The sequence below is a fragment of the Piliocolobus tephrosceles genome, chromosome 5 (genome assembly GCF_002776525.5).
Source record: "Piliocolobus tephrosceles isolate RC106 chromosome 5, ASM277652v3, whole genome shotgun sequence".
Classification (NCBI taxonomy): domain Eukaryota; kingdom Metazoa; phylum Chordata; class Mammalia; order Primates; family Cercopithecidae; genus Piliocolobus; species Piliocolobus tephrosceles.
Window position 1 is genome coordinate 125,938,941 of NC_045438.1, and position 143,734 is coordinate 126,082,674.

The 143,734-nt window shown below is 44.9% G+C and overlaps 4 protein-coding genes across 6 annotated transcripts; 1 reads left to right on the top strand and 3 right to left on the bottom strand.

Annotated features, from left to right (window-relative positions):
* Nucleotides 1-3,482: 3,482 nt before the first annotated feature.
* Nucleotides 3,483-4,079, top strand: C5H6orf226 (chromosome 5 C6orf226 homolog). Its single transcript, XM_023212836.3, has one exon. The coding sequence runs from the start codon at nucleotides 3,544-3,546 to the stop codon at nucleotides 3,829-3,831; it is 288 nt and encodes a 95-aa protein (XP_023068604.3). The 5' UTR covers nucleotides 3,483-3,543; the 3' UTR covers nucleotides 3,832-4,079.
* A 2,684-nt stretch (nucleotides 4,080-6,763) lies between these two features.
* On the bottom strand, nucleotides 6,764-15,607 carry RPL7L1 (ribosomal protein L7 like 1). Its single transcript, XM_023212834.3, has 7 exons — nucleotides 14,818-15,607; nucleotides 13,718-13,823; nucleotides 11,357-11,520; nucleotides 10,209-10,346; nucleotides 8,853-8,962; nucleotides 8,471-8,685; nucleotides 6,764-7,777 (listed from the first exon to the last, which is right to left on the bottom strand). Exons 1-6 carry the CDS (start codon nucleotides 14,856-14,858, stop codon nucleotides 8,477-8,479), a joined length of 768 nt encoding a protein of 255 aa, XP_023068602.1. The 5' UTR covers nucleotides 14,859-15,607; the 3' UTR covers nucleotides 6,764-7,777; nucleotides 8,471-8,476.
* A 10,529-nt stretch (nucleotides 15,608-26,136) lies between these two features.
* On the bottom strand, nucleotides 26,137-116,029 carry BICRAL (BRD4 interacting chromatin remodeling complex associated protein like). 3 transcript variants are annotated; one of them, XM_023212829.1, is made up of 13 exons: nucleotides 115,529-116,029; nucleotides 85,618-85,713; nucleotides 74,319-74,364; nucleotides 73,533-73,581; nucleotides 73,374-73,442; nucleotides 66,262-67,941; nucleotides 43,268-43,373; nucleotides 41,384-41,484; nucleotides 39,224-39,285; nucleotides 37,709-37,854; nucleotides 34,957-35,051; nucleotides 31,769-31,871; nucleotides 26,137-30,036 (listed from the first exon to the last, which is right to left on the bottom strand). In XM_023212829.1, exons 3-13 carry the CDS (start codon nucleotides 74,357-74,359, stop codon nucleotides 29,249-29,251), a joined length of 3,240 nt encoding a protein of 1,079 aa, XP_023068597.1. In that variant the 5' UTR covers nucleotides 74,360-74,364; nucleotides 85,618-85,713; nucleotides 115,529-116,029; the 3' UTR covers nucleotides 26,137-29,248. The 3 variants fall into 3 exon arrangements, with proteins under 3 accessions (XP_023068597.1, XP_023068599.1, XP_023068596.1); XM_023212831.3 differs by lacking the exon at nucleotides 85,618-85,713 and having other exon boundaries at nucleotides 115,529-115,757; XM_023212828.1 differs by lacking the exons at nucleotides 85,618-85,713; nucleotides 115,529-116,029 and adding an exon at nucleotides 85,548-85,598.
* LOC111543050 (translation initiation factor IF-2-like) lies at nucleotides 114,032-114,949 on the bottom strand. Its single transcript, XM_023212833.3, has one exon. The coding sequence runs from the start codon at nucleotides 114,663-114,665 to the stop codon at nucleotides 114,201-114,203; it is 465 nt and encodes a 154-aa protein (XP_023068601.1). The 5' UTR covers nucleotides 114,666-114,949; the 3' UTR covers nucleotides 114,032-114,200.
* Nucleotides 116,030-143,734: the final 27,705 nt, after the last annotated feature.

The following is a 143,734-nucleotide window of genomic DNA, read 5'->3' on the forward strand; positions in this document are numbered from 1 at the left end:
TCGTCAGTCTCTTGTCCCACCTGACGAGAAATACCCACAGGTGTGGGGGGGGGGGGCAGGCCACTCCTTCAAAATTCTTTTTTTTTTTTGAGATGGAGTCTCACTCTGTCGCCCGGGCTGGAGTGCAGTGGCCGGATCTCAGCTCACTGCAAGCTCTGCCTCCCGGGTTTACGCCATTCTCCTGCCTCAGCCTCCCGAGTAGCTGGGACTACCTGCACCAGCCACCTCGCCCGGCTAGCTTTTTGTATTTTTTTAGTAGAGACAGGGTTTCACCGTGTTAGCCAGGATGGTCTCGAACTCCTGACCTCGTGATCCGCCTGTCTTGGCCTCCCAAAGTGCTGGGATTACAGGCTTGAGCCACCGCGCCCGGCCCAAAATTCTTTATTATACAACACTCAATATGGTCAGTTTCCTCCAGGCTGGCCTCTCAAGCTCTTACCAAGTGCTCCCAACCCCAACTTTTCTTTTTTTTTTTTTGACAGAGTCTCTGTTGCCCAGGCTAGAGTGCAGTGGAACAATCTTGGCTCACTGCAGACTCAACCTCCTGGGCTCAAGTGATCCTCCAGCCTCAGCCTTCCAAGTAGCTGGAACTACAGGTGTGTGCCACCACATCCAGCTAATTTTTGTTTTTTGGAGGTCCCACTATGTTGCCCAGGTTGGTCTTGAACTCCTGGGTGATTTGCTTTAAGTGACCACTAGAGCCGGCGCCAGAGAAAAGGCAAGTAGGCAAGGTAAAAAGGAAACTTTATTACGTAGCCAATGTAAAGAAAGAGGAAGCGAGGTTCACCGGTCTCCGGCAGCAGAGGCCGAGGAAGTCGCTCCGGCATTCTCGGACGAGGTTCCTGGGTCCCACGTATGAGGAGGGGCCGAGGAAGTTCGCACCGCGCACCTGCCCGGGAGCAGCTTTTCTGGGAGTGGGAGGGCAATAGGCGGGACACGGGCGTGTTGGGGGGCGTTCCCTAGGTGCGGCCAGGTAAATCTTGGTCTCTTCGGATTGACCTCACCTGGCGCATGCCCGGTTGATCTGCACCTTCCCGGGCACCGGCTACATTTTCGCGCACGCGGGAAAAGTTGGTGATGAAGAACCCGGAAGTGAGCCATCTTAGTCACCTTTGTTCTTTGTTTCCCTCTCCCTCCGTCCAGACACTGGGTTCAAGTGATCCTCCTGCCTTGGCCTCTCTCAAAGTTCTGGGATTATAGGCATGAGCCACTGCACCCGGCCTACCCCAACTTTTTATTTTAACAACTTTCAAACCCTCATGTGGATTCACTAATTCTTAACAATTTTGCCACATTTGTTTTCTCTCTGTCATCATGACACTTCACCTCTAAATACTTCAGAATGTATCTCCTATGAACAAGGTAATTCCCGCACATAACCACAATTATCACACTTGATAAATTCAACATTGATATATCGCTATCATCTAATATATGGATCATATTCAAATTTTCCCATGGGTAAAATGTCCTTTAGAGCTGATCTCCCCTACACAATCTTGCATCTAATCCAGGATCACTCATTGTATTTATTTATATTTTATTTTTGGAGACACAGTTTCACTCTGTCTCCCAGTCTGAAGTGCGGGCAATCACAGCTCACTGCAACCTCCACCTCCCCATGTTCAAGCGATTCTTCAACTACTGCCTCCGGAATAGCTGGGACTACAGGTGCCCACCACCATGCTCGGCTATTTGTGTGTGTGCGTGTGTGTGTGTGTGTATTTTTAGTAGAGATGGGGTTTTGCTATATTGCCCAGGCTGGTCTTGAATTCCTGAACTCAAGCAATCTGCCCACCTCAGCCTCCCAAAGTGCTAGGATTTAAGACATGAGCCACTGTATCTGGCCTGTATTTATTTTTTATGTCTCCTTTAATCTGGGGTAGTTCTTAGCTTTTTCTTTATCTTCTTTTTTTTTAATTTTTTTTTTTTTTTTTTTTTGAGACGGAGTCTCACTCTGTCGCCCGGGCTGGGGTGCAGTGGCATGATCTTGGCTCACTGCAAGCTCCGCCTCCCGGGTTCACACCATTCTCCTGCCTCAGGCTCCCGAGTAGCTGGTACTAAAGGCGCCTACCACCACGTCCGGCTAATGTTTTGTATTTTCAGTAGAGATGGGGTTTCACTGTGTTGGTCAGGATGGTCTTGATCTCCTGACCTCATGATCCGCCTGCCTCCCAAAGTGCTGGGATTACAGGTGTGAGCCACCACGCCTGGCCATTAAGCTTTGATTCTTTGATTAAGGTGATGTTCACCAGATCAGTCTAGCTTTTGATACTTTTTATTTTTTTGAGACGGAGTCTTGCTTTGTCGCCGAGGGTAGAGTGCAGTGGCGCAAACTCAGCTCACTGTAACCTCCGCTTCCTGGGTTCAAGCGATTCTCCTGCCTCAGCCTCCTGAGTAGCTGGGATTACAGGTGTGTGCCACCATGCCCGGCTAATTTTTGTATTTTTAGTAGAGACGGGGGTTGCACCATGTTGGTCAGGCTGGTCTCGAACTCCTGACCTCGAGATCCACCTGCCTTGGCCCCCCAAAGTGCTGGGATTACAGGTGTGAGCCACCGTGCCTGGCCACTTTTGATAATTTAAAAACCTGACTTTCCGAGCAGTCAGAGCAGCTGTAGCACATCTGACCTGCCTTCACCTTCTATCTTCTCTGGGACCACCAAGAATTGAAGGATGGCAGGATGTGTGAAGAGAGTGGTGAGGCTCTGGCTGGGTGCAGTGGCTCACATCTGTAATCCCAGCACTTTGGAAGGCCGAGGCGGGTGGATCACTTGAGGTCAGGAGTTCGAGACCAGCCTAGCCAACATGGCGAACCCCTATCTCTACTAAAAATACAAAAATTAGCTGGGCTTGGTGGCATATACCTGTACCCCCAACTACTAGGGAGGCTGAGGCACTAGGGACCCTGAGGAGTGCTTGAACCCAGGAGGAGGAGGTTGCAGTGCGCTGAGATCTCGCCGCTGCACTCCGGCCTGGGCGACAGACCGTGAGACTCCGTCTAAAACAACACAACACAATACAAAACAAAACAATAATAATAACTAAAAGAGTGGCGTGACTTGGTGGCGGTGTCACTCCTGAAGCCCCTGGGAACAACTCTGCAGTTAGGCTTTGTCCCGTGCTGCGGAGCCTAGGATGGGGATTGTCCTCCGCCATGCGTTGTATCGGAATCCTTGCATGCGCTCCCGTGGTTGTGCAGGAAAACGGGTATGTGCGCGGTGCCTATGCATGTATGGGTCTTTTTGCCCGCAGCGGCGCGTCCGCAGGCATGTTCTGTCCTATGCTAGCCTTTAAGTTTTGGCGCGTCCGACCCTTCTTTGGCGGGTACGTTGGGCACTTTGGTTTGGCTAAATCGTGGACGCTTCTAAAGCGTTTCTGCAGGGCGCTGATCAGAGTTCTCAAGTCTCCCCCAGTTCTGGGCCGGCTTGGTACGGTCTACAGCCTCCCTTTCCTTCCCCCGTCCCCCGTGGTGGTTGCACCCATTCCGCCAGGAAGTGCTCGCTTCCCCGAACTGCAGGCGGCTCAGGCTGCGCGACCCGACATGGAGCGTCCTCGCAGTCCCCGCTCCTCGGCCCCGGCCCCGGCCTCGGCTTCGGTTACCCTGGCGCAGCTCCTGCAGCTGGTCCAGCAGGGCGGGGAGCTCCCGGGTCTGGAGAGACGCCACATCGCGGCGATACACGGCGAACCCACAGCGTCCCGGCTCCCGCGGAGGCCCAAGCCCTGGGAGGCCGCGGCACTGGCTGAGTCCCTTCCTCCTCCGACCCTCAGGATAGGAACGGCCCCGGCGGAGCCTGGCTTGGCTGAGGCAGCGACTGCACCTTCTTCATGACATACAGCGGGCTCCTGAGGTTCCAGGTCCTTTGCGGCGGCTATCTGGAGGGCGTGGCTACAGGACCCCGCATGCCATTCAGTTACTTATCTTTTATGCTTTGGTCCTGACCTGTCTCAACTGGACTTGCTCCTGCAGCCACTATGGGGGTTTTGCATTTGCATTTCTGGACCATGATACAGTTAAGAAAAATCCTGTTTCAGTCCTTATATGTAATAAAATATATAATAAAAGGTTTTATGATGTAACTTGGCCCCAGAATGATTTTGAAGATACGTTAAAGGAAAGCCCAAAGCATTTAAAAAAGCCAACCAAGAAAGACTAAAATCTTGGCTCTTGGAATCAGCGGGATCAGGCAAGGGGCTAGACTTAGAGCATTGGAAAGACTCTCACAGCCACCCTGAAATCAGTCCTTTTATGTTAAACAGGCCACCTGGCTCAGTGCACCTACTTAGTCAACACTAGATTTTACTTTCTCTACAAAAGCTAGAACATACCTAGTATGTGCTGACATGAGCATACCCTAACCCACAGATGATGTAACAGGTCTACCTTTTCTCAGAAATAAGGATTGTCTCCCAACTTGTTCAACGAATTAGTTATGTCATGGTACATATATAGAAGTGCACAATTTTTGTAACATCTTTTATTTGTATACAATTATAAATTACAAACTTGTTTTATCAGAATTTTTTTTTTAATTTATTTTTAGTCAACTTACTCCCTTTTATTTACCAGCAGTTTGCTCTGACAGAGTAAATTACAAACTATTGTTTTGCTTAATTCTTTTAGTCATTCATGTCAGGCACACAGGTTGGAGGGTATTAGCTCCCATTTTAGGGACAGAGTGGAAACACTGTACCCATATTTAGCGTAAGACAGAGCTGGGATATAAGCCTTGGGCTTCCATAGTCACAACTGCTTTTTTTTTTTTTTTTTTGAGACGGAGTCTCACTCTGTCGCCTGGGCTGGAGTGCAGTGGCTGGATCTCAGCTCACTGCAAGCTCCGCCTCCCGGGTTTACGCTGTTCTCCTGCCTCAGCCTCCAGAGTAGCTGGGACTACAGGCGCCCGCCACCTCACCCGGCTAGTTTTTTGTATTTTTTAGTAGAGACGGGGTTTCACTGTGTTAGCCAGGATGGTCTCGATCTCCTGACCTCGTGATCCACCCGTCTCGGCCTCCCAAAGTGCTGGGATTACAAGCTTGAGCCACCGCGCTGGGCCACAACTGCTTTTTTCCATAACTTTGTAATACATCATTTTAAAGTAATCTGATTTCACAATGTTTTACAGTATAAGAGTAACATCTATAGCATCTCTTCTTGGCAGGTTACCTCTGGAGAGAACCAATCTAGTTACCTCATACGCTGGTACTTTTTTTTTCTGAGACGGAGTTTTGCTTTTGTTGCCTAGGCTAGAGTGCAATGGCCTGATCTCGGTGCAACCTCCGCCTCCCTGGGTGCAAGCAATTCTCCTGCCTCAGCCTCCCAAGCAGCTGGGATTACAAGCACGTGCCACCACACCCGGCTAATTTTGTATTTTTAGTAGAGACAGAGTTTCTCCATGTTGGTAAGGCTGGTCTCCAACGCCTCATCTAGGGTGATCCGCCTGCCTCATCCTCCCAAAGTGCTGGGATTATAAGCGTGAGGCAACACGCCCAGCCTAAGCTGGCACTTTTTTTTGAGACGCAGTCTCACTCTGTCGCCTGGGCTGGAGTGCAGTGGCCAGTTCTCAGCTCACTGCAAGCTCCGCCTCCCGGGTATATGCCATTCTCCACCCTCAGCCTCCGAGTAGCTGGGACTACAGGCGCCCGCCACCTCGTCCGGCTAGTTTTTTGTATTTTTTAGTAGAGACAGGGTTTCACCGTGTTAGCCAGGATGGTCTCGATCTCCTGACCTCGTGATCCGCCCGTCTTGGCCTCCCAAAGTGCTGGGATTACAGGCTTGAGCCACCGCGCCCGGCCAGCTGGCACATTTTAAGGCAGTTACACCTCTAACTTGATTTCCCAGCTATGCTTGAGGGTCCCAGGAGGCAAAATTGCAGCCAAATTGATCTGAAAGGACCAGGGAACAGAATGGTCAAGCATGTTTCCAAGTTTAACCTAGGCCTGGCACATCCTTGCCAAGTGCTCAGATGGCAAGTGAGGGGCAACTAAGTGAAGGGAGTAGCAGGAAGACCCATTTGGGGTGGACACTAATGAAAAACACAATCAGTATCAGATCCACTGTTTGCAGGATTAAAATCCCCAGATGCCCAGTTACTGGTCTACTATCTACTACGTCATCACCACCAGCAGTACAAAAGGCAACACTTCTGAAGACTAGAATACACAAGGAAAAAATTAAGCTGCCTGCCTGTCTGGGGCCTACGAGCCAAACAGTGCTAATTTCATCCATGCCAAACAAAATTGTTCATTCCTTCCTGATTTGGGTTTGAAGAAAGCGTGCTGATCATCAGAGAAACCAGGTCATTCTATCCTGAAGCCCAGGGGAAGAAATGGTGGGGATTTCTGAGTTAGAGATGGTGCAGGGTAACACTATGCCACCATGAAGGGAAAAATCTATCTTGGTAAACTTTGTTCTTCCATAGGACATGGAACCAGAGTAGCAAGATCAGGGCCTGCATGACCAATCCCGATTAAGAGCAGGACTTCCTCGCATGAAGTACACAAGGGCTGGGCGCGGTTGCTCACGCCTGTAATCCCAGCACTTTGGGAGGCCCAGGCTTGTGGATCACTTGAGGTCAGGAGACTAGCCTGGTCAACTGGTACAACTGTCTTCCTCTCTACTAAAAATACAAAAATTAGCCGGGCATGGTGGTACACGCATGTAATCCCAGCTGATCGAGGGGCTAAGGAAGAATCACTTGAACCCAGGAGGTGGAGGTTGCAATGAGCCAAGATCACGCCACTGCACTCCAGCCTGGGCAACAGAGTGAGACTGTCTCAAAACAGAGAAAAACAAAACCAACAAGGTGCACAGGTATCTGAGAAGGGTCTAAACACCCTAGAACTGCAAGCAAAATTTTGAGTGTATACATGTTTTCCTGGCGAAGAGGTCCTCATTCTCAAATCCTGAGCTTTTAGGAAAAAGTACTAAGCCAGTTTCAGGTTAGGATACAAAAGCCACCAGATACACTTAGAGCCAGTCAAATCTGAGGGCTCTCAAAGCCATCACTGAAAAGTTGGAACATAGACTCACAGCAGACAAGTGAACATTTATTTGTATGCCTTTCTTCCTATGTGTATTTCAAGTCTTTTTCAAAACAAGGCCCTAGGACTCTCCAGATTCAACTATGTCCTTGGGCTTGGTCAACTGCTGCAGGAGTCTTAGGGAGCCTTGTACAAATGCTAGAGTGACTCATTTACCAACATTAAACCCTAAGATAGATGCAACAAAGCAGGACTCCTTCCCCCACGGAATGTGCTGATTTCAGACAATGCAGTACCCAATGTAGAAAACACTGGAATTTTTCTTTGGAACTGGAGTGTGATGAGAGATGCTTGCCATGAACATAAGCTATTGTCTTTTCTTTGAGACGGAGTTTCGCTTGTTGCCCAGGCTAGAGTGCAAGGGCGTGATCTCGGCTCACCGCAACCTCCACCTGGCAAGTCTCCTGCCTCAGCCTCCCGAGTAGCTGAGATTACAGGCATATGCCACTATGCCTGGCTAATTTTTGTATTTTTACTAGAGACGGCATTTCTCCATGTTGGTCAGTCTGGTCTCGAACCCCCAACCTCAGGTGATCCGCCTGCCTCAGCCTCCCAAAGTGTTGGGATTACAGGCGTGAGCCATCATGCCCGGCCAGCTACTGTCTTTTCTTTGATCCTTCCTTTCCAGTTTTTGAAGATAAAGCAGGAAATAATCTTCTATGAAGATACTTGATAAAAATTCCCAAAACAAACACATGCTTCCACTTCATTGATAAAAATTTACCGCAGTTTGACACCTAAGAGCAATAAAAGCAGCAATAAAAAGTAATTTCAGAGTTAAGATTTCTTCAGCAAAATAGATGATTCACATCTTCAAGTCCTTTTTGAAATCAGTTATTAATATTGGTCTTTCCCCATTTCCATCTAAATGACCACAGCAGTACAGTTTTTTTTTTTTTTTTTTTTTTTGAGACAGAGTCTCGCTCTGTCGCCCAGGCTGGAGTGCAGTGGCGTGATCCTGGCTCACTGCAATCTCTGCCTCCTAGGTTCAAGCGATTCTCCTGCCTCAGCCTCCCGAGTAGCTGGGACTACAGGCATGCGCCACCACTCCCACCTAATTTTTGTATTTTTAGTAGAGACAGGGTTTCACCATGTTGGCCAGGATGGTCTCAATCTCCTGACCTCATGGTCTGCCTGCCTTGGCCTTCTGAAGTGCTGGGATTACAAGCATGAGCCACCGCGCCCGGCCAGCAATAGTTTTTAGTTACTAGACATCTTCTAAGCCTGTAACTCTTAGGCTATGCATAGCCCCATGTCCTAATCAGGCATTGACTGATCCCAACAGGTCTCCATCTATTTGTACCAGCCTCCTTTTTCCTCCCAATCTCAAGGTTACTCTTAAATACTACTAAACGCAAAAAGAACTTGTAAAGTGGCAAGGTATGGCCCATCAAAAGTCAACCCAAGGGCAATTTTCAGCCCTACCTCACCTGGGTCTAGTTCAGCTGGCGGATAAGCTGATTGATGCGTTCACCCCGATAGCCAGGTGTGCCCATCTCCTTGAGGAAGCCCACTCTATTTTTGGTAGCATGTCGGGCCACTGAGAGGTGGAAAGGGCACAAGAACCATGAGATCTCCTGGAAATGCTTCCCTGGGAAGGCAATTTCATGAATGAGGTCTTCCAAGCAAATGACGCCAAACTTCCCTAAGAAACACAAAAGCACAGATTCCTTTATCAACATGTATCCAGCATATACTAAGCTGGGCACTCTGGCAGACTCTTGGGACCCCAAGAATACAACCTGAATCTCACATCAAAGCTTTAAAGACCCTGGCTTTCTGCCCCAGATGACCCTAAGCTGTAGCACTCACCCAGGTGCTCCTCAATCACTGTGTTATCTGTCAGAGGGATGGTCTTATTCTTGACCTTGGCTTGTCCACGTTTCAAAATGAGTTCTCGGACAGACTTCAGATTTGGAAATCTATGTGGGAAAATAAAGCACGGTTTTCACCAGCACCTGGCACGCTACATACCAGTCCTGCAGCCTGGCTGAGAAGAGGTTGGAGAGATTCTCCCACATACCCACTTCTCCCAACGAGCAAGTGTTCTGCAATCACATTCCAGCTGAAATGCTTGGAAATATTCCTAATAAAGAACCGAAGTGACCCCACTCACATAATCAGAAATTTAAATTTATGGATGTAAATGTTCACCAGCGAAAATATCACCAACAAAAACAAAACAGAAACAATGTCCTAGCTTAGTTTAGGGGCTAGGACTCTGGCCTTAGGTGACCTTCTAACTCAAGATAGTGCAAGAGTTGGAAATGAAATCCAAGTTTTTGTTGAGTTTCAATGTTTGAGGAATACTACTATTTTTTTTTTTTTTGAGACGGAGTCTTATTACTCAGTCGCCCAGGATGGAGGGCAGTAGTGCAATCTCGGTTCACTGTAAGCTCCACCTCCTGGGTTCACACCATTCTCCTGCCTCAGCCTCCTGAGTAGCTGGGACTACAGGCACCCGCCATCATGCCTGGCTAATTTTTTTTGTATTTTTAGTAGAGACAGGGTTTCACCATGTTAGCCAGGATGGTCTCGATCTCCTGACCTCGTGATCCACTGCGCCCAGCCTTTTTTTTTTTTGAGACGGAGTCTTGCTCTGTTGCTGTGCTGGATGGCAGTGGCCCAATTTCTCTCAGCTCATTGCAACCTCCGCCTCCTGGATTCAAGAGATTCTCCTGCCTCAGTCTCCCGAGTAGCTGGGACTACAGGCACACACCACCAGGCCTGGCTAATTTTTTTTTGTATTTATTAGTAGAGACAGGGGTTTCACCATGTTGGCCAGGATGGTCTCAATCTCCTGACCTTGTGATCCACCCACCTCGGCCTCCCAAAGTGCTGGGATTACGGGCATGAGCCACCATGGCCGGCCAGGAATACTACTCTTACACAAGCACTGCCTTTAGCTCTGCTTTAAGACTTCCAAGAACCGATCTCTTCTTGACCCAGCCTTAGCCTACGACGGCACCAGCCCTACTATGGTACTCTTCAGACCCCTCCCTACCCCGTGTCTCATGGTTGTTACACCTACCCACTGATTTCAGGCTGGCTGTGGTCACAGTAAAATGTCCCTTCTATAGCAACATGAGCCCTAGAGAGCAATACCCGGTGCAGCCTGACACACTCAAATAGAAATCTAATGTGAATTCACATGGAAACCTCACTCACCCCCAGGTCACATAAGGTTCCACTATACGCAGCATTTTTAGGTTCTGGGGGGTGACTTTTACAAAGACACCACTAAACATTTTCTTTAGGCGAAGTCTTGCAATGGTTCTCTGCACCAGTAAACTCACGCCATCGATCCTGAAATGAACAGCAACAGAAGTCAGACAGACTCCCTCCAGTTTATGTCAGTCCAACAAGCACAACATGTGAGGTCACTACACTGGGTAATCTGGAGTAAGACACAGAGACTATGCCTTAAAGAGCTCAGTTTAGTGGGAGGCAGTTATGAAAACCGATCCTTTCATGATGTGGAGCAATGCCTGGAATGCTATGGAAACACAGAGACAGTCCCTGAACTTGTGTGTGTTTTAGGGGTTGAGGGAGTGGTGGCATGCAGGTCTACGCATGTCCAGCTAAGGAAGCTGGATATGCTTTTATGGGCAGTAAAAGCTACTGAAGACTTTAAGTAGAAGAGACAAGACCAGATTTCTTTCTGACAATCACCAAGGGCAGAGTATGGGATAGATCACAGTATGACACTAGAGGCAAGGAAATCCAGGGGGAAGGTTAATTCAATAGTTTAGGAAAAATATGAGCAGTGGTAGAAGGCTACAAAGGACAGAGCTCATAAAAATATGCAAAAGTCACAGGTTTCTGGTTTGGGTGATTGGGTAGGGGAAACAGCAAGAAGTAGAGTTGCATATGAGGTGTGCAGGGGGTTGCGAAAGTTCCACTAACTGAGGAAAAATGTCTCCCTTTCACTGAATATGCTTCATCCACTCAGCCTTCAGTTCCTAGAATGATGCCTTGCTTTCCCCACCTGAGGACTTCAGCACATATGCCTGGAAAGTCTCCCAACACTGGTGAACGCCTTTCACATCTTTCAGGTCTCAGGTAGAAGTTCCTGCTTTAGAGAGGGTGTCCTCAACTCCGTCTCCCTAGTGAGCACTTTACCCTCACAGCACTTACTTTCAAGTCTATCTGTCTAAGGTCTTCCAAATATTGCAGACTAAATTGTGCTCAACCCTGACATCCCAGCATGACTTGGCTGAGTGGCTTGGGGCTTATTACCTCCCTAGAAAGGGGTCTAAAGCTTAAGCAACGGTTTGCCCTAGCCTCATGCAATTAGAAAGACACCAGTTCCTTACCTTTCGATGCGTACAACAAAGGCCAAGGAATGTTTGTCTGGCAATTCCAAGGCATGAGGTTTCACTTCTAGTCGTCTGAGACGCACCTTGTCACGTTTCTGCCGCCAGGAATCATGTAGGAATGATTCTAGTCGCTTAAACCTGAGCCCTTTTCCTTTCCTCTGCTACAGAGAAGACAGACCATCATTATCATCTTGTGCCTCCATACATTTTTACTTTTAGAACAGTAATTCATGAGTGACAACTGATAGAGCTTATTTCCCCGTGTTCTACAATGCAGAGCAAAGCAATATTCTCTATTTTCATATAAGAGAAAAATGAGAAACCAAAGTAAAGGTGGAGTTAACTTGGGAATTACTGGGAAAAATAATTAACAAACAAAAAATTAGTTTGCATGATATTCATCAATGTTTACTAACAAGCTTCCTTAAACTCAACTCCAGCATTTGCCTGCAGGTGTTAAATATTTGCTAAAGGAAGACATAAACCACATACACTTGGTGCTCTGCATCTGTGATTCAACCAATCCCAGATGGAAAATACTTCTGAGGAGCACATACACAGTGGCTCACCTATAGTCCCAGCTACTCAGGAGGCTGAGACAGGAGGTTCTCTTGAACCCAGGAATTCAAGGCTTCAATGAGCTATGATCCTGCCACTGCACTTAGTCTGGGTAACAGAATACCTCACTCCTTTTTTTGTTTTTTGAGATGGAGTCTCGCTCTGTCACCCAGGCTGGAGTGCAGTGATGCGATCTAGGCTCACTGCAACCTCTGCCTCCTGGGTTCAAGCAATTTTCCTGCCTCAGCCTCCCAGGTAGCTGGGATTACAGGTATGCGCCACCACACCTGGCTAATTTTTATATTTTTAGTAGAGATAGGGTCACCTTGTTGGCCAGGTTGGTCTCGAACTCCTGACTTCAGGTGATCCACCTGCTTCAGTCTCCCAAAGTGCTGGGATAACAAGCGTGACCCACCATACTCGGCCAAAGACCCCACTTTTTTTTTTTTTTTTGAGACAGGGTCTCGCTCTATCACCCAGGCTGGAATGCAGTGGCACTATCTCGGCTCACTGCAACCTCGCCTCCCAAGTTCAAGCGATTCTTCTGCCTCGCTTCCTGAGTAGCTAGGAGGATTACAGGCACATGCCACAGTGCCCGTCTAATGTTTTGTATTTGTAGTAGAGATGGGGTTTCACCATGTTGGCCAGGCTGGTCTCGAACTCCTGACCTCAAGTAATCCGCCTGCCTCGGCCTCCCAAAGTATTGGGATTACAGGCGTGAGCCACTGCGCCCTGCTGACTTCTTAAAAAAAAAAAGAAAAACAAAGAAAAAAAATTCAGGGGAAAAAATGAAAAATAACAGTAAAGAGTAATATAAATTTTTAAAATACATTATGTACACTGTATTAGCTATCAGTAACCCAGTCCAGGCAGGGTGGCTCAGGTCTGTAATCCCAGCACTTTGAGAGGCCGGTGGGTGGATTACTTGAGGCCAGGAGTTTGAGACCAGCATGACCAACATGTTAAAACACCTCTACTAAAAATACAAAAATTAGCTGGTGGCCGTGTGGGGTGGCTGATGCCAGTAATCGCAGCACTTTGGGAGGCCGAGGTGGGTAGATCACTTGAGTCCATGAGTTCCAGATCAGCCTGGTCAACATGGTGAAACCTCGTCTCTACTAAAAATACAAAAATTAGCAGGGCATGGTGGCACATCCTTGTAATCCCAGCTACTTGGGAGGTTGAGGCAGGAGAATCGCTTGAACCCGGGAGGCAGAGGTTGTGGTAAGCCGAAATCACATCACTGCACTCCAGCCTGGGAGACAGAGTGAGACTCTGTCTCAAAAACAAAACAAAATTAAATTAAATTAAAAAAAAAAATTAGCTGAGTGTGGTGGCTAATTTAGCTAAAATTAGTCGCATGCCTGTAATCCTAGCTACTTCGTTGACTGAGGCAGGAGAATTGCTTGAGCCCAGTAGGCAGAGGTTGCAGTGAGTCGAGACTGTGTCACTACACTCCAGAACACAGTGAGACTTTTGCCTCAAAAAAAAGAAAAAAAGAAAAAAAAAGCTATTAAGTAATCCAGAGAGAATTTAAATTACATAGGCGGAAGGAGTAGGAAGGAGTACAGATTATATGCAAATACTACAACCATTTTATATAAGGGACTTCAGCAGTCTCAGATTTAGGCATCTGTGGGAGTCCTGCAACCAACCCCCTAAGGACACTGAGAGACAATTATACCTGGTTTGTCAAACTGTTGCGGGGAGCTCGTAAATACCAAATGTAGTCCAACACATGCTGGATAAAACTCACCTAATACAAATTCTAATTACTTTATCTTGGTTCCCCACCATTACCTCCTTCTTTGCCAAAAGTGCCTGCTTTGCCTGGGTGGCTTTGAGGGCTTGATAAGCCTTCCTCTTTTTCAGCAGATTTTCTGGAACCAAAGGGATTTTTCTTTGCCTGATAGAGAAAATTGAGATCAGAGATAACATTTAGAAAACGAACACTTGGCTGGGCGCGGTGGCTCAAGCCTGTAACCCCAGCATTCTGGGAGGCCGAGGTGGGGGGAGGGGAATCACCTGAGGTCAGGAGTTCGAGACCAGCCTGACCAACATGGTGAAACCCCCGTTTCTACCAAATATAAAAAATCAGCTTGACAGGGTGGCGCACGCCTGTAATCTCAGCTACTCCGGAGGCTGAAGCAGGAGAATCGTTTGAACCTGGGAGGCGGAGGTTGCAGTGAGCCGAGATCGCGACAGTGGCACTCCAGCCTGGGCGACATAGCAAGACTCCGTCTCAAAACAACAACAACAACAACAACAACAACAAAGAAAACGAACATTCAACGGATTTCCAAACCAAGTCAATATCCTGGGCAACAACAACAACAAAGAAAACGAACATTCAACGGATTTCCAAACCAAGTCAATATCCTGGGCTTCAGGGAACATTACTGTTTTCAAGTGTCTGAAGAAAGATTCCCCTGAAACCTGCGGTTTCTGACTCCAGGCCTCAAAATGTACCCCTAACATTCACTCATCCCCAACGCCTCGAAAAGTAATGAACCCTTTAGCCTCTGCGTTCCTGTAAGTTAACAGGATTTTCACTGCCACAGCTCTTCACAGGCACTAGCAGCGACGAATCTAGTAAAATCCCATGGGGTTGGAGTGGGTGCAGACCTATCTGCAGGGTTAATACTTGTCAGGCTGAGTGAATTCAACTGTGGCACTCCAGCCCGCTGCCTGAAGTCAATCCTCGCCTCTCTAGATAACCCGAAATTGACCGCGGTCCCCTCCCTCCTCCGCCACAGGGCTACGGCTCCTCATCCCCACCCTTTGTAAACTGTGGCCTTTTCGATTCCTAGAGCCCACAAGAATCCGCCACCGAGGGATAAACACCGTGGATGGCACCAGATACTGAACACCCAACTCAAGATATTCAAAGCCCCACTCACTCTTGCTCCGCCATCTTTCTAGTGGTGCAGCTACTGATCATGCGCAACCCCAACACATGGGGAAGACAGCACTCGCTCTGTTTCCTTGACCATAGAGACGTCTGTTCTAACTCACGCTGGAGGACCCAGACAGTCAGCGTTCACTTAGCGGCAGTGAGCCGCTGAGGTCCCGCTAACCCCAATTCCTGCCAAAAGTTGCAGCGCTTCCAGGGTTTTTAGAGCCTGTATCATTTTCAAAACCCAGCCCTTTTCTTGTAAGTTACAGTTTCATCACAAGCAGCTTGGCTGTGGACAATAAAGTACTTCCCACAATGCACCTATGGCGTCCGCTCTAGCAAAGGCGCCGCACTTCCGGCGCGGCTCTGCTGCGTCTCTGAGGAGGAAGACAGACAAATTGCGCGAAACTTTTTGGCTCTGTGGAAAAATTTGGAGGCTATGGCTTTGGCTGTCACATGTAGGTGGAAGTGTTTGTTGAGGACTTGGAGTGGTAAAACAGGTAGCTGCGGTTCCGTCTGCTTGGCTCCGTCGATGGATCCTTGAACACGTTATTTAACCCCTCTATACTGCGGCTTCATTACCCATAAAATGGGTATACAGTAATAATAGGTCTACCTAATGGCGTTACGAGGATTACAGGAGATTATATAAAGCGTAAAGCGTTTAGCAGTGTCTGTCAGCACTATGTTTGTTACTATTACTGCTGGACCGAAAACTACAACTTGCTTCCTTGCCATCTAAAACCGTTATACAGACCGGGCGCGGTGGCTCACGCCTGTAATCCCAGCACTTTAGGAGGCCGAGGCGGGAGGATCACTTTAGGTCAGGAGTTCGAGACCAGCCTGGCCAACATAGCGACAGAGCAAGACTCCGTCTCAAAAAAAAAAAAAAAAAAAAAGAATGAAAATAAAACCCTTATGCAGCTCTCATCACCTGGAATATGCGTTCTTCCCTCCCGGTCTATATAAAATCCTGAAAAAGTAGGCCGGAGCTGGTGGCTTTCACCTGTAATCCCAGCACTTTGGGAGGCCGAAGCAGGTGGATCACTTGAGGTCAGGAGTTGGAGACCCGCCTGGCCAAAAACCCCGTCTCTACTAAAAATACAAAAAATTAGCTGGGCGTGGTGGCTCGCGCCTGAAGTCCCGGGAGGCGGAGGCTGCATGAGCCCAGTTTGTGCCACTGCACTCCAGCCTGGGCGACAGAGCGAGAGTGTCTCAAAAAAATAAAAAATAATTTTTTAAAAATTAAAAATTCTGAAAAACAACACATCTCTGCAAACCTCCAGAGCAGCGCTTCTCAAGCATTAATAGTGAATAGGAGTCACCTGAAGATTTTACTAAAATACAGATTTGTATTCAGGAAGCTGGGTGGGGAGTTGATATTCTGTTTTTTTTTTTTTTTTTTTTTTTAGATGGGGTCTTGCTGTGTCACCCAACCTGGAGTGCAGTGGTGTGATCTCGGCTCTCTGCAAGCTCTGCCTCCCGGGTTCACGCCATTCTCCTGCCTCAGCCTCCTGAGCAGCTGGGACTACAGGCGCCCGCCACCATACTCGGCTAATTTTTTGAATTTTTTGTAGAGACGGGGTTTCACCGTGTTAGCCAGGATGGTCTCGATCTCCTGACCTTGTGATCCGCCCGCCTCGGCCTCTCAAAGTGCTGGGATTACAGGCGTGAGCAACCGCGCCCGGCCAATATTCTGCATTTTTAACAGGCTTCAGAATGACGCTGGTGCTTCTGGTCTATGGGCTGACTAGTAAGACTCTAGAGTAGTGTCTGATTTCCCTCAGGACATTATTGTCTTTTTAATATTTCTTCCACACGATACTAGGAGGGCGGGAACCATGACTGCTTGCTCATCACTGATCCTAAGGGTCTAGCAACAATTTCTTGATTTTGGCACTATTGATACTGATATTGGTGGCAGCTAAAGACCTCGTGTTGCCATGTAACTAGTCCAACCGGAAAGACTGCCGTGGGCACAGGTCACTTTCTGATGAGTAAGTGTCAGGACAACCCAGTATTCAGGGTCACACACTGAAAGAGGGAGGCTCATTCTCTTTCAGCACCTCACCGTGTGTCTTTGTAAAGAGGCAAAATACAAGGGTCATCAAAGTGGAAGACATTCACTAAATAGTAAACAAAAAAGTAAAAAGTTAAATGTTTTGTGATTTTTCCTGTCTATGGATAAAAGGTAGAGTCTGTGGTATCAATAATATTAAAAGGAGGAGGAATTTTAGGGTTAACAATACTCCAGCCGGCCCTGTTGGCTCACACCTGTAATCCCAGCACTTTGGGAGGCTGAGGCAGGCAGATCACTTGAGCTCAGGAGTTCAAGACCAGCCTCGGCAACATGGCAAAACCCTGTCTCTACTAAAAATACAAAAATTAGCCGGGCATGGTGGCACACGGCTGTAGTCCCAGCTACTTGGGAGGCTGAGGCACGATAATTGCTTGAACCTGGGAAGCAGAGGTTGCAGTGAGCCGAGATTATGCCACTGTACTCCAGCCTGGGCAACAGAGCGAGAATCTGTCTCAAAACAACCCCAAAAAAACCAGTACTGCAAGGCTGAATGGGATTGAGGCCAGGATTCAGGAAATGGTTTTCTACTGCAACAGCAGATGGTGCTAGGAGAATAGTTATTCTCAGCGCCAGCGCCATTACTCCACCAGACTGACACAGGGAGAAAGAAAAGAGCCCCACTCTTAAACAATTATTCACTAACTGAATATGTGTTTACTGAGCATTGAGCATGTGTCCTAGATCTTTTTTTCAAAGTGAGGTTACTGAGGTCGGGTGTGGTGGCTCATGCCTGTAATCCTAGCACTTTGAAAGGCTGAGGCAGGCAGATCACCTGAGGTCAGAAGTTCAAAACCAGCCTGGCCATCATGGGGAAACCCCATCTCTACTAAAAATACAAAAATTAGCTGGGTGTGATGGCGCATACCTGTAATCCCAGCTACTTGGGAGGCTGAGGCATGAGAATTGCTGCACTGCAACCTGAGTGACAGAGTGAGACCCTGTCTTAAAAAAAAAAAATTCCAATCCTCTTGTGAACTTACCTCTTCTTCATCATGTACAGTTGGGTGGCTGTTGGGAGGATATCAAATCCGAACATTTCCCTCTAATACTTAAACTAAAGGAGTCTTTGGAAGATCTTTTCAATTCTTTTAATCACCCCATTGGGAGTGGGTATGAGATGCTAAATTTCTTTGTGATTTTGAATTTTGAGCAGAGTGATGATGGAACAAAGTACAACATTTGAGACAAGACTTTTTTTTTGAGACAAAGTCTTGCTCTGTCGCCCAGGCTGGAGTGCAATGGTACAGTCTTGGCTCACTGCAACCTCTGCCTCCCGGGTTCAAGCAATTATTGTGCCTCAGCCTCCCAAGTAGCTGGGACTACAGGCATGTGCCACCACACCTGGCTAATTTTTGTATTTTTAGTAAAGACGAGTTTCACCATATTGGCCAGACTGGTCTTGAACTCCTGACCTCAAGTGATCTGGCCTCCCAAAGTGCTGGGATTACAGGTATGAGCCACTGCACCCAGTTGGGGGCAAAACTTAAGGCTTTCCACCTAAGAAGAGCTCCTAGAGTTTCTTTGTCTCTATTCTTCTCAAGCCTGGTGGGTTCTTCAATTTTTTCTTTAATTCTTATCTTCCTTACAAAATCCCTTTATGTTGGTTAACTAGAATAATTTTCTGTTGTTTACAACCAAATAATCCTGACTGTAATACTCCCAAACATTTGGGATACAGAATAGGGTGTAAAAAATGTTCCCAGATTGTTTTTGTTTTGTGTGTGTGTGTGTGTGTGTTTTTTTTTTTTTTTTTGAGATGGAATCTCACTCAGTCGCCAGGCTGGAGTAGAGTAGCACTATCTCAGCCTACTGCAACCTCTGCCACCCGGGTTCAAGCAATTCTCTGGACTCAGCCTCTCAAGTAGCTGGGACTACAGGTGCCCACCACTATGCCTGGCTAATTTTTGTATTTTTAGTAGAGATGGGGTTTCACCATGTTGGCCAGGATGGTCTCAATTTCTTGACCTCCTGATCTGCCTGCCTTGGCCTCCCAAAGTGCTGGGATTATAGGCATGAGCCACCGTGCCCAGTCTCCAGATTGTTTTTCTTTTCTTTCTTTCTTTTTTTTTTTAGAGTCTCGCTCTGTCGCCCAGGCTGGAGTGCAGTGGCACGATCTCGGCTCACTGCAAACTCCACCTCCTGGGTTCAAGCGATTCTCCTGCCTTAGCCTCCTGAGTAGCTGGGATTACAGGTGCCCACTACCACGCCTGGGTAATTTTTGTATTTTTAGTAGAGACAGGGTTTCACCATGTTGGCCAGGCTGGTCTCAAACTCCTGACCTCAGGTGTTCACCTGCCTCAGCCTCCCAAAGTGCTGGTATTACAAGTGTGAGCCACAGCGCCTGGCCAATTATAGGTATATTTGTATGTAACAATTTTGGAAGCATATATGAAAAAGTGCTGATGGTGGTCTTTTTGGGAAATGGTAGTAGGGTCTGGAATCGGAGGAGAACTTCCACTTTGTGATATGCCCTTTGTTTACCACATACGAATTAGTTTAAGAAAAAGCTCTGAGCCAGGTTAGTGGCTGATGTCTGTAATCCTAGCACTTTGGGAGGCCCAGTTGGGCAGATCACTTGAGCTCACAAGTTTGAGACCTGCCTGGGCAACATGGTGAAACCACATCTCTACAACAAATATAAAAATTAGGCTGGGTGTGGTGACTCACACCTGTAATCACAGCACTTTGGGAGGCCGAGGCAGGTGGATCACTTGAGACCAGGCAGTTGAGACCAGCCTGAGCAACATGGCAAAACCCTATTTCTACCAAAAATACAAAAAATAAGCTGAACGTGGTGGTGCACACCTGTAGTCTCAGCTACTTGAGAGGCTGAGATGGGAGGATTGTTTTAGCCTGGAAGGGCAAGGCTGTAGTGAGCCAGATCTTGTCACTGCACTCCAACCTGGGCAACTGGAGTGAGACCCTGTCTCAGTAGATAGATAGGTAGATAAATAGACAGATAGACAGACAGACATAGCCAGGCAAGGTGACTCACACCTGTAATGCCAGCACTTTGGGAGGCCGAGGTGGGTGGATCACTTGAGTTCAGGAGTTCGAGACGAGCCTGGCCAACATGATGAAATCTCGTATCTGCTAAAAAAATACAAAAATTATTTGGGTGTGGTGGTGGGTGCCTGTAATCCCAGCTACTCAGGAGGCTGAGGCAGGAGAATTGCTTGAACCTGGGAGATGGAGGTTCCGGTGAGTCGAGATTGCACCACTCTACTCCAGCCTGGGTGACAGAGTGACTTCATCTCAGGAAAAAAAAAAAAAAAATCTTGGCCGGGCATGGTGGCTCACGCCTATAATCCTAGCACTTTGGGAGGCTGAGGCGGGCAGATCATGAGGTCAGGAGATCAAGACCATCCTGGCTAACATGGTGAAACCTCGTCTCTACTAAAAATACAAAAAATTAGCCAGGCATGGTGGCACGTGCCTGGAGTACCAGCTACTCCAGAGGCTGAGGCAGGAGAACTGCTTGTATCTGGGAGGCAGAGGTTTCAGTAAGCCAAGATCACACCACTGCACTCCAGCCTGGGCGACAGAGAGAGACTCCATCTCAAGAAAGAAAAAAAAAGGCTGGGAGCGGTGGCTCACGCCTGTAATCCCACACTTTGGGAGGCCACGGCGTGCGGATCACGAGCTCAGGAGTTCGAGACCAGCCTGGCCAAAATAGTGAAACCCCGTTTCTACTAAAAATACAACAGTTAGCTGGGCATGGTGGCATGTGCCTGTAATTACAGCTACTTGGGAGGCTGAGGCAGGAGAATCGCTTGAACCTGGGGAGGTGGAGGTTGCAGTGAGCCGAGATTGCACCATTGCACTCCAGCCTGGGCGACAGAGTGAAACTCCGTCTCAGAAAAAAAAAAGAAAAAAAAAAAAAGAAAAAAAATCTATACCTATATATAAATTAGATGGGCATGGTGGTGTGCACCTGTAGTCATGCTACTTGGGAGGCTGAGATGGGAGGATGGGTTGAGGCTGGGAGGTGGAGGTTACAGTGAACAGAGATCGCACCACTGCACTCCAGCCTGGGTGACAGAGCCAGACCTTGTTTCAGAAAAAAATAAAATAAAATAGAATAGAAAGTAAAAAAATAAAAAGAAAGCTCTGTAAGTAATTGGATTTTTGTGGTTCTCTCTGAATTGGTACCAGAATCTCTTTCCTAACATGTCTGTGCATAATTTATTTCAGTATTCTCTGCACTTCTGGATTATTTGGAATCCTACTCTTACTTAAGGCAAAGCTGCCACACCCAGCACACCCTAAGGGGAACTCTATCGGCAATTTCCCATCTGCTCCATCCTCTTTTTTGGATTAAGACACTTTTTGCCGTCAGCTTCATTTTGCTTCAAGCTTTGCTTGTGTTCTGAGAGTGACAAGGGGTTATCGGGAAGCAGGTAGGAAAGAGGTTAGTCTGAGAGCAGTGGATGAACCTGGAGTTGAGGCAGACCACGTGAACAACAGCTTTTGATCCTGATGAAAAACAGGCATAAGGTAGCAAAAGTGGGAAGGAAAGGGAGAGACAGGTGAGGGGCAGCAGCCTCAAGCTTGAGGATCGACAAGAAAGCTGGGGTAGGAAGGTGAAAGTATGTAGCAGGTAAGACTAAAAGCAAAACAGACAAACCCAAACTTCTGAATTATTTAGGGATAATGGAATATGGCTCTTTTTACTTTTTTTTTTTTTTTTTTTGAGATGGAGTTTTGCTCTTGTTGCCTAAGCTGGAGTGCAATGGCGCAATATTGGTTTACCACAACCTCTGCCTCCTGGGTTCAAGCGATTCTCCTGCCTCAGCCTCCCAAGTAGCTGGGATTACAGGCGTGTGCCACCACGCTCGGCTAATTTTGTATTTTTAGTAGAGATGGCATTTCTCCATGTTGGTCAGGCTGGTCTCGAACTCCCAACCTTAGGTGATCTGCCTGCCTTGGCCTCCCAAAGTACTGGGATTACAGGTGTGAGCCACCGCGCCCAGTCTCTTTTTCCTTTTTTTTTGAGATGGAGTGTCGCTCTGTCAGCCAGGCTGGAGTGCAGTGGCACAATTTTGGCTCACTACAGCCTCCACCTCCCAGGTTCAAGTGGTTCTCCTGTCTCAGCCTCCCGAGTAGCTGGGACTACAGGCATGTGCCATCATGCCCAGATAATTTTTTGTATTTTTAGTAAGACGGGGTTTCCCCATGTTGGCCAGGCTGTTCTTGAACTCCTGACCTCAGGTGATCTGCCCGCCTCAGCTTCCCAAACTGCTGGGATTACAGGCGTGAGCCACTTGTGCTCGGCCACGCTCTTTTTACTGTCTGCATGTCTTCAGTAACACACTTTTTTTTTTTTTTTTTTTTGAGAGAGTCTTGCTCTGTCACTCAGGCTGGAGTACAGTGGCACGATCTTGGCTCACTGCAATCTCCATCTCCCGGGTTCAAGCAATAGTCCAGCCTCAGCCTCCTCATTAGCTGCGATTACAGGCACCCACCAATATGCCTGGATAATTTTTGTTTTTTTTTTTTTTTTTTTTTTTTTTTTTGCAGAGACAGGGTTTCACCTTGTTTGTCAGGGTTGTCTCTAACTCCTGACCTCAGGTGATCCGCCCGCCTCTCAGCATCCCTAAGTGCTGGGATTACAGGTGTGAGCCACCGTGCCCGCCCTTAGTAACAACACATTTTATACCCTAAGAAGTAGAGGGCCAAGACCAGTCTTCCTAGTTGATGGGCAAGGACACGGTGACTGAGAGTTAAGTTGTATGAAGATACATGATTATGTGATAGATGAGGTACCAGAACCCATTTCCACATTCTGCTGCCAAAGGTACTTTCTGCCCACCCAGTTGCACTGCTTTCCTTGACTGTCATAGAAGTAATTTTTTCCCAAGCATCTTCTTGCCTTTGCAATTGGTTTCAAAGGTCAGACTCCAGCACATACCCAAGAGTAATACAGATTAGGGTTTCTTTTTTTTTTTTTTTTTTTTTTTTTTTTTTTTTTTGAGATGGAGTCTTGCTCTATCACCCAGGCTGGAGTGCAGTGATGTGGTCTTGGCCCACTGCAACCTCTGCCTTTCTGGTTCAAGCAGTTCTGTCTCAGCCTCCTGAGTAGCTGGGACTACAGGTGCACCACACCTGGCTAATTTTTGTAATTTTAGTAGAGACAGGGTTTCACCATATTGGTCAGGCTGGTCTCAAACTCCTGACCTCAGGTAATCCACCTGCCTCAGCCTTCCAATGTGCTGGGACTACAGGTGTGAGCCACCACACGCGTCCTGGGTTTCTTATAAAGGTCTTTTACCTGCAGCAATGCAGACAGGCAATTCTTGTTACAGAATCCACTTTATACTACGTATGTGCTCCTGATATTTGTGAATATACTGAAACAGATTTCTCCATGTAACTAACAATTTAATTACAAAAGTCTTGGCGCGGTGACTGACGCCTGTAATTTCAGCAGTTTGGGAAGCCAAGGCGGGCCGATCACCTGAGGTTGGGAGTTCGAGACCAGCCTGACCAACATGGAGAAACCCCATCTCTACTATAAATACAAAATTAGCCGGCATGGTGGCAGGCGCCTGTAATTCCAGCTACTCGGGAGGTTGAGGCAGGAGAATCGCTCGAACCTGGGATGCAGAGGTTGTGATGAGTCAAGATCACGCCATTGCACTGCACAAGAGGCAATGTGCAACAAGAGGGAAACTCCATCTCGGAAAAAAATAAAAATAAAAATAAATAAAGTCTTTTATCTTTGTTACTACAGAAAGTATCATATTTTTTTCCTCAAGTATAACTCAGGAAAATACTAAGAATCAGGGCATGGAAATGTAAATTACAGCTCTCTGTGCAATTTATCGTGGCGGTCCAGAAGAATTTTATTTTTTGAGACAGGGTCTTGTTCTGTGACCCAGGCTGGAGTCCAGTGGCATGATCATGGCTCACTGCAGCCTTGAACTCGGTTCAAGCAATCCTCTGGCCTCAGCCTCCTGGCCTACACGCATATGCCACCATGCCTGGCTAATTTTTATCTTTTCTGTAGAGATAGGTCTCACTGTGTTGCCCAGGCTTCTCTTGAACTGGCCTCAAGCAGTCCTCCTGCCTGAGACTCCCAAAGCGTTGGGATTACAGGCATGAGCCACATGCCCAGTCCAGAAAAATTATAGCATCCCATTTTCTTCTCTCCTGCACTCCAGTCAGTTCCCAAATGTAATGTATATTTGTGTGTTGCTCCCTCTGTATACTGTGAGCCCCTTGAAAGCAGAAAGCATGCCTGAATTATCTGTATATCCCAATGTCTAGCACAGTGTCTGCCAGCAGTCAACTGCTCAAGTAATATTGTTGGTTAGTGATCATCATTTTCAGCTGGATACCCAACAGGTCCTCCTCTGTCTTGGAGAGCACACACAAGGCTGCAAGCAGGGCATGACCCTGAATCCCAGGGCCTAGCCCTTTCAGAACAGCACAGCTAGAGCCCTGCCTGAGCAATGCTGTTCCAGTGCCCCCACACTGTAAAGGTTTCTTTATTTCCCCTTACCTTTCCCCCAGCAATTAACTTGGAACTTTCTCTGCATCAGGAAGTGCTAGGGCCCCTTTCCTAGAATGTGTCCTCCCATACACACAGCTGAGGGCTTTAACCATCTTAAGGGAAGATGCCTGTTTTTCCTCCAGGTATGCCTCCAGGTAACAGAGACAGATCCTAACCTAGCAACCAGATGATCCTTCCTTCCTTTTTTTTTTTTTTTTTTTGATGAAGTTTCGCTCTTGTTGCCCAGGATGGAGTGCAATGGTGCGATCTCGGCTCACCACAACCCCTGCCTCTCCCCGGGGTTCAAGTGATTCTCCTGCCTCAGCCTCCCAAATAGCTGGGATTACAGCCACGCGCCACCATGCCCGGCTAATTTTGTATTTTTAGTAGAGACGGGGTTTCTCCATGTTGGTCAGGCTGCTGTCAAACTCCCAACCTCAGGTGATCCACCTGCCTCAGCCTCCCAAAGTGCTGGGATTAGAGCCACCGCACCCGGCTGATCCTTCCTTTTAACTCTTCATTCCTGGGGCACTCCCATTGTAAATGGCCTGAAGAGGGACAAAAATGTCATTCTGGACACACATTTATCCTTAGCAAGAAGAGAAGCTTGACATCAGGGTAACACTGTACATGACATCAGTAGATAGATCCCTTCATATCATTCTGTTAGTTATTTGAGAATGACTTTCTTTGTTGCCTTTTTAAAATCTTTTTAGAGAATGACTTTCTATTTATGTACTGATTACTGCTGAATCTTCATTTCCTACTGCTGTTAGGGCACAGGGGAGAATCTAATTAAACCATAAATGAGTACAAGTGTAGATTCTAGGCCCTAAAGAACAATTTGTTCCCAGAAATACATTTCATCTCTAGAAGCTTCCCTAACAATTTGGGTAGAAAAACACTTGTGAGGGCAGGAATTCAAAAGGGCCTCATGGGGCTGATTTTACACATAAGGTTATAGAATTATTTTATTTATTTATTACTATTATTATTTTTGAGACGGAGTCTCGCTCTGTCACCCAGGCTGGAGTGCAGTGGCGCGATCTCGGCTCACTGCAAGTTCCGCCTCCCGGGTTCACGCCATTCTCCTGCCTCAGCTTCCCGAGTAGCTGGGACTACAGGCGCCTGCCACCACACCCGGCTAATTTTTTGTATTTTTAGTGAGACGGGGTTTCACCGTGTTAGCCAGGATGGTCTCGATCTCCTGACCTCGTGATCCGCCCGCTTCGGCCTCCCAAAGTGCTGGGATTACAGGCGTGAGCCACCGCACCCGGCCAGAGTTATTTTTTAATACAAAATTTGGTCAAATATGTTGAATCCAAAGAGAAACATGTTAATTCTGGAATATGTCTTATGTGAAATCATTTATCACTTAGCTTTCTCCTTGTCTTTGCAGAAACAAAATAAACATAACAACTGAAGAAAATCTCCTGCAGAGTGAGGCTCACTTACCTGACTTTTCACATGACCCCCACTTTTCCTTCCATAGCTAAGGACGTATGTGACAGGAGTAGGGATGGAGGCCAAAGGTGTACAGGACCAAACCTCCTCACTGACCAGCTTCATTAATTTGTAACTGTTTGGAAAGACCAATCAATTAAAATCCTATCCCTTCCCTAACTGGGGTAAATAGATTTTGGTAATGGTAAATCTATTAAAATAGAATTCCCATTGAACACTTACCCTTCTCTTCTGGGAAAAGTAGCCATTCCTGTTTGCAAAATCAAGACAATCACAGTTGCACATTTTCCCAAATCTTTGGCTGTATTGCAATGGTTGTTTCATTTTGTAATCTCCAACTAAACATTTCCTAACCATGGATTAACAATATAGTTACTGACTGGTTTCTTTTAACAGTATTTATCCAACATAACAAAATAAACTGCAATTTGTTATACTTTTTTTTTTTTTTACAAAACATTTTATAAATATTTTTACAAAATGTATACAAAGCAATTTCAAGTGAGACATACTATACAAATGAAGGTATTTAAGCAAATAAAGCCCACACCACACTGACAGCGAGTGACGCGTCCTCTTTAAGTCAAGTCAGTCTGTAAGGCCTCCCTAATCTAACAGAATCTACTAAATCCTTCAGAGCTAAAATATTTCTTTTTCGTAATTGCCAGATTAAAATTTTGCTTCATCTTTAGGAAGTACTTAAGGACACAGAAAATCAAATGCTTAATAACAAATTCACACTTTTCCACGACAACAGAAAAAAAAAAAAAGAAAAATGATTTTTGTGACTGAGTACAAATAGTTCTAAAACTTAACTTTGACTAATGAACCTGAAAAACTGAATGCTGGCCATCTGAGGCTGAGCTCTCCTACCCTTCACCAGAGGGGGCTCGACATGCGAGTTATGACCCATGTGCGTAGAACCTAATCACAGGAGTAAAATACATGTCATAATCACCATTTGTCATTATCTAGAATCCTTCCTCCATAAAAAGTAAACTTACATACAATGACACAAAAATTTACAAGTTTCATTTTGGTAAATTAGGCTCTCCATTTGCTAGACAAGTGTTAGGGCTTAAAAACCCTTTAAGATGGTATATAGAAAAGCTAGGACTGGGACAGCAGGGCAGGATAGGGAAGAAAGAGGTGACAAATGTACATGAAGCTTATCTTGTCTCTTGAGAATTCCACTGATTTGCAGTAATTAATACAACTCACTAGCAGCCCACATGAAGGCTTCCAGGGATAAAGTTCCGCAATGAGAAGAATTTGATTAGGAGGGATCATCTTGTTAGGAATTAGGGGAGCATGGGCCCTAAGGGAAGAAAAGCCTATGAAATCATGGAGTTCAGGGCAGGGTGTTACCCCAGGGCTACCCAAACAGAAAGTACCAACTGGCAAAACCAACTTACCTAATATGTTACAATACAGGAAAAAGGGGAAATATGCAACTTGGACATTGGCACAAATAAGGAAAAAATGGTAACCCTAAAATGGCCCAGATTTTCCAATTTGTATTGGCTGGGGCATGTGGCTGGGGTGAAGGTACGTTGCTATTATGAAGATTGGCTATCTCACAGGGTTTTTTGTGTGTAGTGGGACACGGGCACCGGGGGTATAGGTCTTCTGTTGCTGTGTTTTCTAATCAGAAGCCTTCCTTTCCATCACAGGCCAATCTGGAAAAGAAATGCCCAACATGATGACAATGGGGGTCATCCCCATGCTGGTGACAGCCAGAAGCAGATTCTAGCAACACACTAAAGTGAAGACCAGTGGCTGCACCTCCAGAGCCAGGGAGATAAACAGAATAAATGAGAGAGTATGCACACTAAGAAGGAGAGTGGGTGTGCACACACTGTAACAAAAATGACCTCTGGATCCGAGCAGCTCAGATACACGCACATGTGTGTGTGTGTGGGAGAAGAGTGCATACAAATACTATCATGTAGCTTTCCCAATGAGAGGAGATAAGTGATGGTTACAATGACATTGAGAATAAAGGTAACAACAGAAACGGGATAACCTGGGTCAGGTATACAAGAAAGGAAAACGGAGAACACTCCCTGACAAGAAATAAAAATAAATAAAGCAATAAGCCATGCTCACTAATATGAACACAGGCCAAACAGAAATCATAACAGGGCATATCCTTTGGCTCTCAAATGGGAATCCCATGTCTCAGATCTTTCCTTTCAGTGGTGGGCTAGCTGGTTACCTTTGGTTTGTCTGTGTTTTGGTAATGAATTGCTGCCAGGGGTGACCACTGTTCTCAGACAAGAAGCATAAACAAGGCCAAAGTCTCCTTAAAGTTTAAAATGAAAAATTACAACATAATTTTCAAATGAAAGTGCTTTTGATGCTTGGTATTTGTTGTGGGAGAGGGTGCAAAGAGAGGTTAAATGAAACAAAATCCAGCAACAAACAAAAACATACATCATATGTTGACTATATCCAATTATAAAATGCAAAACTTGTTTTTTCTCAATAGTTAACATATATATGCTTTTACATATATACATATTAATATTATAACCTTCATGGCTCTATCCTGGCCTCCCCTGTACACTGTGCCTCTTAACTGGTTTCCATTTTCCTTTATTTAGCCTGGTGAAATTATTTCAAATTTTGCTGCTGTAACTAAGAACAGAACATTCCCTACATGAAATTCAACATGGATATGCCTAAAAGCATGAGGTTTTGCTCCAGAAGCATCAGAAAAGCACTTGAACCATCAACAGGGAAGCACTGCAATGCCCTGCGTATGTGCTACTGGCTTTTCCACCAGGGCTGCGGTCCCTGGCAGCACAGCCAGCAATTTACTGCTCAAGGATGGCTGAGGGGGAAGAAGCATGTGGTCTTCCCCTCAACAACAACAACAAAACACACACACACAAAAACCCAAAATAATAATAATAATAATAAAAAACCCCAAAACTAAATTTGGAGATGCAGTGGGATATTCTTTAAAAAGTAGCTTCTATCTGTCTCGTTTGATTTTAGTAAGTCTGTTCTTTTCAAATGACTTATGATTGTCAAAATTTTACCAAGGGCCAAGTATACTGTGGTCTCATTGAGTTACAGTGTTTTTAAAAAACAAAACAAATAAACAAAATGACTATGAGCACTTTCATAACACTTGAAATGAGTGGGGCCTATCAGACTGCTTTCTAACAAGGATTAATTTTACTAAAGGATCTCCCTGTAATCACAACAAGTATTGCTCTTAAACAAAGAACAGGATTGAGATTAGAAAGTATAACCTGTGATGAAAGATCAAGCAGGCTGGAGACAGGAGACCATTTCCATTTGCTTTTGCCAGGAAAGAATGTAACTGGTCCGGGGCGGGGGCGGGGCGGGGTGGTCTCGCGTGGGGTAAGGGGAGGACTGCTGCTATTAACACTCTAAGATACTATTTACAGCTGCTTCTAAAATGGAGTCAGTTTCTACAACACCTTCACTGTGGTCCGGGATGAACTTTTCCAGGCAGTTTTCCTGTGAAGCCATAGGAGAAAAGTTGGGGAAATCTAACTCAACAGAGCCGCTAACCGTGGGGTCACTCTGGGGCTGCCGTCCTGCCTTTTTGAGTTCCAAGATGTTCTTAAATGTGGTTTCCAAGCTCTTCGTCAGCTGGAGATCTGGCTGGGGCTCGCCTGACCCTTTCATGATGTCTGTGTGTAAAACTTCATTCTTTGGAGAATTCCTCAGACTTTTGTCCTGGAAGGAATTGTTACATGTCATCTCCAAGTGCGAATCTGCTAGGATGCTTGAGAGTTTGCTCTCAGTACCGTGATCTGATCTGGATGAGGTTTTCCGGTGCCCTTCAGGGCCGGGAGAGCACTCACTGGCCTTCAGAGGCTCTCTCCGGCTGGCTTTCTCTTCAGACGTGCTCTGGTACTGAACTAAGCCCACTTTGTCAAATTTCAGTGCTCTGCCAAGGCATTCTGTTTTTTTAGAAATGTTTCCTTCTGCAGAGACCACGATGTGATTAGGCACTAGATGAAACTGGTCATGATTCATGGATTCTGTCACACTGGTTTTGGCTCGGTCTCTGCCTTGGGCCTTGGCCGGCGGATGTGGAGAGCTGCTTGCTTTACTGCCATGCTGGTCACTCCAGCCAAACTGTGTCTCATGAGCAGCTTTATCAAGTTTGAAGGAACAACAGAAATCAGCCTGAAAACCCTCTGGAAATGGGAACAAAAAGATCATTAGTGAGTGATTGGGAGAGTACAGACTATACAGCAGACCTTCAGTGGGTCAGGTGCTGCGGGCAAAGTCAGGCCCACTCACAGAATCCATCTGCTTCACATACAGGAACATGCAGAAGCAGGACCCTGATCCTGAGAGAGCATCCTGTAAAGGCAGCCAAGGCTGTGGAGCCCCAGCTTCCAGATGGGGAGCTTAAACCTTTTGAAAAGGTAGATGCTTGATGACAAATTGGAAAATGTGGTGGGCAAAAAGCCTCACTCAGTCCTGATCTCTAAGTATTATTTTATTTTTTTGAGATGGAGTCTTGCTCTGTTGCCCAGACTGGAGTGCAATGGTACGATCTTGGCTCACCGCAACCTTTGCCTCCTGGGTTCAAGCAATTCTCCTGCCTCAGCCTTCCGAGTAGCTGGGATTACAGGCTCCCGCCACCATGTGCAGCTAATTTTGGCTTTTTTTTTTTTGAGATGGAGTTTTGCTCTTGTTGCCTAGGCTGGAGTGCAGTGGCGTGATCTCGGCTCACTGCAACCTCTGCCTCCTGAGTTCAAGTGATTCTCCTGCCTCAGCTTCCCGAGTAGCTGGGATTACAGGTGTCTGCTACCACAACGGACTAATTTTTTAAAATATGTTATTAGAGGCAGGGTTTCACCATGTTGGTCAGGATGGTCTCGAACTCCTGACCTCAGGTGATCCGCCTGCCTCGGCCTTCCAAAGTGCTGGGATTACAGGCATGAGCCACCGCACCTGGCCTAATTTTGGTATTTTTAGTAAAGATGGGATTTCACCATGTTGGTCAGGCTGGTCTTGAAATCCTGACCTCAGGTGATCCGCCCGCCTTGGTCTTCCAAAATGATGGGGTTACAGGTGTGAGCCACCGCACCTGGCCTCTAAGTATTATTTTAAATTAGTTTTCAGCTAATTTAAAATAAATTGAAACCTCCTGAAAACAGAAATTAGGTCCTGGTATCAGCCTGGTTTCTTCCTCAGAGCAGAAGGGCCTGGAATGGGGCTTTGCAGGGAAGGGGGATGGACACCAGGAAACAGAAAACCTATCTGTCTTACATACTTTCCGGGTGAAGACAGCTACTTGTCTTTGGGTGAAAGCACTTTAATCCCTTTAGACACACAGGAGAAACCTGGTATCACTTTGCCAAGACCACAAAATGAATAGCCAACACTCATCCAAAATGATATGCAAGGACCATGGGTATGCAGGAGCTGCGTCTGTGAGTGAGCACTGAACTGCACCAGGCTTGAGGAGCCAGAGGATGGCAAAAGAAATGTCCGTGAGGATTTAGAACACTGAGGGTCCAGATGGAGGTAGGCAGACTGCTGCTACACAAGAGTGGAAAAAGTGTTAACGCTGGAAATCATCAAAGTGAAATAGAGCTTTGATGACATCTACAAAACAACAAAGAGTATGTATAGTGTGAACATGGATTTGTTCACCAAATTCTAAAATGTGAGTTTTAGGGAATGTAGACTTGAAATCTGAAAAGATGATTCCATCTAACAAACATTGGCTGTGCAGGCCAAAGAGGAGAAGGAAGTAGCTGGGATTACAGGTGTGAGCCACCGTGCCCAGCTCTCCCCAGAATTCACGTTCTACCTTCAAGTTTCTTACTCAAAGTTCACACAGACTCCCAAAGGCCCCATGGTCCCTGAACCACGGCAGGAGCTGTCCGCTACTTTCACTGCAATGTTTCTTACCAGGGTCTACAAGTGCCAGGCGCTTGTCTCGGGATAGGGAAGCTCTTTCCTCCTGGTTGAACATCCTATCGATCATCACCATTTCAGCAGAGGGACTGATTCGCTGAAAAAGAGAGAGGCCAGTCATTTCATAGATAATTTTTAAAAAATTGTTGTTTTTGGAAAAAATAATTTACACATTGGTACAAAATTCAAAAGATGCTACAGGGCATGTGAAAAGTGAGCCTCCCTTCTTTGCCTCTCCCTGGTGTGCACCCACTACCACCCAGTGCCTCTCCCTGGAGGCATCTGCCTACCTAGTAGTTTTCAGCACTCTTCTGGAGGTATTTCTGACACACATAACAATATATATATACTATATATGTGTGTGTGTGTATAGATACAGAAATATACTTCTTTATTTTTGTACCCAAATAGTAGCAACTATATATACTGTTCTGTATTTTTTTCTCCTCTACTTAATAATATATCTTAGAAATCTTTTCGAACACTTGACCGCAGGTGATCCATCCGCCTTGGACTCCTCAAGTGCTGGGATTACAGGCATGAGCCACCGCACCTGGCTGAGAACAATTACTACAGACTTTGGTGGCATTATTTTATTTTATTTACTTTTAGACAGAGTTTTGCTCTGTCACCCAGCCTGGAGTGCAGTGGCACAATCTTGGCTCTCTGCAACCTCCACCTCCCAGGTTCAAGCAATTCTCCTGTCTCAGCCTCTGCAGTAGATGGCATTACAGGCATGCGCCACCACGCCTGGCTAATTTTTGTATTTTTACTAGAGACAGGGTTTTGCCATGTTGGCCAGGCTGGTCTCGAACTCCTGACCTCAGGTGATCCACCCACCTCAGCCTCCCAAAGTGCTGGGATTATAGGCGTGAGCCACTGTGCCTGGCCTGATGGCATAGTTTGAAGTAAATGAATAAATATATATATATAAATATGTATATATATATAAATATGTGTATATATATAAAAATATGTATATTTATATATATAAAAATATGTATATTTATATATATAGAAGTAAATACAGACATACAGATACACATTTACTGTATGTTGTATATGTGTATAATATAGCTCAACCAATCTCCCAAGGTATATATATATATATATATATTTTTTTTTTTTGAGGCGGAGTCTCGCTCTGTCGCCCGGACTGGAGTGCAGTGGCCGGATCTCAGCTCACTGCAAGCTCCGCCTCCCGGATTCACGCCATTCTCCTGCCTCAGCCTCCGGAGTAGCTGGGACTACAGGCGCCCGCCACCTCGCCCGGCTAGTTTTTGTATTTTTAGTAGAGACGGGGTTTCACCGTGTTAGCCAGGATGGTCTCGATCTCCTGACCTCGTGATCCGCCCGTCTCGGCCTCCCAAAGTGCTGGGATTACAGGCGTGAGCCACCGCGCCCGGCCTATTTTCAAAGTTGATATCAAATTGAAAATGAGTTATAAGAGACCAATTGATAGGCTAAAGCCTATTTGATTTTAGAACTGCTTCTCAAATCTCAGGTTTGGTCTTTTTTTTTCTTTTCTTTCTTTTTTTTTTTTTTTGAGACGGAGTCTTGCTCTGTAGCCCACGCTGGAGTGCAGTGGCCGGATCTCAGCTCACTGCAAGCTCCGCCTCCCGGATTTACGCCATTCTCCTGCCTCAGCCTCCCAAGTAGCTGGGACTACAGGTGCCCGCCACCTCGCCCGGCTAGTTTTTTTTTGTATTTTTTAGTAGAGACGGGGTTTCACCGTGTTAGCCAGGATGGTCTCGATCTCCTGACCTCGTGATCCGCCCGTCTCGGCCTCCCAAAGTGCTGGGATTACAGGCTTGAGCCACCGCGCCCGGCCCCAGGCTTGGTCTTTCTATCATTTCCTGAGGTATCTTATTCTTACTCCTTTCTCTATTTAACTGGCACTTCAGATGAATTGCAGTTTCTATCTGGGATGATGAAAATGTTCTGCAATTAGATAATGGTGATGACTATGTGACCTTGTAAATGTACTAAAAACCATCAAGTTGTACACTTCATTTATTTATTTATTCATTTTTGAGATAAGTCTCACTGTCACCCAGGCTGGAGTGCAGTGGTGCAATCTCGACTCACTGCAACTCTGAACACGGACATGTTTGTCTTTTCAGTAGTGACGGGTTTCACCATGTTGGCCAGGCTGGTCTCCAACTCCTGACCTCAGGTGATCCATTATTTATTATTATTATTATTTTATTGAGACAGAGTTTCACTCTTGTTGCCCAGACTGGAGCGCAATGGCATGATCTTGGCTCACCGCAACCTCTGCCTTCTGGATTCAAGTGATTCTTCCACCTCAGCCTCCCGAGTAGCTGGGATTACAGGCATGCGCCACACCGCCTGGCTCTTTTTGTATTTTTAGTAGAGATGAGGTTTCTCCATGTTGGTCAGGCTGGTCTTTTTTTTTTGAGACGGAGTCTCACTCTGTCGCCCAGGCTGGAGTGCAGTGGCGCGATCTCAGCTCATTGCAAGCTCCGCCTCCCAGGTTCACGCCATTCTCCTGCCCGAGTAGCTGGGACTACAGGCGCCCGCCACCTTGCCTGGCTAGTTTTTTTGTATTTTTTTAGTAAAGACGGGGTTTCACCATGTCAGCCAGGATGGTCTTGATCTCCTGACCTCGTGATCCGCCCGTCTCGGCCTCCCAAAGTGCTGGGATTACAGGCTTGAGCCACCGCGCCCGGCCTAAGTTGTACACTTTAAATGTAAATTTTATGGTATGTCAATGATCTCTCAATTAAAAACAAAACTAATTTTGACATTTGTCACCAGCTTATCTGTTCAGATGTGCCTCCAGTCCTTTCTCCACATCTCTGGGTTGGTGAAAGTCGGCAGACGGCATCAAGAGTGTGGACCAGGGGTCAGATGATCCTGGCCTGTATCCGAGCTCTGCTAATGACTGCAAACTTCTTAGCCATCTGTACTTGAGCAAGTTACTTAACCAAAGCCCTGGTTTCCTTATCTGTTAAACAAGACAATAGTACTGACCCACCAAGTAAAGTACAGCAAATGTTCACTGCTGTTTTTGTACTAGCAGCTAAGTGTAAGTTTTTCTATAGTGTGAACTATCTATCTGTGTCTTTTACATTATGTTCTATAATCCCTTGAACTTTTTATCTCTGGTTTAGTGGCTGTGACCTGTAAAAAACAAATATCAGTAGCATGACTTTTACCATGGCATCTTCTAGGAGCAGGCATCTGTATTTGTTAAGCATAGCTTGGGTCCTTTTTAGGAGCTGAGTGGCAACTGTTTCAAATTCATTGTCCACTTTAAAAAAAGAGAGACAAAGAAATAGTAAGAGACTGTAAATCACTGACTAGGTCTTCTGTTTCTTAAGACTGAAATTCATTACTCTTCCATTATTCAAATATGGCTTATCTGGGGCAATTTTCTCTTCTTAGATGAGCTTTTCCCTGGCTAAGCATCATTCTTCTACACTGCTTTGCCTCACCGTCCACTGATCGTGGAAACTCATTTTATTACTAGCTTTTTTAACTTTAGGAAACCAAAAACATAATTACTTTGATATCACCCATAAAATAAAACCATATAACAGACTCGCAATAAATATCAATGAGTAGAGAATGATCTGCTAGTTTAGATGACCTAAGCCTAATGGTATGAAAAACTAAAATAGCTGAAACAATGAAGTCCAACTGTCTGGACTAGGCAAACCGGTTTCATGTAAAGACATAGCTTTACATTAAACTGTTGTGGTCATGTGGCTCTATTCTCTGTCTGTTGGTCTCCAAAGATTTGAACACCTTCTAATTCATTCTTCTCAGTCTTCACACCCCCTGTGGGTTTTTTTTTGAAGGAGTCTTGCTCAGGCTGGAGTGCAATGGCACAATCTTGGCTCACTGCAACCTTCGCCTCCCGGGTTCAGGTGATTCTCCTGCCTCAGCCTCCCGAGTAGCTGGGATTATAGGCATGTGCCACCACGCCCCGCTAATTTTATTTAGTAGAGATGGGGTTTCACCATGTTGGCCAGGATGGTCTCAAACTCCTGACCTCATGATCTTCCCACCTCGGCCTCCCAAAGTGCTGGGATTACAGGTGTGAGCAACCACACCCGGCCCTTTCACACCCCATTTAACGCTGGATCTTGACCCTATTCCTTGGCGTCCTAGGGAAATCCACGGTGGACTCACAGAAACCACTGTGCCCTGAGATTAGAGGTCCCTGCCAGGAGGAGTAAGACTTGTAGCAGCTGAGGAAGGGATTAGAAAAGAGGAGGGCACTGATACAGCCAGGCCTTGGCGGTGGTGGTGGGAAATAGCATGGCCACGCATCAGGACAGGAGGAGTTCCAGGTTTGGGGAAGGGGCCCTTATCTCTAAATTATTTATTTATTTATTCATTTATTTATTTTTTAGACAGAGTTTCGCTCTTGTTGCCCAGGCTGGAGTGCAATGACGTGATCTTGGCTCATGGGAACCTCTGCCTCCCGGGTTCAAGTGATTCTCCTGCTTCAGCCTCCCGAGTAGCTGGAATTACATGCACGTGCCACCATGCCTGGCTAATTTTGTATTTTTAGTAGAGACAGGGTTTCTCCATGTTGGTCAGGCTGGTCTAGAACTCCTGACCTCAAGTGATCCACCCACCTCAGCCTCCTAAGTGCTAGGATTATAGGTGTGAGACACCGCGCCCGGCATTTTGTTTTTTTTGTTTTTTTGAAACAGAGTATTGCTCTGTTACCCAGGCTGGAGTGCAGTGGTGCGATCTCCGCTCACTGCAACCTCTGCCTTCCGGGTTCAAACGATTCTCCTGCCTCAGCCTCCCAAGTAGCTGGGACTGAAGGCATGTGCCACCACGCCCAGCTAATTTTTGTATTTTTAGTAGAGACAGGGTTTCACCATGTTGGCCAGGCTGGTCTTGAACTCCTGACCTCAGGTATCGGCCTGCCTCGGCCTCCCAAAGTGCTGGGATTACAGACGTGAGCTACCATGCTCAGCCCTTAACTCTCACATTTTTGTCAGTTTCTTGATGTGTGGCCAATGCTCTGGACTCCTTTTGGAACCTCAGGGAATGCTTTTGGGAAGTCAAGTGCCTAATTCATAAAACTACTAGAAACAGTTTGGCCAGGCACGGTGGCTCATGCCTGTAATCCCAGCACTTCCGGAGGCCGAGGTGGGCTGATCACCTGAGGTCAGGAGTTCAAGACCAGCCTGGCCAACATGGTGAAACTCCATCTCTACTAAAAAATACAAAAATTAGCCGGCTGTGGTGATGGGTGCCTATAATCTCAGCCACTCGGGAGGCTGAGGCAGGGAGAATCGCTTGAACCTGGGAGGCAGAGGTTGCAGTGAGTTGATGTGCCACTGCACTCCAACCTGGATGACAGAGCGAGACGCCACCTCCAAAAAAAAAAAAAAAAAAAATTCGGGGTATGCATACTGCCTAAAGGCAAGGACTATGCGAAACCGCTGTGTAGAGTGTCTGGTGCAAAGCCATCCCATCTGGAGCCAGCAGTCCATACAAAGCTTGGATTTACTGCTCCTAATTTGTCAATAAAATACTCTGACATTAGGGTACCCTCCGAACAATTTTTTTTTTTAAGAGACAGTGTCTCCCTATGTTGCCCAGGCAGGAGTGCAATGGCTATTTACAGGTGTGATCACAGCCCAGTATAGTCTCAAACTCCTGGGCTCAGGTGATCTTCTTGCTTTAGCCTTCTGAGTAGCTGGGACTACAGGTGTGTGCCCCTACACTTACTTGGCTTCCCTTCAAAAATATTGAGAAGTGTAAGTCACGACCTTAAACAGGGACTGGGAAATTGAGTAAATAGGGAACAAGTTTGGTCTGTGATTAAAAACAATAACCTGCCTACCATCTGGGGGTGACATGGCTCTTGCTCTTCTGGGGGGTGTCCATGGGAGGGTTTCCTGGTATCAGAGTGGTGCCTTAGGGTTCCAGCCTGCTTACCTTTTCTCAAGTCTTCTTCAGTGGGCATGGAGCCCTGGCACACGTGGTAGGAGAGCAGTCTCTGCACCGCATCACTTAGTGATCGGAAGTGACTTTTGTCCGGTGTCACAGTGTGGGCTTGGTCCCTCTGCAACTGCTGGAGAATGCTTTACAAGGGAAATGGCCAATGTCAATGTAGAGTCATGTTAGGAAACTAAATCTAGTCATATTTATTTGTATGCAAATAAAATAAGATATATAGGAATAGTACAGCAGTTTTTTCTTCAGTTTTATATTTTTTATACCACAGTGCGTTTATAGCTTAGTTTAGGTCCACAGAGGACTCAAACTATGACCCTGACCTCGAAAGCACAGGTTCCCACCAACCATTTATGTGTTGGCACCCCCATAAACCTTGGCAGTGCCTGACCACTGGCCAACTAAGCTCATGCTAACATTTCTGTTCTAAACACGGGAGTTTAACAAACCATGCTTTTCCTCAGAGATTCTTTGTCTCTGAAAAGACAAAGAACTATTCTCCTTAAGAAGAAAAGAGCAAACAGTAGGCTGAAACTACATTCAATATATTTGAAATGTATATACTACATTTCAATATATTTGTAAGTCCTAATGAAAATAAAGTATAGGCCAGGTGTGGTGGCTCACACCTGTAATCCCAGCATTTTGGGAGGCTGAGGTAGGTGGATCACCTCAGGTCAGGAGTTCAAGACCAGCCTGGCCAACATGGTGAAACTCTGTCTCTACAAAAATACAAAAATTAGCCAGGCATGGTGGTGGGTGCCTATAATTCCAGCTACTCTGGAGGCTGAGGCGGGAGAATCGCTTGAGCCCAGGAGGTAGAGGCTGTAGTGAGCCAAGATCGTGCCACTGCACTCCAGCCTGGGCGACAGAGCAAGAATCCGTCTCACAATTAAAAAAAAAAAAAAAAAGAAAGAAAGAAAAGAAAAGAAAGTATAGAAAAAGATTTTCAAAGTGTATATATATATATATATATATATATATTTTTTTTTTGAGACAGGGTCTTGCTCTGTCGCCCAGGCTGGAGTACAGTGGTACAATCTCCAATTCACTGCAACCTCCACCTCAGGACTCAAGCTATCCTCCCACCTCAGCCTCCCAAGTAGCTGGGACTACAGGCCCGTACCACCACGCCTGGCTAATTTTTTTTTTTTTTTTTTTTTTTTTTTTTTTGAGGCGGAGTCTCGCTCTGTCGCCCGGACTGGAGGCAGTGGCGGGATCTCAGCTCACTGCAAAATTTTTGTATTTTTTGTAGAGACAGGGTCTTGCCATGTTGCCTGGGCTGGTCTCAAACTGCTGGGTGCAAGCGATCCTCCTGCCTTAGACTCCCAAAGTGCTGAGATTACAGGAGTGAGCCACCATGCCCTACCTCAAAGTACATTTTTAAAAAGGCTAATATGCTCATTATTATAACCTGATTTCTACAGTATATTTATTGAAGGCTAGGGACCCAAAGAAATGTTCAAAATTGATTTGTCATTTCCAAAAGTAACTCACAAAGCTCCTTTAGTTAGCTGTTTTGCAGCAGGCCTTTTTTGTCCTCCCGAATGACTATCCACCTAAAGACAAAACATACCTCTTAATTATTCCCTTTTATAGGAAAAAGAATACAGTTATACATAAAGTTCACTACATTTCACATATTTTCAACTACCTATCAAGAACATAGCCTAAGACTACAGAATGTGCCCTGCTGAAAAAAAAAAAAAAAAAAACCAGTACACAGAGTCCATGAAGCAAAGTTATACTGTTAAGATTACAGAAAGCTCCATAATCAGTTCCCGAGGACTCAGTTTGCACTTTAAAGCCTGAATCCCTAACTCCTCTCTAAATGCATCATCATCATCATCATCATTTTTTTCACAGGGTCCTGCTCTGTCATCCAGGCCAGAGTGTGGTGGTACAATCTCAGCTCACTGCAACCTCTGCTTCCCAGGCTCAAGTGATCCTCCCACCTCGGCCTCCCAAGTAGCTGGGAGTACAGGTATGCACCACCATGCCTGTTAATTTTTTGGTATTTTTTGTAGAGACAGAGTTTTGCCATATTTCCCAGGCTTGTCTTGAACTCCTGGGCTCAAGTCTTCACGCCTGCTCACAGGTGTGAGCCACTGCACTGACCCATGGTTATAGTTTTGAAATTCCACAGACATCTGAAAAGTCAGTAGATACTATCTAATCCATCTTCTCAGTGTTAAGTATGGGATGCACACACTTTTAAGCTCCTGTTATATATAGTCCAGGTGTGTGACCTAACGAGGCATTTTTTACATCATGTTAAAGAAAAAAATATGCCTTATCTCAGAACCTTAGAACTGAACAGATCCTTCACTGTATATCCAGGCAGTCCCACACTGTAGCAAGTTTCATTCAACTACTAATTGGTAGGTCTGATGGAGAAGAAACTGTCTTAGTAAGCTGAAAACAAGAAATGTTTCCTTCCTTTTTAGACTTGTAATTTGAAATCTTTTAGGTTTAAAAGCCAAAGTTGAAGTTATCAAATGTGCCCTGAAAATATGTACATCAAGTATCAAAAAACAAACCAAACAAAAAAAACTAGGCCAGGCGTGGTTGCTTAAGCCTGTAATTCTAGCACTTTGGGAGGCTGAGGTGGGAGAATCGCTTGAGCCCAGGAGTTTGAGACCAGCCTGGGCAACATGGCAAAACCTTTTCTCTACAAAAAATATAAAAATATTAGCCAGGCGTGGTGGTGCATGCCTGTAGTCCCAGCTACTCAGGAGGTGGAGGTGGGAAGATCACATGAGCCCAGGCGATCGAGGCTTCAGTGAGCTGTGATCATACCACTGCACTCCAGTCTGGGTGACGGGGCGAGACCCCACCTCAAAACAAAACAAAATAAAACAAAACAGAAAAACTAAAAAAACAAAACAAAACAAAACCCAACTGGACTAGGCAGGGCACAGTGGCTCACACCTGTAATCCCAAGTACTTTGGGAGGCTGAGGCAGGTGGATGGCTTGGGCCCAGGAATTCAAGACAGGTGTGAGCAACATGGCAAAATCCTGTCTCTACAAAAAACACAAAAAAGTAGCTGGGTATTGTCCTAGCTACCCAGAAGACTGAGGCAGGAGGATCACCTGAGCCTGGGAGGTCAAGGCTGCAGTGAGCTGTGATCACACCAGTGCATGTCAGCCTGGGTGACAGGTGAGACCCTGTCTCAAACGAAAACCAAAAAGTTGGACTTTAAAAAGTGTCAAAGTTGGGTCAAAAGACTAGGGATGGCCTAATTCCTATATGCCTGGTTACTACTACAGAAAAAAAAAAAAAAAAAAATCCCTCAGCATAACTAAGAAGAACAGATCCACTTTGATACAATGGTGAACGATATCACCCAGTAATAAATGACATTTTTTCAGTGCCTAGTATGTACTAGCTGCTGGTATATTACTAATTCATGTGGAAACGATGGATTAATGAAGCACTGTAAACATGTCAGAAATAGAATAGACATTCATCTCAGAAACAGAAACATAAGGCCCAGCCCACCAGGAAGGTCTTCAACAACCATCCTGTTGTGGGCACACAGGGGACTGGGTGGACTGTGCACACAAAGCTAGCCAGCAACCACAAAGATGATATGACTACATTTCCATTCAATTATGCCAAACATTAGGAAGAGGCTATGCCAATAGTTTTCTACCTGCACAGCTGGATGGCCAGGAGATGATCCAACTACTTTTTCCTGCTGTGGTTGTGCGATTCCTAAGGACGCAGATATAACTTTGCTTCCAGAATCCTGCCCTATTAGAATTAATACATAAGACAGTGTTCAAAAGAAACAGTAAATTGGGTCCATCATATAACCCTAGAGCCCAAGGGGTACAGACTGTTGAGCATTCTGCAACAGGTTTCTTTACCATGGCTGCTTGCTGTGAAGAAGGAGGGCAGGGTAGTGCATTTACTTACAAGCTCTAAAGGAAGAGGTTATTAAAGCCTATTTAAGTAATAAATAAGTAAAGAGTAATAAACAGAAGCTCTAAATGCTATAGTTTCAAATTAGTTACAGTCTGAAACACAGGCCTCAAGCCAGTATCTGTCAGCACTACAGAATCCCAAAATACAATTTAAGGAAAAGGAGGCCCAAAGAGCCAATGAGGCAATTGACTGGGAATATTCAAGCTTTTTCTCTTTCTTGCTTTCTTTTTTTTTTTTTTTTTTTTAAGTACTAATTGGATGTTCAAAGCCTTAGAACTGCAGATGTTCAAAACCTTAAAAAACAGAAGACACAGTCCATAATATTTTCAGTCTGGGTGGAGAATTCCAAACATGTATATAGAGAGCAACATGGGGATAATTACAAAGTCACAAGTACTATAAAATACCTTTTTTTTGTTTGTTTTGAGACAAGGTCTCGTTCTGTTGCCCAGGCTGGAGTGCAGTGGCATGATCACAGCTCACTGCAGCCTCGACCTCCCAGGCTCAGATGATCCTTCTGCCTCAGCCTCCTGGGCAGCTAGGACAATGCCCAGCTAGTAGAGACGGGGTTTCACCATGTTGGCCAGGCTGGTCTTGAATTCCTGACCTCATGATCCGCCCGCCTTGGCCTCCCAAAGTGCTGGGATTACGGGTGTGAGCCACTGTGCCTGGCCTGAATTCATTGTTTCTAAGCAGCATTTTTTTTTTCCCCACATAATTTAATGTGTCATAATTTAGAGAGAAGTGCTTTTTCTTTCTTTTTGGTAGTATGAAAAATGATAGTACATCTTACCATTGATGTTATCTTAGTGGGTTTTTTCTTTTCTTTTGAGACGGAGTCTGGCTCTGTCGCCCAGGCTGGAGTGCAGTGGTGCGATCTCAGCTCACTGCAAGCTCCGCCTCCCGGGTTCACGCCATTCTCCTGCCTCAGCCTCCCAAGTAGCTGGGACTACAGGCGCCTGCCGCCATGCCCGGCTAATTTTATTTCGTATTTTTTAGTAGAGACAGGGTTTCACCATATTAGCCAGGATGGCCTCGATCTCCTGACCTCATGATCCGCCTGTCTAGGCCTCCCAAAGTGCTGGGATTACAGGTGTGAGCCACCGCGCCCGGCGGGTTTTTTTTTTGTTGTTGTTGTTTTTTGAGATGGAGTTTCGCTCTGTCGCCCAGGCTGGAGTGCAGTGGTGCGATCTTGGCTCACTGCAGCCTCCGCCTCCTGGGTTCAAGCGATTCTCCTGCCTCAGCCTCCTGAGTAGCTGGGATTACGGGCGTGTGCCACCATGCCTGGCTAAATTTTGTGTTTTTAGTAGAGATGGGGTTTCACCATGTTGGTCAGGCTGGTCTTGAATTCCTGATCTCAGGTGATCCACTCTCCTCGGCCTCCCAAAGTGCTGGGATTACAAGCATGAGACACGGTGCTTGGCCTGATGCTATCTTAGAGTTGATGCAACACAGTATATTATTTGGGCAGAAAGGATACAGAAAGAAAGGAATAATCAGAGTGGAGGCGAGATTAAGCCAGAAAGCTTTCATGCAGAATGAGGGAGAAGAGTGAGAAGAGCATCCGTGGGTGTTGAGAGGACAGGGACAAACTGAGGAAGCTCCTGACCTGGCAGTGCGGTGCTCAAGAGCCCAGGGATCTGTGCTTGCCTCAGGCCGTCTGTGGTCTTGGGAGCAGAAATGGGGGAAGTCTGATTCAGACATTTTTTCTGAGCCTGTGAAACATGACCAAGATGAAAACATTAATTTCATTTCTAAAGCTTTAACAGATTATTTTAAATACCAACCAAGCCTCTTCATGCCTCCCTGGTACCTTCAGGTTAGATTATAAACAAAACAAAAATTTAAAAATTGTATTTTCTTATCCCATCGGGGAATTGCAAAGTACGTCCTTTAACAACCTGCGGCACACTGAATTTTCCTGATGCCATTCAGTAGGGATGCTGACTTGACACAGGTTATTTTCTTGCTTCCGGGACTGCTGTGTTTGTGGTGCTCAGACAAAAAGGCTGCAGCTGGGAATTTCTACCCCCGGTAATCTTATATCCCGCCAGCTAGGATTATGATCCTGACTATCAGCTCCTATGTGGGATCTGCACAGATTCCAAGCACCTGGTCAGGGACCAAGGGCCAACCCCCAATTTTTTGTCACCACTCATTGTTTTGCTGTGTAGATGATGTAAAGTACATTTCCTCACTACCATCTGGTATATCTCTACTTTGTGTTGTGTCAACATCAGGTAGCATGCAATTGAGAAATGAAAATCAATTTAATATTAGCCTGAGCAAAATATAATTAGAAAAATTAATCCAATGTTTAAATTGTGTGCTTCTTTTCTATAAATGGGGAAGATGAAATGGATAATGTTTAAGAATTAAGTTCCTTTTAGTTCTTAAAAAAGAAACACTATCATATTATCTCTATAACACATATATATATTTTTTGCCATAGGGTCTCACCATGTTACCAAGGCTGGTCTCAAACTCCTGGCTCAAGTGATCCTTCCACCCAAGCCTCCCAAGCAGCTGGGATTGTAGGCATGCATCACCATGCCTAGCCTCTATAATACATTTTAAGTAGAAATATAAAGGGCTTTTATTTGCTTATTTATTTTGAGACGGAGTCTCACTCTGTCACCCAGGCTGGAGTGCAGTGGCATGATCTCAACTCACTGCAACCTCCATCTCCCAAGTTGAATGGATTCTCCTGCCTCAGCCTCCTGAGTAGCTGGGATTACAGGTGTGTGCCACCACGTCTGGCTAATTTTTCCAATTTTAGTAGAGACGGAGTTTCACCATAGTGGCTAGGCTGGTCTCCTGACCTCAAGTGATCCGTTCGCCCTGGCTTCCCAAAGTGCTGGGATTATAGGTGTGAGCCACCACGCCCAGCCAATAAAGCGCTTTTAAATTATCCTCAGTTTTTTTTTTTTTTCTTTTTGAGATGGAATCTTATTCTGTCGCCAGGCTGTAGTGCAGTGGTGCGATCTCGGCTCACTGCAACCTCTGCCTCCTGAGTTCAAGTGACTCTCCCGCCTCAGCCTCCCGAGTAGTGCGCCACCATACCTGGGTACTTTTTGTATTTTTAATAGTAGTTTTAGAAACGGGGTTTAGTAGTATTTTTAGAAATGGGGTTTCATCATGTTGGTCAGGATGGTCTCAAACTCCTGACCTTGTTATACGCCTGCCTCAGCCTCCCAAAGTGCTGGGATTACAGACGTGAGCCACCATACCCTGCCTACCCTCAGTTTTTAATCCTCTGTGCCATTACTACTTCATAGTGCAGTAACTTTTCAGAGTTTTTTTCTTCAGTTTTTTTTTTTTTTTTTGAGATGGAGTCTCGCTTTGTTGCCCAGGCTGCAGTGCAGTGGCCGGATCTCAGCTCACTGCAAGCTCCGCCTCCTGGGTTTACGCCATTCTCCTGCCTCAGCCTCCCGAGTAGCTGGGACTACAGGTGCCCGCCACCTCGCCTGGCTAGTTTTTTGTATTTTTTTAGTAGAGACGGGGTTTCACCATGTTAGCCAGGATGGTCTCGATCTCCTGACCTTGTGATCCGCCCATCTCAGCCTCCCAAAGTGCTGGGATTACAGGCTTGAGCCACCGTGCCCGGCCTTTTTTTTTTTTTTTTTTTTAAAAAAAAAAGATGGAGTCTTGCTCTGTTGCCCAGGCTAGACTGACTGCAGTGGCTCAATCTCGGTTCACCGCAACCTCCACTACCCAGGTTCAAGTGATTCTCCTGCCTCAGTCTCCTGGGTGGCTGGGATTACAGGCGCCCATCACCACGCCCGGCTAATTTTTGTACTTTTAGTAGAGACGGGGTTTCACAGTGTTGGCCAAGCTGGTCTCCAACTCCCGACCTGAGGTGATCTGCCCACCTCAGTCTCCCAAAGTGTTGGGATTACAAGCGTGAGCCACTGCACCTGCCCTCTTCAGTTTTATATTATTTATACTATCAGTGGATTTAGAGTTTAGTCTAACCATCTGCACAATCACAGACTTAACCATCACAGACTTAACTATGACCTTGGCCTCAGCAAAATGTTCCCACCAACCATTCACATGTAAGTGCTCACAGAGACCTTGGCAGTGCCTGACCAATTGACAAACTAAGCTTATTTATTTATTTATTTATTTATTTATTTATTTATTTATTGAGACAGGGTCTCACTCTGTGTCACCCAGGCTGGAGTGCACTGGTACGATCTTGGCTCACTGCAACCTCTGCCTCTCAGGTTCAAGCGATTCTCTTGCTTCAGCCTCCCGAGTAGCTGGGTCTACAGGTCTGACCATGCCTGGCTAATTTTTGTATCTTTTGGTAGAGACAAGATTTAACCATGTTGTCCAGGCTGGTCTTGAACTCCTGACCTCAAGTGATCCACCTGCCTTGGCCTCCCAAAGTGCTGGGAATATAGGCGTGAGCCACTGCATCCAGCCCCACAAACTAATGTTAACATTTCTGTTCTAGGCCAGGCACAGTGGCTCATGCCTATAATCCCAGCACTTTGGTAGGCCGAGGTGGGCGGATCACAAGGTCAGGAGATCGAGACTATCCTGGCTCACACGGTGAAACCCCATCTCTACTAAAAATACAAAAAATTAGCTGGGCGTGGTGGTAGGCGCCTGTAGTCCCAGCTACTTGGGAGGCTGAGGCAGGAGAATGGCGTGAACCTGGGAGGCGGAGCTTGCAGTGAGCTGAGATCGCGCCACTGTACTCCAGCCTGGGCAACAGAGCGAGATTCTGTCTCAAAAAAAAAAGAAAAAAAAGATTCTGTTCTAAACAATTAATTATTTGTTTCTCTTTTGTAATATAAAAATGAAAAGGAGGCCAAATGTGGTGACTCATGCATGTAATCCTGACACTTTAGGAGGCTGAGGTGGGAGGATCACTTGAGTCCAGGAAATTGAGATCAGTCTGGGCAACATAGGGAGACCTCATCCCTACAAAATTAAAAACTTAGCTGGACGTGGTGGCACATGCCTGTGGTCTCAGCTACTTGCGGGGGCTGATGTGGCAGGACTGCTTGAGCCCAGGAGGTTGAGGCTGAAGTGCAGTGATGAAGCCACTGTACTCCAGCCCAGGTGACAGAAGGTTATTAAAGAGGTGGACATGGTCACCTTTTTCATTCTTCCACTAGCAGGGAAGGGCGAACCTAAACTATTCCAGGTAGACAGGCAATGAATTATTAGGAAGAAACCCAAGAGGGGAAGGGTCAATGTGAAAATCTTCCAGTTTTACAGCATGTCCCCTACAAGGTGACCCCATGATGTCCTACTGTAGTATGGGAAGTTCCCCATATGGTGGACACCTGGACAGGTGTCCTGTCCAGGCTTGAGCCACCAAGCCCAGCCGTGAGTACCAGCTTTATAATTAATTGTTTTGTCATTGCTGTTTGTTTTGAGACAGGGTCTCACTCTGTGGCAATCCCAGGTCACTGCAACCTCTGCATCCTGGGCTCCAGGGATCCTCCCACCGCAGCCCGAGTAGCTGGGACTACAGGTGCATGCCACCAAGCCTGGCTAGTTTTTGTTTTTTTTTTAGAGATGGGGTTTTACCAGGTTGCCCAGGCTGATCTCAAACTCCTGAGCTCAAGAGATCCACCTGCCTTGGCCTCCTAAAGTGCTGGGGTTGTAGGCGTGAGCCACTGCTCCCGGCCATAATTAATTATCAATGACACATTTACGTTTTATACATTTCCTGAATGTGTTCTATTTTACAGTATAAAAGATTGAAAGAAAAGAAAAATAATAATCTAATGTCAAAGCATGAACATTTGCTATCACTTGAGGATTTTATTTTATTTTTTTGGAGACAGGATCTTGCTCTATCACCGAGGCTGGAGTGCAGTGGTGCAATCACAGCTCACTGTAGCCTTGACCTCCCAGGCTCAAGTCATCACCCCACCTCAGCCTCCAGGAGTAGCTGGGACTACAGGTATGCACCATCACGCCTGGCTAATTTTTTTTTTTTTTTTTTGAGATGAAGTCTTACTCTGTCGCTGAGGCTGGAGTGCAGTGGCGTGATCTTGGCTCACTGCAACCTCTGCCTCCCGGGTTCAAGCAATTTTCTTTTTTCTTTTTGTTTTTCTTTTCTTTTTTTTTTTTTTGAGACAGTCTTGCTCTTTCGCCCAGGCTGGAGTCCGGTGGCACAATCTTGGCTCACTGCAAACTCCGCCTCCTGGGTTCATGCCATTCTCCTACCTCAGCCTCCTGAGTAGCTGGGACTACAGATGCCCGTCACCATGTCCCGCTAATTTTTTGTATTTTTAGTAGAGATGGGGTTTCACCGTATGAGCCAGGATGGTCTTGATCTCCTGACCTCGTGATCCGCCCACCTCGGCCTCCCAAAGTGCTGGGATTACAGGCGTGAGCCACTGTGGCCGGCTAAGGTTCAAGCAATTTTCTGCCTCAGCCTCCCGAGTAGCTGGGATTACAGCTGCCCGCCACCACACCCAGATAATTTTTGTATTTTTAGTAGAGACGGGGTTTCACCATGTTGGTCAGGATGGTCTCGAACTACTGACCTGGATCGGCCTCCTAGAGTGCTGGGATTACAGGTGTGAGTCACTGCGCCTGGCCAATGCCTGGCTAATTTTTAAATTTTTTGTAGAGACAAGGTCTTCCTATGTTGCCCAGGCTGGTCTCGAACTCCTGGGCTCAAGAGATCCTACCACCTCGGCCTCCCAAAGTGCTGGTATTACAGGCGTGAGCCACCATGCATGGCCAAAAATCAATTATTTTAATGTATCACATCAATAAGCTAAAGAAGAAAAATCCCATGATAATATCAACAGATGCAGAAAAAGTATTTGACAAAAAGCAACACCTATTCATGAAAAAAACTCTCAGCAAACTAAGAATAGAGGGGAACTTTCTCAATTTGATAAATATCTACAAAGAACCTACAGCGAATTCATGCTTTTTAAAAAGGCTTTGAGAGGTTTATTCATTGTTTTTTCTTTTCCCTGAGACAGGGTATCTGTTGCCCTGGCTGCAGTGTAGTGATGCGATCTTAGCTCATTGCAACCTCTGCCTCCCAGGTTCAAGTGATTCTCCCACCTCAGCCTTCTGAGTAGCTGGGACTATAGGTATGTGCCACTGTACCTGGCTAATTTTTCTATTTTCAGGAGGCATGGATTTTCACCATGTTGGCCAGTCTGTTTTGAAGTGATCCGCCCACCTCAGACCCTCTAAGTGCTGAGATTAAATGCATAAGCCACCAAGTGTAACTCATATTTAATGGCAAAAAACTTAAAGCTTTACTGCTAAGATCAATAATAAAGCAAGGATGACCCTCTTTTCACAGGTTTTCAACATATTATTGAAAGATGTAGCTAATGCAATAAGATAGAAAAGAAAATACACAACATGGTGTTACTTCCCAGAGGGCAAATAAGAGCTGAAGTCCAGGGAAGAAGCATCCGCTACACACCCTCTAAAAGTGCCAAGCCTAACAGTAAAGCAGGTTGTCTACTTAGAGGGGTGCATTTTTATACTTTGGCCCTGAGGGGCACTTTTTCCTAATTTGTACAAAGGCTCCAGACTGAGCAGCAGAGGCCCTGGAAAACTACTTCCTTGTGCCGCCCAGAAGACTACCCTCCAGTCATGGTTTACTCAACCACAAGTGGCCTAATCAGACTCTCTGGAGAGTGTGGAATGGGGGTAAGGGATGGATATCAAGAAGTAGTGGTTCTCAAATTCAGGTTGTGTCAAGATCACCTGGAGAATTTCTTGGTTCCATCCACAAAGATCAATTCAGAAATCTAATGTGGGGCTTAGGAATCTATAACTTTTATTTATTTATTCATTTTTTATTTTAGATTTTTGAGCCGGAGTCTTGCTCTGTCGCCAAGGCTGGAGTGCAATGGTGCAATCTAGGCTCACTGCTAACCTCCGCCTCCCGGGTTCAAGCAATTCACCTGCCTCAGCCTCCTGAGTAGCCGGGATTACAGCCACCACGCCGGGCTAATTTTTGTATTTTTAGTAGAAACGAGGTTTCACCATGTTGGTCAGGCTGGTCTCGACCTCCCGACCTCGTGATCCGCCTGCCTCGGCCTCTGAAAATGCTGGGATTATAGGTGTGAGCCACGACGCCTAGCCTAGGAATCTATAACCTTTTTTTTTTTTTTTTTTTTTTTGAGGCGGAGTCTCACTCTGTTGCCCAGGCTGGAGTGCAGTGACGCAATCTTGGCTCACTTGTGCAAGCTCCGCCTCCCGGGTTCACGCCATTATCCTGCCTCAGCCTTCCAAGTAGCTGGAACTACAGGTGCCTGCCACCACGCCTGGCTTTTTTTTTTTTTTGTATTTTTAGTAGAGGCGGGGTTTCACCGTGTTAGCCAGGATGGTCTCCATCTCCTGACCTCGTGATCCGCCCACCTTGGCCTCCCAAAGTGCTGGGATTACAGGCGTGAGTCAGGGGCCCAGCCAGGAATCTATTAACTTTTTAAAGCTTTCCATTTGATTCTGATGTATTGTTAAGTATTGGAAACCAGTGCACTTGCCAGTGGCTGTTAAATGCTTGGTTTGGAATAATGTAAAGATAGCCTGGGGCAATCATTTTAGTCCAGGAGAACAAGGATAGAGAACAATGAAGGAGAGATAAGAGGCCATGCTGTTGGGCCGAGCGTGGTGGCTCACGCCTGTAATCCCAACATTTTGGGAGGCCGAAGCTGCTGGATCACAAGGTCAGGAGTTCGAGCAGCCTGACCAACATGGTGAAACCCCGTCTCTACTAAAAATACAAAAAAATTAGCCGGGCGTGGTGGTGTGCACCTGTAATCCCAGCTACCCAGGAGGCTGTGGCAGGAGAATCGCTTGAACCTGGGAGGCGAGATCGTGCCATTGCACTGTAGCCTGGGCAACAGAGCGAGACTCCGTCTCAAAAAAAAAAAAGAGGCCATGCTGTCTTGAAGAGGCCCAGAGAGCAGCAGAGAACATGAATTCTTGCTGTCATAAGGTGCTACACTATACTTTCTGGACTTGGGCTCATTCACAAAACACATTCTCTCAAACACGTTAAGGGGAGTTTCTGATAGCTACAATCCAAAGTCCCTTGATGAGCCATTTGAGTAACCACTGTGTACACAGCACTGTGGTAATCACAGAGAAGGCAGGCCGGGTGCTGTGGCTCACGCTTGTAATCCCTTGGGAGGCTGAGGCAGGAGAATCGCTTGAACCTGGGAGTTGGAGGTTGCAGTGAGCCGAGATCGCACCATTGCACTCCAGCTTGGGTGATGACTGAAACTCCATTTCAAAACAAAACAAAAACAAACACCCAAAAAACAAAAAACAGAGAAGACAGCCGAAGGATACCAAACAGTCTCTATCCTCAAGTTTACCATCCAAGAAACACACAGGCTCACAGAAACGTGATAGACCAGTGTGTTACAATTATGGTGCCCAGACGCAACTGGAATCCAACCCCACACCTGTCCGGTAATCCTTTTTTTCCCTTAGTCAGCTCTTTTGAATGCTATTTCATTATAAGCAAACCTATACGCTAGATGAGAACTTTCTGCCACGAAAGCTACAATCTTACCCTTTCCCACCTTCTCTTGTTACAATAGAAGAGGTGTCCCTCCTCTGTCTACACAGAATCCTAGCAATGCTCTACAATGAATGTCTTTCTCTTATCAGCTGTGAAAAAAGCTCATCTTTCACTACAAAAATAATTCCCTTAATCCCACACATCCTCATAGCTATTGCTCTTCAGTTATCTTCATTTATCTGACAGCTGTCTATGCTCATGAGCACACCTCCTGCTCTCTCCTCAGTCTGTTGCAATCTGGCTTCTGCACCTACCGTTCCACAGAAACAAGTCATACCAACCAGCAGCCTCCCAGTTGTTAAATCTATCAGAACGCCCACTCCTTCCCTTCCTTCTCAGTGTGCATCACTCTGTGAATCTTCTTTCCTGCCTGCAACATCCTCTTTTCTTAGCCTAAATGTTGAGGTGCTGTGGGGTTCTCTTCTGGCTATTTTCTTCTCTATCTATATGCTCTCCTTGGTCTATTTCCTCCACTCCCATTGCTTCAGTTGAAATTTATATGCTGGGCCGGGCGCGGTGGCTCAAGCCTGTAATCCCAGCATTTTGGGAGGCCGAGACGGGTGGATCACGAGGTCAGGAGATCGAGACCATCCTGGCTAACACGGTGAAACCCCGTCTCTACTAAAAAATACAAAAAACTAGCCGGGCGAGGTGGCGGGCGCCTGTAGTCCCAGCTACTCGGGAGGCTGAGGCAGGAGAATGGCGTAAACCCAGGAGGTGGAGCTTGCAGTGAGCTGAGATCCGGCCACTGCACTCCAGCCTGGGCAACAGAGCGAGACTCCGTCTCAAAAAAAAAAAGAAAGAAATTTATATGCTGGCCAGGCGTGGTCACTCACGCCTGTAATCTCAGCACTTTGGGAGGCTGAGGCGGGTGGATCACAGGTCAGGAGTTTGAGACCAGCGTGACCAACATGATGAAACCCCGTCTCTACTAAAAATACAAAAAAAAAAAAAAAAAAATTAGCCGGGTGTGGTGATGCATGCCTGTAATCCCAGCAACTCAGGAGGCTGAGGCAGGAGAATCGCTTGAACCAGGCAGGAGGAGGTTGCAGTGAGCCGAGATCGCGCTACTACACTCCAGCCTGGGCGACAGACTGAGACTCAGTCTCAAAAAAAAAAAAAAAAAAGAAAAAGAAATTTATATGCTGTTCAATCCCAATCCCATTTCAGCTCATATTTCAGTGTTAAACTTCAGCATATACAGCCACGTATCATATAATTTGGTTGTCCTACAGGTACCTCACACTTGACAAACATACCCTAAACTAAACTCGGTAACTTCCCTTCAAATCCAAATCTCTCCCCATTTCTCTAACTCAGTGAACTTGTGTGTCATTGTCAGAAACCTGTAAGTCATCCTTATTCTTCCACTCTGCCCAATCAATCACAAGTTCTATCTAACCTAGTTGTCTCAGATCCACTCACGTCTCACCATCTTTCCTACACTGCTAGTGTAGGTCTACTTCATGCTTAGATTACAACACTGGCTCTTAACACGGCATCCAAGACCTGCATGGTTTGTGCTCACCTTTCCCACCAAACACCTCAGTCGCCTCACCTGAACGTGTTTTCCTTTCCCCACAGCACCATGGTCTCTTTTCTCTCTAGGTTCTGCACTTGCTGTTTCTATTTCACGGACCATTCTTCACCCAGATCCTCTCTGCCTGGGTAACTCTCAGAGAACACCACCTCAAGGAAACCTTCCCTGACCACCCCAACTGGGTTAGAGGCTCCTTTTCAGAGTCCGCACTCTGGACTACTCCTAGCAGCACACTTAAAATACTGTGTTGCCTGGGCGTCGTGGCTCACGTCTGTAATCCCAGCACTTCGGGAGGCCGAGGCGGGCAGATCATAAGGTGAGGAATTCAAGACCAGCCTGGCTCACACAGTGAAACCCCATCTCTACTAAAAATACAAAAAATTAGCCAGTCGTGGTGGCGGGCGCCTGTAGTCCCAGCTATTCCGGAGGCTGAGGCAGGAGAATGGCATGAACCTGGGAGGCGGAGCTTGCAGTGAGCCGAGATTGCGCCACTGCACTCCAGCTGGGTGACAGAGTGAGACTCCACTAAAAAAAACAAAAACAAAAACAAAACTGTGTTGTGACTGTTGGCTTAACTATCTGTCTGGGATATACTGTTATATGTCTGGGGCTGGCATGTGGTAGGTACTCAGATACTGTTGGGTGAATGAATCAATGAAGAAAACATTTAACAAAGTAAGTGGTTATGTACCTAGTGGGGTGTACAAATAAAAAGTATAATAGGCAGGAAGAGATCAGTGAAGGGACTGAAAAACCTTCATTTTTTCTAGGGACTTTGGGTGCGGCCCTGAAGGAGGGGAAGAATTTAAACAGGGAAGGAAAGGACATTCAATGTATACCCATCAATAAAGGCCTGAACACACCATGAGTCTGGCCTATTCATGGGAAAAACAGGGGACCAGCCTGGGGAAGTGGAGGGTTTCTAACTAGAGAACCTTGACTGCCAGGTCGGAGATTTGTGCTTTCTCCAGTGGGAATGAGAAGCTCCCTGATGATTTGGTTCAAATATTTCAGGAGAATTAATGTGGAAATGTGCCTTCTTTAGGAAGAGGACGAAGGCAGATTAATCACCTAGACAATTGTTGCAGCTGTCTAATTAGAAGGCGTTAGGGTTGCAATGGGCTTTGGAAATCAGGTAGCACAGTGCTTCTCTATCCTGGCTGCACTTTAAAATCACTTGGGGAGCTTTTGAAAAATGCTGATGCCTAAAGCCCTTTCTCCAGACTATTTAAGTCAGAATTTATGTGGGTGAGGCTCAGGCATCCATAGTTTTAAAAAGCTCCCCAGGTAATTCTATTGCACAGCTAGAGTTCCTCATTTTAGAAAAGACAAAAACTAGGGCTCAGAGAGTTTAAGATACAAGCTTAGCTCAGAAACCACTCGCTGGCAGGGTGGGACCTATGACTGAGCTGGGACTGCTGATTCACCTCCTGTTTTTCTGTCATATTCTAGTCTCTCTTAAAGTCTACCTTAAGGTATGGATGTAGAAAAGGAGAAAAATGGGAAGTAGTGTGGTATAGATAACTAACAGGTAAAGTTCGCCTTTATGAGCAATTTGTCCAAGCTCTGAACCCCCATCTTCTCTGCTGTAATGTGGGAACAATAATGCTACATGTAGCTCCAACATAATTAGAAATAGTGTGTGGAGCCCCAGCACTGTCCTTGTTGTTGTTAATAGTATGATTAGTATTTTCATTGTTATTGGAGAGAATGGATAGGACACATTTTCAAATAATTTATTGGATTTGGTAATTCATTAAAGCAAGAAGAAAACAAGAACATCTAGATTTTTAAGTCCAGATGTCTGAAAATACAATGGTTCCACATAAGGTAGGCAGGCTGAGCTACAGGGGGGATAGGGAAGTAGGGAGGGGCAGAGCAGGACTAGAAACTTCAGTAAAAATTCAGAGTGATTGGCAGGGCGGTGTGGCTCACGCCTGTAATCCCAGCATTTTGGGAGGGTGAGACGGGAGGACCACAAGGTCAGGAGTTCAAGACCAGCCTGGCCAATATGGTGAAACCCTGTCTCTGCTAAAAAAATACAAAAATTAGCCAGGCATAGTGGTGCGCGCCTGTGGTCCCAGCTACTCAGGAGGCTGAGGCAGGAGAATCGCTTGAACCCAGGAGGCAGAGGTTGCAGTAAGCCAAGATAGTGCCACTACACTCCAGCCTGGCAACAAAGCGAGACTCTATCTCAAAAAAAAAAAAAAAAAAATTCAGAGTGATCATTCAGGCACTCTCACATCCAAAGCATGGTAGGTACTAGAGGTGATAAGGGCTCAGCTGCTCTCAATTTTTTTTTTTTTTTTTTTTTTAAAGATGGAGTCTTGCTCTGTCCCCTAGGCTGGAGTGCAGTGGTGCGATCTTGGACAACTGCAACTTCTGCCTCCTGGGTTCAAGCTATCTTGTGCCTCAGCCTCCCGAGTAGCTGGTATTATACAGGCATGCCCCACCACACCTGGCTAATTTTTGTATTTTTAGTAGAGACGAGGTTTCACCATGCTAGCCAGGCTGGTCTTAAACTCCTGACCTCAAGTGATCCGCCTGCCTTGGCCTCCCAAAGTGCTGGGATTACAGGTATGAGCCACTGTGCCCTGCCTGCTCTTAATAAATTTTGAACCTACGAAATCCTTTAGTGATCCAAAGAGATTTGGGGTCAGGTGCGGTCTCTACTAAAAATACAAAAATTAGCCAGGCATGGTGGTGGATGCCTGAAATCCCAGCTACTAGGGGGTGCTGAGGCAGGAGAATCGCTTGAACTGGGAGGTGGAGGTTGGAGTAAACTGAGATTGCACCACTGCATGCCAGCCTGGGCGACAAAGCAAGACTCCATCTCAAAAAACAAAAACAAAACAAAAATAAAGAGATTTGTCTGACTGTTGTGGCTCGTGCCTGTAATCCCACCTATTTGGAAGGCTGAGGTGGAAGGATCACTTGAGCCCAGGAGTTCATCTTGGACAACATAGCAAGACCCCATCTCTAATAAATAAATGATGGAGAGATTTGGACCTATACTAATTTGTTTACTTTTGTTTGATAGATTATTTTAAATTGTCTCCTTAGTAACTGACTTTTGAATTTTAATCCATTTACAAGAAAGTGTAAATCCTGTAATTACTCTCTGCACAAAGAGACTTAGTTCACAGGCTCCTTCGAGAATGGCTGATTCCAGGTTTGAGGCAAGGTAATCTAAGGCAGTCCTACAGTGTCTTGTGACACAAAGCAAGGAAGTGTCCAGAGGAGGTGAAAACATGTCAAAAGTAAAGGAGCCAGCTCAAACAGGCTTCCATTGATCAAATTTGGGACAATTTAAGCATCAAAAAGAATGAGAAATGCAATAAATTACAATATATTAAATACAGAAAGAATATAAATATATAAATACAGAAAGAATACATGATCTCTTAGAGATAAGTGCTAAAATAAGACAGATGAACTGATATGACAGGTGAGCTTCAAAATCATACCAGGCAGGGGCAAAGGCAGTGGGGGTGTGGACAAAACAAGAGCAGCCATGAGTGGTAAATACTCAAGCTGAGGGAGCACGGGGGCTTGTGACAGTGCTTTGTCTACTTTGTGTTTAAAATTCCTCATAATAAAAAGTTCTAAAAAACAAACATAAAAAATCCTGGGCCAGGCCTGGTAGGTCACATCTATAATCCCAGCACTTTAGGAGGCTGAGGTGGGAATTTGCTTGACCCTAGGAGTTAGAGCCAGCCTGGGTAACATAGCAAGACCCTGACTCTATTTTTTAAAATAATAATAATAATTTTAAAAATTCTAACAATGGTAATGATCCCTATGAGTTCACAGTGCTACTCAAAAAAAAAAAAAAAAAAAAAAAAAAAAAATGGGAAGGAGATGAAGAAAAAGCTCTTTTTTTTTTGACACAGAGTCGTACTCTGTTGCCCGGGCTGGAGTGCTGGAGTGTAGTGGCATGATCTCGGCTCACTGTAACCTCCGCCTCCCAAGTTCAAGTGATTCTCCTGCCTCAGCCTCCCGAGTAGCTGGGACTACAGGCACATACCACCACACCTGGCTGATTTTTGTAGTTTTAGTAGAGACGGGGTTTCACGACCAGGCTGGTCTTGAACTCCTGACCTCAGGTAATCCGTTATTTATTTATTTTTTTGAGACAGAGTCTCTCTCTATCACCCAGGCTGGAGTGCAGTGGCGCAATCTCAGCTCACTGCAACCTCTGCCTCCCAGGTTCAAGTGATTCTCCTGCCTCAGCCTCCCAAGTAGCTGGGATTATAGGTATGTGCCACCACACCCAGATAATTTTTGTATTTTTAGTAGAGATGGGGTTTCGCCATGTTGGCCTGGCAGGTCTCAAACTCCTGACCTCAAGTGATCTGCCCGCCTCTGCCTCCCAAAGTGCAGGGATTACAGATGTAAGCCACTGTGCCTGGCCAAAAAAGCTCTTCTTTCTGGAAAAATCCCAGGCAATAAATATAGATAGGATACTACAATTATAAAATCATCATTTTGTGACTATTAACATAATATTCAGGTGAGGGGCATCAAAGGGTGAGAGGCTGAGAAACAGAATAGTCACATGGTCTCAAAGCACTATCCTGGAGATCATTTCTTCTTTATGAAGGGCACAAGACACCTTTGAGACCCTTGCGGAGAAATCTGGGAGAAGCCACTTAACCAAGTGCCCACACTCAGCATCACCACGAATGGGACAAACCAACACGTGTCTTGCCCAAACCATTTAGCCTGATGAAGTCGAGTCATGAGGAAACGTAATTCCAGTCAGACAAGTCCAGTCAGACAAGGCCACTCTAGAAGACAACTGATCAGGGGCCGCACGGTGGCTCACGCCTGTAATCCCAGCACTTTGAGAGGCCGAGGCAGGCGGATCACGAGGCCAGGAGACCATCCTGGCTAACACGGTGAAACCCCGTCTCTATTAAAAATACAAAAAATTAGCCGGGCGAGGTGGCGGGCGCCTGTAGTCCCAGCTACTTGGGAGACTGAGGCAGGAGAATGGCGTGAAACCGGGAGGCGGAGCTTGCAGTGAGCCAAGATTGCGCCACTGCACTCCAGCTTGGGCGACAGAGCAAGACTCTGTCTCAAAAAAAAAAAAAAAAAAAAAAAAAAAAGAAGACGACAACTGATCAGGACTGTTTACAGACTAAAGAGATGTGATAACTACATAAAATCAGTGCCCTCTGGATTCTAAAGTGAAAAACTGTTTTTGTAAGGGGTGTTACTGGGCCAAATGGAAGAAATTTGATATAATTGTATTAAAAGGTCCTTGTTCCTAGGAGACATCTGCTGAAGTATTTAGGTATAAAAAGTTGTGACGTTTGCAGAGTACTTTCAAATGGTTAAGAGAAAAAAGTATATAAATAAAGTATAAATGTGTGTGTGTGCATACACATAGAGAGAGACTACAGACATTTAGCACCAATAAAGCAAATACTGCAAAACAGAAATGACTGGTGATACCATGTGAATGTATTCACTGTACTCTTCCAACTTGTCCATGGGTTTGAAAGTTTTCCCAATACAAAGTGAGGAAGGAACTTAAGCTCACACCATAAAAGTTGGTTTCACTGGTTGCCTGATAGCAACTCGGTGGCTGGGGAATGAGACTAGGAGGGAAACTCTTCATTGTAGTATACATCTTTCTGTACCATTTGAGTTTTCTTTCTGTTTTGAGATGCAGTCTTGCTCTGTCACCCAGGCTGGATTGCAGAGGCGCAGTCTTGGCTCACTGCAACCTCTGCTTCCCAGGTTCAAGCAATTCTCCTGTTTCAGCCTCCGGAGTAGTTGGGACTACAGGCGCCTGCCACCACATCAGGCTAATTTTTGGATATTTAGTAGAGAGAGGGTTTCACCTTGTTGGTCAGGCTGGTCTTGAACTCCTGACCTCAGGTGATCTACCTGCTTTGGCCTCCCAAAGTGCTGGGATTACAGACGTGAGCCACCATGCCCGGCCCCATTTGATTTTTTGAACCAAGTTAATGTATTATCTATATTAAAAACAATATTATATTTATATTTAAAAACAGTCATCTCTAACAACGATTTATAGTATCAAAACCTATTGAATTACATTTCCACAAACATACAAACACCAAAAGCCTTTGGTAATTCTATTTCTGTTTGTTACAACATTCTATAAAGTAATTTATATACAAATATTACACAGAAAAACTGGGTGCGGTGGCTTACACCTGTAACCCTAGCACTTTGGAAGGCTGAGGTGGGCAGATCACCTGAGGTCATGAGTTTGAGACCAGCCTGGCCAACATAGCGAAACTCTGTCTCTACTAAAAATACAAAAAAATTAGCCAGGGGTTGTGGCACACGCCTGTAGTCCCAGCTACTTGGGAGGCTGAGGCAGGAGAATTGCTTGAACCCAGGAGGCAGAGGTTGCAGTGAGGCGAGATAGTGTCACTGCACTCTAGCCTGGGTGACAGAGCTAGACTCCATCTCAAAAAAAAAAAAAAGAAAAGAAAAAGAAAAGAAATATTACATAGAAACTACACAGAGGACCGGGCACAGTGTCTCACGCCTGTAATCCCAGCACTCTGGGAGGCCAAGGTGGGTGGATCACTAGGTCAGGAGTTTGAGACCATCCTGACTGACATGGTGAAACCCTGTCTCTACTAAAAATACAAAAATTAGCTGGGTATGGTGGTACGCGCCTGTAATCTCAGCTACTCAGGAGCCTGAGGCAAGAGAGCTGCTTGAACCTGGGAGGCGGAGGTTGCAGTGAACCGAGATTGTGTCACTGCACTCCAGCCTGGGCAACAGAGCGAGACTCCATCTCAAAAAAAAAAAAAAAAAAAAAAAAACTACACAGAAACAAAGAAAGAAAAGAATTTCTGTGTTTCTGGGTGTCCCGGGAATTTAAATGGTAGCTGACCTAAATACTACTATTTCAACTAATTCTGTACCCAAGGCTATGTTCCTTAATTTTAATAAACCTGGGGTTTCACTTGTTCCTGAAAACTTATAAGCAGAAACACACTTGAACACTTGAAATAGTGCAACTGACCTAGTTCCCAATGCTTTTTGGCATAAAAAGTCAGCTGCTTTGAAGCTGCTAGTGTAGGCTTCTTTTTACCTTTGAATAACTGAAACTTTTGGGAGTCAGAAAGAAAGAGGTGTTTTTCTACCGCCCGCTTTGAAGCATTATTTATTATATAGCAAAGAAGAAAAGGAAATGACCATGCTATGGATGATTGCTTAATTAATTATAATAAACATAAAGTTGATCAATACATACAAATGTAAAATGATCCTCAAGTTCTATCATTAAGTGAAAACGTCTATGGCGTGTTGCAGATAAGTATGTGTATGCACTACGTGTGCTTGTCTATGCAGAGGATAGCTCTGGGGGAATACAAAGAACCTACAAACAGCCTTCTGGAAGGAAGCTGGAGGTTGGGGAAAGACTTGCTTTTCACTCTAAACTACTTTGGAACTGTTTTACAGTCTTACTAATTAATTGCACGTTTTTTGTTTCTTTATGTTTGTTTGTTTGTTTTCTGAGACAGGGTCTCGCTCTGTCACCCAGGCTATAGTGCAGTGGTGCAATCACCCTCACTGCAGCCTTGACCTTCCTGGTCTCAGATGGTCCACCTCAGCCTCCCAGGTAGCTGGGACTAAAGGCGCACACTACCACGCCCACCTAATTTTTGTATTTTTTGTAGAGACAGTGTTTTGCCATGTTACCTAGGCTGGTCTGGAGCTCCTGAGCGCATGCAATCTGCCCCCCTCGCTTGCTGGGAAGTGCAGGGATTACAGGCATGAGCCACTGCAACCAGCCCCAAGTAACTTTTGAACACAGTATGTTGACTGTAAACACTTAGGCTAAAGACAGAACTGTAAACCAATAGTAAAGTGTAATTAATAGGTTTTTTTTTTTTCTTACAATGGTGAAAAACATGGATTAGCAATTCTAAGACTATTTTCTGTATATTCTAGGATTGAACAAATAAGTAAACACGGTGGGGCTGGCTTTCTCACTGTTAGAAAAGGGAGTTACAGGCCAGGTGTGGTGGCTCACGCCTGTAATGCCAGCACTTTGGGAGGTTGAGGCGGGTGGATCACCAGAGGTCAGGAGTTTGAGACCAGCCTTGCCAACATGGTAAAACCCTGTCTCTACTAAAAATATAAAAATTAGCCAGTTGTGGTGGCACATGCCTGTAATCCCAGCTACCTGGGAGGCTGAGGCAGGAGAATCGCTTGAACCTGGGAGGCGGAGGTTGCAGTGAGCAGAGATTACGCCATTGCACTCCAGCCTGGGTGATAGAGTGAGACTTTGACTCCAAAAAAAAAAGGGGTCGGGGGAAGGGGAGTTACAAACATGGAAAATAGAGAAACTTGGATGAATTCTGTAGTCATGGATTAGAATTGGAACTATCAATATGAACTCACAGCTTTTAATATAGATTCACAGAAATGTAAATAGCTATAGGTGTTGGGTGTATAAACATACATATTTCCCAACTGAAATGACCTTAGTAGCAATGAACACACATAATGCTCAGATCTTGGTTTCTAAATGTTGTTCTTCACTAGAAGGAACAAACCTTCTTAAAAAAATAGTTGATGTTAGGGCAGGAGCAGGAAAATTAAAAGATAAACACAGAACATTTGTTTGCCAGAAATTTAAGGAAGTGCTAAAAAAATGATGGAAACATGTCAGAAGGATGAGCAGCCAATTTGGAGGGGCACCCACTTGCCAAATGCGGGTAGACTTGAGCATTAAAATAAATTATTATAACAGTTTATAACCTACTAATTATAATAATAATCTAAGAATTCACACATAAAGAAAAAGGTAAAGGGAAGAAAAGGAAAAGCTGTTCCTTAAATTAGAATGCCAATAGTAAGTCTAGAACAAATGAAGGAATCAGGAAGTCTCCATTTGGAGGCCATCATAGTAATAGCTCTGTAATTACTGATTGAATCAGGAATCATCAATGGAAACTTAAATTATCATGTGAAAGTTTGATGAGAAATTGGATGCCTACAGAGTTTCAAATTGTCTTCTGGAAGATTCTAATTAATAACAAAAGGAAAAACAGTGGAGAAACCTGAAAGACACCATGTTAAGCAAGTGTTCAAGGTGAAATTACCAGTAATGGGACAAATCCACATCCTGAGCACTGAGGACACCTCACTTCTGTGGCAATCCTGTTAAAAATGTACGGAATCTAATCATGAGGAAGCATCAGAGAAACCCAAACTGAGAGACATTATAGAAAATAATTGGTTTGGCTGGGCGCAGTGGGTCATGCCTATAATCCCAGCACTCCAGGAGGCTGAATCAGGCAGATCACCTGAGGTTGGGAGTTCGAGACCAGCCTGGCCAACATGGAGAAACCACATCTCTACTAAAAATACAAAATTAGCCAGGCCTGGTGGTGCATGCCTGTAATCCCAGCTACTCAGGAGGCTGTGGCAGGAGAATCGCTTGAACTTGCAAGGCAGAGGTTGCGATGAGCTGAGATTGCGCCATTGCACGCCAGCCTGGGCAACAAGAGCAAAACTCTGTCTCAAAATAATAATAATAATAATAACAACAATAATAATAATAATTGGTTTGCACTCTTCAAAAATATTAATAGCATGAAAGACAAAGAACGACTGAGGAACTGTTGCAGATTTTAAAATCTGACAGTGAAATGAGATAGCGATTCTGGGTGGATCCTGGACCATAAAAACCAAAACAAATTGGGAGGCTGAGGCGGGCAGATCACCTGAGGTCAGGAGTTTGAGACCAGCCTGGCCAACATGGAGAAACCCTGTCTATACTGAAAAAAAAAAAATTAGCAGGGTTGGGTGGCAGGCAGCTGTAATCCCAGTTACTTGGGAGGCTGAGGCAGGAGAATTGCTTGAACCCAGGAGGTGGTGGTTGCAGTGAGCCGAGATGGTACCACTGCACTCTAGCCTGGGCGACAGAATGAGACTCTGTCTCGAAAACAAACAAAACAAAACAAAACAAAACAAAACAAAACAAAACAAAGCTGCATGCAGGGGCGAGCCTGTAGTTCCAGCTACTCAGGAGGCTGAGGTGGGAGGATTGCTTGAGTTCTAGAGTCTAGCTTGGGCCGGGCGCAGTGGCTCACGCCTGTAATCCCAGCATTTTGGGAGGCTGAGGCAGGCGGATCGTGAGGTCAGGAGATCGAGACCATCCTGGCTAACATGGTGAAACCCTGTCTCTACTAAAAATACGAAAAATTAGCTGGGTGTGGTGGTGGGTGCCTGTAGTCCCAGCTACTCGGGAGGCTGAGGCAGAAGAATGACGTTAACCTGGGAGGTGGAGCTTGCAGGGAGCTGAGATCGCGTCACTGCACTCCAGACTGGGAGACAGAGTGAGATTCTGTCTCAAAAAAAAAAAAGAAAGTCTAGCCTGGGTAACATAGCAAGATCCCATCTCTAAACAAAAAACACTAAGACACCAAAACCAAAACCAAATAATTTGTTTTCTCTTGTGCTCTCAGGGACATTACTAGGAGAACTGACTAAATCTGAGTAAGGTCTGCAGATTAGTTATAGTATTTTAATAATGCTGATTTCTTAATTTTGATTACTGTACTATGGTTATGTAGGAGAATGCCCCTGTTTTTACAAATACACATGGAGGTAATTAGGAGTCAGGTAGCATCAGCATCCGGTCTGTAATTTACTCTGAAAAGTGTGTGTGTGTGTGTGTGTGTGTCTGTGTGTTTGTATATGAGAGAGAGAGAGAGACAAAGGGAGAGAAAAGATTTGGGGAATCTTGGTGAAGGGTATGTGAGAATTCTTTGTAGTAATCTTGTAACTTTAACTTTTCTGTAAGTCCGATATTATTTCAAACACACACACACATACCCCTTTGATATCTTTGATACCAAAACAAATAAACTGAACATCCTTAATCATAAGTAATTTTTGTTTCCTTAGGATTCTTAGTGAAATTAGTAAGTCAAAGGTATATGGTTTAAAAAATTGATATATATTATATATATAAATACGTGTGTGTGTGTGTATATATATATATATATATATATATATAATCTTTGAGATGGAGTCTCACTCAGTCTGTTGCCCAGGCAGGAGTGCAGTGGCATGATCTTGGCTAACTGCCACTTCCACCTCCTAGGTCCAAGTGATTCTCCTGCCTCAGCCTCCTAAGTAGCTGCGACTACAGGTGCGTGCCACCACACCCAGCTAATTTTTATATTTTTAGTAGAGACAGGGTTTCACCATGTCGGTCAGGATAGTCTTGAACTCCTGACCTCAAGCGATCTGCCCACCTCGGCCTCCCAAAGTTCTGAGATTACAGGCATGAACCACAGCTCCTGGCTGATATATATATTTAAAAGATTGATATTGGCTGAGCACAGTGGCAAATGCCTATAATCCCAACACTTTGGGAGGTGAGGCGGGCAGACTGCTGGAGCCCAGGAGTTTGAGACCAGTCTGGGCAACATGGTGAAACCCTGCCTATCAAAAAAACACAAAAGGCCGGGCGCGGTGGCTCAAGCCTGTAATCCCAGCACTTTGGGAGGCCGAGACGGGCGGATCACGAGGTCAGGAGATCGAGACCATCCTGGCTAACACGGTGAAACCCCGTCTCTACTAAAAATACAAAAACTAGCTGGGCGAGGTGGCGGGCGCCTGTAGTCTCAGCTACTCGGGAGGCTGAGGCAGGAGAATGGCGTAAACCTGGGAGGCGGAGCTTGCAGTGAGCTGGGATCCAGCCACTGCACTCCAGTCCGGGTGACAGAGCAAGACTCCGCCTCAAAAAAAAAACCAAAAAAACAAAAAAACACAAAAATTAGTTGGGTATGGTGGCTCGCACCTGTGTTCCCAGCTACTTGGGAGGCTGAGGCGGAGGGAACGCTTGAGCCTGGGAGGTGGAGGCTGCAGTGAGCTGAGCTTTCGCCACTGCATGCTAGCCTGGGCAACAGAGACTGTCTCAAAAAAAAAAAAAAAAAAAAGATTTTGAAATATGTTGATATATACAAACAGAAGTTTTTGAATCCTTCTGAATGTGGAGGAGGACAAAGGCAGGGGAAATGCAGGACTGAGGGGTGGAAGGTAGGGTATGGCATGGGTCCTCCCAGATGAGAAGAGGAGGAGGAGCTGGAACTATGGAGCATGCTCAGAATGAGTGGGAACCAAAAGATGGAGCCGTCGAAGGATCAGTAGATGACAGTGAAGGACTAAAGCTCATGACCACTTGAGATTCTTTTCAGAAACATAATCCTTATGTGGTTTACCAATTGCCCACAGTAATTAACCTGCATAACAGTATAGTAAGAGCAGGCTCAGGTCAGGTACTTGGTCAAATGAGAGTGCCTTGATTTCTCCCTTTATGTGCTTCCCTCTGCTGCAGGCCAGTTACCCACTATAGAGTCACGCTGAGTCCCTGAGCCTTTCCTGTTGGCAACCACGAAGCAGCTACCACATCTTCAGCAAGTCCATAGTCACATGTCCTAGTAGCCTGCTATATAATGTAAATAAATAATCTAAAATAAGCTTTCATTTTAAATGCCCATAATGAATTTAATTAAGTATAAATACAGGCTCCTATTGAGTATTTGCTATTTGCCAAGGTCTATGTCTAAGTGCTTTGTTTAGATTATCTCATTTCACCCTCCCAATAACTCCATGGGATGGCAGTATCATTATCCCCATTTCACTGTTGGAGACAATTAAGTCTAGAGCAGTAAGTTAACTTTTTCCATGTCATAAAGCTTAGATTCAAACTCAAGAGTCTAACTCCAGAGTCTCCACTCTACAATGGATTAAAAAATTTAAGAAGAAAAAAGGTCGGGTGTGGTGGCCTGTAATCCCAGCACTTTGGGAGGCCAAGGCCAGGGGATTTCTTAAGCCCAGGAGTTCAAGACCAGCCTGGGCAACATGGTGAAACCCCAAATCTACAAAAAATACAAAAAACTAGTTAAGTGTGCTGGTATGTGCTTGTAGTCACAGCTACCTGGGAGGCTGAGATGGGAAGATCATCTAAGCCTAGAAGGTTGAGGCTGCAGTGAGCCATGACTGTGCCACTGCCCTCCAGCCTAGGCGACAGAGTGAGACCCCCTACCCCGTCCCCTGGCAAAAAAGACAATCAAGAAAAAAGATAACCAGTCATAAGTGTAAAAAAAAAAATTTTTTTTTTTGAGACCCACTCTATCACCCAGTGCAGTGGTACAATCATGGCTCACTGCAGCCTCAACCTCCCGTGCTCAAGCTATTCTTCTGCCTCAGGCTCCAGAGTAGCTGGGACTACAGGTGTGCACCACCACACTCAGCTAATTTTAAAATTTTTGGTATAGGCAGGGTCTCACTATGTTGCCCAGGCTGGCCTTGAACTATTGGGTTCAAGTGATCCTCCAGCCTCGGCTTCCCAAACTGTTGGGATTACAGGCATGAGCCACTACACCTGGCCTAAAATTTTTAAGAAATTGGGAGTCTAGGATGAAAATTATATTCTAGTAAATACATGTCTCATTTTTCCACTCTATAATCAGCCAAATATTTGTTTGGGAAAGGGCATTACCTGGCAGAAGAATTGTTGCTGGGTTCCTGCTCCAGGTGTGTTACTGAAGGTGCTGGTACACTTGGAAGAAGAAACTGGAAGACGATGAGACACACTGACTGGTACTGGAGTCCTGTTCGGCTGCGTCAGCTGATCTCCCGTAAAGTTTGATCCTGATGAACCAGACTGAACTGCAGACCCAAGGCTAGGATGGGCAGTGCTGGCTGAGCTGACAGCAGGGAACCGACTAGGTCCTGACATGCTTGTCACTGAGGGCATGGTGGTGAAGCCAGGTCTTCCTTGGGAAACGCCGCTCTGCCCAGGTGACAGGTGTAATACGGTTGGGGACGCCTGCTGCAAGGGCATCTGTCCACCCACAAGCTGAGGAGAGGCATGATTGGCTATCACTGGACTTCCAGAGGCAGCAAATGTCTGCCCAGACACTAAGTGGACGGCAGTATTCTGGTTGTTAAGCATCTGTCCAGAATATGGTTGGTTGGTCCTGAGCATGTTGGAAGAGTTTCTGTTCAACATGACATGCTCTGAGGCCACTTGGCCAGAAATGAGCTGAGAGGGTTGAGTCTGAAGAAGTTGCCCATTTATAGTCTGGACGTGGTGTACCGAGTTGGAACTGACAGAAAGGCTTGTAGGTATGAGGAACTGACTTTGGGGTGCGTGAGGTTGGCCCATGGGGGAATGAATAACAATACTGCCCCCAGCGCTGCTCACTGCCTGTGAGGTGACTGGCTTTCTTGTGTTCTGTTGGTTTACAATGTTCACAGACATGTGTGGACCAACTACTGAGCCCTGGGGTGAGCTTGCAGAAGCAAAAGAGATCCCTTGTTGTACGTGGTGCTGCTGAATTCCCAAATTGTTCACATTGTATGTATTTTGCTGACCCATCTGGATAGGCTTTGGCTGTATATTAATTGGGACTTTATTTGAATTTGGTGCAAGACCCCTTTGTATGATGATGTTATGCACAGGTAAAGATGTTTGAAAATTTGTGCTATTAAATGGAACAGTAACAGGCTGTGCTACTGGACTGGAACTGGAGTTCCCAAACAAGGAGTTGCCATTAGGAGTCTGTCTATGAACCAGGAGCCCTCCACTCACATTTGATGGGGCTTGCTGCCCGCTGCCCTTTAATATGATTTGAGATCCATCTAGGTTATTAATAGTCATCATGGAAGGATGATTACCAAATGACCCAATTAATTGTATTTGACCAGAACCACTAATCTGACTGCTATTAGACAAATGCTGGCTGGGAACACTGATCCCCACATGTTGCATAAAGCCATGTTGTACACCCACTGTATTGCTTGCAAACGATGCTCCAACAGGCACATGCGTCACCCCTATAGGCTGCAGCGTCTGACCTGAGTAATTAGAAACATTAGAAGCCTGAGTAAAGGATGCTGATGAAGAAGGATGAAGCTGAGCTTGTGCAAACTGTTGGCTTGAACCTATACTGGCATCCAAATATGCCTCTTCTGCCAATGTCTGTTCAGTGATATTGGCCTCTTGCAAGGATTTCTGAAGAATGTCAAAAGGTTGGTCCTCAGTGAGATCAGGAAGAGGAGAAGATTCGAGTTCATCTTCAAGAAACTGGAGGCTACTTGAAAGTGGCAGTCCATCACTGGGCCCTTCTCCAAGCTGGGTGCTTACACCTTTGAGGGATGACTTAGGATCAGCATTCTAAAAAAATAAACAGTATGTTACATGGTATATGTAACCTTTGAAAAGGATGTATAAAAATTAATCTTGAACATGAATAAAGCATAACAGTCTGCTTTTCAGGCACAACTCTCTAAACTGCTCACCTTATTCTGATATTTTATTTCCATAGTAATGATGCTTGACGTTATGTTTATAAGCATATGCATCCATCATGCTGGTAAATTATTTTATAGAGAACGGATAGATAATGCAAACATACTGAGGACTACTTAGAGCTTAGCTTCATTTTTTTGAGATACTGCCACAGACTTTATTGACTTATTAGTTTATTTTTTGATCTGGGGTCTCGTTCTTTTGACCAGGCTGGAGTGCAGTGGCCCAATAATAACTCGCTGCTGCTGTGAACTCCTGGGTTCATGAGATCCTCCCACCTCGGCCTCCTGAGTAGCTGGGACTACAGGTGTGCCCCACCACACCCAGCTGCATTTTTTTGCTTTTTGTTTTTAGAGATGGGGTTTCACCATCTTGCCCAGGCTGGTCTTGAACTCCCGCATGCAAGTAATCCTCCTGCTTCAGCCTCCCAAAGTGCTGGGATTACAGGCATCAGGCACCATCCCCGGCCTCAGAGCATTTTCGATATTTCTACTACACTGACACGATGCAAAAAAAGTTGCCAATAAATACATATTGAATGAAGCAATTTGAAAAGATAGAATTAATACTCACATGGAAGTAGGAGAGTTGCTAAATAAAAATCATGAATGTTGAGGGATAGGCTAAATAACTACTTTATGGGCTTAGTGGCATCATATGTAGTGATTATTTATTCAAAATGAATGTCAGAAATGCTACTGATTCACAAGCCTTACAGGAGATCAGTGTTGTGACAGATATATGTTGCATGATATGATCTTATGTACCTTACACACACGCGACCATTAAAAAGAACTGTCCATCCCAAGGACTTTCTGAACACCATTCAATTTTATAGGTGAAGAAAATATAGGTCCTGCTGATAGTAAGTTAATATTTACTAAGCACCATACCAAGTGATTTCAACAGTCTAGTCAACTAATCTTAACCACCCTCTCAGGTAATTCCATTGTTATTCTGGTTTCGTAAATGAGGAAACTGGCCAGGCGCGGTGGCTCACACCTGTTAATCCCAGCACTTTGGGAGGCCGAGGCGGGTGGATCACCTGAGGTTGGGAGTTCGAGACCAGCCTGACCAACATGGAGAAACCCTGTCTCTACTAAAAATACAAAATTAGCTGGGCATGGTGGCACATGCCTGTAATCCCAGCTACTCAGGAGGCTGAGAGAGGAGAATCGCTTGAACCTGGGAGGCGGAGGTTGCGGTGAGCCAAGATTGTGCCATTGCACTCCAGCCTGTGCAACAAGAGCGAAACTTTGTCTCAAAAAAAAAAAAAAAAAAAAAAAAGAGGAAATTGACCCTCACAGGGATTTAGTGATATATCTAAGGTTACACGGCTAATAAGTGGTAGAGCAAGGATTCAACCTCCGGCAGTTCAACTTCTGACTACCATCCACAGCAGAACAAAGCAACTATAAAGAGTAAGGGAACCTAAGGCTCAAACACAGTAATCTCAATGTAGTCTCCAGGCAGGACACCCCAATCCCCCAGGTCAGGTTTCTTGCCTAGATGCTTCTAGAGGTTAAGAACATGGAGGTTGGGCGCAGTAGCTCACGCCTGTAATCTGAGCACTTTGGGAGGCCGAGGCGGGTGGATCACTTGAAGTCCGGAGTTCAAGACCAGCCTGGCCAACTGGGTGAAACCCCATCTCTACTAAAAATAGGAGGTGGAGGTTGCAGTGAGCCGAGATTACACCACCGCACTTCAGCCTGGGCAACAGAGCGAGACTCTGTCTCAAAAACAAAAGAACATGAGTTCCACAGCCTGGTGGCCTGGGTTAGAATCCTAGCTCTGCAACTCATGGCTTTGTACTATTTGGCGAAGTAACTTAACCTTTCTGTGCTTTACTTTCCTCATCTCTAAAATATGTATCTTTTCTTTTTTTTCCCCCCGAGACAGAGTCTCACTGTGTCACCCATGCTGGAGTGCAGTGGTCCGATCTCAGCTCACTGCAACTTCTGCCTCCCAAGTTCAAGCAATTCTGTCTGTCTCAGTCTCCCAAGTAGCTGGGATTACAGGTGCCCACGACCACACCCATTTAATTTTTGTATTTTTTAGTAGAGACAGGGTTTCGCCATGTAGGCCAGGCTGGTCTTGAACTCCTGACCTTAGGTGATCCACCTACCTCGGCCTCTCAAAGTGTTGGGATTACGGGTGTGAGCCACCATACCTGGCCAAAATATGTATCTTAATAGAACCACTTCATGGAATCATTGTGAAGATTAAATGAGGTTAATACATGTTCTGGGTTTCTTTTTTTTTTTTTTTTTTTTTTTGAGACGGAGTCTTGCTCTGTCACCCAGGCTGGAGATCAGTGGCTGCCATCTCGGCTCACTGCAAGCTCTGCCTCCCAGGTTCATGCCATTCTCCTGCCTCAGCCTCCCAAGTAGCTGGGACTATAGGTGCCCACTACCACGCCCGGCTAATTTTTTGTATTTTTAGTAGAGACGGGGTTTCACTGTGTTAGCCAGGATGGTCTTGATCTCCTGACCTCGTGATCCGCCGGCCTCATCCTCCCAAAGTGCTGGGATTACAGGAGTGAGCCACTGCGCTCGGCCTATTTATTTTTTTGAGATGGAGTTTTGCTCTGTTGCCCAGGCTGGAGGGCAATGGCGCGATCTCAGCTCACTGCAGCCTCCAACTCCTGGGCTCAAGGGATCCTGCTTTAGCAGGACTGGGACTATAGGCATGCACCACCATGCTCATCTAGTTTTTTTTTTTTTTTTTTTTTGAGACCAAGTCTTGCTCTGTTGCCTGGACTGGAGTGTGCAGTGGTGTGATCTCGGCTCACTGCAAGCTCTGCATCCCGGGTTCACGCCATTCTACTGCCTCAGCCTCCTGAGTAGCTGGAACTACAGGCGTCTGCCACTAATTTTTTTGTATTTTTAGTAGAGACGGGGTTTCACCATGTTGCCAGGATGGTCTCAATCTCCTGACCTCATGATCTGCCCACTTCAGCCTCCCAAAGTGCTGGGATTAAAGGCGTGAGCCACTGCGCCCAGCCAATTTTTTTTGTTTTTTTTTTTGAGATGGAGTCTTGCACTGTTGCCCTGGCTGGAGTGCAGTGGTGTGATCTTGGCTCACTGCAACCTCCGCCTCCGGAGGTTCAAGCAATTATCCTGCCTCAGCCTCCTGAGAAGATTAAATTACAGGCACACACCACCACACCTGTCTTAAGTTTTTGTATTTTTAGTAGAGATGGGGTTTCACCACGTTGGCCAGGCTGGTCTCGAACTCCTGATGTCGTGATCCACCCGCTTCGGCATCCCAAAGTGTTGAGATTACAGGCGTGAGCCACCGTGCCTGGCCACTGGTCTAATTTTTAAATTTTTTGTAGAGATGGGGTCTCACTATGTTGGTTGGTCTCAAACTCCTGAGGTCAAGTAATTCTCCTGTCTTGGCCTCCTAAAATGGTGGGATTACAGGCATGGGCCACATGTCTGCCTGAGGTTAATATATGTTAAGCTCTTAATGCCAAGCACATATTAAATGGTCAAGTGTTACTTATTATCTTTTATTTTCTCATTTAAGATGAAAACAACTTATAAGTAACTATGAATTAAGAATAATTTCCTCAAAGATTATTATGTAACAAGGTTCAAAACATTCTAATATGACTTTCTCAGGTTGTAACATTTCTGAGTCATTTTAGAAAGAATGTTGAGGCCAGGTGCAGTGGCTCACGCTTGTATTGGGGCAAGGATCACTTGAGGTCAGGAATTCAAGACCATCATGGCCAACATGGAGAAATGCCATCTCTACCAAAAATACAAAAATTAGCTGGTGTGGTGATGGGCATCTGTAACCCCAGCTACTAGGGAGGCTGAGGCAGGAGAATCGCTTGAACCCAGGAGGCAGAGGCTGCAGTGAGCCGAGATCGTGCCACTGCACTCCAGCCTAGGCAAGAGAGCAAGATTCCATCTCAAAAAAAGAAAGAAAGTTGAAAGCTTAGAAAAATGGCAAAGTAGATATATAGCTTGCCTTTTTATTATTTAAAAGACAACCTCATATAGCTTGTCTTTTTATTTATTATTATTTATTTTATTTGTATTTATTTATTTATTTTTGAGACAGAGTCTCGCTATGTGGCTGGGCTTGAGTGTAATGGCATGATCTTGGCTCACTGTAAGCTCCATCTCACAGGTTCATGCCATTCTCCTGCCTCAGCCTCCCAAGTAGCTGGGACTATAGGTGCCCGCCACCACGCCCAGCTAATTTTTTATATTTTTAGTAGAGATGGGGTTTCACCATGTTAGCCAGGATGGTCTCGATCTCCTGACGTCATGATCTGCCGGCCTCATCCTCCCAAAGTGCTGGGATTACAGGAGTGAGCCACTGCGCTCGGCCTATTTATTTTTTTGAGATGGAGTTTTGCTCTGTTGCCCAGGCTGGAGTGCAATGGCGCGATCTCGGCTCACTGCATCCTTCGCCTCCTGGGTTTAAGCAATTCTCTGCCTCAGTCTCCCGAGTAGCTGGGATTACAGGCACCCACCACCATGCCCGGCTGATTTTTTTTGTATTTTTAGTAGAGATGTGGTTTCACCATCTTGGCCAGGCTGATCTTGAACTCCTGACCTTGTGATCCACCTGCCTTGGCATCCCAAAGTGTTGAGATTACAGGTGTGAGCCATTGCGCCTGGCCTATTTTATTTTTTAAAAATAAGAGACAGGGTCTTGCTATGTTGCCCAGGCTGGTCTTGAACTCCTGAGCTCAAACGATTCTCCCACCTTGGCCTCCCAAAGTAATCTCCCTCACACCTGAGATTACAGGTGTGAGCTACTGCACCTGGCCATATAGCTTGTCTTAATTTACTATGTTAAAAGTAGAAAATGTCTACATAATTCAATAGATTTTCTTCCTATATAAATTACAACAGGCTGGGTGCAGTGGCTCACACCTGTAATTCCAACATTTTGGGAGGCCAAGGTAGGTGGATTGCTTGAGCCTGAGAGCTCAAGACCAGCCGGGCTAACATGGAGAAACTCTGTCTCTATTAAAAATACAAAAATTAGCCCGTCTGGTGGCACATGCCTGTAGTCACAGCTATTCGGGAGGCTGAGGTGGGAGGATTGCTTCAGCCTGGAAGGTCGAGGCTGCAGTGAGCTGTGATCGCACCACTGCACTCCAGCCTGGGTGACAGAGTGAGGCTCTATCTCAAAATAAATAAATAAAATAAAATAAATTACAACAGACAAGGTAAGGATTCTCATGATACAAAGGCAGTTAAAGGCTCAATTCACATGGCATCAATGAGATAGAAACCATTTAATCACTGCGTTTAGTTTCCAATACTCACACTAGAGTTGGCGAAAATTGAATTTGAATTGGCTGCAGAATATCCTGCATTAGTCAAGTCATCATTGCTCTGCAAAGATACAAATTCAATAGGTGGTTACTACTTTAACTGTAAAGCAGAAACAAAATAGATGTCTGTGGTGTGCTACGCATTACTTACAGATTTATTACTAGGTCCATGTAGAAAATAGTTCAATGCTTGTGGGTCTCTAGAAAAGAGAGGAAAAAAAGAGATAAAACAACAAACAAATACACTACCTATATTTAGAACTAATTTTTACTAGAGTAGAAAGAAAATGACTACCTGAGTAAAATCCTCTCCCTATTTTAAAACAATTAGTAGTTTTTAAAATTTTTATCTTATTTTTGTTTTGATATTGTGCCATTTCCTATTATTATTCACTTTTTCCTCCTGGGATTTATTAGGAAATAAATTTAACAAATAATTACTTGCTAGGTGCAGTGGCTCATGCCTGTAATCCCAGCACTTTGGAAGGCTGAGGCAGGAGGATCACTTGCGTCTAGGAGTTGGAGACCAGCCTATACAACATGGCAAAACCCTGTCTCTACAAAAAAAAAAAAAAAAAAAAAATACAAAAAATTAGCCAGGCATGGTGGCGTGTGCCTTTAGTCCCAGATACTTGGCAGGCTGAGGTGGGAGGATGGTGTGGGCCTGGGAGGTAGAGGCTACAGTGAGCTGAGACTGTGCTGCTGCACTTCAGCCTGGGTGACAGAGTGAGATCCTGTCTCAAAAGGAAAAAAAAAAAGAATTACTGAATTACAGCCCCTATGTTAATCAAGTCTCTTTGTTTCTCTACTAAACCTATGATTATTATTTAATTTTTATTTAAAATACCTACCGGGTGTTAATACGCTATTAGGTTGTTTTAGTGTTCAGCAAACCTCACACATTTGATTTACCCAGGTTTCGGAATAAGCATCTTACCCAATAAGATCAAGGAGACACGAGTCATCATCATCATCCATGACAACTATAAAGAAAAGGCAGAGGAAAACAGGTTTCAGTAAAGCAGATTAAAGGCAGTAGTATCAATGCAATATAAACATATGCCTTACACTTTTCTGGATAAATAACTGTAATTCATGTGAGTTTTCCTCAGCTTGTTATTAATGTAATTTTTGAGAGATAAAACATTCAATTTAAACTTTTTATTGAAAACAAACCCTTAACTTGTAAGTCGAAAAAGAATCTAGACAAATCAAAGATAGTTGGCAGCAACTTTCCTCACATGCAGATTCCCCCAAGGGGCTATAAACCATGAATAGTAACTTCCTCAAAATGTACAATAAACAAGGGGAGAAATAATATTTATGTTTTAGAAAAGATCTCATAGACATAGAGGTCTTTTAATTTTGTGACTCAATGTCCCTAAACGTGATGAACAATCTACATTTTTTGCCACATTCTGGCTATCTTTAGGAAGATAGGAAAATGGTTCTTCCTGCATTTACAGAGAGAACAGGGGGCACCCTAGTCGCAGGCTGTCTCTGCAGGCTCTGGTCCGCAGATCCTGCGTTCTCCCTCTGCAGCACCACCACCCCTGTTCAACTCCAAACAATCTACATCCTAACACTAGAATCCTTAAAGTAGAGAATCTCAACCAAAAAGTTCACCCCAGCTCCAGGTCCTGAGATCCCTCTCTCCCCAGCCAGCGACAGCGTCAAGCTTAGCCAGTGAAATGACTATGCTTCGGCTGAACAACAACAACTGCACAGATTCCAAGAGCAGCTCTCCCCACAGACTGGGAAACTTACACTAGTGATCCGACACCTGGCAACACCGCTTCACACCCATTTTGAGCCATGCGTGGAATAATTTACATCACGGAATGCCAGGGCCAAGAGTTCTGGAGCAGTTGGAAAGGGCAGTTGTGAACAGCAGTTGGACGGAGGAATGAAATCCTGAAGAGATGCCCAGAAGAGGGACACGCCCGAAGAAGGCAGAAAGGACAGTCTCTACTAAATGTTTTTCCTCTGTTAAAACTGCATCTCTTCTCCAGTTCCCTCAGACTTCCCACTCTAACAGTCACAAGGCCAAACTAATATAAAATGTACTCCCGCTACACAGAAGGTAACTTGCTTTCCTCAGGAAGAGTCTGGAAGGGGTAAGTACCCCCACTGGGATCTGCCAGGGATCTTCCCCTTGGCGGGTGAATTCGTCCAGCTGCTGAATGATCTGGGAGATTACAAACCCTGTAGAATCCAATGGAGAGGAGAAATGGTGGTTGAGAAAGGAGGAAGAAGAAGTGGGAAAAGATACCAAAAGGTGACTCCCAAGGCTGAAACTGACAAGGGCAGCTGGCTAAGTGAAACCTGCTTTTTAGAACTCAGACTTGGAGTTACTCATGGGCACACTGGCATGACTATACTACCATAACGTGACTGTGGAAGGAGTGAAGATGAGACAGAAAGAAAAGCAGGAAAATGATCATCACATAGATACAGAGAAATCTGTGTGAAGGTCTTCCCTTAAATCCTGACGACATTTAGTGAGATAAAATTGTATTAACCATGGCTCATCACCATACCATAGGCTTGTCTCTCAGGCATCACAATCATATGGAATAAATTAGCCAATTATGACATACATTAAGCCTATAAAGGAGATATTACTTTTTTAACATGACCACTTAAATTGAATTCCCCTGTATCCTTTGTGAATTCATTTTTTTAAAGTGTCTGTCTCTGGAACAAACTAATTAATAAAAATGTAAGTGAAAAATAGTCTATACCACAGAAAAACACTTCCACGACTCTCCCAGCTTCCCTCCTTACTTGACACACTTGCCTAATTCCTCTACTTGATAAGGTGCCCTAAGGGTTAAACAAGCCCTGAGGCAGGAAGTTAACACCAGTCACTCCACTGAGGTGTTATACCACCAGCACTTGCAAGCACAGAGAACATCTGCTACCCCTAAGTTCAGAATGACAAACTACTCCTTGAGTAGTGCAAACAGAACAATAATATTGAATGAGATTAAAAGCCATTGTGCAATCTTCTCTACCAAACAAAATAGGGGGTCAAACACTTGGCTTGAAAGAAGGCTCCCTGGGGATATCTACCCCCTATCAGCAGCATCAGGAACTTCCAGACAGGCCTTCTCCTCTGGTCCCAGTAGGTACAACTCTAGGAGCCTTTACAGTCAGGGGCACGCTGAGAATTCTTTTTAAAGGGCCACACTCTTTTCTCACCTTAAAATGGTTTCAAATTAAAAGAGATGACCCCTTAGTCCTGTATTCTCCAGCTTCAAATAATGCCAAAATGTAGTCATAATATAGCCTAATCCAGGGGTTCCTTTCACCAGATGACCTATGGTCCATTAAAATAAATTTAGCAAAGCAAAATTGTAAAACTTGACTATGATTTTAAAATGAGAAGATAGGCCAGGCACAGTGGCACATGCCTGTAATCCCAGTATTTTGGGAGGCTGAGGTGAGTGGATCACTTGAGGTCAGGAGTTCGAGACCAGCCTGGCCCAGGTGGGTTTAGTAGAGAAACCCATCTCTACTAAAAATACAAAAAATTAGCCAGGTGTGGTGGCACATGCCTGTAGTCTCAGCTACTTGGGAGGCTGAGGCAGCAAAATTGCTTGAACCTGGGAGGCAGAAGTTGCAGTGAGCCAAGTTGCACACTGCATTCCAGCCTGGGTGACAGAGCGAGATTTTGTCTCAAAAAATAAAATTAAAAAGAAAAATAAATAAAATAAAATGAGAAGATAATCTGAAGATCAGTCACTACGACCCAGAAGTGAAGAATTTTGTTTTCTCTGGAAAGATTCTCCCTTTAATTCTGGACTCCTGTTGAGGCTCTTTTCTCATTCAAGTAACATCCCTAGATGGGTGGCTGACCCCAGGTGGATTTTATGAGGCTAAGGGGAAATCCCTGCATGAGTGGTTGGAAACTATTTCTTGGCCCAACAGACGTGGGCAAGACGTCTTCCCCTCTGTAAATAGCAGCACTAGCACTCAGCAGTAGGATTTGTCGTGGAGGGAAGGGGGCTATAGGCACCCCAAGAGTTCAGAAATCACTGCCCTGAGCACCTGACTACCTCTCTTAAAAAATTAAAGCTAATATTTAAAATTGTTCTGAATTGCACCAACAAACATCTTAAATAATAGCTTTTAATCAAGAGGACACAGCGTAAAAATGACATTTCAAAGCGGTGGGGAAAAGTTGTTAACCATATGGGGAAAATAAGGTAGATTGACACCTCATCTTACACAAAAATAAATTCTAGATGGATCTAGGCGTTAAATGGTGGAGGGAGAAAGAAACTTAAAGTACTAGAATAACACATGGGAGAATTTTTTTTTAAACAATGTTGGAGTGAGGAAAGTCTAAGGATGTCATAAGACACACAAGTCATAAAAGACTGACAAAGTCAACATAAAATACAAAGCTTCTGCATGATAAAAGAAAAACACATCATAAGCAAAGTCAAAAACTAAAACAAAAATAACTGGGAAAAATACCTCCAATTCATACCACAGAGTGCTTTTCTCCCTAATACATAAAGAGCTCCTATAAATAAGGGAAATTTTTTATCAGGGCTTTTCTCCCTAATACATAAAGAGCTCCTATAGATAAGGAAAATTGTTTATCAGGGCTTTTCTCCCTAATATATAAAAAGCTATTCTAAATAAGGGAAATTTTTTTATCAGGATCCTTCCAGAATATCAAAGATTTAATCAGTTTATGAGCAATCAATTCACAACAAAGGAAATACAAGTAGCTCCTAAGCATATAAAATAATCAACCTTACTTACAATAAGAGAAATATAAATTAATATTGTAGTGAGATACTACATGTCCTATCAGATTGACAATGATAAAAAAGTTGGATGAAGAATTATGCTAGCAGGGAGTGGGGAAATAGGAACTTCTATACACTGACAGGATACGGACTCATATAACCTCTAGTGAGGGCATTCAGCAATGTCTTCCAAAATCTTAAGTGCACAAATCAGCTTACCAAGCAAATCCATTTCCAGGTATTTGTACTGCAGATATTCTTTTTTTTCACTCACTTTTTTTTTTTTTTTTTTAAGAGATGGGGTCTCTCTTTGTTGGCCAGGCTGGACTTGAACTTCTGGGGTCAAGAGATCCTTAACCCCCTAAGTAGCTGGGCCTACAGGTATACGCCACCATAACCAGCTGTCACTTGGATATTCTTTCACATGTGCCAAATGACATGTGTATAAGAATATCCAGGGCAGTATTATTATTATTATTATTTTAGTATTATTGGTTTTAACAAAGGACTGTAAAACCTTAGATGTCATGGGTATGGGGTTTCCTTCTGGGGCAACAAAAACGTTCTTGAACCTGCTTGGCAAAGTAGTGAGACCCCATCTCTACAAAACATTTAAAAATTAGTTGAGTGTGGCGGTGCACACCTGTAGTTCCAGCTACTTGGGAGGCTGAGATGGGAGGATTGTTTGCCTAGGAGGTCAAGGCTGCAGTGAGCTATGATTACACCACTGCACTCCAGCCAAAGCAACAGAGCCAGACTCTGTCTCTAAAAAAAAAAAAAAAGTTCTTGAATTAAACTACTGAGTTATATTCTTTAAAAAGGTGAATTTTATGGTATGTAAACTATATCTTAATTTTTAAAACTCTCTTAAAAACCCTAAATGTCCATGATTAAATGTCCTGATTAATTATGGTTTACCTACATAGTAGAATACTCTACAGTCATTAAAACTAATGAGGCAGTTTAAATCATACTGACTTGGAAGGATACGTGGTCAATGAAAAAAGAAAGGTGCAGAACAGTATGTACATTATGTTCCCAAATGTGTGTGTGGGAAAATACACACACACATATATGATGTGTGTGTGTGTAAATGTATAGACCCTAAAATGAAGCACAAGTAACCAGTAACACTATTCTGGGAAGAAAACAGGGTGACTGGGGAACAGAGGAAGATACACTCTTTATTTATATGTCCTTTTGTACCTTTTGAAATTTGTGCCACATGCATGTAAGATCTAATCAAAAAATAAATACAATTAATAAAACAAAGAGAAGAAGGAGACAAAATGGTCCTTGAAGTACAAGAACCTCAAGTCAGTTTAGCCAGGTGTGGTGGCGCTTGCCTTTAGTCCTAGCTACTTGGTAGGCTGAGGTCAGGGGATGACTTGAGCCCAGGACATGAAGGTTACAGTGAGTCGTGATCTTGCCACTGCACTCCAGCCCGGGCAAAAGTACCAAACCTATCTCGAAAACAAAATAAAATTTAAAAAGAACCTCAAGTGAGGCTCACTTTCCTTAAGTATACCAAATATACCAAATACTCAGAACTTTTTTTTTTTTTTAAAGAGACAGGGTTTCATTATGTTGCCCAGCCTGGTCTTGACTTTTTGGGCCCAAGCAATCCTCCCCTTTCAGTCTTCTAAGAAGCTAGGATTACAGGTACATGCTACACTGCCCAGCTAAATACTTAGAACTTTTTTTTTTTTTTTTTTTTAATTTTGTAGAGACGAGGTCTCACTGTGTTGCCCATGCTGGTCTTGAACTGCTGCACTTAAGCGATCCTCCACCTAGGTCTCCCAAAGTGCTGGGCTTACAATTACCATGCCCAGCCCATAGAGTATTTTAAAGCAGCCTACTGACCTGAAGAATAAACTACATCAGCTGTCTTAAAAGAAATACTGTATCCTTTTTTTTTTTTTTTGAGAGGGAGTTTCTCTCTTGTTGCCTAGGCTAGAGTGCAATGGCGCGATCTCAGCTCACCGCAACCTCTGCCTCCTAGGTTCAAGTGATTGTCCTGCCTCAGCCTCCCGAGATGGGACTACAGGCCCATGCCACCATGCCTGGCTAATGTCGTACTTTTAGTAGAGACAGGCTTTCTCCATGTTGGTCAGGCTGGCTGGTCTCGAACTCCCGACCTCAGTTGATACGCCCACCTTGGGCTCCCAAAGTGCTGGGATTACAGGCATGAGCCACCATGCCTGGCCAAGAAATACTGTATCTTAAAAACAGTCTGAATTTACTTAAGCTCACAGCAAAACTTCAAAGACCTCCAAGGCAGAGATACAACAGACTATCATTTTTTTTTCACACAGAGGGAGAAAATCTAAGCTCTCATTAAGAAACATATTGGTTGCAAGAAAAGATATTTCAGGAAAGCTAGTGCGGCAAATCAGTTTTGCCTATTTAAGATATTCTGGGCTGGGCACGGTGGCTCACACCTGTAATCCCAACACTTTGGGGGGCCAAGGCAGGCAGATCACCTGAGGTCAGGAGTTCAAGACCAGCCTGGCCAACATGGTGAAACCCCGCTCTACCAAAAATACAAAAATTAGCTGGGCATGGTGGCAGTCGCCTGTAATCCCAGCTACTCGGGAGGCTGAGACAGGAAGGAGAATCGCTTGAACCTGAGAGGCAGAGGCTGCAGTGAGCCAAGACTGCACCACTGCACTCCAACCTGGGTAATAGACTGAGACTTCATCTTAAAAAAAAAAAAAAAAAAGGCCGGGCGCGGTGGCTGAAGCCTGTAAACCCAGCACTTTGGGAGACCTAGACGGGCGGATCACAAGGTCAGGAGATCGAGACCATCCTGGCTAACACGGTGAAACCCCTTCTCTACTAAAAAATACAAAAAACTAGCCGGGTGAGGTGGCGGGCACCTGTAGTCCCAGCCACTCGGGAGGCTGAGGCAGGAGAATGGCGTAAACCCGGAAGGCGGAGCTTGCAGTGAGCTGAGATCCGGCCACTGCACTCCAGTCTGGGTGACAGAGTGAGACTCCGTCTCAAAAAATATATATATATATACGTGTGTGTGTGTGCAATATAATTTATATGTATGTGTGTATATATAATTTATATATACACATATACATATGTGTATGCATATAGCCTAGTGAGTATGGCTTGAACTCAGGAGGTTGAGACTACAGTGAGCCTAGATTGCACCACTGCACTCCAGCCTGGGTGACAAAGTGAGACCCTGTCTCAAAAAAAGAACCAAAAAAAAAAAAAACCACCAAGAGCCAATACAAGATACCTTACCAAAAACTGCTGACATTTGCTTTACTTGTAGTAAGTTGCTATAACATGAGTCATAACTTCCCAATAATTTACAAACAAATTTACCTCTAAAAGGTGCTGAGGTTAGCAAATTATTGACAGACTTTAAGCAGACATGAACTAAAGAATAGTTGCAGTCTTCAAAATCACATTTTTACCCCCTGACCTATTGAAGGTAAAATGAACTGCAGTCACTTTATTTTTACTGACATGTTTACTACTTCCAGTGTTCTTCCTTCTCTTAAGTAAATCCAGATTTCCATCTGGTATCATTTTCCTTCTCCTGAAAGGAATCTTTTAGTATTTTTTGTAGTGCAGGTCTTTGCTGACGAATTCTTTCAGTTTTGATATATCTTTAAAGAGTGTGAGATGGGCATGGTGGCTCACGCCTGTTATCCCAGCACTTTGGGAGGCTGAAGTGGGCGGATTGCTTGAGTCTAGGAGTTTGAGACCCTACTGGGCAATACGGAAAAACCCCATCTCTACAAAAAATAAAAAAATTAGCTGGGCATGGTGATGCGCACCTGTAATCCCAGCTACTCAGGAGGCTGAGGTGGGAGGACCACCTGAGCCTCCGCAGGTTGAGGCTGCAGTGAGCCAGGATTGTGTGACTGCATTCCAGCCTGGGAGACAGACAGAGATTCTATCCTCCACCCCCCAAAAAAGTGTTTATCTTTCCTTCATTTTTGAAATATATTTTCACTGGGCATATTGTTTAAGATTGACAGGGTTTTCTTTTCCTTTCAGTTCTTCAAAGATACTGATATACCGGCCAGACGTGGTGGCTCATGCCTGTAATCCCAGCACTTTGGGAGGCCGAGAGGAGGGGATTACAAGGTCAGGAGATTGAGACCATCCTGGCTAGCATGGTGAAACCCCATCTCTACTAAAAATACAAAAAAAAAAAAAAAAAAAAAAAAAGATACTGATGTACTGTTTCTCATTTGCATTATTTCCAAAGAAAAGTCTGCCATCATTCTTACCTTTCTTTTTTTCATAATGTGTCATTTTTTCCTCTGGACACTTTAAATATTTTTCTCTTTACCACTAGTTTTAAGCAATCTGATTATGAAAAGCCTTGGTGTAGTTCTCTTCATGCTTCCTGTGGTTAGGGTTCACTAAGCTTCTAGAATCTGCAGGTTTATAGTTTCCCTCCAATTTAGACAAATTTCAGCCATTAATTTTTTCAAATATTTTATGCCCCTTCCTCTCCTTTGGGGACTACAATTACAGTTACATTATTAGACTATTTGAAGTGTCCCACAGTTCAATGATGCTGTATTTTCTTTCAGTCTTTTATTTTTTTAATTTAATTTATTAATTTGAGACAGGTTTTTGCTCTGCTGCCCAAGCTGGGACCACAGGCACCTGCCATCATGCCCAGCTAATTTCTGTATTTTTTGTAGAGACACGGTTTTACCATGTTGTCTAGGAGGCTGGTCCTGAACTCCTGGGCTCACGCGATCCTCCTGCCTTGGCCTCCTAAAGTGTTGGGATTACAGGTGTGAGCCACGATGCCTGGCCTTTTATAGTATTTTAATCTCTCTGGCTTTCATTTAGGATAGCTTCTATTCGTATGACTTCAAACTCATAAATATTTTCTTCTGCAGTCTCTAATCTTCTGTTAATCCCATCCAGTAAACTTTTATTTTAAAACATTGTAGTTTTCATCTCCAGAAGTTCAATTTGGGTCTTTTTAATATATTCCATGTCATTATTATTAAAAAAATTTTTTTTGCTTTGTTGTCTTGGCCCAAGATGAGAATCCATGCCATTATTTGTTTAATCTTTTCACTATTTTCTTGAACTTACGTAAGATAGCAACAACTTAAAAAAATTTTTTTTGAAGAGGCAGGGTCTCACTGTGTTGCCCAGGGTGGTCTTGAACCCCTAGTCTCACGTGATCCTCCTGCCTCAGCCTCCCAGTGATGGGATTACAAGCATGAGCTCCACGGCAGGCTAATTTTTGTATTTTTTGTAGATACCGGGTTTCGCCATGTTGCCCAGGCTGGTCTCATATTCCTGGCCTCAAGCAATCCACCTGTCTCCACCACACAAAGTGTTAGGATTACAGGCATAAGCCACCTCATCTGGCCAACTTTTTAATGATTAATTCTATCATTTGTGTGATTTCTGCGTCTGTTTCTATTGATTGATTTAATTGGTGGTGGTGGTCTCAATTAAAGGTGGTATTATCTGCTTCTTTGCACGCCTGGTCATTTTTTATTGGATGTCAGACATTGTTAATTTCACATTATCAGGTGTTGGATATTTTTGAGCTTTGTCTAGGACACAGTTAAGTTACTTTACAAAGTTTCTTTACAAAATGTCTGATCCTTTTAAGGTTTGCTTTTAAGCTTTGTCAATCTTTAGTCTAGAAGTCATTTTGCCCTATATTGAGGCAATAAATACCTCATTTGATATTCTATGAATTACAAGGACTTTTGCACTCTTGCAGATGGGAACACAAACTATTCTCTGCCCTATGTGAGCTCCAAATAGGGTTCCTTCCCAGAACTTAGGTAGTTTTCTCAAACACATCAGTTATCAGCTGAAAACTTGAGAAAGACTCTGTAGATCTCCAGATAGTGAAGTGTAGTGCTCTCTCTCTCTGGTACCCTGCCTTGGCGGTAGGCTTTCTTTTTTTTTTTTTTTTTTTTTTTTTTTGAGATGGAGTCTCGCTCTGTTGGGAGGCTGAAGTGTAGTGAGGTAATCTCGGCTCACTGCAACCTCCACCTCCCGGGTTCAAGTGATTCTCCTGCCTCAGCCTCGGGAGTAGCTGGGATTACAGGCACATGCCGCCATGCCCAGCTAATTTTTGTATTTTTAGTAGGGACGGGGTTTCACCACGTTGGCTAGGATGGTCTCGATCTCTTGATCCCGTGATCCACTCGCCTTGGCCTCCCAAAGTGCTGGGATTACAGGCGTAAGCCACCGTGCCTGGCCGAATTTAGGCCATTTTAACCTCTCAGAGACATCAGCTCAACTCAGGAAGATTATCAGCTTTCCTGTGGGTTCCTCCTCCCCTGAGCTATGGAACACTCTTGACAGTAAACTGGGTCAGTTATAGGGCTCATCTCATTTGTTTTGTCCTCTCAGGAGTCACTGTCCTGTGCTGCCTTATATCTAATATCTAAAAAACCATTATTTCATTATATTGTGTCTGACTTTTACGGTTTTTTTTTTTTTTTTTTTTTTGAGACGGAGTCTCGCTCTGTCGCCCAGGCTGGAGTGCAGTGGCTGGATCTCAGCTCACTCCAAGCTCCGCCTCCCGGGTTTACGCCATTCTCCTGCCTCAGCCTCCTGAGTAGCTGGGACTACAGGCGCCCGCCACCTCGCCCGGCTAGTTTTTTGTATTTTTTAGTAGAGACGGGGTTTCACCGTGTTGGCCAGGATGGTCTCGATCTCCTGACCTTGTGATCCGCCCGTCTCGGCCTCCCAAAGTGCTGGGATTACAGGCTTGAGCCACCGCGCCCGGCCGACTTTTACCGTTTTTACACAGGAAGTTAAATCCAGTCTTGGTTACTCAATTTTGGCCCCATAGTCATTTGTAAGGTCTTGAACCAAATCTCTTGAAGGGATTATATGAGTTCATCAGCAGAGATTATAGGATCAGAGTATTCAGAAAGAGGGAGGATAGGAGAAAGGAAGAAGGAAGGAGGACAGATAATTAAATTGTTTACACAGTTTTCTCCTGTGCCTCCTTTTGTTTTCTACCCTTGAAGAACAGCTTAGGGAATGAGAAAGGCTCCTTCTTTAATTCCTATCTTTAATAAAACTATTCAATGGGTTTAAAGAATATTCATTATTCATTTAACAAACATTAGCGCCAGGTACTACGCTAGGGGTGGGAATACAAAATAGTATGACATAAATGTAATAAATGTAAAAATCCTTCACATTTTGTAGAACAGAAGAAGCAAGGCTGAAAAGTGAACTACTGTGTTTGAGCAAACAGTTTTCCAATGGGTGTCACCATCAGAAAGTTATGCCATGAACAGCCAGTTATGCAAGGCAAATAACTATTCATGTTGATAAGGATATAAAGTATTCTCATCTTATTCTTTTTACTATATTGTAATTGTACTGTGCTGTTAAATTTTGTAATTGCAAGACTTCACCTTCTGGCATGGTTCCCGTTTTGAAGGAACTCACTTTCTTTTGGAAGACAGACATGCAACAATTCATTACCATTGCAATGTGAGAAGTGCTACAATATTTGGCAGGAGTTCCCAAGCTTCTTCAGGTGAAATCGCTGGGCTTTTTGTGAAATAATATGACGTTTTGCTAGAAGAAAACATGACAATATTTTCACAATTATATCCATTTGGGGAGAAAAGAAGCTGTCAAACTCAGCATGATTGGCTTTAAGTTTTTTTAGTTATTATTCAACCAAGGATTTCTTCATTTATTTTGTCACTAGCTAGGGCCTTCTAAAAGCAAGGAGGAGTGGGTGGAAAAGAGTAAGGCAAATTATTACAAGAAAAACTTAGAAATTTAAAAATTCTGCCGGGTGCGGTAGCTCACGCCTGTAATCCCACCACTTTGGGATGCTGAGGTGAGTGGATCACCTAAGGTCAGGAGTTTGAGACAAGTCTGGCCAACACGGTGAAACCCCATCTGTACTAAAAATATAGAACTCAGCCAGGTGTGGTGGCATGCGCCTGTAATCTCAGCTACTCGGGAGGCTGAGGCAGGAGAACTGCCTGAACCCAGGAGGCAGAGGTTGCAGTGAGGTAAGATCATGCCACTGCACTCCAGCCTGGGCGACAGAGCAAGATTCTGTCTCAAAAAATAAATAAATAAAAATAATAAAAATTCCCAGCTGGGCATGGTGGCTTATGTCTGTAACTCCAGCACTTTGGGAGGCTGAGACAGGCGGATCAGTTGAGCTCAGGAGTTCGAGACCAGCCTGGGCAACATGGAAAAAATCCCATCTCTATAAAAACCACAAAAAATTAGCTGGGTGTGGTGGCTTGGGCCTGTGGCCCCAGCTACTCTGGAGGCTGAGGCAGGAGAATTGCTTGAATCCAGGAGGCGAGGAGGCTTGAATCTGAATTGCTTGAATCTCGGAAGCAGAGGTTGCAGTGAGCCAAGATTGTGCCACTGCACTCCAGCCTGGGCGACTAGAGTAAAACTCTGTCTAAAAAAAAAAAAAAAAAAAAAAAAAAAAATTCCCGGACGGGCGCAGTGGCTCACGCCTACAATCTGAGCACTTTGGGAGGCCGAGGCAGGTGGATCACAAGGTCAGGAGATTGAGACCATCCTGGCTAACACGGTGAAACCCCGTCTCTACTAAAAATACAAAAAATTAGCCGGGTACGGTGGCCGGCGCCTGTGGTCCCAGCTACTTGGGAGGCTGAGGCAGGAGAACGGCTTGCAGTGAGTGGAGATCTCACCATTGTGCTCTAGCCTGGGCAAAAAGAGTGAGATTCTGTCTCAAAAAAAAAAAAAAAAAAAAAATCCCAAAGTTGGAAAAGGCAATATTTAACATAAGTGATAAACCTGGTTCATTTCATGAAATGAAGACTTTGAAGGTCTTTAAATTGCTTTAATTCCTACTTGAGGTAGGAATGAGGTGGGGCAGAAATAAGCCTAACAGCAGACATAAAAAAGAACGAGTTCGTATCCTTTGCAGGGACATGAATGAAGCTGGAAACCATCATTCTCAGCAAACTAACACAGGAACAGAAAACCAAATACTGCATGTTCTCACTCATAAGTGGGAGTTGAACAATGAGAACATATGGGCATAAGGAGAGGAATAACACACATCAGGGCCTGTTGGGGTGGGAGGGTGGGGTCTAGGGGAGGCCAGAACTTAAAATATTAAAAAAAAAAAAAAAAAGAAAGAAAGAAATAAGCCTAACATATTAAGCAATCCAGCTGGCAAAAAAAATGTGCTATAACATGGGGGAAAGAGTGACCAACCATGAAGGCGGCTGGGGAGAATTTCTGTCAAGGCTTTACAGAGGCTGAGGACATAGGGCAAGGACACTGAATTTGGAAGTCACAGGGCTTGTTTTGGATACTGACATTGACTAATCATGTGACGACGAAGAAGCTCCAACCTCTGGGTCCCATTTCCCATTTGTTAATGAACTTAATAGACCACATCAGTGAGTTTTTAAAACTTGGGACCCAGTATTCTTTAAGGTATCCAGGAGCTATCTTGGAGGCTTAAAATAGCTGGTGGTGGAGGCACTCTTAACACTCCCACCTCTCCCCACACACACCCTTCAGCTGAGTAGCTCAACTCTTACTCAACTGCAAGAAAAAAGTTTGAAAATCATTTAACTTAACCAGCTCCCAAACTCCCAGAACTCCATGACTTGTCATCTATTAAAAAGGAATGACCATCAGCAATGGTGAATCTGGCAACGTAAACAGGAATCCATGAAAATCAAGACATCCATGATTACTTTAGCAAGCAGGACAATAGCTATACATATAGGGCCCATATTTCATTAAGGTAAACTCTAACAGCTGGGCACAGTGGCTCATGCCTGTAATCCCAGCACTTGGGAGGCTGAGGTGGGCGGATCACCTGAGGTCAGGAGTTCGAGACCAGCCTGACCAACATGGAGAAAGCCCATCTCTACTGAAAATACAGTTAGTCGGGCGCGGTGGCACATGCCTGTAATCCCAGCTACTCGGGAGGCTGAGGCAGGAGAATCGCTTGAACCTGGGAGGTGGAGGTTGCAGTGAGCCAAGATCGCACCATTGCACTCCAGCCTGGGCAACAAGAGCGAAACTCCATCTAAAAAAAAAAAAAAAAAGATATTATAGTACTATCCTCAAAAACAGGAATCTCATCTTATTTGTCTTCATATCCCCAGCAAATAGCACATAAGTGGGTATAATAAATATTGAATAAATATCCAGGATTTAAATATAAGGCAGCTGTATTTATTCACTTTTCCTTGAAAACTTCAGTTTTCCAAGCTCCCAAAGACCTTGCCTAATTAAAAGTTCATATAATTCCATAATTCTAGGTTAATCCTGACACATTTACAATTTCACAGAGTCCATCAGCATTGAAATTCTATAATTCCTGATGAATTATAAATATATCATTCTGTTAAATTTTTTTCAGTTATACAGGTGCGCACTACCACACTCGGGTAATTTCTGTTTTTGGTTTTTTTTTTTTTTTGAGACGGAGTGTTGCTCTTTTGCCAGGCTGGAGTGCAGTGGTGTGATCTTGGCTCATTGCAACCTCCGCCTCCCAGGTTTGAGTGATTCTCCTGCCTCAGCCTACCAAGTAGCTGGGACTACAAGTGCGCGCCACCATGCCCAGCGAATTTTTGTACTTTTAGAGATGGGGTTTCACCATGTTGGCCAGGATGGTCTCGATTACTTGACCTCGGGATCACATTTTTTTTTTAAAAAGACTCTGTATCTTTTAGAAATCCATACTGAAATAGGCATGAATGAAAAAAAAAATGACATCTGAGATTTGCTTCAAAATAATATGAAGGCCAGGTGTGGTGGCTCACACCTGTAATCCCAGCACTTTGGGAGGCTGAGATGGGCAGATCACGAGGTCAGGAGATCGAGACCATCCTGGCTAACACGGTGAAACCCTGTCTCTACTAAAAATACAAAAAATTATCTGGGCGCGGTGGCGGGTGCCTGTAATCCCAGCTACTCAGGAGGCTGAGGCAGGAGAATGGGGTGAGCCCGGGAGGCGGAGCTTGCAGTGAGCCCAGATTGTGCCACTGCACTCCAGCCTGGGTGACAGAGTGAGACTCCATCTCAAAATAAATAAATAAATAAATAAATAATAATAATAATATGAGGCCGGGCGCGGTGGCTCAAGCCTGTAATCCCAGCAATTTGGGAGGCCGAGGCGGGCGGATCATGAGGTCAGGAGATCGAGACCATCCTGGCGAACACAGTGAAACCCCGTCTCTACTAAAAATACAAAAAAAAATTAGCCAGGCACGGTGGCGTGCACCTGTAGTCCCAGCTACTCAGGAGGCCGAGGCAGGAGAACGGCGTGAACCGGGGAGGCGGAGGTTGCAGTGAGCTGAGATCGCGCCACGGCACTCCAGCCTGGGCGACAGAGCGAGACTCCGTCTCAAAATAATAATAATAATAATAATAATAATAATAATAATAATAATAATATGAACTGGAGTTGGTTATTAAAAACATGAATGGCTGGGCATGGGCTCATGCCTGTAAGCCCAGCACTGTGGGCGGCCTAGGTGGGTGGATCACTTGAGGTCAGGAGTTCAAGAGCAGCCTGGCTAACATGGCAAACCCTGTCTCTACTAAAAATACAAAAATTAGCGGCCGGGCGCGGTGGCTCAAGCCTGTAATCCCAGCACTTGGGAGGCCGAGACGGGCGGATCACGAGGTCAGGAGATCGAGACCATCCTGGCTAACACGGTGAAACCCCGTCTCTACTAAAAAATACAAAAAACTAGCCGGGCGAGGTGGCGGGCGCCTGTAGTCCCAGCTACTCAGGAGGCTGAGGCAGGAGAATGGCGTAAACCCGGGAGGCGGAGCTTGCAGTGAGCTGAGATCCGGCCACTGCACTCCAGCCTGGGCGACAGAGCGAGACTCCGTCTCAAAAAAAAAAAAAAAAAAAAAAAAAAAAAAAAAAAAAAAAAATTAGCTAGGCCTAGTGATGGGTATCTTTAATCCCAGCTACTCGGGAGGCTGAAGCAGAATTGCTTGAACCTGGGAGGCAGAGGTTGCAGTGAGCCAAGATCATGCCATTGCACTACAGCCTGAGTGACAAGAGCAAGACTCTGTCTCAAAAAACAAAACATGAAAAACCACTGAGCACAGTGGCTCATGCTTGTAATCCCAGCACTTTGGTAGGTCAAGTGGGTGGATCGCTTGAGTTCAGGAGTTTGAGACCAGCCTAGGCAACATAGCAAAACCCTGTCTCTACTAAAAAATATAAAAATTAGCTGGGCATCATGGCACATGCCTGTAGTCCCAGCTACTTGAGAGGCTAATGTGGGAGGATCGACAGAGCCTGGGAAGTGGAGGTTGCAGTGAACCAAGATGGCACCATTGCACTCCAGCCTGGCCAACAGTGTAAGACCCCTGTCTCAAAAAAAAAAAAAAAAAAAAAAAAAGAAAAAGAAAAAATTAGCCAGGTGTGGTAGCACATGCCTGTGGTCCCAGTTACCAGGGAGGATGAGGTGAGAAGATTTCTTGAGCCCAGAAGGTCAAAGCTGCAGTGAGCTATCGCCCTCGGCAACAGAGTAAGACTCTGTTTCAAGAAAACAAAAGCCAGGGACTCCTGTCCTCCCCTACCCCAACCCTGGAGATTCTGATTCACCTGGAATCTGCGGTTACTAGTTGCCCTTGGGAAAATTTCAAGCAAATTGGGGAACCTGTTCCAGGTCTAAGTGGAGTCAGGTGGGACCTGCAAACAAGGGCCTCAGATTGACTCAGAAACACAAACTGAGGCTCCAACTCTCCAAACTTAAGGGGAGAATCCCGTTTCTTGGCAACCTGACTGAAGGAAAGATGCCGTGGGCAAAATCTTATGTGGGAATGCATCACCCTAAGCCACATTTAGTATCAATCGTTTTTTACTCCTTCCCGCCAAATAATTCCTCTACTTCTTCCTTCTCCTCTGTGGCACATTGACTCATATTTACATTAGAAAGTCAGCTCCATCAGGGCAGAGATTTGTGTCTGTTCACCAATGAACCTTGGCACCCAGAATAGCCCCTGGCACATAATAGGAACTCAGCAAACATTTTAAAAAATGAACTTATCACCCTTTCTAATGTGTTGGTCACAGGATGGCAAACCTGCAACAGAACCAGGCACACAGGGAGAGTGTGTTTATTCACTTTTTCTTGAAAACTTCAGTTTTCCAAGAAAGCATATTTTTCTTACTTTGGAGACCAGGTTATTCCTATAGGAGAACAATCTAAAGTGGAAAACAAAGAACTTTATTTAAGCTGACAACATACAATAGGGCTAAAGTTATTTTCCACTACTCCCCTGCCCTCTATTCTAGCCCACTGCCACTCTCCTAGCCTCCAAACACAATGATGTACTTTCCCAGCATCTGTCCTTGTCCAGGTGACAAATTTCCTTACCTGAAATGCTCTTCTTCCTCTCCCATGTCTACTGAAAATACAACCATTATTCAAAATTAGTTTGGATCTGATCTCCGTGAATCCGTCTCTGACAACCTCAGCCTGTCTTCATATTTCTCTGCCCAGAATTCTGACAGCAGCAACTACATCTGTGGACACTGATCAGACACTGCTCTGTGTGATAATCTTCATTATGCTTATCTTCTGTTCCCAATTAAAGCGGCGCAGGCTGGGCATAGTGGCTCCCGCCTGTAATCCCAACACTCTGGGAGGCCAAGGCAGGAGGATCGCTTGAAGCCAGGAGTTCAAGACCAGACTAGGCTACACAGTGAGACCTAATTTTTTTAAAAAAGCAGAGCCCAAATATAAATGAATACACAATCATAAAGTGCTATGAGAGTGCTGATGAAAAAGCATTTAATTCTCCCATCCCAAAGGCAGGCAACTTTTACACTGTATGGTTTTTTGGCATCAGAGAGCTGAATATACTGGCCCATTACAATAGGCACTAGCTAGCCTATCTGTACCCACCCCACTTGTCCCTGTAAGAAACCCTTAGTTCTTTGCTTCCTTGACCACTTGATGTCCCCAGAACTTACCAGTTTTTCAATTATTTGACTTTGCATGTTCCCTTTACTTTGAAGACATTCCTACCCACCTCCAAGCTGTCAACTGACAATGCCTACTTATCCTGAAGGTCTTGAGTAAAATGATACTGCCTTTCTTTAGTTTCATTTAAATCCTGAAGCAAAATTCATTATTCACTTATTCATATCCCCTAGAGGACATCTGACATCTTACCAGCACCTGACACATGTATGACAATATGGCCATGTGCCCCATAACAACTTTTCATATACAGTGGACCACATATATGATTATGGTCCCATAAGAGTATAATACTGGCTGGGCGCAGTGGCTCACGACTGTAATCTCAGCACTTTGGAAGGCCGAGATGGGCAGATCATCTGAAGTCAGGAGTTTGAGACCAGCCTGACCAACGTGGAGAAACCCTGTCTCTACTAAAAACACAGAATTAGTCAGGCCTGGCACATGCCTGTAATCCCAGCTACTTGGGAGGCTGAGGCAGGAGAATCATTTGAACCCAGGAGGCAGAGGTTGCAGTGAGCAGAGATCGTGCCCTTGCACTCCAGCCTGGGCAACAGAGCGAAACTCCATCTCAAAAAAACAAAAAACAAACTATATATGTATATGTATATGTATATATGTATGTATGTGTATATATGTATATATAGTATGTGTATATATATGCACGTGTATATATAATATTGTTAGTGTACCTTTTCTGTGTGTGAATAGGATTAGACACACTAATGCTTACCATTGTGTTATGGTTGCCTACAGTATTCAGTATAGTAACATGCTGCACAGTCTTGTGCCTGGGAACAATAGGCTATACCATATAGCTTGGGTCTGCAGTAGGCTAGATCATCTAGGTTTGTGTAAGAGTACTCTGATGTTCACAAGATAATGCAATTGCTAGGGCATTTCTTAGAACGTATCCTCATTCTTAAGCAACACATGAGTATACTTGGTTTTTCTGGCTTTCCCATTGGCTTACAAGTTCCATGAAAACTGGATGAGTTTCCTTTCATCTCTGTGTTAGCAGAGGGTACGGCAATGCCTGATACATACATGCCTAATAACTATTTACCCTATGCAATTACTTTCATAAGTTTCTGGTTTCCAAAGGACATTTTTAGGGGTAATGTCAGTTACTAATTTACTTTCCAAGAATATGCACCAAGGCTACATGTGAGCACTTTTTCACGATGGTACAGCACAGACTCTGGGATGCAGGCCTGGTCCTCCATGGTCCAGGATCCACTGGCTAATGCTGGACCCTTATCATCCAGCTAGGCATCTATCAAGCCAGTGTAAAAAAAGTGAGGAATCAGGCCGGGCGCGGTGGCTCAAGCCTGTAATCCCAGCATTTTGGGAGGCCGAGACGGGCGGATCACTAGGTCAGGAGATCGAGACCATCCTGGCTAACACGGTGAAACCCCGTCTCTACTAAAAAAATACAAAAAACTAGCTGGAAGTGGTGGCGGGCGCCTGTAGTCCCAGCTACTCGGGAGGCTGAGGCGAGAGAATGGCGTAAACCCGGGAGGCAGAGCTTGCAGTGAGCTGAGATCCAGCCACTGCACTCCAGCCTGGGTGACAGAGCGAGACTCCATCTCAAAAAAAAAAAAAAAAAAAAAAAAAAAAAAGTGAGGAATCAGCTGAGCCCCACATCTTCTCCAAATCAGACAATTTACTTCTCTCAGGCATAAGCAAATATAAGTTTTAAAGATCCACAGAATAAAAGATTGTGTGTCCTTCCAAGATAATCCACTTAATATTTAACAAACCTCCTTACGAAGGGATTTATGTGCTGAACATAAATATAAAATAGTTATTTGAAGTCTCCAAACATTTAGCACAGTAATTTATTATATTAATAATAGTTGTGTTCATTAAAAGACTCAGAAGTAAATGTCTAAGTTGAAGACATTTACCAAGTTGAAGGCACAGTCAGGGATGGGTTTAAGGTCTACTGAGTATACCAACACTAGACCTTAAAGAAAAGACAGCTCTACAATATGTTAAAAACCAGATGCCGTGACAAAAATGTTTTTATACTTCTTTACTGTGTTTTCTAAGAGAGTGTGAGGGCATTTTGTTAAATATGGAAAACCATACACAGGAAATGATTGAGAAATGAGGGGCTGGGCATGGCGGCTCACACTTGTAATCTCAGCACTTTGGGAGGCTGAGGAGGGAGGACTGTTTATGTGCATGAGTTCAAGACCAGCCTGGACAACATAGTGAGACCTCATCTCTATTAAAAACAAAAAAAACTAAAAGTTAAAAGAGCCAAAAGTAAGTCTTACTTATATATTCTCAATAAAGACAAACTATCTGAATATTAAATAGAAACTGCAGCGGTCCCCAGCCCAGGAGGCCCCAGTGAGGAAGACCGATGGAAGAGGCCAGTGGTCTGCTGGGAAGGGAGGTGGCCCCTCCCTTGCTGAGCCTCAGCCACCCCTCCCAGAGATGGTGCGCCCCCAACGTGGTCCGGAGATACACCCAGCTACCGCTTCGGGACCAGGACCAACAGGACGGGACCCGCCTCCCTGGACCTCGGACCTGATGGGGCCACGACCCCTGTGCTTCTCTCCTGAGGCAGGAGAATGGCGTGAACCCGGGAGGCGGAGCTTGCAGTGAGCTGAGATCTGGCCACTGCACTCCAGCCCGGGCGACAGAGCGAGACTCCATCTCAAAAAAAAAAAAAGAAAAAAAGAAAAAAAGAAACTGCTCTGATACTTATCTATTTCTAGTTTTATTCAGAAAAATATTTATGCATATATGTGTGGTTTTTTTGTTTTTTTGTTTTTTTGTTTTTTTTTTCTGAGATAAGGTCTTGCTCTGTTGCCCAGGCTGGATTACAATGGCATGAACATGGCTCAAAGTGATTCTCCTACCTCAGCCTCCCAAGTAGCTGAAAACAAAGGTACATGCCACTGTGCTAATTTTTAAAAAATTCATACAGAAGGGATTGCTCACCATGTTGCCCAGGCTGGTCTCAAACTCCTGGCCTCAAGGAATCCTCCTGCCTTGGCCTCCCAAAGTGCTGAGATTACAGGTGTGAATCACCATGCCCAGCATGATGGTATATTTTATTAAACAAAATGGAGATTTATCTAAGTCATTTATGTTTTTCCTAAAGCAAAGGGAATTTATTTTAGGAAACACTTTTTTATTTTTTATTTGTTTTGAGACGGAGTCTCACTCTGTCACCCAGGCTGGAGTGCAGTGGCGTGATCTCGGCTCACTGCAATCTTGGCCTCCCAGGTTCAAGCAGATTCTCCTACCTCAGACTCCTGAGTAGCTGGAATTAGAGGTGTGCGCCACCACGTCTGGATAATTTTTCTATGTTTAGTAGAGACAGGGTTTCACCATGTTGGCCAGGCTGGTATCAAACTCCTAACCTCAAGTGATCTGCCTGCCTTGGCTTCCCAAAGTGCTGGCTGGGATTAAGGCATGAGCCACCATGCCTGACCTATTTTAGAGAACATTTTAAATGAAATAAAAGCAATAATACTACCAATATGATTTTTTCCACTTTTACAGACTATGGACATTTTTGTACAATGCCAGTCATAAATAGTAAAAGAGACGGGACTCTGATGTTTGCATTCCTAGCCCACAGTCAAAACCTTCACTAAAATACAGTATGGTAAAAATTGAGCTATTAAAGTCAAAACTGCTTAATAGTAGGACACCATTTCTTAGTGTCGTTTAAATATATTCTGGTCCCTATGTATGGAACTGCTTTAAAAAATTCAAAATGTCAGTAGTTATAAACAAAATGTAGATTTTTTTCTCTCTCTCTCTGTCTTTTTTTTTCTTTTAAGAGTCTTGCTCTGTTGGCCAGGCTGGAGTGCAGTGGCTCGATCTCGGCTCACCGCAGCCTCCACCTCCAGGTTTCAGCAATTCCCCTGCTTTAGCCTCCCAAGTAGCTGGGATTACAGGCACCCACCACCATGCCTGGCTAATTTTGTATTTTTAGTAGAGACAGGGTTTCACCATGTTGGCCAGGCTGGTCTCGAACTCCTGACCTCAGGTGATCTGCCCATCTGGGCCTCCCAAAGTGCTGGGATTACAGGCGCTAGTCACTGTGCCTGGCCATATATTTCTTTTATTAAGCATCAGTATTAGTAATCTGATTAAAGTTATTATGAAAACTTTTGACTCTCTTTACTCTCTGTCAATGAGTAACATTCAAAATATTTTGGTTTTATGGCATGTTCCAAGAAAAATAAGCCCTATGAAAATAACAATGTTAACAAACAAAATTCCATTTTACAAAGTCAACGTTACCAAGGAAGATACACTGAGGATTCCCTTTTATTTATTTATTTTTTTTGAGATGGAGTCTCGCTCTGTCGCCCAGGCTGGAGTGCAGTGGCCGGATCTCAGCTCACTGCAAGCTCCGCCTCCCGGGTTTACGCCATTCTCCCGGCTCAGCCTCCCGAGTAGCTGGGACTACAGGCGCCCGCCACCTCGCCCGGCTAGTTTTTTGTATTTTTTTTTTTTTAGTAGAGGATTCCCTTTTATAAAGATAGACTCAAACAGAAAATGTGTGGACATAGCCAGATGTGCTGGTGGGTGCCTGTAGTCCCAGCTACTCAGGAGGCTGAGACACGAGAATCCCTTGAACCCAGGAGGCAGAGGTTGCAGTGAGCCGAGATCACACCACTGCACTCCAGCCTGGGCGATGAAGCGAGACCCTGTCTCAAAAAAAAAGAAAAGAAAAAAATGTGTGGACAAAATCAGTTTCTTAACAAGGAGAAAACAAGTGTGCTGTTATTTAAGCTTAAAAATGATTTAAGTCCAGGCGCGGTGGCTGAGGCTTATAATACCAGCACTTTGGGAGGCTGAAGTGACCAGCCTGGCCAACATGGCAAAACCCCATCTCTACTAAAAATAAAAAAAATAACTTTGGGAGGCCGAGGCGGACAGATCACAAGGTCAGGAATTGGAGACCAGCCTGGCCAATATAGTGAAACCCTATCTCTACTAAAAATACAAAAATTAGCTGGGCGTGGTGGCAGGCACCTGTAATCCTAGCTACTCGGAAGGCTAAGGCAGGAGAATCACTTGAAGCCGGAAGGCAGAGGTTGCAGTGAGCTGAGATTGTGCCATTGCACTCCAGCCTGGGCAACAGAGTGAGACTGTGTCTTAAAAAAACAAAACAAAACAAAAACCCCAAAATTACCCGAGTGTGGTAGTGCACGCCTGTAATTCCAGCTACTTGGGAAGCTGAGGCAGGAGAATTGCTTGAACCTGGGGGGGTGGAGGTTGCAGTCAGCCAAGATCGGGCCACTGCACTCCAGCTTGGGAGACAGAGCAAGATTCTGTCTCAAATAAATAAATAAATATTTAAGAAAGAATATGGACAAATATATTTGTAGCATATTACTCCAAGCAAGGTTTTACAATGAGTTTCTACAAAGAGTTTAAAGATACTGATTTAATGTCATCCTTTTAAACTCTCTTTAAGAGACATAAACTTCTATCCACTGAAATCTTTAATAAATCCTAAGACAGGCAGATCACGAGGTCAGGAAATCGAGACCATCCTGGCTAACACGGTGAAACCCCTGTCTCTACTAAAAAATACAAAAATCTAGCCTGGCGAGGTGGCAGGCGCCTGTAGTCCCAGCTACTTGGGAGGCTGAGGCAGGAGAATGGCGTGAACCTGGGAGGCGGAGCTTGCAGTGAGCTGAGATCCGGCCACAGCACTCCAGCCTGGGTGACAGAGCGAGACTCCATCTCAAAAAAAAAAAAAAAAAAAATCCTAAGAAACGCCATGTGAACCGGAATTTGTATTGTAATTATTTGTATCAAGAGACCATGAGATACATAGTTTCAGTTGGAGAAGATGAAAAACTTCTGGAGGAGAATGGTGGTGATGGGCCAGAAGCAGTGGCTCATGCCTGCAATCCCAGTGCTTTGGGAGGCCAAGGCTTGAGGACCACAAGGTCAAGAGATTGAGACCATCCTGGCTAACACGGTGAAACCCCGTCTCTACTAAAAATACAAAAAATTAGCCAGGCATGGTGGCAAGTGCCTGTAGTCTCAGCTATGAGGAGGAGGCTGAGGCAGGAGACTCCCTTGAACCCGGGAGGCAGAGGTTGCAGTGAGCCGAGATCACACCACTGAATTCTAGCCTGGATGACAGAGCAAGTCTCCATCTCAGAAAAAAAAAAAAGATTTAGTGGTGTATCTAATAACTACCCTCATTTGGAAGACAGTAATATTTCAAGATATTTGCTAATATAATGTGATATAAAAATATTTCAGCCAGGTATGGTGGCTCCTGCCTGTAATCTTAGCACTTTGGGAGGCCAAGGCAGGAGGTTCATTTGAGATCAGGAGTACAAGTCCAGCCTGGGCAATATAGTGAGACTTTGTCTCTAATATATATTTCTACTGGGTAAAAAATTTCCAGGCACTGTTTTTTTTTTTGACTAATAATGATTACTATTTATCATTGTTCTTCAATCATTTTTTAAATTATACTTTAAGTTCTAGGGTACATGTGTACAACGTGCAGGTTTGTTACATATGTATACATGTGCCATGTTGGTGTGCTGCACCCATTAACTTGTCATTTACATTAGGTATATCTCCTAATGCTATCCCTCCCCCCTCCCCCACCCCACGACAGGTCCCAGTGTGTGATGTTCCCCTTCTCCAGGCACTGTTAATACAGTCAAGCCCTCCATATTCATGGGTTCTGCACCCCCAGATTCAAACGACCACAGATTGAAAATATTTGGGAAAAATAAAACAAAAAATGACAATATAGCATTAAAAAATAATACAAATTTTAAAATGATATAGTCTAACAACTATTACATAGCATTTACATTGTATTAAATATTGTAAGTATTCTAGAAATGACTGGCTACTGTGGGCATGCTGCCTATGGGGCAGCCATGCTCTGCAAGGAGCAGTAATAAAAAATAAAAATTAAAACAAATCTAGAGATGATTTAAAGTATACGGGAGGATCTGTGTAGGTTATATGCAAACACTACACATTTTTTTTTCTAATTTTATTTATTTATTTAGAGACAGTGCCCAGGCTGGAGTGCAGTGACTTGATCTCAACTGACTACAACCTCTGCCTCCAGGGTTTGAGCGATTCTCCTGTCTCAGTCTCCCGAGTAGCTGGGACTGTAGGTGCCTGCCACCACCCCCGGCTAATTTTGTACTTTTAGTAGAGATGAGGTTTCACCATGTTGGCCAAGCTGGTCTCAAACTCCGTGCCTCAAGTGATCTGCCTGCCTTGGGCTACCAAAGTACCTGGATTATAGGTGTGAGCCACCATGCCTGGCCCACCTTTTTTTTTCTAATTAAAAAAATTTGTTTTCTTTTTCTGGTTTATGGGACTCTTTTTTAGATTTATTTTAATTTTAGATTCAGAGGGTACATGTGCATATTTTTTTTTTTTTTGAGACGGAGTTTCGCTCTGTCGCCCAGGCTGGAGTGCAGTGGCCGGATCTCAGCTCACTGCAAGCTCCGCCTCCCGGGTTTACACCATTCTCCTGCCTCAGCCTCCTGAGTAGCTGGGACTATAGGTGCCCGCCACCTCGCCCGGCTAGTTTTTTGTATTTTTTAGTAGAGACGGGGTTTTGCCATGTTAGCCAGGATGGTCTCGATCTCCTGACCTCGCGATCCACCCGTCTCGGCCTCCCAAAGTGCTGGGATTACAGGCTTGAGCCACCGCACCCGGCCATGTGGGCATATTTTTTACATGGGCATATTGCATACTGGTGGTGACTGGGCTTTTAGTGTACCCATTACCCAAACAGTGAACACTGTACCCAATAGGTAATTGTCAACTCTTCACTCCCCTCCCTCCCTACCCCCTTTTGAAGTCCCTAGTGTCTATTATTTCCATCTTTATGTCCATGTGTACTGTTGTTTAGCTCCTACTTATAAGTGAGAACGTGTGGCATTTTATTTTCTGTTTCTGAGTTAGTTCACTTAGGATAATGACCTCTGCCTCCATCCATGTTTCTGCAAAGGGCATGATATCATTCTTTTCCATAGCTGGATCCACTATTTTATTTATTTATTTTCGAGACAGAGTCTCACTTTGTCACCAAGGCTGGAGTGCAATCGTGGCTCACTGAAACCTCTGCCTCCCAGGCTTAAGTGATTCTCCTGCCTCAGCCTCTGGAACAGCTGGAATTACAGGTGCGTGCCACCATGCTCGGCTAATTTTTGCAATTTTTGTAGAGATGGGGTTTCACCATGTTGGCCAGGCCTGTCTCACACTCTTGACCTCCTCAGGTGATCCACCTGCTTTGGTGTCCCAAAGTGCTGGGATTACAGGTATGAATCACTGCACCGGGCCTGTAACAATTTAATAATAAAAAAAGCAGTGATAGCTGAGACCCAAATGGGTTGACATTATGTTAATGCTTTATACGCATGATCTCACTTAGCCCTTTCAAACTCCCTCTGAAAGGTAAGTCCTCTATCCAGAGGAAGAAACTGAGGCACACTCCTTCAGGGAAGTTACTCACTCAAGGCAGTACCTACAGCAAGATGCTAGAACTCAGATCGGTCTGGTTCTAAAGCTGTTACTTTTTTTTTTTTTTTTTTTTCCTTTTTAAGTCAAATCACTCCTTGCTTGAAAACCTTTAGGATTTTTTAACATATAAGAGAAAATTCAAATACTTTGGCCTTACATTTAGTGCATTTCACAAGCTGATCGCAAGGTCCCTTCCCAGCCTTCCCTTTTCTCTCTTTTTAAACTTCTCACTTCATCCAAAGAAGTCTCCTTACTGTCTGCCTCTCTTATAAAATCCCAGCCTAACTGTTCTTTTCCACCTAAGTTCCTCTGCTTATGTATCTTTTCCTGGTCAACAAAATCTTCCTTTTCCTTTAGGCTCTAGTTCAAATTCCATTTCTTACATGTAACCCTTGACAGCTCTTTTTTTTTTTTTTTGAGATGGAGTTTCGCTCTTGCCCAGGCTGGAGTGCAATGGCACGATCTCAGCTCACCACAAGCTCTGCCTCCTGGGTTCAAGCGATTCTCCTGCCTCAGCCTCCTGAGTAGCTGGGATTACAGGCACGTGCCACCACACCTGGCTAATTTTGTATTTTTAGAAGAGATGGGGTTTCTCCATGTTGGTCAGGCTGGTCTCAAACTCCCGACCTCGGGTGATCCACCCGCCTTGGCCTCCCAAAGTGCTGGGATTACAGGCATGAGCACCGCACCCGACTGACAGCTCATTCTCTTTTACCCACACCGCATCTGTCCGGAAATCCCACTGGCTATACCTTCAAAATACATCCAGAATCCAATCACGTACCACCTCCACTACCATCTCTCTGGTCCAAGCCATCATCATCTCCCACCAGCTGTCTCTGCTTTTGCTCTTTTATACTCTAGAATCTATTCTCAATCCAAATTCCAGAAGTGACCCTTTTAAAACAGAAATCAAAACTCTCCAACGAACCTTCATTTCCTCTCATGTAAAAACCAAAATTCTTTTATGTGCTAGACTGTGAACACCCATAATGTCCCACATGACTGCTCTGCTCCTCAACCTCTCTGATCGCTTTTGATCCTCGCCCTTGCTACCTTGCCACACCCAGAACTCAAAATGCATGCTCATGTCTTAGGCCCTTTGCAGTGGCTGCTGTCTGCCTGGAATGCCCTTCCTCCAGATATCCTCAGGCTTAAGACTTATTCAAGACTCTGCTCAAAGACAGTCATGACCTTCCAGACAATCTTCCCACACCGCAGCACTCCCTATCTTCCTGTATGTTTACCCCATAACATACTACAGAGTCTACTTAGGTTTATTGTCTGTCTTTCCCAAGAGAACAGGGCTTTGGTCTTTTGCTCACTGCAGCATCCTGGGAGCCTAGAATGGCACCTTGCACACATTAGGTGCTCAATATTTGCTGAATGGATAAATGAATAGATGCTGTCACACCACCTCAGTCAAAGGTTCTCTCTCCTTTGCTCTTGCTTGTACTAATCATTTGGCACTTACCATACACTGTTGTGTAGTTTTCTGTGTGTACATATGATCCACCTGCCTAGATTATGTGTTCCTGTGCCCTCCAAATGCTCTGCACAAATTTAGCATTTAATAAATATTTGCTGATGAAATATCACTGCACTGCCTTTTTATTTCAGAGTAGATAGTGATGGTAATAATTTTCAAAACAAGACATTCCACTTAAAAAAGAAACATTCTAGAAAGCAATATGATGTAAGAAAAAAATATTTGAAAAGCTAACTTAAAAAGAATAGAACATATCTTAAAGGTGCATATACATTATGCAAAATCCACATCATGCTCTGAAAATATTTATTCTGTGACTTTCACAGCCTTTTATGTCCTAAAGATATGCTTGAGAGTCAAGCTCAAGGTAATTTTTGATAGTAAGGTAATTTGAGACATAGAACATCTATTAAATAATAATTGTATGTTGGGAATTGAGGTAATATATGACAGAAATAAAACAATGTGAAATAGGTCACATTATATATATATATATATTTTTTTTTTTTTTTTTTTTATTTTTTGAGACAGAGTCTTGCTCTCTGTTGCCCAGGCTGGAGTGCAGTGGCATGATGTTGGCTCACTGCAACCTCCACCTCCCAGGTTCAAGCAATTCTTGCGCCTCAGCCTCCTGAGTAGCTGGGATTGCGGGCGTGCACCATCATGCCTGGCTAAAAAAAGTAGAGACGGGATCTCGCCATGTTGGCCAGGCTGGTCTTGAATTCCTGACCTCAGGTGATCCACCAGCCTCAGCCTCCCAAAGTGCTGGGATTACAGGTGTGAGCCATCGCACCCAGTCTTTTGTCACATTTTTAAATCTAATAGCAAAAAGTTTTGGAAAACAAGTTAGACAACTTTCTAACAACAGATGTAGATCTTTTCAGTTACCTTGACTATAGTTCATGCATAATTCTCTTTGTGAGTGTTGGTGGGGAGATCAGCAAATAGACTCTTGCATGACTTATGGTAAGTTTCTTTTTTTTTTTTTTTTTTTGAGGTGGAGTCTCGCTCTGTCGCCCGGGCTGGAGTGCAGTGGCCGGATCTCACCTCACTGCAAGCTCCGCCTTCCAGGTTCACGCCATTCTCCTGCCTCAGCCTCCCGAGTAGCTGGGACTACAGGCGCCCACCACCTCACCCGGCTAGTTTTTTGTATTTTTTAGTAGAGACAGGGTTTCACTGTGTTAGCCAGGATGGTCTCGATCTGCTGACCTTGTGATCCGCTCGTCTCGGCCTCCCAAAGTGCTGGGATTACAGGCTTGAGCCACCACGCCCGGCCTCTTTTTTTTTTTTTTTTTTGAGAGGGAGTTTCACTCTTGTTGCCCAGGATGGATTGCAATGGCGTGATCTTGGATCACTGCTACCTCCGTCTCCCAGGTTCAAGCAATGCTCCTGCCTCAGCCTCCCGAGTAGCTGCAATTACAGGTGCCGGCCACCACGCCTGGCTATTTTTTTTTGTATTTTTAGTGGAGACGGGTTTCACCATGTTGGCCAGGCTGGTCTCAAAGTCCTGGCCTCAAGTGATCCACCCGCCTCAGCCTCCCAACTGCTGGGATTACAAGTGGGAGCCATGATGCCTGGCCACTTATACTAAGTTCTTAATTGATATGTCTAGCTTAACCTTAAAACTTGACAATACAAACAAAAAAAGAACATAAAATATTAGTGCTCATAAAATATATAAAATAGAGTCAGGCATGGTGGAGTACACCTGTAGTCTCATGTAGTCTCAACTACTTGGCAGGGGAAGCAGGAGGATCACTTGACTCCAGGAGTTCAAGGTCACAGGTACACGGCCAGACACACACACACACACACACACACACACACACACACACACAAAGTGAAAAGGGGTTGACTTTCACAGATTTCTCCATCCTAAAACTCTCACAGATGTGGAGAATTACAATTCTAATGGGAAATGAGAATAAACCAACCTGGCCGGCACGGTGGCTCATGCCTGTAATCCCAGTACTTTGGGAGGCCGAGGCTGGTGGATCACTCGAGGTTAGGAGTTGGAAACCAGCCTGGCCAACGTGGTGAAACCCCATCTCTACTAAAAATACAAAAATTAGCGGCTGGGCACAGTGGCTCACAAGGTCAGGAGATCGAGATCATCCTAGGTAACGCAGTGAAACCCCGTCTCTACTTAAAAGAAAAAAAAATTAGCCGGGAATGGTGGCAGGTGCCTGTAGTCTCCACTACTTGGGAGGCTGAGGCAGAAGAATGGCGTGAACCTGGGAGGCGGAGCTTGCAGTGAGCTGAGTTCATGCCATTGCACTCCAGCCCAGGCAACAGAGTGAGATTCCATCTCAAAAAATAAATAAAAGAAATAAACCAACCAGCCACTTTCTTTCTCTTTTTTTTTTTTTTTGTGACAAGAGTTTTGCTCTTGTCACCCAGGCTGGAGTGCAGTGGCGCGATTTCGGCTCACTACAACCTCCGCCTCCCAGATTCAAAGCAATTCTTGTGCCTCAGCCTCCAGAATAGCTGGGATTACAGGCACCCGCCACCACACCTGGCTAATTTTTGTATTTTTAGTAAAGACGGGGTTTCTTCATGTTGGCCAGCCTGGTCTCAAACTCCTGACCTCAAGTGATTCACTCACTTCGGCCTCCCAAAGTGCTGGGATTACAGGCATGAGCCACCGCACCCAACATCAATTTCTAAATATACTTATTTGCACTTCTAAAAAGTCTCAGGGTTAAATTAAATCTAGGCCAAGCAGAGTGGCTTATACCTGTAATCCCAACACTGTGAGAGGCCGAGGCAAGAGGACTGCTTGAGGCCAGGAGTTTGAGACCAGCTTGGGCAACATAGCGAGAACTCATATCTACATTAAAAAAAAAAAAAAATTAGCTGGGTATGGTGGTGCACGCACGTAATCCCAGCTACTCAATAGAGGCTGAGGTGAGAGGGCTGCTTGAGTCTGCAAGATGGAGACTGCAGCTATGATCATGCCACGGGACTCCAACCCTGGGTAATCAAGATACTATCTTGGAAAAAATCCAAAAATGTTTGTAAGAAAAAAAGTTACAGAAGCTAAGCTTCTTATTAAGAAAAATATTTTGGCCGGGCGCGGTGGCTCAAGCCTGTAATTCCAGCACTTTGGGAGGCCGAGACGGGCGGATCACGAGGTCAGGAGATCGAGACTATCCTGGCTAACACGGTGAAACCCTGTCTCTACTAAAAATACAAAAAACTAGCTGGGCGAGGTGGTGGGCGCCTGTAGTCCCAGCTACTCCGGAGGCTGAAGCAGGAGAATGGCGTAAACCCGGGAGGCGGAGCTTGCAGGGAGCTGAGATCCGGCCACTGCACTCCAGCCCAGGTGACAGAGCAAGACTCCGCCTCAAAAAAAAAAAAAAAGAAAAATGTTTTATAAACTTAATGTAGCCTAAGTGTATGGTGTCTATAAAGTTCATAGTAGTGTAATGTCCTAGGCCTTCACATTCATTCACCACTCACTGACTCACCCAGACTAACTTCCAGTCCTCCAAGCTTCATTCATGGTAACTGCCCTATGCAGGTACACCATTTTTTCTTTTGTGTCATATTTTCACTGTACCCTATGTTTAGGTATGTCAAGATACACAAATACAGTCACCTATAGTATCCAGGTACAGTAACATGCTGTACAGATTTACAGTACAGGAGGAACAGGCTGTATCATATGGCCTAGGTGTGTGGTAGGTCATACCATCTTGGTTTGCGTAAGAGCACTCTATGGTGTTTGTACACAATGAAATCACCTAACGATGCATTCAGCAGAACCTATCCCTGTCATTAAATGGCGCATGACTGTATTTATTAAAAACCCATCAGAGGCCAGGTGCAGTGGCTCACACCTGTAGTCCTAGCACTTTGGGAGGCCGAGTGAGAAGATCGTTTGAGCCCAGGAGTTTGAGACACGCCTGCGCAACATAGTGAGCTCCCATCTCAAAAAAACAAAAACAAAAACCAAACTCATCAGGGTCTCAAACAAGGTGAAGGTTTAACAAATATTATTTCTCTTCCCCCTCATTTTCTTCCTTGTGAAAATGTTTCCATTTCAGGCCAGGACACAAAGTTCAATTTCTAATGAAACAAAGTGTCCTGGATTTGGGTTCAACTGAATAAACCATTTCTAGAAAGTCATTATTATCTGTCATCTTATTCTCTCACATTCTCAGACTCAAGGCTTTAATTTTAAGTAATGTTAAGTGTTTAATGTGTTTGCAAGATAGAGAGCCAAAGAACCCACAAAAACAGAACATGTTCGGTTTCACAACTTTATTACAAATAAATTTGTAAGTAAACAAATCATAACTTTATAGGTTAAAGTTGATCGGGATTAAGGAGAACCTGAGTATAAGATCTGATACAGCGAGGTCTCAGGATCTTTTCCTGAGTGGGAGTACACACGAGGTAGGGAAGAAAAAACAACAAACCAGAACAGGGCTGCTGCTCCTAGGTCCTCTTTCTTCCATCTTCCCGCACAGCATTCTGACAGTCCCTGAGCTCTCCTCAACTGCACTACAAAAGAGCAGGCCACCCCCAGCACAGCCAAGTCCTGGGCTCCCTTTGCTAGCAGCCAGGCACCATGTTAGTGATTTCCACCTTAGGGCTTTCCTTTTAAAGTCCACACCCCACATGCCTTTTCAGTCAGCTCTCTCACCTCTCCATATTAATTTCACTCTTCCCCAACTCCCCCAGCCCACCTTCTGCCAGCTCCTTCACTCACTGTATTTTCCACTTCTACTATACAGAACATTATTGATAAAGAGCCATGCCATGCAGAAACGCCATCTGGTATACTACGTAAACCACGTTGTTTCACCCGTTTTCCCCATGGTGGATACATTCCAGATTTGCTCTTCTCACCTTTAACTCAAAGCTATCTTTTTTTTTTTTTGAGACGGAGTCTCGCTCTGTCACCCAGGCTGGAGTGCAGTGGCCGGATCTCAGCTCACTGCAAGCTCTGCCTCCCGGGTTTACGCCATTCTCCTGCCTCAGCCTCCCCAGTAGCTGGGACTACAGGCGCCCGCCACCTCGCCTGGCTAGTTTTTTGTATTGTTAGTAAAGATGGGGTTTCACCGTGTTAGCCAGGATGGTCTCGATCTCCTGACCTCGTGATCCGCCCGTCTGGGCCTCCCAAAGTGCTGGGATTACAGGCTTGAGCCACCGCGCCCGGCCCCAAAACTATCTTTCTCAGTGAAGAATGTAGACAGCTACTTTGAATTCCATCATCTACTCCATTCTTATTTTCTCTAATCTCACTTTGCGGTTATTGTTTAGCCTATTTGGGGAGCAAAGAAAACTCATGAAAAAGGGAATGACAGCAGATTCAAAGAGGAAAGAATGGGGAAAAGAAGGTGGGGGGGGTGCTACATACTTCCATTTGACATTGTTTAAATAAAAAATGATTTTCTTGGCAGGATGCTGTGGCTCATGCCTGTAATCCCAGCACTTTGGGAGGGCAAAGTGGGAAGATTGCTTGAGCCCAGGAGTTTGAGGCCAGCCTGGGTAACAAAGAGAGACCCCCTGTCTCTCTGAAAAAAAAAAAAAAATTTTTTTTTTCTTTAATTATCTGGGCATGGTGTTGCGTTCCTATAGTCCCAGCTACCTGGGAAGCTGAGGTGGGGGGATCCCTTGAGTCCAGGAGGTTCAGGCTGCAGTGAGCTACGATCGTACCACTGCACTCCAGCCTGGGTAACAGAGTGAGAGACCGTCTCAAAAACAAACAAAAAACGGAACTCAATGCTTATTTCTCTCCTTTCCTGTTCTGTAATCACATTTTTTTCTCATCACTTGCACAGATCAGAACGTCAAATGCTATAACCCACCACACATTCAATGGTCTTGATTCTTTTTCTCACAGATCCCTCTAATACTATAAGGTATTGCTGATCTCTACAGAATACTGCTTTCCTTTTGATTCCCATCATTCTACTCTACCTAGGTTCTGCAAGTACTGAGTCAGCAAATGTTTACTGAGCGCTCAACTTGTTTTGAATGCTGTGATAAAGGCTTAGAACAAAACAGTAAACATGGGAGCAAATAATGTAATATTCTCAGGTCCTATTCTAGAATCTCTATGTCTATAGGTGCACCCTCAAGTTTGGTACCATGATAAGAAGACATACTTTCTCTTTGGTTTCATTAATCTTTCATTTCCAAAGCAATTTTCTTCCATATGCAAATAACACCTCTATCTGCCACAAATATTTAAGTGTTTTTTTTTTTTTTTTTTTTTTTTGAGACAGTCTAGCTCTGTCACCCAGGCTGAAGTGCAGTGGGGAGATCTCAGCTCACTGCAATGTCTGCCTTCCAGGTTCAAGTGATTCTCATGCCTCAGCCTCCTGAGTAGCTGGGATTACAGGTGTGTGCCACCATGCCTGGGTATTTTTTCGTATTTTTAGTAGATACGGGTTTTGCCATGTTGGCCAGGATGGTTTCGAACTCTTGGCCCCAAGGGATTTGCCTGCCTCGGCCTCCCAAAGTGCAATTTTAACCATTTTTTTTTTCCAGGATTGGGAAAACCCTTTATTTCTCTATAGAATTACTGAATTTTAACTATTTAAAAGTGGTTGAGTGGCAATACATACATTCACATTGTTGTGATATCAAGAGCCCTATCCAGCCTTAGGAATTTTTCATCTTCCCAAAATGAAACTCTGTACCCATTAACTCACTTTAAGCCAGTAATGATTTTCATGGCACCCACCCCGATTCTTCTCCTGCTTTCCTACTTGGCTAACATTTCAAGGTTCATCATCAAAATCACCCCCTTGCAACTACTCTCAAGCCTCTGGCACTGCTTCTCCTCTGTCAAACCTGCAGGGCAAAACACGAATTTTGGGTGAACTGATCACCTGCCTGCTCTTTGCTGCAGTCGTAACAGCTGAATGTTGCTAGGAGAAAAATCACACAACTAGCTCAGCTGACTGGTTTCACTTTAAATTCATGGCCCCAAGCCATGGTGAGGGATTCAACAATACCCAGCATTGAAACTACCTTGTTTCCCAGTTACTCAGTTCCTTGTCCTGTTGCTCAAGGTGAAGTGTCCATCTCTCCTGAAATCATCCACTACCCCTTCTTCGTTTAAGTCGCTGGCCTTGCGAAGAGACCAAGACTACCAACACACTGTGTGGAACCCTGTCTACTAAAAATACAGAATTAGCCAGGTGTGGTGGTGCATACTTGTAATCCTAGCTACTTGGGAGGCTGAGACAGGAGAACTGTTTGAACCCGACCTGAAGGTTGCAGTGAGCCGAGATTGAACCACTGCACTCCAGCCTGGGCAACAAAAGCAAAACTCCGTCTCCAAAAAAAAAAAAAAACAAGGATGCTGCTCCATTGGTAGTCTTGGTCTCTCTTCTGGATTAGTCTCACTTTCTCTATTAAATATTCTCATTAGCCTATCTAGGTTCCCATTGTTTAAAAGAAAGGCCCTCTTCTTTACACAGGCAGACTCTGTCTCTACAAAAAAAAAATTTTTTTTTAATTAGTTGGGTTATGGTGGTGCACACCTGTGGTCCCAGCTACTCAGAAGAGGCTGAGGTAGGAGGATCACTTGATCCCAGGAGGTTGAGGCTGTGGTGAGCCATACTTTGCACCATTGCACTCCAACCTGGATGACTGACACCTTGTCTAAAAAAAAAAAGCCCTCTTCTTTGACCCCATCTCCCTCTGAAGCCACTAAGCTGTTTCTCTCCACTTTACAGCAGCAAAATTTCCCTAACGAGCTGTCAATATTCACCTCCCTTCCTACTCTCTCTTCAAAGCATTCCAATGTGGCTTGAACCACTTGTCAAAACAGTCACCATCATGTTGTCAAATCCAAATAAACATTTCTCTATTCTCATTGTGTAATTTACCAGCAGCATTTGACAGAGGTGACCATTCCCTCTTTCTTGAAAATAAAACACTCTCCCACTTTAATAGCTGAAACTTCTCAGTCTCCTTTGCCCAAGCTTTAGCCATTGTTAGTGTTTTAGGGTTTTTTTCCCCCACAGAGCTGGCTGTGTGGGAGACCAGAGTTTTACTAGTCAAATCAGTCTCCTATGGCTTGATCTTAAGGCCACAAACAATCTCAATCAGTTCCATGACATGCCATCTGTACACTAGTGACTCCCAAAATTTATGTGCAGTCTAGATCACTCCCCTCAGCTCGACTTAAATATTCATTGCCTACTTAACTCTCCACTTGGATGTCTCCCAAGTATTTCAAACATACAACACATTCCACATGGAATTCTTGCTACCCACCCCTCCCCACCTGTTCCTTCTCCAGTCTTCTCCAACCAGCAAATGGTACCATCAGCAGCCCAAGGATGGGGCGTGCAACCTGAAGGCACCCTTGGTTCCTCCCTCTCCCTCCACAGCCAACCTATTAAGCAAATCCTTCTGATTCCATCTCCAAAATATATATGTGAAAGCTGCTGTCTACTCTGCTGTATCTCACTGCCACTTTACTTGCCCGAGATACTATTATCTTGGGCTGACTACTACAATACCCTCCTAACTTCCCTGTTTCCTCTCTTCCTCTAAATAGTTATTTTTTAAAAAACATTATCACTGCCCAAATTAAAACCCCTCATTGCCATTAGAATAAAATCCAAAAATCCCCCTATGATGTAACACAAGAAGACCTATAGGGTCTCTCCATCTCCATCTCATGCCTACCCTATTCTTAATTTCTCCCCTTGCTCAGAGGAGCCTTCTCTCCAGTCTAACACCCAGCCTTCCAGTTCTTTGAACTTCTTCCCATGTCTGGAATGTCTCCCCAGCTTTTCACATGGTTAGCACAAGTTCATGTTTCAAGTCTCAGCTCAAATATCACCTCTACAAAGAGACTTTCCTTGACCCTTCCTAGACAAAATGGTCATTGATTTTTTAACTATTGTCTGTCCTTCCCCACTATACTATAAATTCCGTGAGTGCAGAGATCTTGACGGTCTTAAATTCCAATAAAGGTTAAAGAAGCTACTGTTTCCCTCTAAGCAGGTTTATTTTAGATTTCCCTCTCATTTCAAGCTTTATTGGATTTTAGTCTAGTCAAAGATTATAATTACTTTGGCATTTACCATAAAAAACAAGGGGAGAAAACCAGAAGTGACTTCCCTTCAAAAACTGTAAGTCACTCCACCCACCTAGTGGTCTAGACTGGACAGACTGCACAGAGGTATTCAACAGATGCTCCTTACAAAAATTTTCCAATGTGGACATATGCAAAGATGGTATAATTCTGACATCTGCATCAAAAATCTAAGTTTTAAACTACTCTCCCTAGCAATTACTAAACACAATGATCTGAGAAGAATCAACAAGGGAAAGCATAAAATAAGTAAAATACATGATCCTTAATCCAGAGAAGTTAATGATTTCATCACTGACTTAGTTCTTTTTCTCATTTTAGTAAGGTCATCTATTCATCACCTGCTCTAGATGCTTCTTCCTGACCCGTGTTTTTTGTCACCAGGCTGGAGTGCAGTGGTGCCATCTCAGCTCACTGCAACCTCCCAGGTTCAAACCATTCTCCTGTCTCAACCTCCTGAGTAGCTGGGATTACAGGCACGTGCCACTACGCTGGGCTGATTTTTGTATTTTTAGTAGAGACAGGGTTTCACCATGTTGGTAAGGCTGGTCTCAAACTCCTGACCTCATGACCCGCCCACCTCAGCCTCCCAAAGTGCTGGGATTACAGGTGTGAGCCACCGTGCTTAGCCCTGACCTGTTTTTATCCATATTCTGCTATTAGGTTCCACATAACTTGACCATCCTACTTCCCAAAACCCAGAAGATACGTCAATTCAAAATTCAGGAAACAATCTTTTCTTTTAAGGATTTATCTTCAGGTCTTTGTATCAGGGTCTTTTCTACCCTATTCTTAATTTCTGGATCAATCCTAGATTCTTTTTTTTTTGAGACTGGAGTTTCATTCTTGTTTCCCAGACTGGGAGTGCAATGGCCCGGTCTCAGGCCACTGCAACCTCTGCCTCCTCAGTTCAAGTGATTCTCTTGCCTCAGCCTCCCAAGTAGCTGTGATTACAGGCACCTGCCACCACACCCGGCTAACTTCTTTGTATTTTTAGAAGAGATGGGGTTTCACCATGTTGGACAGGCTGGTCTCTAACTCCTGACCTCAGGTAATCCGCCCCCCTCGGCCTCCCAAAGTGCTGGGATTACAGGCATGAGCCACCGTGCCCTGCCTCAATGCTATGTGTGTTACACAGCTGTCTTGACTAAACTAGATGGCCTGGCTAGACCTAGAAGTCTGTATGTTATATAACTTCCCAAGAGAATGAGACAATATACTTTAAAAAATGTACCGAGATTTTAAGGTCTTAGGATACCTGAAACTTTTTCTCTGAGGAAATAATTTCGATTATTTGATAAATGGCAGCTAGAATGGGGAAAATAAAACTGAGACTAATGTGAGCAAAAAACTGCTGAAACTCAAAATTATATGGACCTCCATTCTCACGTTCCAATTCAAAAGAGCCAGCAGAACAGTGCATAGCACAGTACGAGACAGTCCAAATGTGTATCTGTGTCACACTGGAATCACCTGGAAAACTTTGGAATGAATACTAGATCTTTGGGTACAGCGGGTGCAAGGTGGGCCAGAATGTCAACATTGAACATCAAGAAGTTGGAGCGACTGACACATAATTAAAGGACCCCACTGGCCCTAGCAAATGATGGTGGAAGAGGTGATGTTACAAATCTCTATTTAAAAACATCCCCCAAGTTAATTCTGATGCTCAGATTTGGAAACCACAGGTGTAGGGGGAAAAACACAGCTTTCGTGATCCAATGGCAACTTTACTAAAAACTGCAAGACCTCGAACAATTACTATACTTCTGTGAACGTTAGTTCATTCCCCGGTAGACAGACATAAAATCACTATTTCAGGGCTGATATAATAGAAATGATACAAAGCATCAAGCACAGTTTCTGGCATACAAATGTTCAATATATGATAGGTCTTATTAAATGGTCTAAAACATCCACTATGTATATTTATAAACACAAGGACACACCTACTGGCACCACTGTGTTATTTTTCTATACTAGAAATTAACTATTTACTTTCCATGTCTGCGGACTTCTACAGAAATCAGAGCTTTACAAATCTTTCCCCTCCTTTCAGTAACAATGTAAACGTTAAACCCCTCCCCCATCTCTAACATAGATACTTACTACCAACAGATACTTACGTGGATGCTTTTAAGAAAATAATGCAGTTTTGCTTTTTAAAAGTTTCAGAGTGTTTTAAAGCATTATTTAACTTTTCAGATCAGCGTTCTAAGAAACTGTTTTAATTCACTGCCATTTGAAGTAATATGAAAGCCAACAAGTTTCAGAAAACTGGAAGCCAACAAGAAGTTTCAGAAAACTGTGAGAAAAAATTCTCACAATCTGACTAGTAAATGTCTCCTCAGGGTTGTTTTAGAGTAAAACTAAGAAACGAAGCGTAGGGTACCCACAAGAGAACCACATTACGGGAAGGCAGACAGACAATATCCTGGACTCTTTTTTTAGTTTTGTAACCTGGTTGGACTCTACTTCCAATAACTGGAGAATGAAGGAAAAGCCTCAATGCCCTGCCCCCACGCCGGGCCAGAGAAGACAAAGGCGTCCACTCTCAGACCGCATTGCAGGAGCGCCTCACCTCCAATTTTGACTGGGAGGAGTGGGGGTGCGGGGTCAGGGAGGGAACCCATCAGCCGCGAGGCTCGACGCCCAGTCCCCTTCTTCCATCACAAGTGGGAAGGAGGAAGAAGCTGACCCCAGTCCTTCCCGCTCCGAGCCGGCAGCCTCGTCTTTTGGGTCTGGGGCCGTGGGGAAGGAGAAGGCCGCGCCACCCCGGTCCCATCTCCAGAATTCAGCACCCTGCTCTCGGCTCCCGCTGGCCCCGGGCCTCGTGGCGCCCTGGTCAGCGAGATGTCCTCGGAGGGCGCCGCCCGCGCCGCGAGAAAGATGGCGCCTGCTGAGCAACTGCGCCACCAGCCCTGGCGACAGGCCAGGCCCAGCGCCATCTTAGCGCCTTCCAACCGCACCCCCCACCCGAGATCCCGCATTTGGGGCGACTCGGGGGGCGCGAATAGCATCAGGCCCGCGCGCACTCGGCCAAAAAAGCGCCGTCCCAGCCACACAGCTCTTCCGGCCGGCGCGGCGGACAGCACGGGCCTCGTAGGAGACGCCCAGCTGGGCCGCGACTCCTCCGCGCTGCTGGGGACTCAGCCGGACCCGGCCGCGGACCCTTCGCGCGGCTGGGGGCTCGGCCGGATCCGGCCGCAGATCCTCTGCGGTGCTTCGGGAAGGCAGCGAGGCGGCTGGGAAGGGGCCGTCCCGCGGCAGGTGCGCGCCGCCGCCGCCGCGGGTCCGGAGTGGGAGCGGGGCCGGGGCGACTCGGCCGCCCCGAGCTCTCCCCGCTGCAGCCCGGACCTGCTCTCCTCGCCGCGGCCGCCCGCAGATGCGGCGGGAAGGACGAAGCCAGGATGAAAAATAAACCCCGTCTCCGCCGCCTCCCTCCCCACCCTCTCCCCTCCCCCTCCCCAGACGCGGGGTCCATTTTGCCGAGAAGAAAGAAAATGTGATTCACACCCTAGAGCTTCCGAGAGAGAAAAGAAACGAGGGGGGGAAAACAGAGGGGAGGAGATTGGAAAAGCTTATTTTTCTTCCTCGCCCGCCGTCACTCCAGGCCCTCCCTGCCCCCTGCTCGCGGCCCCGCCGCGCCGTCTTCCCCTCTCCGAGCCCTGCTCCCTCCTTCCCGGCTCCCGGCGGCTCCGGGGGGCGGAAAACACACTCACACTCGCGCACACAACTAATTTTAAACCGGCTCAATCAATGAGTCATTAAAAGGCTTCCCTCCCCTCCCCTCCCCACCACCAACCGCCACGCCACCCCCTTCCCGGGCTCTCCCTCTCCCCGCTCCAGAAATTTGCATCCGCGGAAAAGAGAAAAAAAAAAGGAAAAAGAAAGGCGCCGGGCCCCCACCTCGTCGAGGCGCCCCGGGCCCGGCCTCGCCGCCCCCTGCCCGCCTGCGCCCCCGCCCGAGACACTGAACTTGGTCTTCCCGGGGCCCCGGCAGCGCTGGGAAAGGCATAAACACTCGATTCCCCTTTTCTCCGTGTCCATTAAACATCCACCCACCACCACCATCACCCACCCACAAACCCCCCCCCCCCCCCAAAAAAAAAAAAAAAACACAGCCTTAGCCAATAGCTCTCTGGGCTGAAACCTAATATCCTGGTTTTGGCAACTCGGTGTTTAATTTGCTCCTCTTTCTTTTCTGTCTGGAGACAGATCTCCAGCCCCCCCTCCCTCGCTTTTCCCCTCCCCGAAGGAAAGAGGCAGAGGAAGGAGGTTGTGTGTTTTTTTTTTCTCCTTGAAATTTTTATCACAAAATTATAATACACTCAAAGGGAAACTCACCGTCATGAAAAAGCAGTGCCTTGTCAACGGGGTTTCTGCGCCATCGCAACAGGGGCGGCGGCGGCGGCGGCGGGCGCGGGGCGCGGGGCGCGAGCGCGGGAGCTCCCGGCCGAGCGGCGCCGGCCGCACGCGCTCCGCTCTCTCTCTCGCTCACCCCCGCGCCGGGCGGCGGGCGCCCGCTCCCCGCGCCCGCCCGGCCTTCATGCTCTGCGCCCGGGCAAACCGCTCGCCTGCTCGTCTACCTCCAAACTTCGGTTCTCGCCTGGCAAAAAATGTGGAGATTAGGATTTTTTTAATTAAAAATTTTTTTTTTTTTTTTTTTTTTGGGTAAATCAAGCTCCAAGGATGTTCATTCCTGTTTCCTTTAGGATTCTTTTTAACTTCAGAAATGTACTGGTTTATTCAAGAAACAGTTTTATTTGGCTTTAAAAAAAATTATTAAGATCCACGAGGTGCGTGCTAATTCTCTTGCAGGCTCTCTCTACACACACACACACACACACACACACACACACACACACCCAGTTTTAGCTTGACACGGGAACGGGGAAGATTAAAGACAAAAAAAAAACTACAAGATTTGTTTAGAACTCTAATTAGAGCAAGCCTCAGTAAATACGTTTTGCATATGCTTTTTAAAAACCAAAACCACTTTTAACTTAGTTATTAGGCAAATAACTGGTTCGTCCTAACTTTTAAATGTACTAAGCTTTCTTTGCAACACTCTTTGTCCATTCCAAAATTCGTGAAACCTTACCTGTGAAGCCCATATGTGAACATTAAAAAGGAAAACAAAAAACTTTAGTGACCAAAAGGAAGGTGAGGCAGAGTAAATCACTCTCACAACATTCTACTGCCTTCTCTTTAGGTAGATACCTTTTATCTCCATATTTACGGAATTTTCATTACATAACCCCGTCATTCTTAAAAGAGAGCTAGTCAATCTTTTAACATTCTTTGGTCCAAGTATAACTACCACCCATTTTTTAATCTCAAATTGTTGAAACTTAACTGTAAACCATCTAGTATCCAAAGCATTTAAATTATGTGGCCCAGGGCGGGCACGGTGGCTCACACTTGTAATTCCAACACTTTGGGAGGCCGAGGCGGGTGGATCACCTGAGGTCAGCAGTTCGAGACCAGTCTGGACAACATAGTGAAACCCTGTCTCTATTAAAAATACAAAAATTAGCTGGGCGTGGTGGTGGGCTCCTGTAATCCCAGCTACTTGGGAGGCTGAGGCAGGAGAATCGCTTGAATCTGGGAGACAAAGGTTGCAGTGAGCCGAGCTCGGGCATCGCACTCTAGTCTGGGCAACGGAGCAAGACTCAAAACAAGCAAACAAAACAAAACAACACAACAATATTATGTGGCCTGGAGTGGGAGCAGGTGCCTTTGTAGTCTAGGTTAACTACAAATGCCCACAAAATATACCGGGGATTTTGTTGTTGTCTTTTATTTTAAATAAACATCAAGGATAGGTAAAAGGTGAATTGTACAGAATGTAATTCAGGTTTTAAAAAATACATATTAAGCCTCAGAAATGTTATAAATTGTTGTAAAATCATTTGTAATACATACAGCAATAGGATCCTGCTGATAAACAGAATGCTCAGCTGCTCTGCCTATGGAGTAGCTGTTCTCAAACGGCTGAAACTCATCTCTCCCAGATATTTGGTGACTTCTCAATAAAACTCTCCCTAGATTAAAATTATTTAAGTGAAATTATTGTATTGTTTCTATATCCCCTCAGCATTAATAAAAACATAATGGTAGTACACCTTTCTTGCATATATAAGGATACTGTAACTAGACTATGTTGCATAAATTAAATCTGTTGAGGCTGGCATACAATGTTGTCATAGTCAATACAGAAGATCTTTTTAGTTAGGGTACAGTGGTTCAAGCCTGTAATCCTAGCACTTTGGGAGGCTGAGGGAGGAGGATTGTTTGAGGTTAGAAGTTTGAGACCAGTTTGGACAACACGGCATGAGATCCCATCTCTAAAAAAAAAATTCAAAATTAGCCAGGTATGTGTGGCACATGCCTGTAGTTCCAGCTACTGGGGAGGCTGAGGCAGGAGGGCTGCTTGAGCCCACAAGTTGGAGGTTGCAGCGAGCTATGGGCAGTTTGACAGAGTGAGACCCTGTCTCTAAAAAATAATAAAAAAGATCTGGCTGGGTGCAGTGGCTCACACCTGTAATCCCTTTGGAAGGCCGAGATGGGAGGATCGCTTAAGGCCAGGAGTTCAAGAGCAGCCTGGCCAACATGACAAAACCCTGTCTCTACCAAAAATACAAAAATTAGCCGGGCGTAGTGGCATGCGCCTGTAGTCCCAGCTACTAGAGAGAGGCTGAGGCACGAGAATCACTTGAGATTGCGCAACAGAGTAAGCCTCTGTCTCAAAAAACAAAGAAAAACACCATATCTTGTTCTGGTACTGCCATTCTATCGTTCATAATGTATGCTTTATATTTAAATGTGCCTTAAAAATACATTCAGTGATTTAGTATCACACAGCATCATCGAGGTGTTTTCTCAGATATTTTGCTTCAAATGCATCCAAGGGCTTCTTGGAATAGTAATCTTTGCATAAATTAGCATATTTCTCTACACTTGATGGTTGGACCAACCAGTTTTCTAATTGGCTTGGAAAATTTTTTAAACATGTTTTAAGGTGCCTTTGGATTGGCTGGGATGTAATTATAATACCCATTCTAAGAATTACATTTCAAGAGTCCATATATTATGCATTGCAATTAGGACCCACCAAGCAAGTTGTACAGCTGTTGCTCCACAGCTCCAATGATATATGTGTGTGTGTGTGTGTGTGTGTGTTTTTCTTGAGACAGATCTCCCTCTGTCACCCAGGCTGAAGTGGAGAGGCATAATCATATCTCACTACAGCCTGGAACTCCTGGGCTCCAGGAATTCTCTAGCCTCAGCCTTCCTAGTAGCTGGGAATATAGGTGCACACCAGCACACTCAGCCAATTTTTTGGTATTTTAGAGACAGGGGTCCAGCCTGACCAACATGGTGAAACCCCATCTCTATCAAAAATACAAAAAAAAAAAAAAAATTAGCCAGGTGTGGTGACAGGCGCATGTAATCCCAACTACTCAGGAGGCTGAGGCAGGAGAATTGCTTGAACCCAGGAGATGGAGGTTGCAGTGAGTCAAGATTGCGCCATTGCACTCCAGCCTGGGCGACAGAGCGAGACTCCGTCCCCACCTCACCCCGCAAAAAAACAAGAGACAGGGTCTTGCTTTGTTGCCCCGGTGGGTTTTGAACTCCTGGGTCAAGTGATCCTTCCGCCTCAGCCTCTCAAACTGCTGGCATTACAGGTGTAAGCCACGGTGCTGGGCCCTCCAATGAAATAGTAATGGATTTCAGAAAGCTATCCTCTCAAGTCAGCCACAATTGCAAGGAAACTGAAATCTGACTTTAAAAATGACCTAACAAAGCTGAATTTATATACTCATAAAGAGCTTAGGGCATTGCAGGCTTTTTAAAGATAATGTCCAAATACAAGAACATCGACATTTATTGAAGGTCTTCTAAGTGCCACCAGGCATTATGCTAGATGCTTATACACATTATCATATGAACTTTCACTCAAACCCAAAGAATAAGGTTTAATTATCTAGATTTTGTAAATGAGGTTCCCAATAGGATAGTTTCAGCAATTTGCCTGGGGACATCAGTCTAATAAGGGCAGACAGGAGAACCAAGTCTGGCTGACCCCAAAACTCACCCTCTGTCAGGCCTGAAAAGGATCTTGGGAACAAGCAGTCTTTGCTGTTTCAATGTTAACATTAGAGTTCAGTGGTGTGGTACAGAGGGGACAGCTGTCTAATTAGTAAAGACCTACTTTGAGAATGCCAGTTGTCCAACCTAATTTTAAATCTGGAGGAGGAATTTAGAAAATACTGGGACACAGTAGGAGAATTTCAGATTCTCCAGGTACAACCAAAATTGTAATTATTTAATAATATGGCAAAACAAAAACAACTTTTTCCCCAGATTATTATAAAACTTCATTTAAATGAGGGATATGCTTTGTATATTAAAATTTAGAATTATAGTTTATATAGACAGGATTTTGGTAGCTGAATATAAGATTAGAAAACTTTTTAAGAGGAAAGTTCTTCAAATGGCTTTACTATATGCAAATAGCTTTAATTGTATTCGCTACAGTTTAATTATGTACAATAAACTGGCCATTCCTATGATTCCCATCTGTGTATGTGACTTAGAAAGAAAGGCAACTGGACAGAAAAAAAAGGAGGATGTAAATATAATTGAAATGTTCTAACACATGCTTGGACCTCCAAATAAACAGGCCCAGTGTCTACATAACAATGAAAAGTGAAAGTGTTCTTTTTTTCCCTCCAAATGTTTCCCTTGGTTGGTTAAACATTCTCAGAAGTGGAGAATGAAAATGCTGGAGATTGAGCAGTGATACACATGACCAGATGTATCCAGATCACAGAAATACCAACACATACCAGAAGAATAAGTGTCCTATAGAGTGTATGTGAAACAAAATTTTTTAAATTATCAGTGTGCATACATAAGGTATATATCTTTACTTGTACCTATAGAAGTACTTATATTCTGAGGTTTAAGTGTACTGGCTCTGTATTCAGACTGACCTGGGTTCAAATTCTAATTTTGTCACTTACCAGGTGTGTGGCTTTGGGCAAGTCATTTCACCACTCAAGGCTTCAACTTCCTCATTTATAAAATGGGGATGATTATAGTACCCACCTCTAAGAGTTATTTTAAGGGTTCAGGAACTAGTGTAAAATGTTTAGCATGGTGCCTGAAACATAATGAGAGTTCAATACATTCAGCTGTACTGCCTTATTTTAGTTATGTGTCAGGTTAAGCCCTGTGAGATCTTCCCATGTGAATATTCAATGGCAATCTCCTATGATTCAACCTGGTATGTTTCTCTTATGTTCCCTCCTGGATAGGGAGCTCTTCAAGGATGCCAGATCATCATCTCCATCCTTAAATTCTCTAAGAGTCTAGCAGAGTTATTTTGTATATAGTTTGGTCACAATCAACATTTTTGCAATAAAGGCAAAACAGCCCAGTCCACAAGATCTACAAGAAATTAGCATATCTCTATCTAGCGACCCATATATTAAGGGGGTAAAATAACTCTCCTTAAACCATGTAAAACCATTGCCCAGTTGATTACAGGCAGTACTATATAGACTAATGGTTTAGAGTTCTCTCCAGTTTTATCACTGCCATTTTTTAGCCATGTGATTTAGGCCTAGTTTAAAAATTTCTCTCACCTAAGTTTCCTCATCTGTAAAATGGAGATAGTAATAACTATATCTCAGGTTGGTTGGAGGACAGTTCAATAATATTAAGTATATAAAACCTTTGCTTTGGGCAGCTATGGTGGCTCATGCCTGTAATCCCAACACTTTGGGAGGCAGGAGGGTCACTTGAGCCCAGGAGTTTGAGACCAGCCTGTGCAACATGGTCAGATCTCATTTCTACAAAAAATACAAAAATTAGCTGGGCATGGTGGCATGCGCCTGTGGTCCCAGCTACTTGGGAGGCTGAGGTCGGATGATCACTTGAGTCTGGGAGGTTGAGTCTGTAGTGAGCCATGATCAAGCCACTGCACTCCAGCCTGGGCGACAGAGCAAGACCCTGTCTCAAAAATTAAAAAAATAAAAATAAGGGCTGGGCTCAGTGGTTCATGCCTGTAATCCCAGCACTTTGGGAGGCCAAGGCGGGCGGATCACAAGGTCAGGAGTTCGAGACCAACCTGGCCAAGAGACCAGCCTGGCCAATATGGTGAAACCCCGTCTCTACTAAAAATACAAAAATTAGCCAGGCGTGGTGGTGGATGCCTGTAATCCCAGCTACTTGGGAGGCTGAGGCAGAAGAATTGCTTGAACCCAGGAAGCGGGGCTTGCAGTAAGCTGAGATTGCACCATTGCACTCCAGCGTGGGTGACAGAGCAAGACTCTGATTCAAGATAAATAAAAAAATAAATAATAAAATACAATAAAAAACCTTTGCTTCAGTGTCCCATATATAGTATTGAATAATAGTTGCCATTATTGTTGTGGTTGTTGTTATTTATTAAAAGTACCATGGAATTATTATTATTATTATTATTATTATTTTTTTTTTTTGAGATGGAGGAGTCTCGCTCTGTCGCCCAGACTGGAGTGCAGTGGCGCGATCTCGGCTCACTGCAAGCTCCGCCTCCCGGGTTTACGCCATTCTCCTGCCTCAACCTCCTGAGTAGCTGGGACTACAGGCGCCCGCCATCTCGCCCGGCTAGTTTTTTGTATTTTTTAGTAGAGACGGGTTTCACCGTGTTAGCCAGGATGGTCTCGATCTCCTGACCTCGTGATCCGCCCGTCTCGGCCTCCCAAAGTGCTGGGATTACAGGCTTGAGCCACCGCGCCCGGCCTACAAATGTTTTCAGTACCTTGCCTACATTATTTTATTCAACATATGAATTTAAACACTTCACATCATCCTTGTAGAAGACTAAAGCTATTTGTCTCTATATTAAATGACATGCTTCAAGCTGGTTATTTTCCTTGACAGACTTAAAAAACAAATCTGAACTACAAGCTTTCAGTACAAGGATAAGGAATTAATACAATATAGCAGAGCTGTTTAAAAAAAAAAAAAGCATTCAGCACTCCCACTGGCCTTCCTGTCTTACCCATGTAGACTATTTCCCCACACAGTATGTTGGGGGAAGGACAGCCATCAGGTTAGGGGGGCACCACATGCTGCTGGCAGGCATGCCGCAGGATGTGCCATTCACTGGTTCCCATGTCCCCCTGGTATTTTATCAGAACTCTTTAACTCTCCTAAATAGAGCATTCTTCTATTCCACCATGCCCAGGAGGATGGGGGAATGGAAAGGAAGTGGAATGGAGGTCACATAATCAGGCTTTAAGGTGCTACTACAAAGCACACTTGGAGCTTGGTGAGAAAGCCAGTCTCTAAGATAGAACACCCATGTAAAGGGACTTGCCCAATAAATGTCAGTGTGCTTTCTGAAAATGAAACTACTAAGAGGTAAAACATCTGAAGGAGCCACTCTGGCCAGGCGGTGGCTCACGCCTGTAATCCCAGCACTTCGGGAGGGTGAGGCCACCTGAGGTCAGGAGTTCAAGACCAACCTGGCCAACATGGTGAAACCCTGTCTCTACCAAAAATACAAAAATTAGCTGGGCGTGGTGGCAAGTGCCTGTAATCCCAGCTACTCGGGAGGCTGAGGCAGGAAAATCGCCTGAACCCAGGAGGCGGAGGTTGCAGTTAGCAGAGATTGTGCCACTGCACTCCAGCCTGGGCAACAAGAGCGAAACTCTGTCTAAAAAAAAAAAGAAAAAATTAAAAAAAAACACCACTCTAAAAAAGATGACTCGTAAATATGAGTGGAAGACAAGGAAGTAAGTATGTACTAACCAGGCACCAAGAAATATCCTTGACAATAAAGAAAAAAAAAAAAAAAAAAAACTATGGGAGTGGAGACAATGGGAGTGGAGACACTGTGTGACCCCAACAAGTATTCTTACCACTAAAGAGCCACATTCTTACTTGAGCACTTTTAGAGCCTGATGAAATACCCTTAGACCATATAATTCTTTCTTTCCTAAATCTTCCAATTACTAGTTCCATTTCCCAGGGTCCCTAATATTGTAAAAGTGACACCCTGAGCAAAGGTACAAGTATTCTTATACTCCAAATGTTTATATATCTCTCTCACTATAAATCATACCAATCAACTACTAGTTAGGTGTCTTTATCAATCCTTGTGAGTCAGGTTGAGTCAGGTCTAAGACAATAAGGAAGATGTTCAGAGATTGGGCGGTCAGAGCAAAGGGCACCGATGCTCTGAAGGGATATTTTGCACACAGCCTGGTGAAAATGTGAGGCATTACTCCTGTCCCACCACATGCAAGCACCAAAACTAATCATCTTCCCTTCTGAATTTGCTCTTCCTCTCTAGTCTCTATGCATGCTTGCAACACCCACCTTTCACTTAGACCAAACCCTAGATATTTTTCAATTATCTATGATTCCTCCTCATTCTCCCTCAAACCATGGAGCTGTTGGAGCTCAGAAAAATGATAGCCTGAAAGATGGCACTCTGACATGCTGAACTAAAGAAGTGGCCTGAAGGCCTCTCTGACCTCTCCTCCTCCAAACCCCCATCTTTCAGTCTTCCCTCTCTCTCTCTCAAAGCACAGGACGTTCTCTGAAGTTCCCTTAACTACTGGACCCCAAAAGAGAAACATAATTGCCTTAGGTCTCCTCCCTGAAATCTCATTATTTGTCACAGAAAAGAAGACTGAGAAATGCAATCACATCTGGACGGGTTTTTTCACAAGATAACGTCTGCCTCTCACTCAAATTACAAAACAATCATTTACAAAATAATTTCTGTCCCCTGGACCATTTATTCTTCTTAAAAATCATTTGGTACACTTCAAAATTGCTCTGATCGCTTAAGCCCAGGAGGTCAAAGGTGCAGTATGCCATGATCCCCAAAAAAGGGCTGGCCAGCTGGGTGCGGTGGCTCACGCCTGTAATCCCAGCACTTTTGGGAAGCCAAGGCGAGCGGATCACCTGAGGTCAGGAGTTCGAGACCAGCCTGGCCAACATGGCGAACTCTTGTCTCTACTAAAAATACAAAAATTAGCTGGGCGTGGCAGTGGGCGCCTGTAATCCCAGCTATTCGGGAGGCTGAGGCAGGAGAATCACTTGAACCTGGAAGGCAGAAGTTGCAGTGAGCCGAGATCATGCCAGTGCACTCCAGCCTGGGCGACAGAGCGAGACTCTGTCTCACAAAAAAAAAAAAAGGCTGGCCAAGGTGGGTCTTGCTTATAATCCTGGCACTTTAGGAGGCCTAGGCTAGAGAATTGCTTGAGCCCACGAGTTTGAGACCAGTCTGGGCAACATGGCAATGCTTTGTATCTTTTTAATTTTTTTTTAAATTGCGTCCAGGTGCAGTGGCTCGTGACTGTAATCCCAGCACTTTGGGAGGCTGAGGTGGGTGGATCACCTGAGGTCAGGAGTTCAAGACCAGCCTGGCCAACATGGTGAAACCCCATCTCTACAAAAATACAAAAATTAGCTGGGCATGATGGCGGAGAATGCCTGTAATCTCAGCTACTCAGGAGGCTGAGGCAGAAGAATCGCTTGAACCCAGGAGGCAGAGGTTGCAGTGAGCTGAGATCGTGTCATTGCACTCTAGCCTGGGTGACAGAATAAGACTCCGTCTCAAAAAAAAAAAATTGCTCCACTCCCCATCTCCCCTTCCCTTATGAAGAAGGGTACTTAGGCACCTGGACCTCACTGGGTTATTGGGTAATCATTCTCTTGCTATTCCCCCATGCTATATGCATGTTAAATATTAAATAAATTTTTATGTCTTTTCTCCTCTTAATCTGTCTACTGCCAGTTCATTTTCAACAAACTTTCACAGGGTGGAGGGGAAGCTTTCCCTTGGTCCCTACAAAACGCGCCTCCAAAATCTCCCTCGAATACCATCCTCCCTTGATGGTAATTCTTTGTCAATTACCATCACCTGAATTCAGGTCCTCCTATTGCTTCCCATTGATCTCCTATCCAAATTGCTACAAAGACCATCTTTCTAGATTCTAGAGCTGGTTGTGTCACATCTCCATCAGCACCTCACTGTCCAGGGATGCTTATTGCAAGTACAGATTCCCAAACCCAAATCCATAACCAGAGAATGGGAATTTCTGAGGCAAGCTGAGAAGTGGAATATATACTTTCAAGTGGCTCGGTAATTGGCTCCACCTGCCTCCCCAGGCATATCTTGAGTCAGTCCTCTCCTAGTAACCTATGGTCCCTTTACAGAGAATACCCTGCCCCTGAACAAACATATCCAGATTTGGACATATCCTTTCCCCTCTGCCTGGAATTCCCTTTTCCTGTGGCACAAGTCCACCATTCTTCAAGGCCCAGCTCCAATGCCACCTCCTTTGGGAAGCCTTCTTCTGTCACCTACCTCAGTGGCTTTCAAACATCTTTGCTTGAGACTCAATCCCAAGAAATATATTTCACGTTGTAATTCAGTAGATAGATAATTGAAACAAAGGTTTTGGAAAAAAATATCTAAACTTACTATGGAGGATGCATCTTGATGTATTTCATTCTATATTGTATTTTTTCAAATGCTGTTAGGCACTTGGTAAAAGGATTTCATGATCCACTAATGGAGGTGACCCCATTTGAACAACATTGCTTAAAATGAGTGAGTCCCTTCTCTATGCACTCGATACACACCTCTATTACCCACTGACCACTTTACAACAATGATCTGTTTACAGTCTACCTTCACCCTCCTCCTCTCCTCCCCAGATAGGCACATACCACAACTAAATCGGCATATCTTGTGACAGTTTCACAGCTGTTGACACACGCAGAAATGCGAATATTGGAGAAGAAATACTTTTATTTTTGTTTTTGTTTTTGTTTTTTTGAGATGGAGTCTCGCTCTGTTGCCCAGGCTGGAGTGCAGTGGCCGTATCTCGACTCACTGCAAGCTCCGCCTCCCGGGTTCACGCCATTCTCCTGCCTCAGCCTCCCGAGTAGCTGGGACTACAGGCGCCTGCCACCTCGCCCGGCTAGTTTTTTTGTATTTTTTAGTAGAGACGGGGTTTCACCGTGTTATCCAGGATGGTCTCGATCTCCTGACCTCGTGATCCGCCCCTCTTGGCCTCCCAAAGTGCTGGGATTACAGGCTTGAGCCACCGCGCCCGGCCAAAATACTTTTATTTTTATTTCTATTTTTTTTGAGATGGAGTCTTGCTCTGTCACCCAGGCTGGAGTGCAGTGGCAAGATCCTGGCTCACTGCAAACTCCACCTTCCGGGTTCACGCCATTCTCCTGCCTCAGCCTCCCGAGTCACCGGGACTACAGGCACCCCCCACCACGCCCAGCTAATTTTTTTTTGGTATTTTTAGTAAAGACGGAGTTTCATTTGTATTTTTAGTAGAGAGGGGGTTTCACCGTGGTCTCGATCTCCTGACCTCGTGATCTGCCTGCCTCGGCCTCCCAAAGTGCTGGGATTACAGGCGTGAGCCACCGTGCCTGGCTGAAGAAATATTTTAATTGCTTTTGCTCGTGTCTAATTTTTTTTTCTTTTCTGTTACAATTCATAGCATAGTCTGTTGGAGACTATGCTATTGAAGACTCAGCCTCCCAAGAGGCTGAGCCTGGGAATTATATTAGCTTCAACCCTTCAGTTAACAGCAATTTTTAAAAACAGCCATTGTATCTCAGTACAATTTAACCACTGTGTAAATTATTCTCTCCCTCAAAAATAAAAACCACATACACGCAAAACCATCAGAAAATATTTTGTCAGGTTGCTAGCCAAGAGAGTGCAGATGTGGGCAAACAAATCTCTTACTTAGATACTTGCAAGCAAATAGTCAAAAACCTCAAAACCCTCCTTCCCTACCACTTCAGACAGGAACCCTCCCCCGCCACCCCGCCACCCCCGCCACCCCCGCAGGGGTGGGGATGCAGATATGGAGGCCTTTCTATCTGTGCAGCCTGAAGCTCAATTTCTCACTAGGCTGTCCCTAACAACACAAACAAGTGAGAAAAGTAAAAAAACAAAAAGAAACCAGAGCAGCTAAAATGCACCATGTAATGAAGCCGGGCCGCAAGTTCCGGTGCGAATTGTACCTGTGACGGACGCGCGGGCGCAGCGGCGGCCCGCAGGGGGAGGAGTCCTCTTTCTGCAGCACGTGGCGCTAACGACAGGAAACCTGCCTGCAACACCCGCCAACCCTGTACACCGCTCATTTGCAGCAAAGTAATTTGTGTGATGCTAATTTGCTCCATGTCCTTGTAAACGTTCTTACAGAGATAAATGAAAATCTATTACAGGCTTGGGGTGGCCCTGGGCAGGCTAGGAGATGAGGGACCCAGCAGTCCCCAGGTGTCAGTGAAAAGCTCTGGGGAGTCCGAGGACAGAGTAAGCAATCCTGTTCAGAGAGGGGAGGGCCTGGCGTGGTGGCTCACGCCTGTAATCCCAGCACTTTGTAAGGCTGAGGCAGGCGGATCACTTGAGGTCAGGAGTTCGTGGCCAACGTGGTGAAACGCTGTCTCTACTAAAAATACAAAAATTAGCCGGGCGTGGGGGCGGGCCCCTGTAATCCCAGCTACTGGGCAAGGCTGTGGCAGGAGAATCACTTGAACTCGGGAGGTGGAGGCTACAGTGAGTGGAGATCACGCCACTGCACTCCAGACTGAAAAAAACAAAAACACTGACTGGGTGGGGTGGCTCATGCCTGTAACCCCAACACTTTGGGAGGCTGAGGTGGGTGGATCACCTGAGGTGAGGAGTTCGAGACCAGCCTGGCCAACATGGTGAAACCCCATCTCTACTAAACATATAAAAAATTAGCTGGGTGTGGTGGTGGGTGCCTGTAATCCCAGCTACTCTGGAGGCTGAGGGAGGAGAATCGCTTGAACCTGGGAGGCAGAGGTTGCAGTGAGCTGAGACTGTGCTACTGCACTCCAGTCTGGGCAATATGAGCAAGACTCCATCTCAAAAATAATAATAATACAATAATAAAATAATAATACAAAAATTAGCCAGGTGTGGTGGCGCACGCCTGTAATCCCAGCTACTCAGGAGGCTGAGGCGTGAGAATCGCTTCAACCCGGGAGGCGAAGGTTGTAATGAGCCAAGATCACGCCTCTGCACTCCAGCCTGGGTGTCAGAGCGAGACCCTGTCTTAAAAAACAGAACAAAACAAAAAACTAAGAGAGGGAAGAACAGGAGATACTTTAAAGCTGGGTTTTAAAGGATGAGTAAGAGTTCTCCAAATCACATAGGGAAAGGCAGAAGAGAGCTCCTGGTAGAGGAACCTAAGAGAGTGTATGTGGTGAAGTCCTTAAATATAAATGAGGGAGAAGGGCAGATGATGAGGGGCTTTGCAGATCATGGAAGGGAGTGTGGATGATCCGTAGGCCACTGCTTTCCACACTGTAGGTCACAATGCAGTAGGCTGTGCAATTCATGAGACTGTGACCAGCTTTTATAAAAAATGAAACAGCCTAGATCAGAAGATACTAGAATACATACAAGCAGTAAGGGTGTAAACTTGGGAAATCTGTTTCAGTTATAAATGTGTCTGTGTATGTATGCACTGGTTTGTAATATAAGTGTATTTCTTACTGTGGTGGTGGTCTTTAAATTTTTGAACAAAGAAAATTCTAGACAAAGAGGACACAGTAAGAGAATGCTATGAACAGATTTGAATTCCATGAGGATAAATGTGGTAGCAGTATGGAAGGTTGGTGGGCAGAGGTGAGGGCTCCGAGCACACATGGTATTGTGTTTGTGTGAGGCTTCTCCAGCCCAGACAGTGAGCTTGATGCTGTAGGGCAGGAACTCGGTGTCATGTAGCTCCCAGTCCCAGCACTTGGCACGCAATAGGCACTAAAGAAATGTTTCTTGACCAGATATGGTAACTAACTTCCAAGATGGCCCCAGCAAGCCTCACCTCCTGGTATTCTCACCCTTGTGCATCCTCCCTCCCACTGTGTACCAGGGTTGGTCTGTGTGACTAATAGGATAGGGCAGAAGCTTCCCATCCTGGGTGCTCTCTGGATCACTCACTCTGGGAGAAGCTGGCTGCCATGTCATGAGGACACTCAGACAGCCTATGGAGAGACCCACATGGTGAGGAACTGAGGACTCCAGTCAATAGCTAATAGCTTAGGCACCTTGCTGACCACGAGACAGCCTCACCAGTAAACTTGGAAACATCATCCCCAGCCTACCCTTCCCAGGACTGCAGCCCCAGGGGCAAGCTTAACTATAAACTCATGAGAGACCCTGAGACAAAAACACTCAACTAAGCTATTCTTGCATTCCTGACCCACAGAACTGTGATGTATTATAAATGCTTGCTGTTTTAAGCTGCTACATTTTAGGGTGCCTTGTTATATAGCAATAGACAACCAATACACGGTTAACATGAAGTCTAGAAACATTTAAAATATATTAGAGTTACCCATTCTTTACTACCATTTTGCTTTTTCTCAAAGCATCTGTCACATCACATCTTTAGCCTGCTTAGAGAAAGATATCTGACCCAACCTGGACCATTGGGATCCTCTCTTCTGGGTATTAGCACTTGGGACACAGAGACTGGGTCAGCTGTGAGGAGCAGACTACAAGGCTAGAAAGCCTAGGGGGCGAGGCCAGCATTTTGGGGAAGTGGTAATGGGGCCCATGTAAGTGCATGGACTCAGAAGGACTACTGATTGGGGTAGAGGGGAAGAAAGCAGATTCTCACTGGGCATGGAGGGGAGAAGGGAGGAGAAAGTGCCTGATGATATCTGAGCCCCTGAGGCCTGGCTGGCTTTCTAGCTTTGGAGTTGGACTATTTCCTTTCCTTACAATTATTCCTCATTCTACCTGCTCATCTGAGCAAGCTCACTTTCTTGCAAACCAAAGATCCTGGAATATGCTGGCCAGCTTCTGTCCAGTGCTGGCCAGAAGAGCAGCTCCTCCTCTTGTAGCAGGCCAAGTATCTCTCCAGAGAGAACAACAACCCACCAAAGACTAAGCTTTAGTGTTACTGCTATGTAAAAACTGCTATCGAGGCCGGGCGCGGTGGCTCAAGCCTGTAATCCCAGCACTTTGGGAGGCCGAGATGGGCGGATCACGAGGTCAGGAGATCGAGACCATCCTGGCTAACACGGTGAAACCCCGTCTCTACTAACAACACTAAAAACTAGCCGGGCGAGGTGGCTGGCGCCTGTAGTCCCAGCTACTCGGGAGGCTGAGGCAGGAGAATGGTGGGAACCCGGGAGGCGGAGCTTGCAGTGAGCTGAGATCCGGCCACTGCATTCCAGCCTGGGCGACAGAGCGAGACTCCGCCTCAAAAAAAACAAAAAAAAAAAAAACAAAAAAAAACTGCTATCGCTGGGGTAAAAGGTCCTCTCAGACCATCCAACTCCTTTTGCCTTAACTTCACTTTCAGCCAGTAATCTTTTGATTATTAATGGACTTCACTTTTAAAAGCAGTGTTCCGGCCAGCTGACCTAATCTTTCCAGTGGTTGGTAAGTTCATGCCCATTATAAATTCACAGATTGGCTTTTGAGGACAAATCATTCTTGAGCATTTCCACTGCTCTCAGTCAAGCCCTGTCATTTATCCAATGAACCATTATAATAGCCTCCCAATGGCACTTCCCCTACTCCAATCCATTCTCTTCACCTTCTTCTAAACCACAAATCTGATGCCTTACTCCCTGCTCTAAACTATCTGACAGGTCCCCAAGCACCCTCAGAATGACTGGCATCTCCAGCCCCATCTTCCACCATGCCTCCTCCATGCTGCTCCAGACCACTATCCACTGTTGCCATGTGGTGTTACTCCCAAGTTTCTCAATTGGTGTCCACCCAGCCCTGCCTGTATTCTTCCTGTTTCCTGGTGTTCCTTTCCTATGGACACCTCCCCTGCCTCCCCACTTTTCCTACCCTCGTCTTTCCTCCTTGATAACACATAGTATGGTCAGCTTGACTAACAATTACTTGCCCTCATGTCTGTCCCTGGATTGCAAGCCTCAAGGAGATGAGGACTACACTTTGTTCATTTTTATACTTCCCCTCACCCCAGGGCCAACTACAGTAGCTTGCATCAATATGTTAAGCTAACATTTCTTGAGTCTTTACCGTATCAAGCCACCTGGCTGGTGTTGCAGGTAGCAGACACTTAACAAACACCCACTGAATTGATTAAAGTCAGTCAGGGTGGCATGGACAATTGTTTCCTGGACCTAATGATGTTCAGATGAGATGCTCACCTGCAAAACATATCTGTTTGCAGAGCTGAGAGAGCAGAGTTAGACTCATGGTGGCATCCATGGTGAGGTGATAAAATGAATCTCAGCCTAACCTTTTACAAAGAAAACTTTTACATGAGGCATAATTTCTCATTTAAAATTACATGACATTAATTAATAATTAAATGACATAAATAGAAAACAAAAAGCATTGGAATTAATAAGCAAACAGACAAATCCACATACATACAATATAGTTTTTCCTCTTTTTAAACAATTAATTAAATAGACATTCCTCTCTCTTTTATTTCCCTTTCTTTCTTTGAGACAGTCTTAACTCTGTTGCCCAGGCTAGAGTGCAGTGGCACAATCTTGGCTCACTACAACCTCTGCCTCCCAGGTTCAATCAATTCTTCTGTTTCAGACTCTTGAGTAGCTCAGATTACTGGTGCTCTCAGATTACTGGTGCTCACCATCACACCCAGCTCATTTTTGTATTTTTAGTAGAGATGGGGTTTCAGCATGTTGGCCAGGCTGGTCTCGAACTGCTAACCTCAAGTAATCCACCTGCCTCAGCCTCCCAAAGTGCTGAGATTACAGGCGTGACCCGCCGTGCCGGGCCTCTTTCTCTGTCTTTCTACAATTCCAATTATGACTCACAAGCACATCACAGGATGCTATGTTCAGGTGAACAAATATTAGAGAATGGGATGGGAGTGGATTCCCCAGTTAGCCAGTTTGCATGTTTCAGAGCTAAGGCATGTGGGTCAATCCGCAGGTGACTTTATTGTAGTTCTTTCAAAACAGTCAGCATCTACATATGAAGGTAGAAGCAGAATCTGGTCCTGATTTGCCCACTGACAATCCTTGTCCTGCCTCCAAGTCTTCATCTTTCTCTCTTATCCCAAAGATTTGTGGAAAAGCCCCAGCTCTGGGCAAACTTGAGACCGATGACACAATCCTAAAGAGCTTGACTACTCAGATAATTTCAGAGAACTTTACAAAGTCATTCCTAAAGCAATTGATGAAAAAGTACTGGAAGGCTGGGCACGGTAGCTCACATCTGTATTCCCAGCACTTTGGGAAGCCGAGGTGGGTGGATAGCTTGAGCCCAGGAGTTCGAGACCAGCCTGGGTGAAAGAAATCCTGTCTCTACCAGAAATACAAAAATTAGCCAGTCTCATAACCTGGTCTCAAAAGAAATAAATAGAAAACAAAAACAAAAAGCACTGGAATTAGTAAGCAAACAAACAAATCCCCACACATATAATATAGTTTCTCCTTTTTTTAAACAAATGATTTCTACACACTAAGTTTCTATCTTCCACAGGCTATATAATAAATCATTATATATTGCCTCAAATCAATGCTCACATCTACAGGTTCTTAAAAAAGGCAGCAAAGAATACTGCCTTGATCCCTGACAGCCTGTAGAGCTACCAACAAGAGAGCACCAGGAATCGCCCACTTGTATGATACAGGAAGTCCCGTACTGGCTCTGGCTTTCTGGGGAAATCACACCTTTATCAAGAGCCTATCTTCTTTGGCTTATGTTTGCATCACACGTTTCACTCAAGCTTCACCTTTCACTTCATCACCATTCTTCAGATGAAAAGAGTTTTTATTACCTGAAGGGAATTTCGCTGTGAAGACAAAGAACAGAAAAAAATAGCATGCCATGTTTAAACACAGACATGGAGCAGGGGGCGTGGCTTACTCACTAGCTCAGTGACTGTCTCCCTCCCTACAAGCCTCCTAGGATGTACTTGAATTTGCGCCTCATCAAATTTCAAATTACTACATGTCATGGACCACTGGGATCTCTCCCAGAGAGATCTCCCAATTGTCAGAACTACAAATCCCTTGTAACACAGCCCTGTTACACATTCACATTCCTAAATGTTTCCTGCCATTGTTCCCTCCTCCAAATCGGCATCTTTCACTGTTTAGCAATAATAATGCAACTTTGTAATAATTACTTTGTAAAAGCAAACTTTATTATTACCAACTACAGAAGGGAAATGTCTCCGCAGCACAAATAGGTGCTCACTTGACAAGACATTTTACAGGAGTTGGCTCAGCATGCATAGTTCCTTATTGCTACAGCATTGTAATGACAGAAAGACAGCTCTTCTTCCAATTCAGCAAACGCTTTTGAGCCCCATAAAGTGCAAGGCATCATTTATTCACAAAACTGTTTTTATAACCTTTTTAAAATACAACCTAGGCCAGGCGCGGTGGCTCACACCTGTAATCCCAGCACTTTGGGAGGCCATGGCAGGTGGATCACGAGGTCAGGAGATCAAGGCCATCCTGGCTAACACAGTAAAATCCCATCTCTACTAAAAATACAAAAAATTAGCCGGGCGTGGTGGCACACTCCTGTATTCCCAGCTACTCGGGAGGCTGAGGCAGAAGAATGGTGTGAACCCAGGAGGTGGAACTTGCAGTGAGCTGAGATTGCACCACTGCATTCCAGCCTGAGTGACAGAGCGAGACTCCATCTCAAAAAAAAAAAAAAAACCTATAAAAAGAAATATATCCTATCTCTCAACTCTTGTGTGTGTATATATAGAATATGTTTACATAATATAAATCTATATATGCAACACAAACCTTTTTTCCTTTTAAGACAGAGTCTCACTCTGCTGCCCAAGTGCAATCATGGCTCACTGCAGCCTCGACTTCCCAGGCTCAGGTGATCCTCCAACCTCAGCCTCTGGAACAGCTGGGACTACAGGTATGTGCCACCACACCTGGCTAATTTTTTTTATTTTTGTGGAGATGAGGTTACGCTATGTTGCCTAGGCTGGTCTTGAACTCCTAGGCTCAAGCAATCCTCCCACCCACCTCCGCCTCCCAAAGTGCTAGGATTACAAGTGTGGGTCACTGTACCTGGCAGACTTTTTTTCTGAGACAAAGTCTTGCTCTGTCGCCCAAGCTGGAGTGCAGTGGCGTGATCTTGGCTCACTGCAACCTCTGCCTCCCCGTTTCAAGCGATTCTCCTGCCTCAATCTCCTGAGTAGCTGGAACTACAGGCATGTGCCGCCATACCTGGCTAATTTTTGTATTTTTTTTTTTTTTTTTTTGAGATGGAGTCTGGCTCTGTCGCCCAGGCTGGAGTGCAGTGGCCGGATCTCAGCTCACTGCAAGCTCCGCCTCCCGGGTTTGTTACGCTCCTGCCTCAGCCTTCCGGGTAGCTGGGACTACAGGCACCCGCCACCTCGCCCGGCTAGTTTCTTGTATATTTTAGTAGAGACGGGGTTTCACCATGTTAGCCAGGATGGTCTCGATCTCCTGACCTCGTGATCCGCCCGTCTCGGCCTCCCAGAGTGCTGGGATTACAGGCTTGAGCCACTGCGCCCGGCCAATTTTCGTATTTTTAGTAGAGATGGGGTTTTCACCATGTTGGCCAGACTGGTCTTGAACTCCTGACCTCAGGTGATCCACCTGACCTCAGGTGATCCACCTGCCTCAGCCTCCCAAAGTGCTGGGATTACAGGTATGAGCCACTGCCCAGCCTCGGCAGACATTTAATATGCTATTTTCTTTTGTCTTTTTTTTTTTTAAATGCACTAAATAGATTTCATGACCTCACTGGCTTGGTACCTGCATTTTGTAAACACTTGTTTTTCTGTTTTTTTGTTTTTTGAGACAAAGTCTCATTCTGTTGCTCAGGCTGGAGTACAGTAGTATGATCTTGGCTCACTGTAACCTCCACCTCCTGGGTTTGAGTGATTCTCTTGCCTTAGCCTCCCAAGTACCTGGGATTACAGGCATGTGCCACCATACCCAGCTAATTTTTGTATTTTTAGTAGAGATGGGGGTTTCACCATGTCAATCAGGCTGGTCTTGAACTCCTGACTTCAAGTGATCTGCTTGCCTTAGCCTCCCGAAGTGCTGGGATTACAGGTGTGAGCCACCACACCCAGCTGAAAACACTGGTTTGTAGTATTTCAAAGAAAAGCGGCACATTGTAGTAAACAATAAAATCCTACTTCTAAAGAAGATAACCTTAAAAATTCTAGGCAGAAGAATACTTTTTTGCTTCTTATTTAACTTTCAACTGCCAGGACATTTTAAAAGTATTTGAACTCAATGAATGAGCATTTATATAAAAACTTTTAAACTATCTCAAAATCTTTATCCTTTATCCTGAAGAAGAACCTGAGACAGAAAAACTAATCCTCTTCCCAATCTGTATTAAAGACTTACATCTGTGTCTTTTAAGAAATCTTAAACCTGTTCTTGCTTCAAATGATTACCCTCCTGGCAAGATTACCATGAAGATTAAATGAGATTATATAAGTGAAGTACCTCGTGGTTCCTGCTATGATTCAGGTTATTGGATTATCTTTTCTTGAAAATGCTTGATCTGTTTGACCTTTGGGATCATTCACCCAGAGAATCTATTCTACTGGGCAATAAAGGGCAGAGGCTCCCTCGAGGAGTTTACTAGCTCTATCAATAAGAATAAATATCATTACAATCTAAGGTTCTAGAGTGCTGGGCTATTTTATTTATTCATTCAATAGATTTTTTTTTTTTTTTTTTTGAGACAGAGTCTCACTCTGTTACCCAAGCTGGAGTGCATGGGGTATGATCACGGCTCACAGCAGCCTCGACCTCCCAGGCTCAAGCAATCCTCTGCCTCAGCCACCTGGGTAGCTGGGACTACAGGCGTGTACCACCACACCCAGCTTAAGTTATTTTACTGTTAGTAGAGACAAGGTATCATTCTTGCCCAGGCTGGTCTTGAACTCCTAGGCTCAAGGAATCCTCCCGTCTTGGCCTCCCAAAGTGCAGGGATCATAGGTGTGTCTACCACGCCCATCTAGATAATTATTGAGTGCCTCACATGCCATGCATGCTGCCATAAACTACGATTATGGGGTGTAAAAAATGGGAGACACAACCACATCCCTCCAGGAACTTACAGTTAAATACTTAGCTTTTGTGAAGACACCTCATATGCCACTAATATTACATAACACACAAGTGTTTTACATGCCCTTATCTGTAAAGTGAGATAAGATTAGATTAGTGGTTCCCAAAACTGAAGATTTCACAGATAGCGAAGCTTTCATAAAAGAAATACTTTAAAAATAATTTTTAAAACTTATTCAAAAATCACAATGTATCTTTATCTTTTCCTTTCATTACAAGCCAGTTAAATTTTGTCCTGGCATTAAAGGAACCCTCACGGTTTGCCCAGCTCTGTCTTTCTAGGATTCTTTGTGGCTGTTTTTTTGTTTTGTTTTTTTTCCCAGCATTATTTACATGTAAATTCTGCCCAACTATTCCTCAGCATTGCAGAAAAGCCAGAGACCTATTCATAAGGGAATCAATAAAGGGCCCCTTTCCAAGAAAGTCATAGAGTACAAAGCAAATTTGGCTCCACCACTGACCCTGAGGACTGAGAACTGCAAAAGAACAAAAGTATAAAAGGTTGTGGTGACTGGAAGGCAGAAGGACCTGGCATTTTTGAGGAGCTACTGTAGGCATGGCCCAATACTTGGTACTTTTTCATACCGTAAGCACTTTATTTAACACCACAATAATCCTGAAATAAGTACGTATTTCTTTTTTCTTTTCTTTTCTTTCTTTTTTTTTTTTTTTTTTTTGAGACAAGGTCACCCAGGATGGAGTGCAGTGGTGCCATTATGGCTCGCTGAAGCCTCAACCTCCTGGGCTCAAGTAATCCATCTTAGCCTTCTGTGTAGGTAGGACTACAGGTCTGTGCCACCATGTCTCACTATTTTTTTGGTATTTTTTTATAGAGATGACAGGGTCTCACCATATTGTCCAGGCTGGTCTTGAACTCTTGGGCTCAAGTGATCCCCCTGCCTCAGCCTCCCAAAGTTCTGGGACTACAAGTATGAGCCACTGTGCCCAGCCAAGAAGTAAATATTTCTTTCTTTTTAAAAATTATCTCATGCAACGGATGAAAGAAGTATGTATTTCTTTATCTGCACTTTGTAGTTGAAAGAAACTAAGCTCAGAGAGGTTAAATATCATGTCCAATGTCACACAGCTAGTATTGCACAACTAATCAGAATTTATTTATTTATTTATTGCACTCCAGCTTTGTTGCCTAGGCTGGAGTGCAGTGGTATGACCTCGGCTCACTGCAACCTCCACCTCCTCCACCTCCCAAGTTCAAGAGATCCTCTCGCCTCCAACTCCCAAGTAGCTGGGCTTACAGGTACGTGCCACCACGCCCAGATGATTTTTCTATTTTTAGTAGAAATGGGGTTTCACCATGTTGGCCAGGCTGGTCTTGAACCCCTGGCCTCAGGTGATCTGCCAGCCTCAGCCTCCCAAAGTACTGGGATTACAGGCCTGAGCCACCGTGCCCTATCAACTAATCAGAATTTAAACTCAGATCTGTTCACTTATTAGCACCACTGCATCTCACTGATAAGAAAAGACATGAGAGAACAGGTGCAGAAAAGTTTTAAGAGATTTAAGTGCCTTTTTTTTTTTATTTGAGACAGAGTCTCTCTCTATCACCCAGGCTGAAATGCAGTGGCGTGATCAGGGCTCACTGCAACCTCCACCTCCCAGGTTCAAGCAATTCTCGTGCCTCAGCCTTCCAAGTAGCTGGGATTACAGGCACCAGCCACCATGCCCAGCTAATTTTTGTACTTTTAGTAGAGATTGGGTTTCGCTATGTTGGCCAGGCTGGTTTCCAACTCCTGGCATCAAGTGATCCACTTGCCTCTACCTCCCAAATTGCTGGGATTACAGATGGGAGCCCCAAGCCTGGTCTTATGTACCTTTTGATAAGAAAGTAATTTAAAATCAGTCAGACACAGTGGCTCATGCCTGTAATCCCAGTTTTTCAGGAGGCTGAGATGAGCAGGTCGCTTAAGCCCAGGAGTTCAAGACCAGCCTGGGCAACATAGCAAGACCTTGCCTCTAATAATAATAATAATAATAATAATGTTGAAACCACATTCAAAAGGCAATTTATATAGCTGACAATATATTACTCTATTTTTTTTTTTTTTTTTGAGACGGAGTCTGCTCTGTTGTCCAGGCTGGAGTGCAGTGGCGTGATCTCGGCTCAATGCAAGCTCCGCCTCCCCAGTTCACACCATTCTCCTACCTCAGCCTCCTGAGTAGCTGGGACTACAGGCGCCCGCCACCACGTCCAGCTAATTTTTTCTAATTTTAGTAGAGACGGGGTTTCACCATGTTAGCCAGGATGGTCTCGATCTCCTGACCTCGTGATCCACCCGCCTCGGCCTCCCAAAGTGCTGGGATTACAGGCATAAGCCACTGCGCCTGGCCAGTACTTTATCTTAGAGTCAACAGCTAAGGCACCTACCTCTTTAGGACTCTTTCCTCATCAGCTCAGCAAATATCCCCTGACCCTGGACTCTTTCTGTTCCTTACCCTAGAAATGAGAACAGGTCCCTGACCCACTTTTTTTTTTTTTTTTTTTTAAATGGAGAGGGGGGTTTGCCCCATTTGGCTCGGGGGGTTTTAACCCCCTGACCCCAGGGGATCTGCCTGCCTCGACCTCCCATTTTTTTTTTTTTTTTTGAGATGGAGTTTTGTTCTTGTTGCCCAGACTGGAGTGCAATAGTGCAATCTCAGCTAACTGCAAACTCCACCTCCCAGGTTCAAGTGATTCTCCGGCCTCAGCCTCCCAAGTAGCTGGGATTACAGGAATGCACCACCACGCCCGGCTAATTTTGTATTTTATTTTTTTTTTTTTTGAGACGGAGTCTCGCTCTGTCAGCAGGCTGGAGTGCAGTGGCACGATCTCAGCTCACTGCAACTTCCACTTCCTGGGTTCAAGCGATTCTCCTCCCTCAGCCTCTTGAGTAGCTGGGACTACAGGCGTGCACCACCACGCCCAGGTAATTTTTGTATTTTTAGTAGAGACAGGGTTTCACCATGTTGGCCAGAATGGTCTCGATCTCCTGATGTCGTGATCCGCCCACCTTGGCCTCCCAAAGTGCTGGGATTACAGGCTTGAGCTACCGTGCCTAGCCTTAATTTTGTATTTTTAGGCTGGTCTCGAACTCCCAACCCCAGATGATCCATCTGCCTCGGCCTCCCAAATTGCTGGGATTACAGGCATGAGCCACTGTGCCCAGCCCCCCGACCCACTTCTAATCTAATCATACTTCTAATCACTCAACCTAGGAGAAGGTTGAGCTCTTCATCCATAAATCATCTATTTTTTTTTTTTTTTAGGACAGAGTTTCATTCCTATTGTCCAGGCTGGAGTGTAATGGCGCAATCTCGGCTCACCACAACCTCCGCCTCCCGGGTTCAAGCGATTTTCCTGCCTCAGCCTCCTGAGTGGCTGGGATTACAGGTGTGCAGCATCATGCCCGGCTAATTTTTGCATTTTTAGTACAGACAGGGTTTCACCATGTTGGCCAGGCTGGTCTCTAACTCCTGACCTCAGGTGATCCACCCGCCCCGGTCTCCCAAAGTGCTGGGATTACAGGGGTGAGCCACCACACCTGGCCATAAATCATCTCTTTAACAAGCACTTACTGTGTACCTCTTGTGTCCCACGTGCTGTGTGAGGGACACGCATGGAATAAAACACATCCCTGCTTGGAGAAGCTCAAGCTGCAGAAGATATACCTGTAAACAGACACTGACTTCACACACTGATAGTCATCTAACCAGAACCAACAGAGGGCAAAACCTAGATAGGCTTCTCAGAAGAGGAGGAATTTATAAAACAGATCTTGTAGGAGGCAAGTGCCTTGTTATGCAGAGAAGATGAGGCATAGGATCACAGAGGAACCAGGGAGCAAGCAGCATGTATAAAGGGACCTACCAGCCCTCTCCAAACCTTTTCCTCCAGGTTCACTCTGTCAGGCACCAGGATCATCACAGACCCAGCTCCACAAACTGGAACCTTCTACAACTCTTGCTTCCAGTTAATCACTGAGTCTGTCTAGTCTCCTTCCAAATCTCTCAGATACTCCCCCCTCTTTCCCCTATCCTTACTCCCATCACCGCATCCCAATGCCATTTCTCTCTGGCTCCTGCAACGGCCTCCAAACCAACATCTGTTTATTTTTGTTCCATGTAAATCCACTTCACACAGAGCATCCAGACTGATCCTTTGTTAAAGGGGAAGAAAAGGAAAAACAATGTGATGCTCTCATCATCCTGCTTAAGCCCTTTGGCAGCTCCAGTGCCTTCAAGATTAAGCTGAAACTTCCTAACAGGATTTACAAAGCCCTTGGTGGGCTGGCCCCTGCTCACCTCTCTAACCTCATCTCTGATCTCCACTTCCAGCTTTGATGTGCTTCAGTTCCTGACACAGTGGCTTATAACCCTGGTTGCCCATAAGAACCACCTGGGGAGCTTTAAGAAATACTGATACCAAGGCCCCACTCCCAGAGATTCAGATTTACTCAAAGGGCATTAGGATGCTGTAAAGCCTCCATGAGATATCAATTTGCAGCCAGGGTTGAGAACATTACTTTAGCCTGACATGTCTCTGTCTCATGTCCAGGTTTGTTGCACATGACCTGTCTGTTCCTAGAAGCACTGGAGCTCTCCTAGTTTCTGGGCCATAAAGGCAGAGACTTTTTGGTCTCTCTTGTTCACTGCTGTAGTCCCAACACCTAGAAAAGTGCCTAGAACATAGTGGGTACTCCATAAATATCTGCAGAAAGAAAGAATGAACATATGACTCTGCCTTCACCCTTCACCTGGATAGACGCCACTCAATTCTTTTTTTTTTTGGACCCCACTCAGTCATGAGGACCCAGCTTAGATTTCCCAAAAGATACTCCTGATTCTCCTTGTCTGAGATAGGTTACTCTGCATAATTTCAGCACTCAAGATTTCCATTCTAGTGTAAATCATACCACATTGTAATTATCTGTATCTCTTAGCTTCTGAGCTCTGAGGGAGTCCCGTCTGTGTGTTCACCAATATACCTGCACCATCTGGCAAAGTGCCTTAAAAAGTGCAGCACGAATACATGGAAGTGAACAGACACAGTGTGCTGGGTGACAGCCGACCTTGGTGTGGCTGGAGTAGGGCACTGGTGGGACATGAGGCTGGTGAGGTACACTATGGACCAGATGGAAGAGGCCCAGCATTCACTAAGGAGTCTGAACCGTATGAGACAATATAGAGCCAGCAGAGGTTTTAAGTGACACAATCGGCTTGCATTTTAGGGCAATAACTGGCTGCCGTATAGAGAACTGGAGAATTCAGGGAAGCCCAAGGGTAACGAGACCAGATGGGAAACTAAAACAACAGCCCCGGGAGGAGAAGACGAGGAAGGAGTCAAACCTGAAGAGAGGGAGCCAGACCAGAGAGACAGATCCCAGAGCATTAACAGTATTTGTTGACTGGATAGACCAGTGAGAGAGAAGGAGGTGCTGTGGTTGACTCTGATCCCCCGTTTGGAAGACTATGGATGTGGTGTCATGAGCATGGTTAGATGCGGTCTCATGATTACACAGGCAGTGTCAGAAGCTTGAACTCAGGAGCCAGACTGCCTCCATTCAAATCTTAGCTCTAGTTGCTTCTTGGCCTTTTGGCTAAGATCAAGTACAAATCTTAGCTCTACAACTTAGCTAGCTCTCAGGCCTGGGGAAGTCGGCCTCGCTTCAGGTCTTCATCTGTTAAATTAGAATAATAATAGTATCTACATCACAGGGATGTTGTGAAGATTCAATGAGGTAAAGCACGTAAATAGCCATTTCCTGGCATATAGCAAATGGCACATAAGAGTTAACAGGCTGAGGCGAGTGGATCACAAGGTCAGGAGATGGAGACCATCCTGGCTAACACGGTGAAACCCCGTCTCTACTAAAAATACAAAAAATTAGCCGGGTGTGGTGGTGGACGCCTGTAGTCCCAGCTACCCGGGAGGCTGAGGCAGAAGAATGGCATGAACCCGGGAGGCGGAGCTTGCAGTGAGCCGATGTCACGCCACTGCACTCCAGCCTGGGCCACAGGGCGAGACTCTGTTTCAAAAAAAAAAAAAAATACTAAATAAGAAGAGCTCAGAGAGGGAGAGAGGGAGAGAGGGGGAGGGAGGGGGAGAGAGAGAGAGTGCGCGCTGAGAGCGCAAGCATATGCACATGGGGAGAAAAAGCCAGGTGCCCCAGCCCACAACTAGCACCAAGGCCCCCGATGTGTGAATGAAGCCATCTTGGAGGGTCCAGTCCCAGCTGAACCCACAGAATTATGAGAAATTATTGCTGTGTTAAGCCAGTAAGCAGTTAAGTTTTGGGGTGATTTGTTACCCAACAATCGGTAACTGAGACTTAACGTATAGAAAAAAAAAGATCACTGGGGCAATAAGAACTTCATTTTGGGCCATCCTAAACATGAGGTGTTTGGGATAGTGGACAGTTACATGGAAACATCTAGAAAGCAGTTGGAAGATCAGGTCTGGGCCCAAGAGAGAGGCAGAGGGAGGAGCTGGGGATTTGAGAGTCAATCAGCACATGAACAGGACTTGGCACCCTGGGAGAAGGTAAGCTTGCCAAAGGAGGTGAGAGGAACAAGAAAAGAAATAGAATTCTGGCCTCAGTTATATTGAAGGGATGGACAGAGAGAAGTTTATCAGGAATGAAGAAAGAACCAAGAAAGAACCAGGGAGATAAACTCCTGCTGTGAGAAGAAGGGGTAATCAAATACTTAGGGCTACAAAGAGTAATGCATTTGAAAATTAGGAAGCAATGAGAATAGGGCAATTTCCGTTTCAAATACAATGGCGGGGCAGAAGTGGCTAAGGAGGGAATGAGATTGAGAAACTGGACACAGCAAATGTAGACTATTGTTTTAAAAGTCTATTGTTAGGGGAAGAAAGTTAGAGCATCACTTGGGTGGATGATAAGACAAAAGGTAAATTGTTTCAAGTTGAGGACACTTGCTTGCTGAGAGGAGATGCCAAGAAGAGAGAGATTAAAAATCCTGAAGAAAAAGGTGACTGGGCTGGGTGCGGTGTCTCAGGCTTGTAATCCTAACACTTTGGGAGGCCGAGACGGGTGGATTGCCTGAGCTCAGGAGTTCGAGACCAGCCTGGGCAACACGGTGAAACCGCATCTCTACTAAAACACAAAAACAAAATTAGCCAAGCGTGGCGGCGTGCACCTGTAATCCCAGCTACTTGGGATGCTGAGGCAGAAGAATCACTTGAACCCAGGAGGCGGAGGTTGCAGTGAGCTGAGATTGTGCCATTGCACTCCAGCCTAGGTGACAGAGTAAGACTCCGTCTCGGGCCGGGCGCGGTGGCTCAAGCCTGTAATCCCAGCACTTTGGGAGGCCGAGACGGGCGGATCACGAGGTCAGGAGATCGAGACCATCCTGGCTAACACGGTGAAACCCCGTCTCTACTAAAAAAATACA

Bases quoted from the DNA above. Each gene is read 5' to 3' on its own strand.
- C5H6orf226 (XM_023212836.3), top strand. From the start codon at position 3,544: ATGGAGCGTCCTCGCAGTCCCCGCTCCTCGGCCCCGGCCCCGGCCTCG.
- RPL7L1 (XM_023212834.3), bottom strand. From the start codon at position 14,858: ATGATCAGTAGCTGCACCACTAGAAAGATGGCGGAGCAAGA. The intron at 11,521-13,717 runs GTAATGGTGGGG...TCTTCTCTGTAG, and splicing joins CACTTTTGGCAAAGAAGGAG to CAGAGGAAAGGAAAAGGGCT. The intron at 10,347-11,356 runs GTAAGGAACTGG...TGTTCATTTCAG, and splicing joins TTTGTTGTACGCATCGAAAG to GATCGATGGCGTGAGTTTAC.
- BICRAL (XM_023212828.1), bottom strand. The intron at 67,942-73,373 runs GTGAGTATTGGA...TTATTTTTTTAG, and splicing joins CAATTTTCGCCAACTCTAGT to AATGCTGATCCTAAGTCATC. The intron at 37,855-39,223 runs GTGAGTTACTTT...TCCCTTGTAAAG, and splicing joins CAGCTAACTAAAGGAGCTTT to CATTCTCCAGCAGTTGCAGA.
- LOC111543050 (XM_023212833.3), bottom strand. From the start codon at position 114,665: ATGGACCCCGCGTCTGGGGAGGGGGAGGGGAGAGGGTGGGGAGGGAGG.